This window comes from Pocillopora damicornis, chromosome 8 (assembly GCF_964200805.1).
Source record: "Pocillopora damicornis chromosome 8, jaPocDami1.2, whole genome shotgun sequence".
Classification (NCBI taxonomy): Eukaryota; Metazoa; Cnidaria; class Anthozoa; order Scleractinia; family Pocilloporidae; genus Pocillopora; species Pocillopora damicornis.
The window spans coordinates 22,967,839-23,105,579 of NC_142677.1; the positions used below are offsets into that span (position 1 = coordinate 22,967,839).

Here is a 137,741-nt window from a genome sequence, read left to right on the forward strand (position 1 = left end):
GCATTATTGCTTTTTTAGAGGGCACGGTAACGAATCTTGCAATCTGATTGGTTCTTTACCCGGTCAGTATTTTCCTATCTCTGCCCACGGGCCACGGTAACGCTTTCGTGAGTCGCCGAGTACATCCCAACTTTCATTGTCATTTTTCATAAATATACCTCGTTTTCCGGCTGGGCAGTATTTTTAAGCAAACACGTCGGTCACTACCTCAAGCCGATAAATAACTTATGAATCCTCCCTTTTCTCTCTATCAATTCACTTTGGTTGACAGAAAAATATTGGTTTCAGAATGAATTTGTATAAACAATAGTGTCATTACGTTGGTTGACAAGCGGCCTAAAAACCGTCTGCGATTAATTTTAATCGTTCACAAAAAGTACCCGGAAAGTTGAAACGTGAGGTATTTGGTTACATTTAAACTGAACGATGGAACTTTCATTCATTTAATATCTGAATTTTCTCGAGCAATTTGTTCATAGTAAAAAAAAAAGCGAGCGAAGTTTTAATTTAAGTTCTGTAACAAATATACGCTCCTGGTGAGTCTTTCCAATTCCGTTCAATTTGGACATTTGTACCTTAAATTGCACAACAGAAATTGAAGGAATCGAGAAAAGGCTGCATTAAATTCCCTTGTGTCTCGTTGGAGTGTGCCGTTCGAATTTAGTTTTTGTGAAGGAAAGATCAGAGTTAAACACGCCATTACAGCAAACAAACGAGCAAACTCCCACAACTTCAAAATAAAAAATTGAATTTACTCACAATTACTTTCCTCGCCGTTTACTTAATGAACAGAGGTAAATCTTCGCACATGAATGAATGGTCGATGAGAGTAATTAATACTTTCCGTTAGATCATTAACTGATTTTTAAGAAAACATTGTCGTGACAGTCCTTGCCAAACTAGTTCTGTTGGTTTTCAAATGTTCCTACGATTTTTTTTTTCTTGGCGCTCTCTAATTGACAGGTGTCAGATTGTGACAGATACTTGTAAAAATAATGTTTCAAAGTTTGTTTGGAAGCCTTTTAAATCACCTTTATCGTTACGGAAATGAAAATGTTTCGCTGAGGCATCTCTCTTAAATTTGCATCACCTCTATTTTAACTACCATTTACTCGCTCAAAAATTGTTCAGTTTATGGAAGATCTTGCCGTATTTACGGCCATAAGTCATTCGGGTTCTTTCGGAAAGAATTTCGTCAAGTTTAAAAACAATAAATATGTTATTTACCGGCTAAGGGTCGGTCCGTATGGTGAAAAACTGTGACCTCGGTCTTGAAACAAACTTGGCAGTATTTTCAAGACCTCGGTCACAGTTTTTCACCATACGGACCTCCCAGCCGGCAAATAACATATATATACGCTGTGGAAGTAAGGTGAGATATTTTTTTTGATAATTTGACGTATTTTTTATTCCTCAGAGCGGTCGTAAATATTCCCATACAAACTCTTATAATTCCGCTATGACTGTTATTGCGGAAAATGATCATCTCACAGCTGGAGCTTGGGCTACCTGTGATTCAAATGATCACACGGTTCACTTCAAGGAACCTTTCAGCGGCGAAAAATGTTATCATATTAGGCTAATAAGCAGTGCTCTCTTTTCAACTCATGGTTTAATTTGAAGTGAACTGAAAGAAATCTTTGTATTCAATGCGCAAGGCACTCAAACTGTAAAGACAATTTCAGAAGGTAATTATTCATTCAAAAGCCTTGGCCAAGCTCTTCAACATACAATGAAGAGTGAAGGAGTAAAGTTTGACATGAATACTTTGAAATGATTATTGGAAATCCACAATCCTCAAAATAAACATATCCTTCTTGACGATGATCTGGCTGATCTTTTCGGAATTAAATGACGTTTGCAAACCTATAACTTATCCAAATGGTTTAAATTATTCACCAACTACCTTGTCCGCTGTCATCTTTTGGGTAAGAATGAAAACGTATACAGTGGAGAGCCCTCGGGCGTTCTTGGATGTTTCGACATTGTCGGGCAACCCTTTGATAGGGTGACCTATTATTCGGAAATACCAACCCAAAGGAAAATATTACATCACATCTATGCGAATTTTCGCTAACTAATTAGCTGCTTTTTTTTCAGACGAGATGTAAACAGGCGTCAGGAAGTAAGCCGCCATCATCACGGTTTAAACGAACGGGGGTGGAGTTAACATGCCAGGCTTCCAAACAATGGCGCTGGTGGTAACGCCAATTAGTGGTGATAATTTAAGACTTATCCCACCTAGTTGTATGGTTGGTTAGGCATGTGTGCTCCAATAAAGCTGAATTTTCTTTTTTGCAAAAGAAAACCGCTTTTTGATGCTCTTTCAAACGTGTACCAAACTGAAATTTAATTTAAAACATATCTGACGCTTCAAAAATGGTTTGAAGAAAGTAAATTTGAAATATTTCTGACGTATCAAAAATGGTTTTAAGAAACTAAATTTGAAACATTTCTGACGCGTCAGAAACAGGTTGAAAAAATTAGTTTGAAAGAAAGAGGTTGAAGAAAATAAATTTGAAACATCAATGTTTCTGAAGCGTCAGAGACAGGTGTTATAAAAATAGATTTGAAACATCAATGTTTCTCACGCGTCAGAAACAAGACCTCGAATGAAATTTTCCTTCTTCAGTACTTTGTTTTTTAATCCGATTCTGAACGTTATATTCTATTCCTATGAGAGTCCGATTCTGAACGTTATATTCTATTCCTATGAGAGTCACTCCATATATTTTACACTTAAAATTTTGTATCTCATCTCTCCTCCTCTGGCTTTCTAATTGCTTGTATGTTTGATGAAATGGGTTTGGATATTCATAGTGTTGAATCCCGCCAAACTCAGAAACTAATTTTAGTGTATCACAAAAACCATCTTATTCAAGCAAAAATCCTGTTTGATGATTCATTAGTCATAAGGGTCTGACATTAGGAAATTTCTCATTAAAAATATCCACCAAGATTTTACGACATACCTCCTCGCGGCTTGGCCGAAGGCTTCTTTCCTCAATAATAATATACATTAAAAAATTACTCCGTTCTGATTGGTTGAGATAAATGCAGTTTTCTGGTAATTCAATGCAGAAGAGGGTTAATTCAGTGCAAAGAAGTAACAAACCAGACATTCTGATCGGTCAAAATTCAAAGAACACACAGATAGCCAATCAAATGCGAGCTTTGGATGTCACAATCTTTGGATACGTTGAAAATTTGCGAGCGAAAGGTGGGCGTGTTGAGTAGGTTTTCTTTCGCCACCGGAACAACAATATAGCAGCCGAAAAACAGCTGTAACAACGAAAACACTGTAAAAAGCACTACTTTTTGGTTGTCGGTTTGGAAAAAGTGGTGTTTAAAGAAGAGAATTGCCAAAGAAATCGAAAATTACGAGCTGACCCAAGTAAACACTTTGCTTGAGCGATTCTACGTCGAAATTAAAAACAGACATGGTTAAAATAAAAAATGGCAGACGTTTTCCAAATGTCAGACGTTTTCCAAATGTCAGAAGAACAGATGAAAGCATGAAAATGTTTTAAATAAGAAACATGGCAACAGAAGCAGGCATTAGTGGTCATACAATTGCGAAAACCAAAAACGACCTCATTCAATTCATCCTCAATAGCAAAGAGAGTAAAAAAAGTGCCGAATCATTATACACCTTTTTTTTGGCGAGAGATAGAAAAATGAATTATTAAACAGTTTGAAGAAAATAAATTTGAAAAATAACTGACGCATCAGAATTAGTTTGAAACGCGTAAGAAACAGCCCATGCGGTGGTGTCATTGGAAAACAGGAAGTTGATGATGTAATACATTAGGAACTATTCCGTGGAAACTGGAGTCATCAGATTCCTATTGTTCTTAGGTCATGGATTATCGGTAACGTCTGTCAGTAAAGTTTGTCAGTGAACTTTGTTAGTAAAGAAATATTTTATTTATATTTTCTCTCAAAAAAACAGGAAATCAATGATGCAACAGGAACTTTTCCCGAAGAAATCAGTCATAGCATTTTATTTCGTACGACAATAGTGGTTTCTCACCCGTCGGAATTGAAATAGCGGTTTCTCACGCGTCGGAATTGATGGTGTACGACACTGTTTATGAAGATTGTGGCTCTTGTGTGTAGACTGCATGCCACAGCTGTGGCGTGACGTCGCAGCTTCAAATTTTGTAATGTCTACAGGCGTAAGATGTTATACCATGTTCATGAATGTAGCGCTTATCATCAAAGCATTTGAGTGACACTTTGTTTAGTTTAAAGCATCCGAGTAGATAATTCGTACTTCGGATGGTTTTCATTTTATGATATATTTGTTGCTTATTGAATAGTTCGTTTTTGTAGTCTCCATGTCTGATGTTCTTTCTTGTTATATTTTTTGGATGACTTGCTGGTTTGCTGCCTTTTTCATTCTCTTCAACATAAGAATACATTTTTTTTTCTCAAACCGATGAATTCTACAACTGGTATGCCAGAAGCTTCATCTTTGAATTTTCCGATTAATTTCTTATTTGTTTTTTCGAAATATAATGAATTTTCTGGATATTTACTGTTGTCAAATTCGTTTCAATATTTTAAGTAGCATGTCTACATACTGTGTATCATCTTGAATTGTAAACTGTTTCTACATTCTCTGTTTTATTGTTTAATTCCATCTTTCAACAACATTGGATTTTTCTTCATTTTCTGTTGAGTATACTGTTGTGTTATTTTTTTCTAATAACTCTTTGAGATGTTTGATATAGAATTCCTTACCCTTGTCAACCCATAGATTTGGTGGCTCTCTACCTTCTTTAAAGATGGTTTTAAATGCTTCACTTACAGTTTCACCTTTCTTATCTTTTGAAGGTCTTATCCATCCATATTTACTAAACACATCAGTAGCCATAAGCAGATATTTATATTTGCTGAATTGTTGCATATCAACAAGGTCTTTACTCCATATTTCATCAAATGTGATTCACAGTAACACGCCGTCGAGTAAAATCCGTCTTTATGCGTTTGTGTAATTCCACTGATAATTGTTGCTGCCGACTTATTTCTTTACTCGACAGCTTTTTCCGTTTTTTGAAACACCCTAACCAAGTTTTTATTTTTTGTCGATCATATTTTTTGCCAACAATGACCCCATTGTCGCTCTTTATAGGGTCCATCATCTGAGGCTTTCACCATTTTTCTACCAACTTTATTCTTGCATTTTTTTGTTATCTTTACAAACGGCATAATTGACGTCATGTTGCATTGCTATTGCATCAGTTTTACCCGTCGGCTGATCGTAGATCTCAAGTTTTTCGCCAGTATTGGGATTATATTTCAACTGAGATTCCAGATCATCGTACGGACCTGTGCATTTATGATCTGGTAAGGTCCAACCACTTCTTGGTTTTGGTAACCTCCCGATTGATTTGTGAATATCGAAAGCACTCCCAAATGGATATCTATATTTTGGTCTTCCAGTGTAACACTTTTCCAAAGTCCAGTTAGTCAAACTTCCTCGGTATCCATTTCTTTTGTCTTTTTCATATTCTCTTTTTATTCAGCAACAGTTTTTTGGGCTTCAATTTTAAACATTGTCGGTCTTCTGAAAGCGTCTTAAAAAAAAATGATAAGCCTTTGGGTACATCAGACAATCTTTTAAAAGGGCTTCCTTGTTCCAAAATTTTATCAATTATCCCATCTCCTCTTTCAATGCCCCTAGCTTGCCAGGGCTCCTCCAGTTTCCCTGTTTGATAAACTTTATTTTAGTGGCACCACAAGAAACACAGGTGCATTTTAATATAATTTTGTCGTTTTTGGTCGTCTCATACCTTTCATTACTTAGAACACAATCAGTTTGCTTCTTTTCTCTGACACGATATGATTTCATATATATGTTCGTTAGATAATTTCATCAAAATTCTACACCACGCTTTTATTCTCTTTGTTTAAAAACAGGAATTTATATGATACCAATCTCCCGAATAATTTCGGATAGACCATGTTCTCTTTCCCAATCAAATTATTGTGGTTTTTTGTCACAGAGGAAGGATAAAGAATCATATGACTGCAGTTTAATCTCAGTTTCTGGGGTACATTATAATGAGATTGACTGAGATAGATTGGTTAAATATTGTGATGTCTTCAGTCTGTGAAATAATCGGCTGTCTTTGGTTGGATTTTATCTGGTGCGTTGACATGATCATCAAAAACTACGATTTTTCTGTTTCTTTCGGGGTATTCACTTGTGTCCATAATGTCATCTTGTCATCTATTTCCATAACATCATAACCAACTTTGTCAGACACGCGGTCCATAATCTTTTTTGATACTCATTTCTCATTTGGTGTGTATAAATAGATTTTGCCAAAATAGACTAATGGATTGCGGAGCATATGCATAATTGTATTAGTCTTTCCACAACCAGATTGACCACAGACCAACATGAGATATTCTTCATCCAAAAAGTTGTTCAATCTTCTGTTTCTGGTTTGCTTTTATCAATGTCATAGTGTGGAATGTTCATAATATATAACACGTCTTTTAAAATAACTGCACAATAAACACCTAATTATGTAATCTTATACAGACTGAGAAAGAATGCACAAAGGTGTACAAAAGCTGAAATGCAGCAGATTTGTGCAAGTGCAGTGCAGTGCAAGAGCCATTCCCGCTGGCAGAGGTTGATTCAGCGATTAAGAAGCTTGAACAAGACCTGCGCAACGTGGCCCAATGGTGCTGTGCAAACAACTCAGTGATAAATCCAAGCAGGACAAAGCTCCTCTTTATCGGAACTAGGCAGTTGATGAGTAGGTTACCTTAAGTTCCCTAAGGGTCCTTCCTTGGTTTGATACTTCGACCAGTTACTTCAGCCAAGGACTTGGGAGTCATTCTGGACCATAGTCTCGTCCTGCTTTTCTAAACTGTATCAGATAAATCGTGTTAAGAGGAGCTTTAATTAAGGAAACTTTAAAATTAGTAATGGCATCATTAGTTTTTAGTAAAATTTTATATTGTTCCACTGTGTGGTCAAACACATCAGCTAGAAATATTAGTAAGCTCCAGTCAATCCAAAACTTCGCCAGCACGATGGTTACGAGCTCTAAGAAATTCGACCACGTAGCTGCTTTGCTTCGCCGGTTGAACTGGCTACCCGCAAAGCAATTACTACCATATAGGGACGCGGTAATGACTTTCACATGTCTGAATGACCTCGTTCCACAATACCTGAGCGATAAGTTCATTTAACGCTCTAGTATTCATGCTCGTTACCCGCGTAAAAGGGACTTGTTTTAGATACCGATTTGTAAAACTGCCACAGGCCAACGAGCTTATGGAACAGTTTGGATAATGACGTTAAGAATCGAACCTCCTTGAAATCTTTTAAGATCGCCATGAGGGAGTACCTCCACACAGTAATTAGTTAGCATGAACCTTCAAAACTAGTTTAATTGTAAGTAATTACTATATTTTATTATTATTATTATTATTATTATTATTATACAGTTGTAAGTAGATTTTGAAAAACCTTCGGAGGAACATCTATCAAAGTTTGTTATTTATTATTTAAGGTGGCTTTTTTGGCACAGCTCTCGACAACCTTTTTGGTTGATTGCAGGATTGCATGGGTGGTGCTGTACAGGTCATCTCACTTATGAGCATATTTGCATACTACCTTCTCAGCTAAATGTGTAAGAAGGGGTATCATCAAAAATGTGTACTTCACAAATTGTTGGCAATCCAAAGTTTTCTAGCGCCTTCAACTTGCAAATTCGTCTCCACTTCTATCAGAATGTTTCTTCCTCTTTGAATTCAGTGTTAAGGAGTACCTCCAAAGTTCCTATTTTCTAAAGCAGGGTTGGGAATTGGATGATGTTTCGCCAATAGTTTAAGCTGGGCATATTTGGAGAAGCAATATTAGTGAAGGTATAAGATGTACCATCAATATTAGGTATAGCATGAATTTAATTTCTCTCTCTGGATAAAATTTGAATATTTAACAAAAATTTAAACAAAGCTAGTCTGCTTTTTTATGTTTCTTTCCTTCATATAATCTCTTCAAAAGGTTTCAGTGTCTTAATGTCAGTATCTTTGTCAAATGACATACCACTGGACATAACTTATTATTTAGCTACATATGAGGGCCTTGACTTGTGTTATCAAGCAGAATTTTGGTGTATTACAGGTCAGCCCTGATACTTTTCTTTCACCTGTAACTAGTCCAAAGGTAAAGTTATCTCACCAATTTAATTATATTCATTCATTAATTTTTAGTGCAATTCAAATATTTTCTAAATCATATAATACCTACCTTTTAAGTGGCCTGACCCCTTTGACGCTGACAAATGTTGGCAACCACATGCAATGCATCTCAAGGAGTGACTGTGTGGCAGGCTACTTAAATTAGTAAATAGTTATAAGATCAAGTTGTTTAATAAATATACCATCTTGTTCAATGGATGGAAACTGGTGATTGGAATTAATATATAGTTCTTAAGATGTTTTTAGACTGTCTGCAAACCATTACTGGCATTTCACCTTCCCAACTCAAGGTTATACAAAAAATAAACAGAAAGGTTTGGCCAAAGGGTTTCCTTTAAGCTGGAAAATAATCAGAATGCCTTAGGCAATCATTTTGGCACAAAGTATTCTGTCACCTAAAAGAGTGCACAGAAAAATGCCCCCAATGGACTTTTTATAATTTTTGTATCCCTTTGTGACACACTGAGAGAGGTCCATGTTACATTAAAAGAAATGTAAAGATATGTTCCAGAAACCCAATCAGTTAATGTATGAATCATTGATGTGAGTTTTAGAAATCTTCATAATATATATTGGCTTTCTTGGATGGAAATAGAATGGCTCATCTTTTAACGTGTTAAATATGTAAGTAAGACATACCAACTCACACAATAGTAATTTAGAGTAAGGTTTATTTTTAATTGTATATTCAAGTATATCATCCATTCCCTCAAACATTTTCTGAGTGATAACAAGATCTAATATATATACATAAAATGTAGCTGTGGGTTTTGTCTATAAAAGTTCTTCCAAGTAATTATCATTGAAACAGTTTCAATTCAAAAAAAGACAAGTGAAGTACCAAAACATATGGTAAGTAGTAAAAGAGTTTATACACATGTACAAGAACTTCTCTTCATAAAAGAACACCAGTTTCTCCTACTTTGAAATGTTAAAAAATTAACAAGAGGTAGGTGAGCTACAAAGACCAAATTATTGAGAGCAGTTGGTTATGTGATTTACTCTTCTTCAGCAGCAGCATCTTCTGCAGGTTCAGAATCTTTTGGCACTGACTCAGCAGGTGTATCAGCAGTGGGAGCCTGTTCACTGCCCGCATCCTCCCCAGCCACACTATCCTCCTCAGGTTTATCAGCTGTTTCTCTCCCATCACCTTCTACTCCAGCTTCCTGGTCACCCTGTTCTCCTGCCTCATCTGCCTTGGTCTCTTCTACTGCTGCTTTGGCTGCAATTTCTTCTGCTATCTTTCTTTCTTCTGCTGCCCTGGCTGCTGCCTCTTGCTCTGCAGCCAACCTTGCTGCCTCCTCAAGCTTATGATAAACTTCAAAACGCTTTTGAACAACATCTCGAATGATTGCTAGAAAGTGAAAACAGGACCGTATAAGAATCAATTGATCCCTTTTTAAATTCTTTTATTTCTGTGTTTTGACAATAAAATTCCAAAAAATCAGAGTATCTTTTATTTTGCTTTTCTAACATCTTAGTTGTTTAATCTTTCATTAGTCCTATATTTTAAATTCCAGCAACAAAATTGCTGATGATCTTCAGTCAACTTCTATTCATTCCCATAAGGCAAGTAAAAAATCTGTTACAATCAAATTTCCTCAATGGTGAGAGTTATTTGAAACAGTTTGACAGTGTTTTTGTCCAGGTAAAGTTAGAAACACTAGTCCCTTATTGTAAAGAAAGATCCGTCAGTGCTTACCATCAAGGACAGTTCTTGCAACAACACTTTGATTTAATTCACCCTCCACTTTCTCCAACAACCATGGCATAAAGTATGTTTCTACATCTGCAGAGAAAAAGTATTTCTTTACTGAAAATATCACTTGCTCCTCACCTCAGCAACCAAAGACAAATAAAAATGACAGAAGAGGTAAACAAATTTTTTTGCACTTTACCTCTTTCCACTGGATCGTAGAAATATCCATTTTCATTTAGTGAACCAAACACAGATGGTACTAAATCCGCAAGGTAACTCTGTGTGTTAAAAAAAAAAAAAAAAAAAATTTTGTAATCAGATATGAAATGACTTATCTTTCCAATCCAAAAGCACATTTCAGATCATATTTTGAAGCTGCATAACAATTCAAACAAATTTATAACAAGGCTAAGAACTAAACTGACAGGGTAAGTTCCACATACATTGAAGAGAGCAAACACCAAAATACCTAGGGGTTGCTGGTTGGGGTTCAGTTCTTGTTAAAAATAATGTTATGTTTTAAAATAGTAAATTCAGGCATGAAAATTTTGTACTGTTTTATCACAGATTGACTGACTACAAGTAACAAAAATAGTAAAGTTGCCAAATTTGACTGACCTGAGCGAAGGCACGTGCTGATATCTTTTCACCAGTTTCTTTTTCTTTTCTCAAAACTTCTGCCTGTTGTTTCATTCTCCGTTCTTTCTCTTCTCTGTGCCGTCTTTCTTGTTCTTCTAATCTCTGCGTTTCAACAAGTTCAGCATTCCTGAGTTCCTTGAACCGCCTCTGTTGGGCTCGAAGATTTGAGAGTTCTTCCTCTTCCATCACCTCTAGAAGAGCCTGTTCAACTGTTTTACCAACAAGCACCTCGAGGATTGGTTTAACTTCAATGTCAAAGTCAAACAACTGCACAAAACAAAAGCAATATTCAAAACTAAATTATACATTTACAACAAGAGAAAATAAACCATTGCAGATATTTCCCCAACCTTTAGCTTATTCTTAAAATTTTATAGTAGCCCATTAAGAAAACATAATTTTTTTGGAAAAATAAAATCTTTATTGTAGTTTCACGATTCTACTTGCTCACTTCAATGCGAGAAATATTAACCTGAACTGCACAAAATTTGTATAAAGCATACTGTACATGTACATCACATGCACTAATTTATTGAAGCATAAATCATGATGGAAGCCATCATGTGTTTGTAAGGTAAATCAAACCCCTTAGACTATAATGTAACCAAAATAATGAAAACATACTTCTCCTTCTAAAATTTGAGTTGCGACATCCACACCACTTTTTGCAGGGATAAACAGAGGAGAAGGAGGTCTGTCAAGAAATGCATCAGTCTGTGTTTCCACATCAGCTTCTTCCACTCTATCACTCAACTCCTCCAAATAAAGCTCTGTTTGTACATCAATATGTTTCCTTCCTTCAACAGGCTCTGGTGATCTAGGTTTCAACTGTGCTTTGGCACGTTTTCTGGCTATAGCTCTCCGTCTTGCTTCTTGTTGTCTTTGAATTTCTATGGGATCTGGTTGTGCTGTCTGTAAATCACAAAATTCAGATACTACTTTAATTTCAAAATGTGACTCCCTACCATTCATGTTCCAACAGTGGTAATTAGGGAGGACTTTGTTTATATCAGACACAATTTAACAGATGTTTGAAGAAATGACTTCAAGAGAAGCTTTTTTTGAGTTAAATTGGTCTCATGAATGTACAAATTGAATTTTGGGATTTGCATAATATCTAAAATATATTTAAACATCAGAGATTTTACCATTGCTAGTTTCAGCACACCTCCCCCCCCCCCCAACTCAACCCTACTCATTTCCCTCATGAGATTTATTCAGCCTCTATCCAAGGGAGCAACTCAAAGACTCCTGAAAAAATTAATGATTCTCTGCATACCAAAAACAACTTACCGCTGGTAGAGTCCTTTGAGCGTAAGTGTTACCCCTAACAATTCTCCGATCGTACATGATGTTTCCGTAAGGTGTTGGACTCTCGTTTCTAAAAAGTGATTAAAAAGTGAGTCTCGACTGCACCAATAAAGGTCAACGCTATTTCTAGAACTTCGATATACAAGTGTTCACGCTAAATTCACAGGAAGAAATAAAAATCACAATACGTTATGGCAAGTAAATATGCGTTATAAATATTTCTCAGTACCTGAGCAATACCAAATACTGCGTTTATTTAAGGAGTAATTTGCTTTGTTAGGGCTAAACCTTTAAAGAAAACGTTTAAGAAGCGATACCAAGAACAGCTCTGTTTTCCTGTACATGATACACGCAAAGTTGCAATACGTATCGCTATTGCAAATTTTTTTTTTTGGTAAAAAACGTGTTGGATAAAAACGAAGCCTAATATTAAATCGATTTTTCACAGATATCGATGTACGATTGACAGGATTGTTATTTATTATCTGTGTCTCGCGACAGAAATACTTAGTAAAAACTACAGCACGTAAAATACTTCAAAAGTTAAATGATTCGTCAGCACTTACTCTTGGGTTAGTGGATCCCGATATTTTTTTCTTTGTTGAACAGGTCGAGGTTGACTTGCAAATGTGTATGTTCTGGAGCCATCTCCTTTCTGAGCGACGACGGCTGTCATTTCGTTATATTTTGACCACTTGGTTAACGATTTCAACTAACAGGAATAATTTGAAGCGGAAATATCAGTCGAAAGAACCTTATGATATTTAAACTCGATCAATAAATCTCTCGTCTCCAAAATCACCCAAACAACATGGCGTTGCCAATGATTCTGTTTGGAGGGAACAATACGTCATAGTTGCCATGACAATAATAAACGTGATAATCATAGACTTGCGACATTTAAACAAGGTTTTGATTGGTTATATTTAGTTTGATAATAAACCAATTAGAATGCAGATAAGATATGTTTGGTATATATTAATAATGGCGGACGCGATGAGGCCTTGTGGAAGCAATGAGCTTCATCATCCAGAAGTTCTTTCGCGAGAGCGACTCTTGCAAATTTTGTGCGATCGATCTATACCTCGTGAACACCTTTTATATTTAGAAAAAGGTGATCTTGTCCAGCTATTTTATAAGTATGTCACCCCACTACCCCAAAGGCTCCATCAACTTCGTCGAGCAGGAAGAAGGCAGCATGTGCCTTGTGGTGGACAAACCGTTACTTCCAATGAAAAAACACCGAAAATAATTCAACTAACGAAGAGGTAAGAAGCTCTGTACCGAATCATTTGTTTTACAAATCAACTTTTATGTTGATCAAATCTTTAGAAATATTTATCTCCCGGAAAGAAGTGTGTGTATGTTAGTGCATTTTTTTTTTTGCATTTTTTCATGTCACATGATCACCCATACAGGTATGTAAGCGACCAAATTTAGAAAAATTACGAGGAGTCTAAGAAAATGAAAAGGAAATTTTCACCCAGGTAATTAATCAAGTTCCCAGTCAGTGAACTAGACATCGTGGAAGTTGAGTATTGAAAAGGTTTCAAGTTCTTATTTCGGGAAAGGGAATCAATGGGTAACCTTGACTGTTTCACAGTGATGAAAGGAAGAGTGGTAAATAAGCCAGCAAAATTTCCTCACAGCCCCATACTTCATTATGCATGCATATGTGTGGCTTTATTATTCAGTGTATCACCAATTAGATGTGCATGCAAATTAAGTATGGAGCTGTGCGGAAAGTTTCCAATTAGCCAAGTAGAATATTGATCCTCGATGTTCTTCAATATTATCATCAGATCAATGAAAAAACCTTTCCGTATGCTTTAGAGATGTGTTAATCAACTTCTTCATATTCTTCTTAGTCCAGTCTATGTGGTAACCAAGTGAGTTGTTTTGTTTGTTTTTTTTTAGAGACATTTTTAAGTTCAATGTCAAATTATAGCATACAAATAAATTTTTGAAAAATCAATTTAGCTACCTATATGTGGTGAAATGAATTAACATCGTATTTTTAAATCAAAATTTAGAAAATCTCATGAAAAATTAAATACAAGACCCATCAAGATCTCAAGAACAGAGCTCAGTAGCAGCATCAAAATCAACAGAAGTCCAACTTCTTTTGAGTCAATAAGTGATGAAATGAACTCTGTATCCATTCATACAACATCTCCGACTATGGACTATATTTCTGATCATGGAGGAAAAGCACAAAATAAATCAATCAAACCAAAGGTGGTAAAACTGAACAGAAAGACTTTAGGACTTCATGTTGACACATCATTTGAAAATCTCCAGTCAAAGGATGAGTCAAATTCAAGTTTAAATGGAAAACTGCAAAAGGTAACAGACTACAGGCCAGACACTGTGTAGTTTGTTTTATTGCAAGCTGCTATGGTTTCTTCTTCTCTAGGATATAAAAAGCTATAATGACTGCATTATTGATATTCACCTTTGTAACTCTTTTTCCAAGAAATTTCTTGAGGATTTTTTTAAGCTCATTTCAAAGTGATGGGGTTTTTGTGGTAAGAGTTAATGCAAAATACAGTGCAATTTATTGTAAAACAATTTCTTCAATATTATACTCTCTACATTTCATTATTGTTATTTTTTCAGTTGTGTACTTGGGTCTTTAGATGGCCCTATTGTGGGTCTGACATTGGGATCCAGCACAATGTGCATGGGGGTTCCTAGAGGATTTCCACACCCTGGTCTGAATACGTTCAAATAGTGCTGTAGTGACAACTTTCAGTATTTGCTTACTTTAATTTGTATTTAGTAGAACCTAAGTATGAAACCATTTAACCCTTTAACTCCCACAAGTGACCAAGATAGAATTTCTCCTTACAATGTCATTACAATATCAAGCAGAAAAGTAATGAGAATAAAGAAAAACATCAGTTAGGGGACTATAAGTTGATCCAATACCAAATTTTCCAAACTAACATCACTAGAACTGTATCACAAATGGTAAGGAGAATTACTAAATGAGATCTTAGGAGTTAAAGGGTTAAGATTTCTGAGGTGATGGAAGGAAAACACTTTGATGACATCTGTAATGAGTAAACTCTCTTTTTGAGTGGATGAAAGTGTGCCATATATAAACTAAGATTTAATTTTGAAGCAGAATGTATTGATGTTTGTTTGATTTGTTGCTTTGCAGGAAGTTTCTGCCTCTTCAACATCTAGTGATTCTGGCTCAGATGTCAATGATAGTAAACCAGCAAGTGCAAAAAGAAATTTTAAGAAAGTAGCAGTCACATGGCCTTAAACAATTTAAATTTAGGTGAAATAGTCCTCATCAGTGGACTTTGTAAATAATAGGTGTTAGTTTGATAAAATTTATCCATCCTAAGATTTGTGAAAGCTGTGTGATTACATGAAAAACGAAATGTAACTGTAATTCAATAAAAAAGAGTTATTAAATAGAGGTTGAATTATTTACCTTTATGCTAAAAGTTTTTGATCTTTTATTTATATAAATGTCACAGATATTTAAGATGTAATTACCATGCTATTTTGTTACAAAGGTATTGTTATTCTTTGTAAACTTGTGAATATTCTACAATTTGAGACAGCCAAGAATCATGAATAACACTGGTGCTTTCTTTTCAAAGCGTGAATTCTTAAAGCTTCCTCACAAGAAACCTGACAAACCAAGCCATGTTTTGTTCAATAAATAAAGGGGGTAAGACAATTTCTAACATCGTACTTCGGTCATAGTTATTGTAATACATCCTATTTCTTTTTAGGACTTGCTGTAGGGGTCATAATCTAAATGAAGGCCACCCTCTCCAGCTGACTAGCTCTGAATTTGTCCTATTGAAGATGTGCATGTGGAACCCCCAAATGTTACTTTTCAAATGCTTCAATGAAGCTTGAAAATGCATGTGATGGGTTTTTTTTCCAATGAAAGAGTTTAACATGGCCATTCCCTAGCGTGCGCTTTTATTTAGAATTTTGCAACTGAGAATCTTCACGAAATTTTGTGGAGGACTGATGTAAACGTAGGCAGACCACACTATGCATTCATGGTTAATAATCATTATTGTTGACTTGAGACGAACAAAATGAATGAGGGTCATGAATAAAGCTCTGAAAATTGCAGATCTGAATTACACCTCATTCTGAATATCTCAATTAAGTTAAACAAAATGTTAATGAACTCTGTGGTAATTTGTCCCCTTTATTGCCAAAAATAATTTTGTAAAAAAGATGCTTCAAACGACCCATGAAGGCGCAAAATTACCACGAACGCGTCGCTTAACATTTCATTTAACTTAATTGATATATTCAGACCAAGAGGTAATTTAGATATGCAATTTTCAGAGCTTTATTCATAACCTTAGATTTTGTTCGTCTCATGTCGACAATTATTAAACATTATAAAATGTTCAGAGAAATGCGCGCGTCGTGATTGGTCAGCACGAGTTCATCATATTTTCATAAAGCACGCGTCTTACGTCACAGGAGTGCACTGTTAAAGAAATAAAAAAAAAATACCGAGTGCATTGTTGATTTATATAAGCACGCGGGAATTTTAAGAATACGAGAGAAGTGCGGGCCGAAGGTGAGTGCTTCTCCGCACTTCTTGAGTGTTCTTAATTATTCCTAAGTGATTATATAACTCAACAATGCTCGAGGAACAAGTTTTTTTATTTCTTTTATAAAATGTATCGTGAATTGCGCGCGCTCGTACCGATGACGTAGGCTGCGTGTATTATATCTCAACAGTGCACTCGTGTGACGTAACGCGCGTGCTTTATGGAAATACAATGAACTCGTTCTGACCAATCACGGCGCGCGCATTTCTCTGAACATTTTATGAGATATGATACACGCAGCCTACATCATCAGTATGAGCGCGCGCAATTAATTAGACATTTTATAAAAGAAATAAAAAAGCTTGTTCCTTGGGCATTATTGAGTTATACAAGCACTTGGGAATTTTTAAGAACACTCGAGAAGTGCGAGAAGCACTCGCCTTTGGCTCGTGCTTCTCCGCATTTCTTCTTAAAAATTCCTTCGCGCTTGTAGAACTCAACAATGCACTCGGCGCGTTTTTTATTTCTTTACGAACACATTGTGTGGTCTGCCTGTGGTATGAATGGCTACTTCATGACTAAGATGTAAATTATAATCTCATAACAGATTGTGCAAAAATTAATCCTTATGGAATGTGTTAAGTTTGATGGTCGAAGGTTGGAAAACGGAAATTCAGGGAAAACTTATTGCATTCCACGTAATTTTTTTTTTTATATTTTGTTTTAGTTATTGTAGGCGCGACGCCCTCTTGAAAAATATATTCCAGATTTGGACGGAAAATACTGGTAACCAAGCTTATGCTTTGCGACCTGGCTCAACCCTTCTCATTCCGTTGGGCCTCCCCTGATATCTGGCTCGCATGTGTAGCTCGGTCTTTCTCTTAGCGGCTCCAACATGGGGTTTGAAAAGGTAAAAGCGTCGAACAAAATCAGGAAGCTCTCCCATAAGATCGCTTCTTGAATTGAATAAATAAGGAAAGATGTAAAATATTATATTAATTCCTCTATTGAGTCATCTATTATTGTGATGTTACGTCTAGATACCCGAGAATTACTCGCTACAAATGAGGATGTTGTATTCTGAGACAAACTTTGGCAAACGTGGGAAATTGTCTCAAATAATAACAAAGCCATTTTAACCGTAATTTGTTGGTACATATGTAAGAGGGCACTATTTTTCGATTGCAGTCAATTGTCATCGACGCTTCAGGCCATTTGTTAGGCCGGTTAGCATCCACGATCGCAAAGAGCCTTCTAACAGGTAAGTGGCATCCGTAACCACACTAAAGAATAGTTGTTCTGTTATCTCGGTGATTATTTCACGAAATTACGTCTTGAAACAAGGCTAGATATAACTTCATGTTTCATCTGAGAGCCAATGAATGGCTTTGAGCATTATGAAAATCAATTGAAGTCAATTGAAACCCGGGGGAATTTTTATTTATATGTATTATTATATCAAGACTTCTCTTTTGTAGGAGAAGTTAAATACCAGTGCACTTTCATAGATTGGAAGTTTAGCAAAAGTCAGAAATTCTGAGCATTAAAAAAATGAAGATTAAAGGGATGTTGAATTAGTTTCTTGTGGAGTGTTCAAAAATTTCTCCTGATACATTCTAAACTAGCGGTCTGCAGAGGTGTGCCTTTAATTTTTCTAGAATAGTTGTCTACTCTGGTTTTACCAGTTCCATTCAAAATTGTAAGCACACCAACATACTTCCAACAAATCTTAAAAACTAATTCTGCGCACTTTTGTGAGCATACTCCCAAAAGTTCTGATATATTCATATTTGATAACTGTCATCAACTGATAGCCTTCTTACAAAACTAGAACACTGAGTCATTCCAAGCTGTCAGCTTCAATTTTCTGTTGGAGTCATTTTCATTGTGTAATGACCCAGGAATGAATCATCTTTCATAGAGAGTTCGTAGAAAGTAATTAAACCTATGTCTTTTTGCACAGGGCAAAGAATAGTTGTTGTACGATGTGAACAAGTCAACATCAGTGGCAGCTTCTACAGGAACAAGTGTAAGTTGTATTTGTAAGGTAATTACTTCTGAGTGCTGTTTTCAAACCAGTGTCTTTTATCCTAGTTACCTCATGGCAATAGATTATTGAAGAGTAATTTACTTCAGGACCTGGTAATACCCTGTTAGTATCCAGGTCTACTTCTAAGGACTGAGAGTGCACAGCATAAGAAAATGTTACATCACAAGTTATTGTTAGTTGCTTTGAGTAAAATTTAATTTTAATTGAAAGTTTTGCATGAAAAGCTGTGGTACTCAAGAAAATTTGTTGTCAAATTATCTGAATATACTACTTTGACGTTGTCGGGTGAATGATTGACATTGTGTTCTGTTGTTTATTTCAGTGAAGTATCTTGATTTCCTTCGTAAGCGAACTAACACCAAACCTAGCAGGGGACCTTTTCATTTCCGTGCTCCAAGCAGAATTGTCTGGAGAACAGTGAGAGGTTAGTATACATATTTGGTCCCTAAGACTACCTTAAAACTCACTCCTGTTTTATCCATGGATTGATAATTTGTTGGTGTGCTTTAGAGAGTTCTTCATGGTAACAGTACAAAATTGCATTATCAAATACTAGAGTTGAGCTGATGTCTTGTATTTGTATAGGAATGATCCCACACAAGAGTAAGAGAGGAACAGAGGCAATGAATCGTCTTAAAGTATATGATGGTGTGCCTACTCCATATGACAAGGTAAGTAATGTTGCTCATACTGTTTTACAACAGTTTTCAACATGCAGATGAATTATCTACTCTAAGCTTTTTAAAATAAGGTTATTGTTATAGCTATTGTTGCTGTGAAAAATGGCTAAGTTGATGGAGAGAGAAGAATATAAAGTAGTTTGATTTTTGTGGATGAATTTTGAAATCAAACATCTTTTTATCTAGGCAACTTTTTGCTATTTTGTAACAGTTACACATGGTCAGATTCTCAGGTGATCTTATTTCATTTAGGCATTCATTTTTGTTTTTCTACTGTAAACATTTCATAGGAAAAGCGAATGGTGGTTCCTTCAGCTCTGAGAGTTGTCCGTCTCAAGCCAGGAAGGAAGGTAAGATATTTTGGGGCACTGCAAGTGAGTTGTTACACGTCAAGAATAGGTTAGGAGAAAGGTAGAGAAATTTGTCAAGGTCAGGGGAAGTTAGTGAACTTTAATTGAAGTCTGGGAAAATGTTAACATGGTTGAACCTGTATAAAGGGGCACCGTATTAAGCAGCACTGTAATGTTTATGCAAGTGTAGTGTGGTAGGTAAAGGTCTAATTGTTTTCAAGTTTCAATACTTTTTGACTAGGTTTAAGTGATTTATTTTAGTTTTTCATCCACACTTTAGTACTGTGTGCTTGGTAGACTGTCCCATGAGGTTGGCTGGAAGTACAAGGTTTGTTGCCCTCTTGACTTGTTTTAGTATGAACCATTTAAATTCTTTTACTCCTTACATGAACCTTGAGTTACATACTTCAACAAATTCTGAGTGTGGAGTTGACTTACACATTTAAACCTGTTCATTGTAAACAATGCAATCAGTTCTACTCAAACAGGGAAATTGCTTCTATACATATTTCTTTGATGGTATTTTAGTAATTCTATGATGTTTGTGTAGGTAAATAACATGACTTGGGGTGCAATTTAGTGTTAATTAGCTCGAGTAAATTTTTCAAAGTCAACAAAACTGCATGAACCTGTAGGGTGAGTGCAGTTTGTAGTCTGAAAAATTGGCAAGTGCTTATTTACCCCAAATTGCACAAGACATCATGTTATCACCTATTAATAATTTACATGGAAAAAGCATAACAGAAAGTAAAAACAGACAAAATTTTGACAGTGCACACGCTATTTGTAATTCGCACTTGTGTTACAACTTTGCTCTTGTGTCACATGAAATATACACTTGTTTCAGCCAATCAGAAATGCATAATTTTTTGGCAGTCTAGCTGGCAGTTTTATGGCACCAGTGGCTTTTGTTGAGCGCACTGACTCTTACAGTGCAACAACAGCAACTGGGGCCATCCAATGTTTTAGGGGTAGAATGTTTGTTGAGGCACGAAGAAACAAATTATTTGTATTAATTCAGTATATCTGTGTTCTCAGGATGTCCTGGAAACCCTTGAAGAAAAGCGTAAAGCTAAAGCTGCTGTTTACTATGAACACAAGAAGAAAGTTGAGGTAAGATGCAGAATAAGGAATCAACCAAATCTATTTATCAACTAATATAGAACTTTTGCCTTCAGTGGTGAGGAATCACTATTCCTCCTAACAATGTCAATTAATCGTAGATAAGAAAGACTGAGGTATTGTTTTGAAAGTCAAATTCTCAGAACTAACATTGTAAGAAATGCTTGGTTGATATTGAGGAGAATTAGTCCAAGATCTTGGTTGGTAATAAGTTGAGTCTAGCTCTGTTTATCTTGTCCCCATTTTACTATCATTCATCACTCCACCAACAGTTTGACTCAGTTGATGATGAAGATGACGGTTGCGTGTTTCTGGCAAGCCTACACCAAAGAGTAGTATTCAGTCCATAACACTTTTCCTTTCCTTTTCTTTCAGAAACTGAAACAGAAGGCCTTGCAGAACAAGGCTGAGGAGCTGAAATCTTTAAATGAAGTGCTGGAAAACTATGGTCACTAATGTGACCATCTTGAGACAGCAGAAATAAAAATTCAACGTTCTTACAGTGTTCATGTTATTTTGATGGCTGAGATTTAGATTGCTCGAGAAAACAACCAACTTCCCTTTCCAGCGTTTGGTATTAATTTTTTTTATCACCCTGGGCTGGGTTGCTCTAAGCTGGGTTAGTGTGGAATCTGATTTTAGATCTGAAGGCTTGAACAATAAATTCAGTATTGTTCTCTATGTGTAAGATTTGATTACTTGGTGCTCTAAAAAGAAGAGAGAAGAGTATTCCAAAAAGGCTTTTGCCCAAAGGAATAAAGAATTCTGGATTACAATTTAACCTTTGGTTAGCACTAGTTGACCTTTGAATCGCTGGGCGTTGGAGACTGATGTCATTCTACTGGTGCTAAATAGGGAGACCTTGATATTCAACCTCTGTAGAAGCTCCAGTCTCGGATTAATTGCCACGTGAAAAATTCAGGAGCATAAGGGAAAAAGTTACGGAAGGTCATGGATTAACTTGGGCGTTTTTTCATCCCAGAATGACTCAAGGTTACGTCTGTTTCCTACTTGGGTCATCATTAGCGCTCCGCACGAGCGTGTCTTCAAAATATGAAACCCGGAGATTAAACCCTGAGCAACGCGAACCAGTGGGGGTTTGCGAGGGGCTAAGCCTCTGCTGACTTGTTTCAGGTCTCCTTGCGGGCTGAGACGCGTGTCCTGCCGCCCTCATAATGAGAGCATGTTCAGAAGCTACTTTCTACTTAGATTCCTGAATGTATGGGTACCATAAGTCGTCCATATTAACTGACTTACCACTTTTTGAGTGCTCCTGTTCCCACTCTCGCGTTGAATTTTTGATGTGCTTCAGTGAAAATCTAAATATCTCAACCCGACTAAATATGTGTCGTAAACTCGGTATAGTACTTCCACTAATGACAGATCAAAACTGAGAAATTTGAAGGTTTCGCGTATCTTGAACCAACTTTCATGAGCTGATGTCCGTTTCATAGCTTTACGAGTGAGAAAATAATTGTGAAAGAATAACCAAATTATCGGACCTCACCCGGCTTTAGCAGTTTTGATACGGAACAGCGCAAAAAAGCAGGAGATCAGTGGAGAGAAAATGACCCAATTTGCCTTGTTTGTTTGCTGTCATTGCAAAAAATCGCTGCCCTCTTTGTGTGGGAATCTCGTGCGCCACCTGCTGGTGCACAACTGTTTTGGTGCAGAAGAAATGACGTATCAATGGAGAGTAAGGTACGTCACAATCTAATCAACTAGGCGCGAGTCGATTTTGCGCGAGATATCGAAACAGCTCTTGCGCGCCCGCGGTTTCGGATCCCGCGGCTTCTGATACATTTGTTGCGTCACTGAGAAAGACTATTACGGGGTATACATAGACATTATCGGAGTCTTGCATAACTGATAGAAGATGGCACTCTTCACCCAGGGTCTGAAAAACGTAGCAAGGACAGGATTAGGTAAACAGGTTGGAGCTGCTGCTGCAGCCTATCACAAGAACGTAAGTTGCGTCCTTTATCTTGCCTTTGGACGCTAGATGCGGTGTGAAAAATGAGTTTAGCAAGCTGTTTATAGTTCACATGCTAATCGGACGTGACCATGAAATGTCGACATTGCTCAGGTTTCCACAGCTTTTCCCTTACCAGGCTGTGACTAGATTTGTATTTGGTCAATCTTGTTGTTGTTAACGGGATGAAAAGGCTGCTAGTTTAAGATGTTCTATCGTTACGACGGAGAAAATTGTCGAGTGCAGCGTGAGTTCTGAAGGTGCCAACATCAAATCGTTTTTCTTGTTTTGTTAGTCACGTTTTTGCTCACGTGCGATCAAGTACGTCTTTAAATGACTCAACATCATTTTTCTTGAACTTTTCAAGAAAATTCTCCCTACTGACTGTAACTTTTACAGTTTCCTTTAAGTATAATGTGTTGTTGATGGGATTTTTTATTATTTTCATGGAGTTATACATTTAAGTGCCAGCGTAGATAAATTTTATTGGACGTTTTAGTGTACAGTATCGCTGAGCTGTGCTGTATAAACACTGAGTACACAAAAATACTCAATGACACTACACTTCAAAACGTCTTATTAGTTATTTAATTTATGCAACAGGGCCCAGTTGTGCAAAGGCCGATGAGCACTTACCCAGTGTTAAGATGTACCTTGTAGGCAGCTCTGGCTCATAGACTTTTGACATATTTCCTTCTGCATGTTCACTAGGTAATTGACCATTATGAAAACCCAAGGAATGTTGGATCCATGGATAAGGATGATGCCAATGTTGGCACTGGACTTGTTGGAGCTCCAGCTTGTGGGGATGTCATGAAACTTCAGGTTGGTCATTGATTTTTGTAAGTTCAAACAAACATACATTCTCAGACACACACTGAGCAACTGTTTGTAATCCAAAATTATCTAGGGAACACAATGATACTTTCCTTGTTCAGAAGATAGATAAGAGATGTGTAAGAGATATCTAAGCTCAAGTCAGGAGTGTATCATTATGAATGAAAATAATGTTGTAAAATGTATTGTTGAGCCAAAGAATGCAGTAACACATGTTGCAAATGAGGTTGATGGCTTTCAGCATGATGGCTTATGTTTTTCTTCTCTGGTTGCAGACAGTGAAATTGTGTTTCATAATTGACATTTTTATGGGCCCTCACAATCTTGTAATTTGCTTCTAATGAAACCATAAATGAGAAACCTTGTGATCATTTCATAGGGAATATATTAGTATTGCATTGTAAATCTTAACAAAGAGCTGATTTCTTCAGATCAGGGTGGATGAAAATGGTAAAATTGTGGATGCCAAGTTCAAGACATTTGGATGTGGTTCAGCCATTGCTTCAAGTTCCCTTGCCACTGAATGGGTGAAAGGAAAAATGGTAAGGGAACCCATTTCTATCTAATAAAATGAACTAAGTGAACTGTGGCATTTGTCTAGAAGGTTATAAACCTATGACAAATAGGCCCAAATTTTATTTTATTTTTCCATCATTCTTTTTATCTTTTCAAGCAGTATCCTCAGTCTGTTAGAGATATTTGATGTTCTTGTGTTCTAGATAAATGATGCTAAAGATATCAAGAACACAGAGATTGCAAAGGAGCTGTCTCTTCCACCTGTGAAACTTCACTGTTCAAGTAAGTTTGTGCTGCTGCTTTAAACCCTTCATGCAAGCACCATCCAGCCAACAAAAGTTTGTCACAAAAGATTCTACGATGACTTGCTTACCCTGATGTATTTAAGCTACCCTACATTTTCATGGAAGGTCTTGTACAAAGAAAATTTCTGATCATAATTTCTATAATAAGATTGAATCAGATGTAGTTATTCTTCAAAGACTTGTGCAGGTTCAATAATGGACAAAAATTCCTTTTTTCAGTGCTTGCAGAGGATGCTATCAAGGCTGCATTGAATGATTACAAAATAAAACAAGAATCACTCACAAGGAATCAGAAACAGTAAATATTGGGGAAAGCATCTTAATTCACTTAACATAATACAGGATGATCAACTGGCCATGATATCTACCGGGAATTATTGTTTAAAACCATAAGAGTTTTCTCTCAGAGTTTCTTGAATGCAAGACATCACAAATGGACAAAATAAACATTGCTGCTAGTCTTGTATGTGCATCACACTTTTGACATCATGATTGATTTGGGAGGGACATGTAATGAGTATTCTGTAAGTAGTAACATTGAGCTGCAGTTAACAATTGGTTCATACATCAGCGTGTGTTCATCAAGATATGAAGCACACAGGATGTTTGGAGAGCATGAAAGATGCATAGGAGTTGCTCGAGGCGTACTCAAAGCAACTCTAGCTTCTCGAGTGCTCTCCAAACTTCCCAAGTGCTTCATATCTCGATGAACGCATAGCTGATGCATGAGCCAATAATTGGCTGCTAAAAACAATTATTGTTTTATAACATTTTCAACCCCATGGAAATTTTTTTGCTTGAGGGATTTGTTTGCTGACGTCATGAGCGTGCACAATAGGAACATGAAGCACGCTTGTGCAATTGAATTTGATTAGACAAATTTACTAGCTATGTTATAAAATTAGTTGAAGTATACAGCCCTGTGTCATGTTAATTGTTTGAATATATTCTCTGTAAATCTTACCTGTAATTTTGGATGTGATGCAAAGTAAAAGTCACTAGAATGCTCAATAATGGCAACTTTGACTTTGCTTTTACCTGTGTTAGTATTTTTAGCAGCCAGAAATAGTGTTTAAAGAGATTGATAAAAATTGTGTGATATAGATGCTATGAGAGCTAAATATTCAGTGTACAGAGATTTCATTTCAAGTTTTCATTGTTATGGAGCATCAGCAGCTATCAACAAACCCTCTTGAAGAGAGAGCCCCTGTGATAATATTTCTTCTTTATTATTGATGATAAAAAGAAGAATCAATATATTCCATGATGCTTCAATCCAAACTATATTATCAACTTGAAGGTTGTTACATTGTGAACACATGCTTCAGTTTGTTGCTTCTCTATTTTTGTCTTCGACCAGTTTGTGTTTAAATAGAGAGAGTGAAACTATCAGTTAAAACAAAAAACAAATAAACTCACAAACTCATTCAGTAACAACAGAGCAACATAACCTCTACAATGTTATGAGCCCCTGGTCAAAAATAGTAGACTTCATACTGTCTTTATAAGTTGCTCTCTGTATCAAAGTCATTATGCAAACTTCGCTTACTTCCCATGCTTACTGTTGTTAAACTTGTAACCTGATCAATGGGTTTTGATTTTGACTCCATAGAGGAGTGTTGCAGAAGAACAATTTGTTAAGATACAACTAGCTTTTGAAAAGGACTTTTTCTTTCTAAATAACTTTTCTCATAGTCTTTCTCCTATGATGTGCTCTAGAGGGCATCTGTTGTTTTGCTATTGAGAGTGGAAAAAAAAAAAAGCTATTGTCAAAGTAGTTTTCCTTGGTAACCTGAGCAGTGAGGGGATTTGTAAAGGTAAGATGAATTGCAGAATTGATGAAGTGCTTTGTAACCATCAATACGACACTATCCACAAGGTTGTGTTTGTACACCAGTATGATTGAGCCATATGGTAATATTTAAGCATGATCTAATTTTCTTTTGCTCTTTTGATACTTGTATCTTGAGATAAGCACCAGGAATTTTAGGTCACCGGGCAAAGCCTAACAGCCCCACTTCCACCAGTTTTTGTAACTTTACCCTCATTTCTGGAGTGGCTCTGTTAACTTCTCTGTAGAAAGAAAAGTGAGATTAACATTATAAATACAAAGAACAGTTCACAATCATGACCCATCAGCTTGGAGGTGAAATATGACCTGTATCAATTGTAAAAGTTTTCCACTAGATATGTCCCTGGAGATTATCTACTAGAAGAGAAATACTTCACACAATTTAGCTGCAATCAAGAAATTACCACCACCCTCTTAATCTATGAGTAAATGTGTGAGTTTTTAAAGTAACTATGATTACTGCATACTATGGGTATACTGAATTCTGATTAGATTGTAGCTCTTGGGGAATAAGTGAAGGGGGGGAGGGCAGTCTCAAACAAACTGAGAAGGAAGTCTGTACAAAGATTTAACCCCTAGCATGACATGGACTCTAGTTGTCACCTAATATGTTAGAGTGGAACCAAGTCATTCAAAATTCCCAAGGGTTCAAACAGCCCGGTTTAAAGGATAAACAGATGATCAGGTGAAATGAAGTCCATGGTTTCATTGTGACCTGCTTACCAGGTCTCTGAACTGTCATTGATGAGATCCTTTTTAATAAGACCAAAAAAGGTAATTTGTTCTCCTGAGCAAAAGAATCAGCATCTTGGCATTTTTGTTCACCCCCATGGGATCTGTTTCACTTGAAAGATCTTACTGAACCATAAACAATTGGTCAATTCTTGTAACACAACTCACAATTGTGCTGCCTCTGGGTTGGTTTTCATCATGGTTAATAATCTCTGTATTTGATGATCTTGAAGCACTTTCATCACTTCTGGGTCTGATAAAATATCTCGCATTTTAGCCTCATCCTCTTGGGAGGGAGGTACAGCTGTCTGTTGTCTTGTACTTGATCTCTCTGTCAGGCCAATATCACTTCCTTGTGTCTTGGAAGCATTGGCTGGTGTCTTTGGTAAAAGAATTTAAAACACAGTATACAGCTGTGCAAAACAAAGTAGCAAACAAGGAAAACTTTACCTTGCACTAACGATGCAAACATGTCACCACATGACAAAAAGTGCAAACAAAAAATGTGATAATGGTAGGGTTGAAAATTATATTCATTTTCCTTGACTTATAGACAAGTTCAAAGGAAAAAAATCTACATAGAGCCCATGGCTACTAATTCTTTAAAATCCATTTGGTTTGAATGCATCAAGGGAAGCATGGGTAAATATCAGAAAGAGTAAACCAATCATCAGTGTGTTGGATCCTGTGTGGAAACATTCAGGTCTGAGTCCTTGCTGAGATCATGATCGTTGTCCTTCATTGATCTTTAGACCCATGAGAGTGACTAATATCTAATTTCTCCTTACATTATCATCTCTAAATCAAACATTAAAGTAATAGAATAAAGAATAAAGAATACGATAACCAATGATAAAGAAGATGATAACCAACTAAAAAGGCTCTTGTTTGTTGAACAAATTCTCCTTATCAGCACTTAGGGAAATGCATAGCAAACAGCGTGGAATGTAAGTATGTGAGGGTGTGTGAAAAGGTTTAAAGGACCAGGGACCTTGGTTCCAGGTACTAGTGTTCTATGACAGTTCAACAAATCACAAGGGAGGAGGTAACCTACCAAAAACTAAATTCCTCCTCACTGGAAGCAGCAACAGATAACACTGAGAAGAGGGAGGGGACAAGTAAGAGATCTAGTATAATTTGTAACAGGTAAAAGAGCGAGACCTCTGACAAGCGTAGCAGTTAAAAAGGTCATAACAAGGAAATCGTGTCTCATTTGTGCTACCAAATTTATTCTGTCCTAGTAATTGGAATTGTTTTTTCTCTTTTGAATGTAATAAGGGGAAAGGAAACTTTAGAAACAATCTACCCAGGCAAGACACTCACCCCTTGAGCCATGGAATCTCCAAGAGTAGTGAAGTACTCTCCCATCAATCCACTAAACTCCTGCATAACTTTCTGCATTTCTGGGTCCTTTCCAATCATGGACAATGCTTTCAAAGGATCTGTGCCCACTTGTTCCAGAATTGCTCTAAACTTAGGATCTGTCAGCTTGTTGGCCAGAGCAGGATTGCGCTCAACTTTTTTCAAAAGATCCTCTGTAATCCAGTCTAGAGTTGACAAAAACAATTACTTATTTTAATGAAGAGAACATTGATTTTATAAACTTACTTCACTAATACAACCTCAGTACAATTTGTATGGTGCAGAAGTGATCTTGGCAGTAACAGAAAGGGAATGTTTTGTATTTGTTACTCAGTCATTAATATCTATAATCTTTCAAGATTTTCTTGCCTTTTTTAAAACACAGCCCATTCTTCCTCTTGCTGTTGTTTCAGAAAATATCCATGTCTGTACCCTTCTCACAGAGGCTCTTTCCATGAACCAAAAAATACATGTGCTTGGATATTTTCATTAACAGGGAAGAAGAGGTTTCGCTCAATTTTTATCGTAAATGGATGCTGATTGTGGAATAGACAGCTGTAACCAAGACAGGGTATACCAAGAAAGAAGCCAAGATTATTGGTTGAAATTATTAGCAGGCATCTGAAGTCTATTAACCCTTAATAGCCTAGCATCAGTGTGAATATTCTTCATACCGTTCCTATGGTGTTAACACTGGGAGAATTTGTTTTAACAGTCAAGAGCTTCTTTAGTAGGTGATCATTTCCTTTATTCCCATGACCTACATGTATGATTCAAGGATGATATTGTGAGGAGAAATTGTATGTTAGTCACCCTTGGTAACTAACTGATCAGACCTTTGCCTTCCAAGCTTGGTTTGCCACTAGATTTCATTGCCTCTTGAACTTCTGGAATTTCCATCCCCTTTTGCTCTGGATTTCTGGCTTTGATGACCGGAATATCAGTGTCTTTTTTCAAAGGTTTAAATGAAGCGTTGGAGGTTTCCTTTTTAGGTTTTGAATTCATCAAAAAGCCTTTCTTGAATCCACCAAATGTCTTCTCATTTTGAGCAGACTTGAGACCCTATCACAAGCAAGATAAGTTATAGTCATCCACAGTTAATTGTTTAAAAATATTGTTTACAATTTAATATCACTCTTCCCTGTACACAGTTCAGCAAGCAAAACTATGGAGCTATAAAAGGGCCAAAACATAAATTAAACCCCTTATCACCAAGGCATACATTAACCTTTTCACTCCTAAGATCTCGTCATTAATTCTTCTTACTGTCTCTCATAAAGTTCTGATGGTGTCAGTTTGGGGGATTTCTTATTGGATCAACTAATAATCCCCCAATTGATATCTTTCTTTATTCTTATCAATTGGTGTTTGATATTGTATTGATGTTGTAAACAGAAATCTTTCTTGGTCACTCATGGAAATTGAAGGGTTAAATAAAATCTTCTAAAAGACTACCTGAGCAGAAGATACTGTTTTCTTCTTTGGCTGTGTGTTTGCAGTTACCGATTGATCACACGAAGGTTTAGCTGTCACATTTTCTCGTAAATTGTTGACTTGATTGATCAGTTCTGACATGTCTTCCAGTGGAGGGACATCTGAGGGTAAAATTTTGACGAAAGTCACAGAGCAGTATTCAAAATAGTTTCCACAAATTGATACTATCATAAGTATTTGAGCTTGTGTTTCTCCGACAAAAATTTTAGACGACCAAACGAATAAATAATTTTTGTAGTTCCAATCTCTTAAATCAATGTAACGCACCTTTCAAGAATCCACAACACATTTTCAGCTAAATCTTTATATATGTGGTACATAATTGCTTAAAAATTTTTCAGTTCGTAATTATTCAAAATAAAACAGAAAAGCTATACAGCTTTCCTGTTACTAATTATTATTATTCATTTAATGATTATTCTAATTGTTTATTTAGTAACAGGAAAGCTGGACAGCTTTCCTGTTATTTATGAATAATTACGAACTTGGCGAATTTTTAAGTCGGGAATCTTACAAAAATTAATTAACATGATTGATACTAAATTTTCTGAAACGTTTACTGATCAGTACAGTGAGCTAAAAGATTACCATTGTTGTCGTCAAGATCACAACTCGCTGAAGAACCTTCCGCCATATTCAACAAACCCTGTTCGCGATGGAGTCTTCAAACCTGAGAAAAAGTTAACGATGGTATCGACACATTTGTTGCCAGGCATCATGAAATTGGCCGCGGGAACCTAGATACGACTACAAAGCCAGGCACAGGCGCGGGATTATTGCGCTTTGCGCAGTCAGCCTCGGTAGAGGGCGCGATGATATAATTAGGCGATAATCAATATCGTGTCCATCAAGCACGCATAGAGTAATTGATTGATCGAATTTTCCACTTTTCGATTTTGTTGTTGAGGATAACCGGATTTATTTATATCTAAACAATAGCCTCCATTTGGTGCGAAAATATGCATGGATATTTGTCTGAGGACGTTAATATATCTGTCCCGAGCTTCGAGGAACAGATAATGTCACTAAATGTCACTGGATGTCATCTATCGTGGCTACATTGTGGCTAGGTCATCTATTGTGTCACCTTCTAAGGCTTAATATCATTCACTGTTAATTGACATCATTTGCTGTGACTAGATATCATTTTCCGTCGCTGCACACCATTTTTCGTCACTTACATCATTTATTATCGCTACATCTCACTTCCTCGCACTAGATATCATTTATTGTCGCGAGACATTATTTACCGTCATTACACATTATTGACCGTCACCAGATTTCTTTAATCATCACTATACGCCTCACATCAGTTTTCGTCATTAATTTTGATTTACTGTCGCTAGACAATATTTACCGTCACAACATATCATTTATGGCCACCAGATATCATTTTATGTCGCTAGACATCATATCCCTACCCATCATTCACCCTCACACACAACTGCCATCGTTACGCGTCATTTGCCGTCATTAGATGTCATTTGCCGTCACTGCCAATCGATTACCAATCCTCAACATCGTTTACTGTTGTAAACAGAATATGAAAGATGGTAAGTTTTCAGCTCGGTAAAAAAAAAAAAGAAAGATTTTTTTTGCGAAGCGGCGAGGTAAATATCTACCATTAGCCATCAATAGTGAGGTGAATATTTGTTTTAGTATATACTAAAACGGTGAGCCAAAAAAGTACTGAAAGATGATTTCAACTCATTTGTTCCTGCAACGATTGGAATATTTTCTAACGCAAGTCCCGCGCGTGTTGCTCGGAAGTGAATAGCAAAGGATATTGGGAGTTTTAGTAGCCAATCAGGGCGCGTCTTCGACACAAACCTTCTGTTTTAGTACATACTTACCAACACGGTATCAACGAACGCTTTACTTTTTAAGCAAATGAAGATCATCACAGTATATACTCAACTTAAGCAGTTGAGAAATAAGGCCTGAAAAAAATTCAGGCCTGAACGGGAATCGAACCCATGACCTCTGCGATACCGGTGCAGCGCTCTAACCAACTGAGCTATCAAGCCAACTGGGAGCTGGTCAATTGTGAGTTCGTTATATACCCGTGGATGGAGAAGGTGTGATAAGAATACATGAAAGTCATATATTTGTACTGCGGAAAATACATTTTAAGCAAATGAAGATCATCACAGTATATACTCAACTTAAGCAGTTGAGAAATAAGGCCTGAAAAAAATTCAGGCCTGAACGGGAATCGAACCCATGACCTCTGCGATACCGGTGCAGCGCTCTAACCAACTGAGCTGAGCTTTTGTTTTCTCGTTGCCATGTTCCCACCAATAGTGTAGCTCCATTTTCTGCATATAAACATACACTCAACCCACAATCCCTCTATTTGCTTTGACGAAGGGCTAACGCTCGAAACGTCAGCTTTGAAACTCTTAACAGTGACCAATTTACATTATCAACAAAACACAGTTGATAATACCAAATTACCTTGCCATGGGATTTTCGGAGTTTGAGTAGCCAATCAGCGTGCGCCTTCAACACTATCCACTGTTTAAGCATATATACTGACAAAGGGTATTCGGAGTTTAAGTGGCCAATCAGAGCGGCCTTCAGCACTATCCATAGTTTAGTTTAATTCTAATTGTTTTTATTCCCTGACGTGCGAAACTCCGGTGAATTAAGGTTTTCAAATCGTTTTTTAACCAGTTTCTTTTTTTTTAATCAGTGTATAAAACAGAAAAACGATAAACACACATTGAAAGATCCTCATTATATTAGGATGGTGTTTTCCGTTGTTTCACAAATAAAGCGAGCGAAAGGCTGCGAAGACCAAGAAAACATCCAAAACGTTTTCGCTTTAAACTTTTAAGGCTCTTTCAAAATGGATTGTGTTATCCAACATCACGATTTGACTATCACGCACCGGATCTCTACCTTGCGTAGCTGTTCGTATTTTCCAACCTCAAAATTCTATCTTTCTATTACTTTTCTGGTGGGATTCTTCCAATTACCTACTTTATACCCAGGGCAAGTCAATTTACTTCTACGCAACCGAGAAAATGCTGCCAGTAATCATTTGCTGACACAAAGGTAAGCATCAACTCAGCATAATTCCTGCACCATGCTGATTTTTAATGATAAAAAATCTTCGAGACTAACGGCTCTAAAGAAACAGCGTAAGTCCATGTCCTTTAAATTTGGGCTTCAAATTCGAAAAGCTCGTCAAAACATCGTTTTGAAGAGATAACGATTTTCACCTGCTGTCAGTTCAAATTCTTTACACATGCCCTACTGACATAGTAATTTCACAAACGTATGAAATTCTCATGTGAAATAAGAGTGAAAACCTTATGGAGAGCGAGCTCACGTTACACTATCTCGAGCGCTTGTAGATATGCATCTGGTCTGATTAAGGGACACTCATGAATGATCCTGAAGAGAAATGAAGAGCACTCGAACCTCTCTCGATGGAACTTGAGTAGACTGAGCACATACTGACTTATACTGACTGAGTATTGAAAAAATCAACCAACATAATCAACCAAGCCAATCAATAAAACCTTGTCCTTCCGCTCCATTATTTTTTCTCAAACCTTGTGGATTTAAATTGAAAACAATTAAACGGCTTTTGGCGCGGGAAAAGACGAACGAGCAAGTCATGGTTAGTTTAATTTTGAATCTGATTGGTCGAGAGGACGGAGTGATTATTATGAACCACTCACAGAAATGTACCAATTTTAACTCTCGTACAAACCCTGTCTTTTCTACTTTCTAAATAGCGTTCAGTTCGATTCAGTACCAAAATTACAGAAACTTCTCTTGCTTCCCTAGAATGTCAGATTACATAAAATTACTTTTTTGCCCTTGCCTTTTCAGGTCTGAGTTAGGAAACAGTTTTTTACTTCATGGCTTTGGATGAAGAGCATTCGTTGAATGGAATTCCCTGTAAAAACCACCGAGTACATTTACAAATCAACCTTAATTCACACAACTAAACATTTCGTTTGAAGGTCTGCTTGGTCGCTTTCTCGATTACACATATACTGCCCTTCCGCTCAATAAGCACTGTTTAAATTTACTTGCATAGGAAATTAAACGAAAAGTGTCAAGCTAAAACAAGAGGAAAGGAACTAAGTTTACTTTTTGACCAAACAACAAACACAGATAAGCGATTTCTATTTGGTTCGGGAACACTTTCCATTTTAACTGTCCATTGCGAATTTTACTCAGCCCCTTGTGTCGCTAATTGGGTCAGAGAACGAAGTTTTCAGTTTCGTTTGCGTTTCTTTCATGTAGACAGCTGCTCGCCTTTTTATTCGGGAAAAATTGAATAACAGATTTAAAGTTGAAAGTCAGATAAAAAATTTTAAAAGATTTCAAGGCCACAAAAAGGTTTTCATTATCGATGGGGAGGCCAATCTTTTATAGAAATCAGAACAGTCTCTAAGCAAACAACGTTAACAAACAACCTAAGATGAAATTAGTTGTACACTACGAAAAACCAGTGGCGTTGAAAATGCTTTTTGTTTTACCTGTTTTAATAAGCAGGTTTTTCCTCTTGGTTCGACAAGCGGACTTTTGAAGAAAACTGAATCCACTCGAAATCCGCACAAAGTTTGAGATAATTGGATTAAACATTCGCTCAACTGAATCCATTTCCTTTGCTTTTTGTGGGGTTTGCTTTAATTAGAAGAGTTTTGTGCGTCAATTTAAAAGTTTTAATGAAAAAGTTTAACTGTAGGAAACGGAATAACAGCTGCTTGCTTAGCGCGAGTTGGTTTGAAGGTAAAACTCAATAATGAATTTGACTTTGATGAAAAACAAAATTATAACAAATCATTTAAAAACTGTGTTGGAATCGAACCGTTAAACAAGGGAGACGGAAGGCGTTATGCAGACATGTACATGCTGAATATGTGATGTAAGAATTTGCTGTTGTTGTCACATTCGACAAAAAAAGGCAACTACTCAGTGCGGAAAAATGATTTTGTAACACGTATCTCTTATTCAACTCTTTGTTTGAACAGTACGAATATTGGAAAAAAGTGCAACATTATTACTGTAAAGCCATACCATTGTCTACGAATTAAACAAGCGCTATGTCTAACCAATAGCGAATCTATTTATCGGCGAATTATTTACTTAATATTTTAGGTTTTTTAAACTGGTACAAGATTAGTGAGAGCGTACATTTCTTTCAGATTTATAAAATACCTGTCAATTTTTTCGGTAAAAATATCTCGCTCGTTAGTTGAAAGGTGAAACACGAGAAGTTAGTGGCGCAGATTGTGAAATCGAATCACAGTTCTCACCCTGACAGGATTGTCAAGCTCGAGTCATCGCGGCCACCGAGGAAATTGCATGCTTTTAAGATGTTAATTCAGCGTATCCGGCAATATCTCTTGTTTGATTTGCAGAAAGCGTGAAATGAGGGTGTTTTTCAAACAGTTATTAATACGCTTGGCAGGTGGAAATTTACAGGGATTGTTAAAAAGCCAGTGCGATGTTAGGTCCTGTTTGTTTAGACTGAGTCGATCCACTCGTCGCCGGCAGGTAGCGCTTCTCGAAAGCAGTCAAAAGATCATTCATTTTCTTGGGTGAGTAGCTTTCTGCTTCTTGTGTTTTTCCTCGCTGGGAAATCTCTGCGGACGCAAGATACAATTTGCTATATAACATTGAAGTGATATATCTTTAAAGAAGACTATCTTGGACAAAAATACGTAATCCCGCAATAAGGTCTTCCTTCATGCAATTTAAATGTAGTTAAAAGGTATGATCTTTTAAGCTGAAAATGTACTCGGATTTTCTTGTTAAGAAAAAAAAAACCCGATTTCCGAATTTAAAAAATGGACAATTTTTTTCCCTAAGTGATGAAGTTTCTACGAGAGTGATACAGGTGTATACAGAAAAAAGAGAAAAAACACGATTTTTCCCAAATGAGAAAAATAAAAAAAAAAAACATAAAAAAAAAAACTAATGCGCGCCGTGAAATAAAGCACGGCTTCCTTTGCTATCTTCTGTCATTCAGTTTAACTTTCAAAATCACAAAAGCTTGATAATTGTTTAAGGTTTGCAGTTTTTTCCACTGGACGTTTTGTTTCGCATTTTAATTCAAGCTAAAATGATCAAGGGAAGAAGAAAAAAGTATAAAAAAAATCATTGACGTTAAACGCAGACGCGTATTTTGCTTCCCCATGAAAAGAAAAAAAAGTGATTTGTTATTCTTACGAAGAAAAAAAGATCTTTTTACTGTTCAGAAGAGCAAGAGTGTTAACTTTTCGTTTCAGCACCAGGTATTCTAGAATGTTTTTTTTTTGGTTAATACGCGAGACTTATCCACGATAAATTTTTCAGAGATAACTCTAATGTTCAAAATATTAAGGCTTAAATGACAGATCGTCTGGCGTGTGACAAATTTAATTCTACCTCAGGTAGTTCATAAAACCAAGTCATTATATTTTTTCTTAGTTTCCCTTTACTTGATATTTAAGAAACTTCAGCGAAGCAAAAATCATGATGTGTCGCCCCTAAAACTTTGTTTTTTCATCAGCCCCATTCACAACAACTGCCACAAAACTCATTACCAAAGTATAGTCTTGAATACTCATTGTTAAACAACTCAAATATAAAAATCTTTGGGTTGATATCTTGCAAGATTTCGTTAGATTTATTAGTTGCAATCTTATCGCAAAGCATATTATTATCATTTTGTCGTTCTTCAGTCACCCAGGCCTCGAAAACGTTATTTACCACTTGACTGTAAGACTGTTTGTGGCAGCCTATAGCTAACCTTTCTAGCCATGATCACGTCATTGACGAGGGCTGTAAACGTACTGACAGTAGCCACGTCACCACTTGTGCGTCAAAATTGAAAACTTGAGCCGCCTTCAATTTCATAAATTGCTTGATATTCAAATTAAACTTCATTTTTCCCCATTATTTCCTTTTATTTTAGTTATTTCCATTATCATTACTTTCTTCACTCCATTTTGATGTTTTGCTGTCCCACGAAAATAAGATTTTGTGTTTTATTCCCGTCGCAGTAAACAACTCATTAAATTTTACCGATCTAGCGGTGTTCGGTTTTTTTTTCAAAGGCTTTGAAAAAAATTCTGGATTCTACTTTTTACAATCATAAATCAAATTCTCCTAATTTTGCTCCATCGTTTTTCATGGCCATTTCTGTTGAAATTGTTTTTATTTGTGCAACTATTTCCATCTCCACTTGGCAGGTGCGTTTCCGTATAACGCGTCACAAAATGTATCTTGTCCACTGGTCTGAGATGGAAAAAGTCCAGCGCTACTCAGGAGTTTTCGCTGCATCACCCATTCCTCCATCTCTGACATTTGGTCCTTATAAGGGGACGTTGAATATTTTCCTGAAAACCAATGATCATAAACACTTGGATTATATCCTTGAGGTGAGATGTAGAAACTGCTTTTAGAAGTAGAGGGACTAACAGTGAGAGCTAGCCCCCCCCCCCCACCCTCCCCGGCTAAACACAAGCAAAACGGGAATATACCTCCCAATTGTGTGGGGTTTCCAAGGTCTTGGAACTTTCAAAAATAGGTTTTATAGCTTTCGTTAAATTTAACCTACGTTGTACTCCTAGAATCCTGTAGAACGTGCTAAAAAGCGGCTTTGTGGGGCTCATGTGTCACAACTGACTCACTTTTTTGATGTTAATCGGGGGGGGGGGGGAGGGGCGGTAAACAGTTATCGTCAGGGTTTGCACTTCTTGGACTTATCAATCGCCTCTTAAACCAGACCTTACTCTCATGGGAGTTAGGTATCCTATAACTTTTACATTGGGGCTTCATAGTAAGGAAGGAAGAGAACTTTGATCCAGTCTGAGAAGGCATTCAGCGCTTAAAGAGCCTATGATTGGAATACCACAAGGACAAAACCATATTTGATTTCTTAATACAAAATCTATAAAGAGACGTCACACTTTGCCTCGACTGTGATAACAAAAAAGAAAAAAAACCTTTAAATTCAATGAGTTCTTTGGTCATATATGATCATTCAAAGACTTCATTAAGATCATAGATCTATGGGTTAAATTTTTAATTGGTTTACTGAGGCTTTTTTCACTAAACTCATATCAATTAATCATATCTTTTCAAACAGCCTTCAATTCCTGTCTGTCGCTTTTCGTTCTTTCTGAACTTTTGGACTCTTCTTACGCAATAGTTGTAGGAGGGGGGGGAGGGTTGGGGGAGGCATCGGTGCATTTGGTTCACTCCTTGTCTCGAAAATGTGATTAGTTATTACAAAACAAATTGGTCTTCTAATTATGCCAGTAACATGCTAGTGTAGGTCTCCTTCTCCCCCCCCCCCTCCCCTCCCCGCCCTTTTGTAAATCCTGCCTAACCCCCGTATCCGTTTCAGGTGACCTACAAATGTGGTCAGCTCATCTGGGTTTTCGATCGGCATCTTTCTTGGGTCCCTTTCATGAACTTCGCACGCTGCCCTGAGGAGCAAAATGTGGAGGTGTTCTTGAGCGAAGGGTCTTTTTTCTTCCGTACCATCGATAGAGTGTCCCCGGGCGAGGAACTGTTGCTATGGCCAACTGAGAGACTTTGCAGAAGTCTGCGTATGCCCAATTTTGTGCATCATGGAGATAGAGAACGTAAGAATTCTTTATTGATTTTGTAATATAAATTTTAAATTTCCTTTTCAGTTCTCAAATTTTCTGAACCAATCATAAAGCAAAGGAGATAAAACTTTTCTAACCAATTAGAGCACTGCGCCCCATTTCGTAATCTTCATATTCGATGCTTAGTGGAATAATTTGCTAAATATAAAACTAAACTCAAAATAATCATAACCATTAAAATGTCACAAGGGGCATTAAGAACTAGAAATCATTACATATTAATCGCATCAAGCGAGGGAAAGGTGAGCGCAATGCGATTAATTTCAGTTTGCGTCTGATTGGACCAATCACCAGAGGAAAGACAAGAAAAGCCAATGCAATCCAGTATTAATCTTTACGCTTAATTGAATTTTTATATTCCTATCATTAGTTTTTACAGAAATTTAGTTTCAAATTATACTTAGTCTTTCATTCGGTCCTCATAGGAATTTTGTTCTGATAAAATTCTTACTTCGGAAAAGACCGCTTTAAAATTTACCGCGTTGGTGAATTTTACTTGGCAGATAGGTTTCTGCTTTTCAATAAAAGTTAAGGAGCCTCCTGTTCAGCTACAGTTAAAACTTTGGACCAACACCCAGAATGATGTGCGATTAGAGGGTAAATTTGGAAAGTGAATTCAGTTCCGCCCCGCCTTTCTCTGAAGTTGTGACGCAGAAGCGAGCTGGTGGCAAACAAAATGAAATGATAAAATATTAAGAGCGAGTCTCGAACGACTCGAGGAAACGGTCTGGGGAACAGTCTGTTCCACGATGGGGTCTGGGAAACGCCAAACATTCATCTTCTAAAAAAACTGCCATGCGTACTTCTGCAGTGTTACAACTGAGAAATATGTATAAGCAAAGGAAGAAACTATTAAAACAGAAACTCAAAGCGCTGGAAAGAGTTTAGTCAAATAAGATTTTACTGGACGGAAAGGTGAAAGATCCAGGGTAATTTGTTTCGCCTCATGAGCGCAATTTGCCTATTTTGCTTAGTAGATCCAAACTCTAATAATCACTTTACAGAAAAACGGTGTCATTGGCTTCTTTCGCACATAATTCTACGTTTCAAATTTATTGTCGACCTCGAAAACAGCTTTAAAAATAAATATCTATTTTACTTTTCTTTTCTAATGATTCTTCTACATAGACCACCAAACAACGAATTCTATTGTGTAAGTTTCAGAACGCGATCGGTTACTAAACAGACATGGCCGTTCTTGAGGTATTTATATTGTGTTTTTACCTCACCTCAGATAATAACCCATAGCATGTGTTTTTATTGTTCTCATCATTTGATGTAATTGAGTATTGAGAGGTTTCTTCGATCGTTTCGCTCTTTCTCATCGAGAAAGCAAGACTCGTGTCTGACGAAACTATATAACCACGCAATTTAATTGTGTTAATTCATTCAGCTTGTTGTAAAACTTTACGGCTTTTGAAGTTTCCCTTTCAAATATTTTTAAAGTATTTGCAGATGAGAAAAAAATGCTTATCTTGCCAGATATTCTTTTCCTGGTGCTAGGAATGAAACGGGAATACGACTAGTTGGATCTTAAATATCTTATCTAACCTTGGTAAAACCATTTTTTTAAATTTTTTTCTGCAGTAAATCTTTGAATCAGGAAAAAAGTTCCTTGCAAGGCAAGATGTCTTGTTCAAAACGCTTTGTTGTATTGTCGACTACTTGTGTAATCTCTTTTGTTTCATTGTTCGTCTGGAAGACTTAACTGTCTTTACACTGCTAGATCATTTGCGTAATAGAGCCATTGTCTCTTCGTTTCTTTTTGTTCCGTTTCTCATTTCCTATGTGCGGCGAATGGCAAAAGTTATGAAAACAAGATAGGTTAAAAAAATAAATGCCAGAATTGTGCAGTACTCTTCACTTGGTGTTCAAAAGTTTAACCTAACGGCTTTTTATCGATGGCGTAAATTTTGGATTATGTCAGTCACATCTTGATCTCGATTAGCTCTCTTATCGGAACTTAACTTACATTGTGCGAGGCGGAGGGGGAGTTTAATAGCGTGAGTTATCGTGGTTAAGCCTTCCTTCAACATGTGGTTTCATTGTTCGATCGGAAACTGTTGAGTAATCAAGACTCTTTCATCTAAAAAAAAAAAGAAGAAATGGCCGACGCTATTTATAACAACATTTACTATCGAAATTGAAAAAAGTTTTCAAAACAAACCTTTTATCATAGTTAAAATTAACTTTCTTTGAGTATAATAAAAAGGTGTTTTGAAGACCATATGAAATCTATAGCGATTACCTATATGCGATAGGAACATTCAGTAAGAGTTTGTTTTCCTCGAAGCTAATTTTAATGAACGATTTCATGGGTAAATTGATCAAATCAAAGAATTAGCAGCGACAAAAATTCAGCAATAAAATCTTTGTCTTTATCGGTTTATAACTAAGAAATCATCTTGGAGGCGTGAACGGGGGCTGTTTACGTCCTATCTCACGAAGTCACCTTAATTTATCGCGCCCAAATCTTAAGTGTACGTAACGTATTTCAAAAGAATATGCGTCATTGCAAGGTGATTCTAATAAGTAAATCTACGCCCCCTGAGTCTGTTAAAAATAAAGGTTAAAAGTGGGTTGGGTCGCCTGTTACTGGGCAAAAACAGCCGGTGTGGACTAGCAAAGTCAACCCACAAACATGTGGTGCATTGTACTGAATCATTCGCCTGGAAAATTACTTTGACATAGTAACATTCCCTCTCGTTTTATCTCTACGAAAACAAAAATAAAGTATTTATTCCTTTCTCGTCCATATCCTTTCTTTTAGAATATTTGGGTAATAGCCTTTGTATACAATAGGTTTTACAGCAACTGAAATGCTGATGAAGACAGAAATGGGCATTCTATGGAGCTTTTCAAAAGCAAGTACATTCATTGTAAAAATATCTAAATTTTTGCAAAGGATCAATCATTTTATTGTCCAACCCGACGCAAAAAGATGATTACCTCAGTGTGAAAGCTCCACGACTTTTTACGAAAGAATTGATGTAAATAGCCTTTGAAAACGTACGGGTAAAATGTACGGTGAATAAAATTCATGATGAGAGGTCCAAACAAAATACACATCGTGTTTATAGAAGCATTAAAATGTCGTTTCCCCAAATGAAGTTTCACGGGCAGGTGGATTATTCATATTAAACACTCAGGACCGTTAAAGATACAATGCTTTATTCAAACAACTTTATACTCTACATTTATTAAGCGTCCAAATTGAATTAGAAAATCACCCTGATTCTTTCAAACGCAGAGATATCTCCAATAGCTATCCCTAGGCTGGTAAAAGTCCAATAAAAATGTGACCATAATAACGCAAAAACAGAGGTTTTTTAGGCATGGCCTTCGTTGCAATGGAGTAAGGATGCTGTTGGCTGCATGATAATGTTAATTTCTTCATCAAAAAAACTAATTTCAAGTTTCTTGTAAAGAAAACGAACTTTCTTGGTAAATTGCACAGTTTTTTTTAACTGATTCGTTCTTTTTCCTGTGTGGTTGTCGAGGAATTGCTCCGAATCTCAATCATGAAACGGTTAAGTACCTTATAGCATTGAAGTTTACCTTGCTAAATTAATCTTGTAAAAGGAATTGAAAGAGTACCTGTCATTAGAAAAAAAAAAAAAAAAAAAGAAGAAAATGAGACAATCCTCTCAAGAGATAAGACACTCCAGTTAGAGAGACAGAAATATTCCTTCCTTAAAAGTTTTTGAGCGCGCACAACTAGCGTGTATTTTTGCTGAGTATATTTCCTCTCTCTCGGAGACTAGAGGACCGCTTCAAAGGACGTCATTATTGAGTACTTTTCTTGTAATAAATTTAGTTCATTCGTGTTAATTGAAAGGAGTACTGACATAAAAAGTGATTTAGTAGATTCGCAGCTTTAAATGGCTCTTGAACAATAATTGTTGAATCTGAAAGCCTTCGCTTCTTTTCCCCGTCAGGTGCGTCAAAAAAATCGACAATTAGGAATTTGGGCCTTTTTTTCCACACTGTTAGCGGATTGTAATGGAGATTCTTGGATTCGAGATATATCTTTCTAAGCGGGGGCTCGCGAAAATTTATTTGCTCATTTTAACTGCAGTTTTTACGTATGTAAGATGATAAGTATCTTCCGCTACCAAGCGAAGCAAGCTGTTCGTCTGGTATCCCCATTGTTCGAGTAACATGTGATTTCTTTGTCTCGGCAGACAAACAAAACAGTGGGCGCATTGCAAATAGCCAAGCAGGCCTTGAAACGTATTCACGTCGATTGTTCTGCAAACACTTTTTTTAATTCGATAATAGAAATTGCCACGAAAAGTCTGTAAACAATGGCCGGCCTTTATTCATTACTGATTGATTTTAGACGGAAGCTTCCATCGCCTACGAAACTTTGCTCGGAAGAGAAAAAAAAACGCGTAGAAAGTTATGCAAAGGGATTTTTCTAAGATGAAAGAGCTCGGAGACGAAGCGACCTCAGCGGGACGAAAATACCGCACGACTTAAACAAAAGCAAACAAATCATGAGTTCCTATGCCGCTGTTTCAACTTCAAGGCAATATAATGATATGTGCAATTTAGAGTTAGAGGGGGTGTATTGACGTAATTTAACCTCGATTTTTTCCAAGTGTCAAAACGTTTTAATTAATGCTTCGGAAGACTAGGAAACGTGTAAGATGAGCGAAAAGTTTGGGAAAGGCGTCGATAAAAGCAGTTTTTCTCTTTTTCTTTTGTGTCCATTAGATATCCCTATAAATTTGTCATTTAACCGTGACAGATAGAGTTGTTTGGCTGTCAAATTAAACGGGTTTCTTTTGTGTGTGTTTTTATAACTATTTTAAGATATTCCCGATCTCTTTTAGACGAGGAACCTTCCAAAGACCTCAAAAATGAAAAGTTGATCGATCATCAAATTCTAGTAAAGCAGACCATACTGGTCGGTGTGATGCAATAAAGAAGAAATAATACTTTTATCTCATTAGGTATTCACCCGGAGTTTGATTGTCACTTTTTAAGAAGTCTTTCGTTCATAAACAGTTTTTTTTTAAATTTTGAATACAAATTTTATTGCAAACAGGGTCATTATTTCATAATTTTTTTTTATCAAAAGTGTTATATCGAACTCGCAATTCATTTTTAGATTAGGAGCTCTGTAATTTTTAACAATAGCCTATCTTTTTTAGCAATTATCTTTTCAGTAACCGTTGTGGCCTGATAAATGAACGCACATTGAAAAGTTTTTATTTCATTTAATTACGAAATACGACACTGAAGAACACCTTTTTGGCTGATAAGTTTTTATCTGACTGATATTATTACTGGTATATATTTGGCATATTTCCCACTTGCTCGGACGTCATTATACTATACAAGAACAATTTTTTTAGAATTTCACGACTCTTAGTAATACTACGGTTTGATAAAACAAAAACATTCTAGAAAAAACTCATTACCACGCTGGTTTGCACAAAATTTAATTATACATAACAACCATTTGCTTTTGCAAGCAAATTCGATTATTTTAGTTCGGTCAGGCGTTCGGCAAAACAAAAGAGTTATTTAACTGTCTAAACGCCCGCAGGAATTTACGGCAAAACGGAAATTTTTGGTGTTAATTTGGGTAGCTGGTAATTTGCTTAACACGGTAGCCACGCGCCCTGGTCTGCAGAGCTGAACATTCCATCTTGAGACAGGAGAGTCTTTGCATTCAATTTGCAATTAAACCACGGATAATTTTTCTTCAAATGAATTCTTGATTTGTTGAGACGTGATTTTTTAAGATGACGGCCGAATCCTGAATTTTCCGTAGCGCTTTCTCTTGTCCAGACACCAGAAAGATCGTGAACCCTATGTTTGTATTTCTCAGTAACACCTCCTATGAAATGAAACAAGTTTGAAGATAAATATCGAGTCGATTGGACAGGTTTTCTGCGACCAGAAGCAGACATATTGAAATTGCAGTAATTCAAACATTTTCACATATTGGGACATCAGCTTCAAAACACTGAAACTTTTGCCTTTATCTAGAGTAATGTTGTTTTTGTGTAGTGCGTATCACTGCGGTAAACCGCGATGCTACTAATTCTAAAGAAACAGTGAGGCTAATTATGAAGACTCGTTATTTAATGTTAAAATGTCATGATTAAATGACTAACGGAATTTAGTTAAGATACCATTAAACCAGCAAAATTCTTTCTTGCGATAGGAATGTTCACAAAGTGCGATAGAAACGTGTAAGTCAGCATAGTTTGCCAAACTGTCGCAAAATATGCAGTCGCAAACTGTGGCGATTTCAAACTTTGAATCACTAGCAAACTTGTCAGCCCTTGGAGATTTAGAACTCGAATTTTCGAGTAATAATTGCTCACTTGATTGTGCGGGCGATATTTACCAAGGTGCAGGTTACTTTTGTTTTCTTTTCTTCGGGTATACATTCTCTCACATTGAGCCACAGCGAACAAAACATTTTGCGCTTCCTAGGTACCTACATTGTAGCGCTTGAACGAACAATACAACACGTGCACAGAGCTCTGATTTCTGTTTTGCGACCAGCGTAAGTCATTTAAAGTCCTTTCTAGGAGCAATCCGGTACCCGAGTACCTCAAATGATCCACTAAAATGGCTCACCCGTTTTGATTTTCTTGATAACTTTAAAGTTCGCTGGTAAGTTAATAACCGGTTGAAGTCTATCCGTGTGTACCGAAGGAAAAGATCTTGCACGTTTCGAAGCCTCGATCTTGCTTACACATCTGTTAGCTTAAGATACATTCCAAGGACAAAAGATTTCCCTTTTCGGCCGCGTGTCAAAATTATATATGTATAAAGCGTGATACTTCTATTGTGCGATGTGAACAGCCAGCCCTTTGTGGCAATTCTGAGATATTTAGGCAGCAAAGGGCGAACTAAACAAATCCCGTCATCGAACCACTGGCGGGTCACGTGTGCTGAGTACGGCCACCATTCAACACCTGTAGAATGAAACGTTCTTGAATCAAAAAGCGTGGAAAGACGTTCGTTATTTACCGGTTTCCGCTGGTTCTGCTTTCCAGCTATCTCTCTTGCAGAGTTGCTCAGCTGTTTGCAAAAGGCTCACCTCACGTTTTCTGACCGCTTCCTGATTTCCCCCGGGCAACGGCACCCATTAACGACGAATTGATATGAAAGCACCGTAGACGGCGGCATCTGATTGGCTGGAGTCATTGACAAAAGATCTAACAAAAGGCTCTGAACGACCCTCGTGGCAAACTTTATTGTCTCGGAAATCAGTGAAATTCACTTGGGGCAGTATGTTAATCGCGTTTATACTATGCGTTTGACACATTTCGCCGTGCTCTGCTTCATCTCGCGCGCACTGATAGTGATAGAGTATTTACGACCTAAACAAAATCACTAATTTCTATAAAATCTAACTTTCTCCAGCTAATAATTGTGAAGCTAATTACAGCATGGTTTGTTAATAATAAATGTGTCTTTGAATATTAATAACCTTCCTCGCTCTAGCTCCAATATTATTTTAACTTCTCAGCCAGTGATGAGGGCGGGGAAAACTGGAGCGCCTCGCACGTGTCAAGAACTCGCTGCTTAGCTGTCCCGCGAAGCAATGCTCTGATTGGTTAGTACACTAGCACGTGTCATTAACTCTTGCTACACCTGTCGCTCCTTTCACAGGTGAATACCAATATATTTGTCACCACTGCTCGCAAGTGTTTGCATTCCCAAACACACTTAAAACGCACATCGCATTTGAGTGCGCCTCAAACCGTGGGAAGAGCTATAAAGAGCCCCTGTTTCACAGTCAGCGAACACACTCATACACCAGTTGCCTTCCAAGTAGAAACAACCCGCCGAACAGGCCGCCGAGAATGAGCACTTTGTTTTTGACTCCAAATTCGGATACGGACGGGATACAGGTATCGAAAACGGACAATGATCCACCGCTCAACCTCAAACACGATGGAGAACCAAGCAGGAGCGTGCACCACCATAATGGCAGTGCATTCCTATCCGACGTCTCAGTTCACGACGATAAACCCATTATTAACGGAGGACATTCTTCATCTGGATTAAATTTATCCAACAGCATGGGTTGTTTGAACGGTTTAAATGGTTTTAATGGCTTCAACAACCTATCATTGGCAATGAATCAGTTTCCATTCCTCTCCAACTTCAACACGGATTCCTTTCTAATGAAGGAGAGCCCGAAATCGCTGCAAAACTCCGTTGGAGACAGCTCGTCGTCTACCAAGGCTTCGCCACCCTTTTCGCTGCACTCAAGCTCAGCCGATTTGCAGGTCGTTAAGTCTCCGGACAAGCTCCAACCAGTTCTTACGCCGCTAACACCAGTGAGCCTACCATCCTTTACGGCGGAAACGTTCGGAATTAAACCTGATGGCTTAAAAAATTCCTCTCTTGTTCCTCCTGTTAATCAGTCGCAGCCGTTCAGTTCGGCTAGCTTCAACGGTTTTAAGAGCCCCGAGCTTGGAAATGTGCCAGTTTCCTCAGAATTTCCTTCAATCTCACGACCACTATTGAGCGAACTTAACGGACTTAATGGAATGAGGTACAACTTATCACAGGAATCCTCGTTTTCGCAAAACCAGATGGATATGTTAAATAATCCAGCGTTTCTCCTCCAGCCCCGGCCTCCTCTCTGCAGTCCTTCGTCGATGCCATTTTTCAAATATGGATTTCCACAGGGTTTTCCATCACTAAATGGCCAACCGGTTATGAATCCAACGGGTCCTATGATGTTTGGAACGGAACAAGGCGTTAGCAGACTGCCTTCATCCTCCACAACGCCGAACCCCGATGGAACGGGTTTAAACGGGGATCAAATGACACCGGACAAGCCGAAAACAGGTTGCAATGAGGAAATGATAAACGATTTGAACTCTAAAAAAGTGAATAAGGGATATCTATGTGAGCTGTGTGGCAAGTTGTACACCCGCAAATACGGGCTTAAAATCCACATGCGTATTCACACGGGCTACAAGCCTTTAAAGTGCAAATACTGTCAAAAGAGATTTGGCGATCCGAGCAATATGGCTAAACACATCCGCCTTCATGCTGTTGGGGACACTCCTTATAAATGTCAGTATTGCGGAAAAGTTTTGGTCAGGAGAAGAGATTTAGATCGTCACATAAAATCAAGACACCCAAACGGACGTTAGAATGGTAAATTTGTTACTTTTTAAATCAAATTTCATAGGTCTAGCTGTAAGTTTATCGAGAGATAAAGGTACTTCTGTGAAGATATTTCGTACAACATTGAGCACTCGATAACAATTTTGGTCGGTTTAGGCCTTTCATTTTGAACATTCGTACGCAATAGAGACGTCGTATTCGCATTCTAAAGTTCATATGTTTGTACAAAATTCTCCAACGTAAACATTGTAAAGACGAGAAAAACATTTATAATATAAAAAAAGGAAGTAAGATATAAGTTTGTACGATAAAAGGAAAAGCAAAATAAAAAAAAAACGTGCCACTTAAGTGGTTTGCTGTCTCTACCGCGCGCAGGCCATAATTTATTAATATGATATTCCTTCTCGTTGTTTTCTTTCAAAACTTATTCACCGACCTGTGAAGTTAATTAAATGAATAAAATTTCTCTAGCCATCTTTAGAAATTGCCTGGAAACCTTTTCAGCTTTGTTTTTCGCCTTGTCTTTGAAAAAGAATGGACTAAAAGAAAAGATTCGTTCGACATAAAACAGAGGTTCTTTTGCCGACACAATTTTCTTCATTACGAAATCAGGCTCGTTCAAATGACGCATACAAAATCTTATGTACCGTCTACTATAAACTGTTGTGAATCGGGAAAGCAACGTTCGTAAATTTACTTAGGTATCAAAAATGAACTGGTGGTCTAATTCTGTTTATTGTCGAGCAAAGATTTGAAAGGTTTACAAAGCAAGACCTAGATCATTCACAGTCAAAAACAGTACGCGTAAACTTGCCTTTACAACAAACAGGACCCCGTAGTGTTCACGGCCTTGGAAAATAATTTCCTCTTTTTATAAATCTTTAGATTATCACGGGATGTTTCTATTTATATTTAACTTCAATTTAAATGCCTTTTAAAGCCTTTCACACCCAGCAGCAAGACATAGCGAGTACTTTGTTTAGCGGAATTTAATCATACAACAACACGTTTCGCTCAACAAAGAAAGCGATATCTCAACAATGGTGCGCTCTCCGAACAGGTTATTTTGTCTTGAACAAAACTCGTTTGGAAAACAAGAGTTGTTCAACCGATAAGTTTCATTTCTGTTCAATGATTTAATGAAACGCGGAGTGTTTACTTTGTCGTAGTGGTGGTAGAAAACCCATTCGCATGAATGGTCGTTTGGTTAATGTCTATAAATAGAACTAAATGAATGGATCTACGCACAGCACACAAGAAAATATTCTACCTCGTACCGTTTTTCACATTTTCTATACGATTCACCACTTTTATAATCGAAGGTCCAAAGATCTTAAAATGAGCACATTAACTCATAGTTATCAAAATGCACTTGTTTCTCAAGTAGATCGTCCCAAGAACTGGCATCTAAAATCTACTTCGCATGCATTTGTCATCTTCAAAGATTTTGAAGCTTTTAATTCTTAAATTAATTTCAATTTTGAAAGAATGATTGAATAATTTGTATAAGCTAAGGTCTTTAAAGGACTTTAATTAAAATGTTCTCGTGGACATGTGAGTTGACTGAGTGGGTGAGGATTTTTTTATGTAAATCTTCGCAAACAATTTTCCAGCTGAGATTCACACCTCGAGGAATTACTTGCAAAAAGTGTGTACCTTCCAAGATATGTGCTTGTTAAATCAGAAACAGAATTAAATCAATAGAATAACCCGTTTCTAGCTAGCTTCAATTAACTGGTATTTACTATTACCTTTGTTCAAAATCAGACATAAAAACGACTGAATTTTGTCGCCGAGAACATGTGGTCTTGCAAACATGTGGACTCATGTCTTTGAAGGAAAACTGTTTCAGTGTCACTAAGGTCAAATACTGTCAGAAGGTAGTTCTCTCGTAAAATGGTCGTTTTTAGATGTTCGTAGTGCCGGAAAAGTTAAATATTTTTGTGTGATAGATTATTTTTACTGGAAGGTCATTGGGATTTTGCTTTGAAATCGTGGCCTGTTGTTTTTATTTGATTTCAAAGTTCACTTTTATGGAGTCCACAACTGTCAGCAAAGACTACTCAGAGAAGACTTACCAGCCATTAAAAAAGTAATACTTTTAAGATTTTTATTTTCCAAATCTTTCAGACTGGATGAATTAATCTAGAAACTGGACTGGGAGTGGATAAATGTTAATGTTTGGTTGAAAAATTTCTGATGAAGCTGTGAAAAGCACAAAGAAATGGCCGTGCTTTACTTTTCCCCAGACACGCGGTCTCTGCGAAGAAGTGGCGAAGGGCGTATGCAAAAATCGCAATGGTAACCAATTGTGTCAAGTAAAGAGATCCAGGCCAATATAAGTGAATGAACTCTCATGAAAGACTTAAATCGAGTGCTTTATTCCTAATCTGTACCTGGAACACTTACTTCCATTTTCTTAAAATATCCTGTGTGGCAGTGACTTTCCTCAATTGAAGTAACGAAAACCCGTCCTTTCTCTTATCTACGGATCAAGTTTTTCAGCCACAAATTGTTTTAAAAATATCTTTAGCCAGATTAAACTAGAGTCCTGTGCTAGGAAAAGCTGCGATGTATGCATTGAAGGCAAAATCTACCTGCATGAGAGTTTTAAGTGTGTGATATGATGTCAGAAGATGTCTATAAGGATACACATGACAACCTGAAGGAAAGCGAGTTTAAACTGAACAACAAGACCTGAAATGTTGCAAATTTAGCTTTAAAAAAACATCCAACATCTGGTCTCCAAATAAATAACGTTGCCGTAGACCCAGAGAGCGCGGGTCAAACCGTCGAACCATGAGAATCAATGGCTGCTGGTAAAAGGTCACACCAACCTGTGTAACACAGGTCAACTTAAGGATTTCGTCTCATGCTTGTATCTCAAATACGATGAGTAGCAGTATTCCTCTTTGCTTTATGCCACAGAAACTGGAACATGATCTGGCAGTGATCTGGCAGTTCTTGTGATAAAATTCTTAAAGTAGCCAGAAATGCTTCACTTCACTCTTGGGTTTGACGAACAAAAGGGAACTTTACGTTATATCCTTAATTCTTTCGTAATGAAACAGCAACTGTTTATCTCCACACCTTACTCATCATGGCACCATCACTTTAGCAGTCGAATGGTTGACTTGGAGATTAAATTATAAATCCTGGCTTCAAAAGCAATTCTTCGAGACAGAAAATGGAACATTGGTTCGCCCTTAGATTGGAATTTCTTTCGTTGTCTCAATGCAGGAATTTATATAAAGCGTCTTAAATCGAATGGCTGCACAAGACGCATACAAAAAACTTGTAACTGACAGTGTTACGGATAAAGCAAGGCTACAAAGCGGTAACCTCAAGTTGGTATTAGGTTTTGATGTTCAGTTCCAGGCCTAAAAAAATTAGGTGCGATTGATAAGTTTAAGTTTAAGGTAGCTAATCGTTTACTGTAAATATCTGAATTGCATGGTGTATTATTTGGAAAGCAAGGCTTAAATTTTTCCAAGTATTTTCTCAACTAACAACCGCAGATCGTTATATGGCTGAAAAGAAATACCGTTTAACGTTCATTGAACAAATTTCGTATGGTACAGCAAGCTGTATTATTTACCTGGTTATCTTTCACATGCAAGTAACCGCAGGTTATATAACTGTTAATAAATACAGTTCAACGTTTATTTAACTGATTTTCTAGTACTCGTTAGGAAACAAGTTTAAAAAAGTATCTTTTACCGAGCACTTAAGACGCCAGGTGTTGGTAGCCCCGGCAAGTAGCTGGTGATGATTGTTCCTGGTTGGCTGTCGCTTGGTGAAGTGGTTGTAGCTCCTGGCCGAAGTAATACCATTCAACTGGTCTGGTTGCCTGCCAATGGCCTCGATGACCCGAGTTAAATTTCCTTCATTTCTACATCCCAAATGAAAATCAAAGTTTCGAAATGATTTAGATTTAATTTCAAAGGAGCTATGAGCGTTATTTGAACTCATTTGATGATACTGAAGTCAGCTACTGTCACCCGGAAAAGTTTCACTCCAAAAAGAAAAAGAGTCAGTTGCCAACCGAAGTTTTGAAATGGATTTGCAATGAGGAAATTCGAAGGAATGCTTCGAGGATCACAGCAGCAGACAGCAAAGCTTTGGTTAGGATTTTCCTTTCAGCCTAGTTCCCATACCATTTATTCTAAAGAAGGGTAGGAAACCAAACCGGCGTTAATCAATGCAGATTTCACAATATTAAATTCCAGTACCTTCAACACCACGTTATGAATTTACTTGGTTTTTGTCCTCGTCTCTCCTTTGTTTTTTTTACCTTTCACTAAATTTGGTTCTTATCTCTACCTATTAGCCGCTTTACATTTTAAGGTAACTTAGTTTAGGGATTTTGGTACCAGTCAAGACAATAGTCTGGCTGATTAGTTTATTTGTTCCCATCACCTGTTAGCTAGCTAATGCATTGTCACTGAAAAAGGGCAGTTACTTGTTAAAAACTCCTACAAGCTTAAGGGTTCAGCTTGTTTCCAATATCAACTTGTGGATTGCTAAGCTTGAAACTTTTGTTTTTCTTTAAGTAACTTCTTCCTTTTCTCAACATAATGACATAACATAACATACTTTATTTAAACATGGGGTGTGAGCTTTTTACAGTCCTCGCGTTTTACATAAACATCTAACAATAAAAATCCCAACCAGAAATTTAAAAATGCTTAGCATTTTCAATAAAATACTGATATAATCGGAACTATTTTAAATGTAAGATTAAATCAAAATTTATGAAAGGAAAGATTCTATGTTGAATGTATTTACTCATCGGCATAGTAAGTTTCAAACTAGAGTTGGAAGTTAAAGTCTCTATTTTTATCCGAAATGTTTGATAATTAACAATTATTCACCGAAGTGGAGGTGATTAGTGGTGGATATTTATCGAGCCGCGAAAGCACCGAGGTAAATGTCTGCCTCTTTCCCCGACACTGAGATAAATAATTGTTTCAGAATATACCACTCGGAAACCGAAAAAAAAAGTTTATTTCTGTCAATTTACCAAAAAATGGTCGGAAATTAAATTGTTGACCATTTTTTTTGTCTAGGATCGTGTTTAGATGATTTGATTCTGCAGTTGATGGTGCTTGAAAGCCAAAAATTGCACAGAAAGTCGACAATGATATAGCCACTTGGTTTTAATGGAAAAAAATTGCCATACTTATGAGGCCATGTAAGGCATCATCATGCCCATCGTCAGTTTTTTCATTGCAGCCACAATAATCTCTCTTGAACGAACATGTTGATCCCTTTGCAGTAAAAGGTTGGTATTCGTCTGAACTCTCTGAAATAAAACCAGCAGGGATGCAATAGTGCCATTTATATATGCAATAACCCCTCTTTGCCAGCTACTCAGGCGGGTAGGATGTGCCCTTCTCACTTGCTCGGGATCGCCCACTTTGATTCCACGAGAAAAAATTTCTTTCTGTTTTATTGTTGTTATTGCGTCTTTCCATTTTTTGCCTCAAATTGCTTTTTCTGTAACTATAAAAATCTTTTTTGGCACAGTTTTTCGACTGTAGAGTCGCAAAACACGTCTTGACCACACAAAGAAGACCGCAAGTTCATTTCATTTAACGTATCACTGAGTTTCCTTGTAAATGCTTTTTGCCAATCAATCGATTTATTATTGTCATGATGTGAGTGAGATTACCCTCACACCCGATCCAGAGGCTCATGCATAAAACGCATGACATTCCCAGAACACGAAAAAGTCTTTCTTGATGAAGTATTTTCGATAAAGAAGGCTTTATTTTGACTTCCTGGTTTCATCTTTCATTTTATTTCATTTCATTCTAGTTTACTTTCTTTTTGCGTCGACTTTGTCCCTTTCCATGAAAACACCTAAGAGAAATTGATTAATTGACTGATTAAATTTAAAGAATTTGGCCAATTTCCAGTAATCTTCTATCAACGACTACTTGCTCGATTCGGCTGTTTGCTCGATTTTTCACGAAAACAATAATTTTCTAAGTCAAAGAAAGACAAAAACGGCAGGTTTCCAAGTGTGTTTACGAGATCAACGAGAGCACCTAACCTCTTTGGCCTAGCTGTTGTAATGTCTGGCGCTGATTTGTTCGTTGTGTGATTAAAGGTTGACGTGATGCACGCAAATTTCAAAATTAGGGAATGAATAAAAAATTTTTTCAGGACGGTTCAAGCTTTCGGCAAGAAAAACGCAGCCCTCGTGTGTTTTTAACACCATTTCTATGGATGCAAGTTATTGCTGGTGCTGTATTTGTGAAGTTGAAAGTCATTGTTTTTCTTTGTCAGCAATTTCTTGCCTTTTAGCAGTTTCTAATACCTTCATAAAAACATTGAAATGAGATATTCTATTCCATGTGGGCAGCCGAGCGTCGTTTTATTCGAAAAGAAACTCCAAAAATACGGTTTTGATAAACGTATAAATAACTCGAAAATGGCATAACAATTTGTTTAAACTCCTTTTGAGTGAAGTGACACTGATTTACCAGAAATCTTTTGAAGCGGTTCAATATTTCGAGTACGCTCTTGTCTTAATAAGTGAGGTTATCGAGTTCGCGCGGAATCCATATGTACCGAGCGAAACGCAGGTCCAATACAGAATTTATTGACCAGCGTAAAGGCTGATAACTGAGCTGAAAACCTGTTACGATACATAATTTTACAACTGACTTGCCAAAGACAAGATGCACACTTGTTTTCTGATGAGACCTGCACAAGGCCCGCCATTGAGTGTTTTCGCAATCGCTAATTTGCGGAATCGAATAACACGAAGAAAGACATGTTCCCTTCGAAGAGCACGTCTTTTTTACATACTGAATGATATCACCGTCCTGATTGTTTCTTAATTTTTTTTTTTTACCGCGTAGAGTTTGCGCCAGTAAAACACTTCAGCTTGAGCGTCACGTATTCGTATTACAGTATCTAAGTTTTGCATCGTTGACCTTCACTGCAAGGCGGAGTCGTGAGGGCTCAAACGCTCATCCTGTGGTTCTTCAATTGCTTTATTTTGATATGTTTATTTTTTTTATTACATCTGCTTTGAATGGCGACTGTTTTTTTTTGCGTCGAGACCACTAATAATGACAATCGATTGGTGCGTCAACGTGTGTTCGTTGGGAGAAACACGCGGGTTGGTTGGAGGGCATAAAAGACGCGTGAACAATGGAAAACTGCTCGGGGCAAAGACGAGAGCAACAGCCGTTCTAGCCACTTGAGATGCTTTCGAAATTTTTTAAGTGCTTCGTATCTCCATGAGAGCATAACTTACAAATGAGCCATTTTTAAGCTTAAATGCAAATTTATTTCCCATTACCGAACACACCAGGATTATGAAGCTTGCTCGCATAATTCAATTTGATTTCATGAGTTTACTAGCTGTGTTATGAGCATAAACGCGAGTGAATTTGTGATGCTAATAGGACTGAGTGGAGTCCAATTCAATTTATAATCATACGAGTGATTTACAAAATCGGGTGACCGCGAAGCAAGAATCCGAACAATTTCAGACCGAAGTGGACGACACGAATTCCCGTCTTCAATTAACCAAAAATTTACCATCGGTTATACGTTTACATGAAAAAAAAAAAAAAAAAAAACCAGCTAACTCGGCGGAATGAACGACAACAGCGTGCGCACATGATGCGTACTGTTCAATTACATTGCACTCAATTTGGGCTAGTAATAACACGTCCGAGGATTTTGTTATAACTTTAATTTCATGATTTATAGGTACAAGTGAAGTTCTGAAAGTTTTCGTTATTACCTGCGGCGCATGCGAATGAAATTTAAAAACCTTTCAAAACAGCACGTGTGCCATAAATGGCACGAAATACGCGAATAGTTCAAGCCACTTTTAGTTTATTATATTCCCAACAAAATCTCCTTACAACATTTCTTTGCAGTTTCTAGGTGCACGATTTACAACTGTGCGCACAATATGTGGAAAAATGCTCTTTCCTTCGATTAATTCATTTGAACTGCTCTTGGGTGTGACTATTTACTTTCAAAGTGGCACTCCACCAAGGGATATTAAAGAATACCGGCGACTGTCCGGGAAACTTGTAGGCTCTCCATACCTTACACGGCCCAGCGGTGAGTTACAGTTACACAGAAGGATCTGGGTATAGGATTAAGAAGCTTGAGGAAATGCTGGGGGGACGTTAAAAAAAATTCTGGATGGACACATAACAGATTACCTCACTGATAAATACCAAAAGTATACGATATTAGGTCTAACACCTTCCCATTCCACGTACTAATAATATGAAGCGAATATTTTTTTTATGCTTCTGTTAAACCATGCAACATTTGATTTAGTCCGTCTTTCTACTGTGACGAAAATTGGATGAAGTTCCTCTGAATTTATCATGAGGAAATTCACGCCTGACAGCTTCGAAATTGAGAGACCTTTTTAGCTAAATAAGTGATTTAACCTTTTTTTTTTTAGTATTTTTATCATTTAACAATCGGTTCATATGTCAGCGTGCGTTCATCGAGATATGGAGCACGCGGGAAGTTTGGAGAGCACGAAAGATGCGTAAGAGTTGCTCGAGGCGTAGTAACTCTCGAGGCGTAGTAACTCTAGCTTCTCGAGGGATTTGTTTGCTGACGTCATGAGCGTGCACGATAGGAATATGAAGCACGCTCGCGCAACTAAATTTGATGAGACAAATTTACTAGCTATGTTATAGTTAACAATTGGTTCATACGTCAGCGTGTGTTCATCGAGATATGAAGCACGCGGGAAATTTGGAGAGCACGAAAGATGCGTAAGAGTTGCTCTCGGCTACGCCTCGAGCAACTCTAACTTATTGAGTGCTCTCCAAACTTCCCAAGTGCTTCATATCTCGATGAACGCACAGCTGACGTATGAACCAATTGTTTTATAACATTTTCAACCCGATGGAAAATTTTTTTCTCGAGGGATATGTTTGCTGACGTCATGAGCTGCACAATAGGAATATGAAGCATGCTCGCGCAATTGAATTTGATTAGACAAATTTACTAGCTATGTTATATTATGTGTTTGCAATTTAGAATTTATAAGGCCATGAGGGAGGTTACAGTCTTTGACTTTAATCATGCTCTCTATTGAAATAAACTGTACTACTATTCCTAGTCTGAATGAGCCACTTCTTTAGATTTCTGGCTCTATCTTGACTTCACCTTTAAATGTTAGTCAGCCAATAACTGCAATTCATTTCATCACTTCTTTCTATCGAAATGTACGAATCCTTGAATCGTGTATATTGTACCATTTTCCTTTCCTTAATTTCGGGAAACAGAACTGCCCGAGAATTATTAATTTCTCAGTACAAGAAGAGTTATTGCTTTCGGAATGTTTGCAAGTATTCCTTACCTTAAGAGCGTGTTAGATAATCCGCGGCTTATAAACTTGTAAATCCCATATCTATTTCTATCATTGTTCGTGAATTAGCAGCTACTCCCAGTTGGTAGTATCGCCTTATTAGAATCGGATTTTTCAAACCTAACGATTTAACTGCAGATCACCTGTGATGATCAGTTCATTATTTGAACAGTTGATTACCAAGTTAGTGTTTGGTAAGGTTATTCACCATGAACCAACCCTCTAAGTCAGTGTTTCAAATTAAACCTGCCATGTAATGAGTTTTCCAGGACCTGAGTAAACTTTGTTAGTGACCAAGTGAACAGTTCTCACTGGTAAAGAGAACCTTCAGTGTCAGAATAGTTACTAATTCGGCCAAAGTCTTATTGCATGGTATACATATACTGTAAAACTTGGCTTTCATTCGAATGAAGGCAGGACTATCTTGATCATCTTTTTCTTTGATTTATTCTTCTCATTCTCGTTACTTGTTCGCTCCACACAAACTTTACAACCGCTTCGGGCAGACGTGTATTTCCTATCTGTCTCCCTGTTCAAACTGGCCCCTCCTCGATCCCCCTCAGATCTCCTTAATCCTGATTGATGGCTTGTTTTACTTCTTTTCTTGTACATTTTTAATCCTTGTATCGAGAGAGTCCTCAAGTTTTCTTCCTCTGCAACAGGAGTACCAATTTCTTCCAAACGACTTAGGTCCCCATCAGAGCTCAGATCACCTTTGTTAAGTAATTTTTCTCCACGCTGGAAAATCTGGGGAGATTTTCGGCAAGAAAAATACTTCTCAATCCCATCTTTGAAAGAAGGTGCTTCGTGGAAATGGCGACAAAGCGAGCAATACTTCCTCCGATAGCCGTGTTTTTTGCTTTTTCTTGATCTCTCGCCTCCTTCACAAAAGACATAAACAAGATGGCGGGCTTCTTCGCCAAATAATAGGGGCGGCAATATTGAAGGAGCGCTGCATAACTTGTTTCCATGGATACCAATTTTGCCATTCGGAAATCTTCTTTCGTCCATTCGAGTCCGTTGAAGATTTAAAGAATAATGGCTAACGTCTCTGTCCATTCAAAATGTCTGGACGAACTATTCAAGTCAAATCTACTATCTAGAATGGAAATAATATCTGGTTTACCTTGTGGAATGATATTGTTGGCCGAAGAGCGCTGAGCTGTCCCGGTTGTAAGCCACTCGTGAACTCAAGTTTGCAGAATAAATAAAATTTTGACTTCTTTATTCGACGTATTGACAATAAATTGTCCAAAACGTTCACGTCTCACGTAAATCGTCAAATAAAGCGGATGAATTGCGGCAAGTTTGTCGATGTCAATGCAAACATATTAAGTCACATATTTTCCTCCCAATTTACGTCAAAGATTAAACGTCGATTCAGGTAAGTGAATGCATGAACACAATCTGCAACTGAAACATCTTAAATGGCGCAGAATCGACGCCGTTTTTATCGTAAAGAATATACACAACAATTTGCGTCGTTGCTAAACATCATAAGTTAACTTTAGCAAGCAGGTGTGAATCCCTACATAAATAATTCATCACTTTTTCAGGTTAAATTCGACAACTAATGAATTTGAAATTTCCGATATGTCATTATGTAAAGCCAGGTTGGGAAAGAAGTTTTCAGAGTGACGTCTTATTGGTCAGCTACCTTTGAATTAAAGCATTTTACTTAAATGACAGTCGGAGACCACAAGCAGCACAACATGGTTGCATGCGATAAATCAATAAAATAATGGATTTCCCGGGAGCTAATATGTATTTTTCACTTTTAATTTGCTTCAACAACGGCGAAACGAGCAGTCTCTGAAAACCAACATGTAATTCGATTTTTTTTAATCAAAACTAACATATTAACATGTTACGTCAAACTATTTTAAATGCAGAGTTCTGCATAGATTAGGGACTTGTAAGGAATAGCCATTCATTGCTGAAGCGCGGATACCAAGACCAAGAAAAAAGCTACTACTTCATTTCGGATTAGAAAGAAAAACGCGAAAAATACAATGGTTTTGCATGTGTTTTTAGCTTCCTACCGACAGTTTTATAATATTTCTACACAAGTTTGGCGTTTGCAACCCTTAAAAGGCCTCACGAATCCCAAACATTCGCCGTTGTCTGTTTTCCAGCAGACTCAGCGGAAGTGCAACAACGGGAACGAAAGTGGTCACCAACGTCAGTTCAGCGACCGGAAGAGAATTACTTTCCTCTCATTTTGTCTTTTGTAAACTCATCACCCAGACCTCGATGGCTTGGAACGAAGAGGTTGGATAAACATTTTAATCATAAGTTTAAGAACTGATCATGATGACATTGCATATTTATGATAAATTTCAACATACATCTCGCTACTTCCGACATCAAAGAAAAACTGATATGCGTGTGCTACTCTTTATTCATTTATTCATTTGTTTATTAACTTGCATATCCACTGCCTTTATTTCATTTTATTACAGGTTCAAGGCCTATATGTTTTTGCCATAATACTTGGTGCTTCAGAGACTCGCCTCATAGTTAGTTGGTCCTGATGTTTTATGCTGGCCGCCCTACTTACGAACAACCACTGTTGATGCACGTTCAGTAAAGCTGTGTGTTACTAAACCATTCATCATAGATAAAAATCTTTTCCATATCTCGTTCTGTTTAAAAGTAGTATTATAATTCTTATTTTCATTATTATTAACGTCATTATCGTGATTGTTTTTCATGCTTAATTGTTTGTTTAGTGGTTGTTTCTAATTGAGAGGTTTGTCATCTTTAGCGGAGTAACATATTTATACAGTAGTAACAATAGTCATGTTTTCCTCGTGGTTTTTCATACATTTCAGATGTATCATAAAGTGTATCCTGTTTTACAAATCTATTAGAGAATCTACCCTACACAAACAAAGAAAAAATTATTCTAGCTTTTTGCATGCATATAAGGTTTATAGACCGTTTTTTTCAACGATCTCATTTTTTTAACGATTATTTTGATAAAGAATATCACGTGTAATTCTTGATTCTGAGTTCGTTTGTTTATTGCAATCTAGTTATTGTCTACATGCTTATACATATTGATGCTATGTCTGCAGCCCAGGGTATTTGTTGGCACCAGTAAGGATTTGGTTAATTAATTCACTTGTCCATATATCAAATAACTCACGCAAGTAAAAACTAATTGGTGAAAGTTACGTTTCCGTAAAACTTTAAATTAATAGTGAAATGCTATATCGATATTTTGAGATTATTTAATGGAAAAAGAAAATATGTTAGGAAGAAGACGTATCCATTTTGTTAGGTTTGCTTGCGAAAGGATGTTAAATTTTTGGCAGTTGCCGTCTGTCGAAAACGGTTTCTTTAGATGGTTTCATCAATTTGCCTAGAAACTCAGCATCTAATCTCTAGGGCGATTAAGTTCGACTTCTACATCAAACTGTTAAACGACTCTGTTATAAACATCCTTAAATAAAGCCATTATTATTATATATTATCATTATTATTATTTGTGCTATTATTAGTACTATTGTCTTCTCTTACGAGCTTTGCTAGCGACGGAAACGACTCGATATCGCTCCTTTAACTTGTCGATATATACAAATCCAGGTATTTCTCATATCCGTGTTGAAACCAGCGTATACAAACACGTTTACACAGGCATTGGAATAAGCCATGAAAACTGTTATTTTGACGAGTGTTAGCGGTGTGCAAGTGGGACAACCCAATAAGCTAATGATGTCAATTACTGTGATTGGCGTTGTCAAGAACACAAAAATACCAACAACTATCAGCATAATCTTTGTTGCCCTTCGCTCTCTACTCCCGCCGGCCTTCGGAACTTTCGCTCGTGATTGATCGCTATTCATCGTCTCACAGTCGGAAGTCGGTCGGCCTAAGACGACCGAAACCGATAAGTCATCTTTTTGAACCGAAGGGGCACCATTTATGCCGGTTACGTGACTTTGGGTTATATTTATACGGCGGATTTGATTACGAGCAGTTTTAAGGATGAAATAGTTGGTAAAAGCTAGGGTGATGATGACAGATAAATTGACGATGGAAAATAGCATGAACAAGTAATCCCGGCTTAGTGTGGTGGAGTACAAACAAATATCAGTTATATCGGCTGTGTCTGTCTGTCCCCATCCGAAAATAGGAAGAAATGCGATAATAAAAATTAGCAGCCAAGAAAGCGCGACTATAATTGTCGCCTTGCGTGGATCGGCGAAGTTTGTGTAGAGAAAGGGCTTCTTTAACGCCAAATATCGATCGAGGCTTATCAACGTGAGATTGAAATTTGACGCACCAAAGAGAAAGACGGTAAGTGGTATGACAACCAAGCAAGGAATGAGAGGGCGTTTTTCTGTTTGATTTAGCTGATCTGCCAGGCGGAGAGGCATAGCAATGGCTCCCTGAAGCATGTCGGCCACAGCAAGGTTCAGAAACAGAAAATTGCATATCGTACGAAGTCTTTTATTCCACAAGATTGCAAGGATTACCAAAGAGTTCCCAATGACAGCCACAAAGGACACGGTTATCATGAATATTGACGTTAAAATTGTTTCTGTTGAATATGACACCATTTCGTGAAGAGGGCGTCAAAAAAATTCCGTCTTGAATAAGGTGTTCTTGTTTGGATTTGACGAAAATGACGCAGTTCTTTTTCTAATATCCAAGGTTAAGATGAGCGATGGTTTATGAGAATATTACCGCTATTCAGACGGCTATGTCTATGTCAGTTTTCATAAGTTTAAATCAAACAGTTCCCCCTGTAAAAGAAAATAGATAGATGTAAATGAGACATCTGTCAGTGAAAAATTTCCACCACCTATTTGAGAAAGCTATAGTTTTAAATACGTGACTTGCAGACGACCTCTCTGGAAAATTTGCGTCAATCACTAATAGGTGTATTTATATCAAAACAAGTTATGACTTTGGCAACACGTTTAATTCAATTGTCTCATTGATCTTTGTTTTCGACTTCCACCCTCCAGGATAACTCAAAATTAAACTGCAAAAGCACTTTTGTTATCTATTTACATTAAGTTTCATTTCCCGGATTAGATTTTAGATTTTCCACGATGAAAAACAAAATAATCTAGATTGGGGGGAGCGGGGAGGCGGAATTCTTATATTGAGAGGAAAGAGGTACCTGTCTAAAATTGTGGCGTGGTTTTTGTGGGAGGTAGCCGTTAAATCGACTATTGCTGCAACCCTGAAAATAGCTTAAGAACAAAATATTGGAGTTTACCACTGAAATCCTGAACTGAGATTGAACTCCCTAATTTCCATGAGCACATTCTGGCATTCCCCCCCCCCCCCACCCCCCCAATCCATTATCGGGTTGTTGAAAACACGCGTTTAACATTAATTGACTGTCGTAAAATGTCTCTAAAAGCAATTAGTTGAGATCGCAAATCTTAGTTTCATCCCGGCGCCGATTTGCGATTTAAATCGGACAGCTCCTGCTGTGTCAAAAATGATTTTCTTTACTTTATATTCCTTCTTCTTTGTTAATGTTGGATCATAAAGTAAATATATTGTACACTGTATTTCTAAGTTTTTTCATTTTAACTCGGAGAATATTCAGCATCATTTTTAATGAAGCTGTATTTTTTTTAGGTTATCTTCGAAGAGTAAAAAGGTGTTTTTCATTTCTTTCTTTTTTTGTTTTTTTTTTCTTTGCCCGTTCCTGGGCACAACCTTGACCCTCATTCGATTTACATAAAGATTAGTCTCTCTCACGGAAATTTTCCACAGCACTCATAAAAATAACCCGAGGCTTCTTCACTCTGCCAATTCCAATCAAAACGATTATTTCTATACCAAATACTTTATTAGTAAATTTATTTTGGTGTTTAGTTGTTCTGATCAACTGTTGTTGATACTCACTCGCTACATCTATGGAGGCGTTTTTCATGAAATCTGTTTTTTTAACCCGCAATACCTTTCTCAAGTTTTTCAAAATATCTTGAGGGTCAACTTTCTTGAAAAACATGGCTCATCGCACCTCTCACACAAGTGATTGAAAGCAAGAGAATATGATATTCTCTTTTTGAAAGATAAGCTCAATAGTTAAACAAATATTCGGTTGCTACTTATACGACTTATTTGCTTAGTAAGGAGCCCCTTTGCAGTAAAATATCGATTAAGTCATAGCTACAAAGCTTATCGGTAAGCTGAGCCACTGAGGACAAGCCTTTTGAGCCCGAGGTATTCATAAGATTTTTTAGCTGTTCAAATACCACTGCGCTAAGAAATTCCCCGATGTTTACAAGAATCGACTGACCGAGTGAGTGACAGGCCGACTGACTGAAATTTCTCCCCATTAATTGTGAGAACTCGTTCATTTCTCATGAAAGTCACTCGTTAAATGAACTGTAGTAGGAATCAGAATTAACATCCTTTATAATAAAGTCCGCATATAACGCACGCTGACATTGATTGAAAGAGTGTGCTCTATCAGAGTAAAGAGCTGAGCTAAAACTGTCGCGCCAGCTGCCAAATTCTCTATTTGTTTTATAGAGCATAGAGCTGAGCTAAAGCCGTCACGCCGTCTGCCAATTGTACTATGTTCGACCTTTTCCGGGACCTCTTTTTGGCTTTTTTCCGATAATTGAAAGTGAAATTTCGGAACGGAAGCGAGCCGGCAAGTAGCAACAGAAGAACCAAACAAAGGTTTGTAAACATACCAGGCGCCGTAATTTACGTTATTAAAACGTGAGCAGATACGAACTTGAAATCCTCAAAGGAAAAACAAAATAGACATTCCGAGTTTTAAAGATTTTCACGCTCAGTTAAATTGCAAGCTCACGTACGGTAATAAAAATCAAACACATCTGACACTCGTACAGTATATAAAGTTCAGTGTTCAAACACAAAACAGAAAAAAACAGAAACGATGAAAAATATAACCAAACTGGCATAATTGTTAAAATTCATGCTAATCACGTCGGTGTCTGAGCGAATATGATCATACTGAAGTTCATCGCGGCTCGCTCATCATGGCGATCTCCGGTCATCACAGTAAAGCAAGCCTCAGAAACTACATCGGCCGCCCTTCGACTGATACGTTGAGTGGAAGGTCACATCAGTCACTGCAGCCGAGTTTTGCGGCGCTGTTATCCCGAGCGATCTTCATGTTCCAGTGAATTCGGCTGTCGTTCATTTAAAAAACACTCGCCTTGAACAGTTTGTTTTCTACCTTGTCATGTGAAAAAACTCACGTGTTTTTATGAGCCGTAATTCGGCTGAAGTTCACTAAACATTTCACTTTCAGATTCTGTATTAGAAACTAAAAAACTTCAAGCGAAAGTATTAAATTCGATATGCCGAACTATTTTAATTTGTAAGAATATGAACTTTGATGGTTTTTGAACTTTGATGGTTTTTGAGCTTTGATGGTTTTTGAACTTTGATGGTTTGACATTTTTGACAGCTTTAGTCTTGTACAGCCAATCAGATTATTTGAACCATTCTAACAGGGATTCTGATTGGCTTATTGTAATGTGCCTTATGAGAGTATGGAGCATGCTGACGACACTGTTGTTCGCTTTGGAAATAGAGTTTGTTTTGAAAATTGAAAGTAATTCTTGGGGAATCTAACGGATTCTTTATTATAAAACAAATAGAGAAGCCTTGACTGTGCTCTGTTCTGTTGTAAAGCACTTAGGAAGCGGCTAGACTACGTCTCGTGTTTCCCCCTACACTTCTTTCGTGTTCTGGCCGCTTCCTGCGTGCTTTGTTAAATCTGAAATCTAAATCTAAATCTTTATTTGTTAAATCTGAAAGTGAAATGTTCAGTGAAATCCGGCCGAATTGTGGCTCATAAAGACACCTAAGTTTTTTTTTCACATGGCAATTAGAAAACAAACTGTTTAAGGCGAGTGTTTTATGAATGAACGACAGAATGACCCCCCTGACAGAGCCGTAAAACTCGGCTTCGGTGACTGATCTGGCCCTCCACTCAACGCATCGGAAAGGACATCAGAGCAAGCTCTTAGTTGTTCACCCGAACTCATGAAATTTCTTAGGCTTGCTTCACTGCGATGGCCGGATATCGCCATGATGAGTTAGCCGCGATGGACCTCAGCTTGATCGCACTCGCTCTGACACCGGCATGATTAGTAAGAATTTTAACAGTTATGCCAGTTTGGCTATATTTTTCATCATTTCTGTTTTTTTCTGTTATGTTTTTTAACTCGGAACTTTATACACTATACGAGTGTTAGCTGTGTTTGATTTTATAACCGTCCGTAAGCTTGCAATCTAACTGGGTGTGAAAACCTTCAAAACTTGGACTGTTCATTTCGCTTTCTATTTGAGGATTTTCGTCTCTGCTCACGTTATAACAAATTAAATTACGGTGCCTGGCATGTTTACAACCTTTGTTTGGTTCTTCTGTTGCTACTTGCCGGCTCGCTTGTTCCGAAATTTCACTTTCAATCAACGAAAAAAAGCTAGAGAGAAGTCTCGGAAAAGGTCGGACTCGACTACGTCTCGCGTTTCTCCCTACACTTCTTTCGTACTCTAGCCGCTTCCTGTGTGCTTTACAACAGAACAGAGCACAGTGAAGGCTTTTCTATTTGTTAATAACAACAGGCAATTCACAATTACAATTCCAGAATGATTCTCAAACCTTTTGGGTTAAACAAAGATTTTACGTGCCGCAGAATCATTTATATACTATACTATACAACATACTTTTCCTATGTAACCCTTGTCAAATTTAGGTAAAAGGAAAGAAATTTTTCTTCAAATTACTGCAGCCCCTAAAACGGGTAGAAACTATCATCAAAGATTATGGAATACATTCCGTGAATTTTCCAGCAACAGTTCTGGTAAAATTAGTGGTGATGATGAAATCGGTTTGTTCTTCTTTTTTTTTTTATCGAAATCTGACTCGTTTTTCTCTATAAAAAAAACTTATTCAGTTGGACCAATGAAGTTGATTAATTGAATGATGAAATCAGTTCGTTGTATTTTCCCGAATTCTGATTCTCTCACCTCTAAACTGAACACATAACAGAATCATAGAAGGAAAAAAAACTGTTTTCAATGCGCTTCTCTTCGAATACCTACGGCAAGAGCTTAGAACTTTTATATCTACATAATCTTGGCTCGACTTCAGATTGGAAGAGGCAGTTTGCAACTTAAATTGTTTCTGTTACTTGCGTGAACACGTGTTCAGTTGTGCGCATGATATAATCATCGTAAATTCTGACCAAGAATTGTTCTGACACAGTCGTTTGACTTCTTCATAAACTGAAACAAAATTAACTCAGAACTTCGGTTATCTCAGAAAAATAAGAAAACAGTTGGCGATGTTCATATACTAACTCAGTTAATTTGAAATAATTTGATTTTTCGGTGGTGCTCTTAAATTAATATGGCTAGAATACCCTCAGAACATGCATTTTTACCTTGTCTTTGATAGATATTTTGTCCACGAAGAACCCAGGTTTTCTGACATACTAAATACGAGGGCTTTCGAAGTCAAACTCACTTCACGGCAAAGCTTATTTATCGTAACGTTCATTAGGAAAGATTACTAACTTGAAAAACACTTCAACATGCATTAATCACATTTTAATTGGCGTACTTAACGAAATTATCTACATCTTTTGTTTCAAAGTGTAAAAATGTAATAAAAATCCTTAATAAAACAATTTGAAAGGCCGAAAGGAAGTCAGTCAGTCAGTCATTGAATCAGGATGAACTACACAGCCCGTTGAAAAACTTGATTTCAGACTGTAGTTTTATTGAATTGAAAAGTGAAAGCATCTCAGTTGTTAAGTTTGAAATTAAACTCATTTTAGTGTTTCTATCAAAACCACACAATCACACCTACATCCACACATAAGAAAATCTGAAAAAAACGGAAATAACAAGTCATCGGTTAGTTAAACCGAGTCAAACTGCTTGAGATACCTCATTGGCAAATGAAAACCTCAGTCATATGTGGAGTGTATTGCAAGATCAGACACTGAGGTTAAAAAATAAATTTAAATGGACCCGTCAAATTGCGAATTTATTCCGCTGTTCGTACGGCAAGAAAGGCTTAGGTCTTCAAATGTTTTTTCATGGAATCAATCAACCTTCCTTCATGTCTTGAAATCTCATGGTGTCAACACCATATAAAGAGGGTCTCAGTGGATTTAACCAATAGCCGTAAAATAGCCAAAAAATTTGCATTTACGAGTAAAAATTGACAGATTTTTATCGATAGTCGTAAAAAAAGTTAACGGTAAAAAAATTCTGGTGACGACATTGGAATGATTTTAACCGCTAGACGTAGAATGGTCCAAATTTTAACCGTTAGCCGTAAAAGCCATCACCCTATCGATACTCTCTAAAAGTCTTTGATCGAAGTGTGAGACAAAAAATGAAGCCACAAATTTTAAACCCTCCAGTCATGTACAATAAGTCATGAAGTCTGATTCAAATTTTCGTAGCAGAAGGTGAAGCAAAGTGAGTGCGAGTGTCCCTTGCTGGACAAGAATAACAACCTGCCCACCATGATTCAAAATTAATTTGATTAAAAAAATACAATCGCACATTTAATTGGATGGACGGAAGCTTTCAAGTCCTCCGAGTTTATTGATTGAGAATTTATTACTACCTAATTCAAATTGTAGACTGCATGTATTATTGCTTCAGAGCGCACGAAGAGGAAACCAAGATTAGATCTGCCGCCTTTCTCGGCAATTAAATATTTCAGTGGGCCATACTCCATCATAACTGCCTTCGTGTGGGGAAGCAAAAGAGTTCTTAATCTAAAGCGGGCTTATGAATTTGCACTGCGCTCAGGGTAACTGTTACACAGAAACATTTTTTATGGAAAGACGCAACCTAAAGTTCCGCAATCGAACAAGGAAAGGCAGCAGTTTTACCGACTCTAAAGAGCGTGGGTTATTTGTGTATATTTATTGATTTTTATTTTTTTGCACTATTATTCCAGCCTAAATCTTGATTCTTTTGCCTCAATATTATGCTCAAAATTATGCTGATATACTATAGACAACCCTACATGGCGAACATATTAAAAAACCTATTGTGTTCGATTTTTATTGACATTTTCTTGCATTCAGCTAAAAGTCCTAGCTCTAAATTAGTTTAACTATCTCGAAACCCATTTAGCAAAAAAATGGTCACAAAAAAATCACGAACATGTCAGCGATAAAGGTCCGAGGACAACTAAATCAAACGTTTTGATCTTAAACTTCGTGTGAAACAACAAATAACATCTTGTTTATCCACCGTCGAGATTAACCAAGGGTGATTAACTAATTATTTGTGATTCGCGCGACAGACTTCATCGAAAAGGAGGAACTGCTGGTGGTCTAGAGTCGAAGCCGAAGATTCTGCTAGGATGAAACTGTGACGTACTCAAAATGTAAAATTTTCTATCAAAGATTCCTGTTCATTTCAGCGTTAAAAAACACACTCATGGTGGTGAAATTGTTGACCAAATGTTATGTTTTTTCGTACAAGGAAGGGCTAAAACAAATATGGTGGCTAGCAAATTTAACAGTTCTGGTTCGATTGTCTGATTCGAAAAAGAAAACTCACGAAAGATAACTATAACCTGTTTCCTACCAATGTGACCAATTTTCACGATAAAGAAAAAAAACAACGGAAAAACTTTTGCGATTCTATTCATTCAGTTCAGCTGGATATCAAACGAAACCAGTATTTTTACATAAGGCTTGGAAACAAAATGACAAAGCAATGATTGTTAAATTGACAAAATGACAACAAAATTCATCGGTAAACTGATATTTACAATCAAATCATTTTGCTTACTGTCAGTGCTTTTGTCTCATCTGTACAGTTTTAGTGGAAACCCTCCTTTAGTGTGGCGTCGTGTTCTGACGAATTATCTTGATATTTAGTAACTCGCTTCATTTTAGGGATTTTATAGCCACGAGCTGTTAGAGGCGATTACAGTGTCTTACCGTCGATATGACGAGAGACACCTCAGTAAATGTATTTCTTCTTGAGCTCAAGGACCTAAGCGAACTTTGTCTTACCGCTGGGGGTAATATATCCTTTGTAAATGCAAAAACTGAACATAGGCCAACTGATGCGAAAAAAAATTTGAATTTCTGAGTGCCCAACAGGATTTGAGATATGCACTCCAGATCCTTCTCATTATTGTATTACGAGACATTGATAAAATCTTGAACAAAGAACTGTATAATTAAATCTTTTTAGCAGCCGGTTCAGCATGCAACTTTTATGACTTTGTATGAAAAAGGACTGAAATATTGTGTACACAAACAAAGTTTTCAACCGGCTGTTTATGTTTTAGTTTTTCTCTCCTAACTAGGTTAAAATAGAAGAAATTCGCTAATTGCTTCCCAATTGGCACTAGAGCTTTTTAATAGACAGAGATAAATCCTGTTCGGAGAATATTCATCATCACTCTTAATGATGCTTTATTTTTTTTTTAAGCTTATCTTCGAAGAGTTAAAGGGTATTTTTTATTTCTTTCCTCTTTTGTTTTTCTTTTTTTCGAAAGTTCCGGGAACAACCTAGACTTTCATTAGATTTACATAAAGATTAGTCTCACGGAAATTTTCCACAGTACTCAAAAAAATAAAATAACATAGCTTCTTGGTAAGCTGAGCCACTGAGGACAAGCCTTTATGCTAATAATATAAAAATAACCCGAGGCTTCTTCTCTCTGCCAATTTCAATCAAACCGATTATTTATATACCAAATACTTTATTAGTAAATTTATTTTGGTGTTTAGTTGTTCTGATCAACTGTTGTTGATACTCACTCGCTACATCTATGGAGGCGTTTTTCATGAGTACTTCATTAGAAAATGAAATGGAAATCTGTTTTTTTAAACCCGCAATACCGCTCTCAAGTTTTTCAAAACATCTTGAAGGTCAACTTTCTTGTAAAACATGGCTCATCGCACCTCTCACACAAGTTATTAAAAGCGAGAGAATATGATATTCTCTTTTTGAAAGATAAGCTCAATAGTTAAACAAATATTCGGTTGCTACTTAGACGACTTATTTGCTATGTAAGGAGTCGCTTTGCAGTAAAATAACGATTGAGTTATCGCGACATAGCTTCTCGGTAAGCTGAGCCACTGAGGAAGAGGCTTTTTGGGCCCGAGGTATTCATACGATTTTCAGCGGTTCGAATACCACTGCGCGTAGAAATTCCCCGATGTTTACAAGAATCGACTGACCGAGTGAGTGACAGGCCGACTGACTGAAATTTCTCCCTCTAACTGTGAGAACTCGTTCATTTCTCATAAAAGTCACTCGTTAAAATGAACTGTAATAGAATCAGACTTGACATCCTTTTTGACAAAGTCCGCATATAACGCGCGCTGACATTGATTGAAAGAGTGTGCTCTATCAGAGTAAGGAGCTGAGCTAAAGCTGTCGCGCCATCTGCCAAATTCTCTTTTTTTTTTTAATAATAAAGAATCCGTTAAATTCCCCAAACATTACTTTAAATTTTCAAAACAAACTCTTTTTGTAAAGCGAACAATAGTGTCGTCGCATGCTCTATACTCTCATAAAGCACGCTACAATTAATAAGCCAATCAGAATCCCTGTTAAAATGGTTCAAATAATCTGATTGGATGTACAAGGCTAAAGCTGCCAAAAAGGTCCAACCATCAAAGTTAAAAAACCATCAAAGTTCACAATCTGCAGTAGTTTACATACTTTTATGGTTCGGCAGGTCGAATTTAACACTTACGCCTGAAGTGTTTAGTCTCTAATACAGAATCTGAAAGTAAAATGTTCATTGAAATCCGGCCGAATTGTGGCTCATAAGAACACCCAGGTTTTTTTTCGCATAACAATTAAAAAACAAACTGTTTAAGGCGAGTGTTTTATGAATGAACGACGGCCGAGTTTACCGGAACATGAAGATTGCTCGGAATGACAAAGCCTTAAAACTAGGCGTCGGTGACTGATGTGGCCTTCCACTCAACGCATCGGAAAGGACATCAGAGCAAGCTCTCAGTTGTTTACTCGAACTGCGACCGATGTAATTTCTGAGGCTTGCTTCACTGCGATGGCCGGATATCGCCATGATGAGTTAGCCGCGATGGACCTCAGCTTGATCGCACTCGCTCTGACACCGGCATGATTAGTATGAATTTTAACAGTTGTGCCAGTTTTGCTCTGTTTTTCATCATTCCTTTTATATTCTGTTTTGTTTTTGAACACGGAACTTTATACACTATACGAGTGTTAGCTGTGTTTGATTTTTATAACCGTCCGTAAGCTTGCAATCTAACTGGGCGTGAAAACCTTCAAAACTTGGACTGTACATTTTGCTTTCTCTTTGAGGATTTTCGTCTCTGCTCACGTTATAATAAAGTAAATTATGGTGCCTGGCATGTTTATAAACCTTTGTTTGGTTCTTCTGTTGCTACTTGCCGGCTCGCTTGTTCCGAAATTTTACTTTTAATTAACGAAAAGTCTCGGAAAAGGTCGGACTCGACTACGTCTCGCGTTTCTCCTTACACTTCTTTCGTGCTCTAGCCGCTTCCTGTGTGCTTTATAACAGAATAAAGCACAGTGAAGGCTTCTCTATTTGTTAATAACAACAGGCAATTCACACTTACAATTCCAGAATGATTCATAAACCTGTTGGGTTGAACAAAGATTTTACGTGCCGTAGAATCATTTATATACTGTACTGCCAAAAAGACAACATAATTTTCCCATGTAACCCTTGTCAAGTTTAGTAAAAAGGAGGGAAATTTTTCGTCAAATTACTGCAGCCCCCAAAACGGGTAGAAACTATCATCAAAGATTATGGAATGCATTCCGTGAATTTTCCAGCAACAGTTCTGGTAAAATTAGTGGCGAGGGATCAAAAACGTTAAACAAATTAATGATGAAATCGGTTTGTTCTTTTTTTTTTTTTTTATCGAAATCTGACTCGTTTTCCTCTATAAAAAAAGAAACTTATTTTATAGGGACCAATGAAGTTGGTTAATTGAATGATGAAATCAGTTCGTTGTATTTTTCCGAATTCTGATTCTCTCACCTCTAAACTGAACACATAACAGAATCATAATAGGGAAAAAAACTGTTTTCAATGCGCTTCTCTTTGAATACCTACGGCTTCAGATGGGAAGATGTAGTTTGCGACTTAAAGTGTTTCTGTTACTTGCCTGAATACGTGTTCAATTGTGCACATGGTAATATATAGATTTAGCCAAGCCTAAAAGCGGAGCTCGCATTTTTTTTCCCCGCACGTCTCAGGGGCACAACGCCTTGCCCCGGCCAGGACTAGAACCCGGGTTGTCCGACTCGGAGCCCAGTGCACTGATCATTGGACTATTGGACAAAGCCATGACGTTGGCGTGCCCGCGGTACAGTTGACCACGCATGTAAAAAGTAGCACCTTGTACGGTCGTACGGTCGTACATCCAAATTTTTTCGGCTTGATGGGTTACTTCTATTTTGTATAATTATGGGGCTACGCTCTGCGAGCTCCGCTATAATTTTTGTAAATTCTGACCAAGAATTGTTCTGACACAGTCGTTTGACTTCTTCATAAACTGAAACAAAATTAACTCAGAACGTCGGTTATCTCAGAAAAATAAGAAAACAGTTGGCGATGTTCATACACTAACTCAGTTAATTTGAAATAATTCGATTTTTCGATGGTGCTCTTAAATTAATATGGCTAGAATACCATCAGCACATATACTTTTACCTTGCCTTATAAACTACATACGAGGCCTTTCGAAGTCAAACTCACTTCATGGCAGAGCTTATTTATCGTAACGTTTATTAGGAAATATTCCTAACTTGAAAAACACTTCAACATACATTAATCACACTTTAATTGGCGTACTTAACGAAATTATCTACATCTTTTGTTTGAAGGTGTCAAAATGTAATAAAAATCTCTAATAAAACAATTTGAAAGGCCAAAAGGAAGTAAGTCAGTCATTGAATCAGGATAAACTACACAGCCCGTTAAAAAACTTGATTACAGACTGTAGTTTTATTGAATTGAAAAGTGAAGGAATCCGAGTTGTTAGTTTGAAATTAAACTCATTTTAGCGTTTCTATCAAAACCACACAATCACACCCACATCCACACATAAGAAAATCTGAAAAAACGGAAATAACAAGTCGTCGGTTTGTTAAACCGAGTCAAACTGCTTGAGATACCTCATTGGCATATGACAACCTCAGTCATATGTGGGGTGTATTGCAAGATCAGAGACACTGAGGTTAAAAAGTAAATTTAAATGGACCCGTCAAATTGCGAATTTATTCCGTTGTTCTTACGGCAAGAAAGGCTCAGGCCTTCAAATGTTTTTTCATGGAATCAATCAACCTTCCTTCATGTCTTGAAATCTCATGGTGTCAACACCATATAAAGAGGGTCTCAGTGGATTTAACCGATAGCCGTAAAATGGCCAAAAAAATTTGCATTTACAAGTAAAAATTGACAGCTGTTTATCGATAGTCGTAAAAAAAGTTAACCGTAAAAAAAATTCTGGTGACGACATTGGAATGATTTTAACCGCTAGATCGTGTAGGGAAGCAAAAGAGTTCTTAATCTAAGGCGGGCTTATGAATTTGCACTGCGCTCAGGGTAACTGTTACACAGAAATATTTTTATGGAAAGACACAACCAACTAAGTTAAACGTTTTGACTTTAAACTTCGTGCGAAACAACAAATAACATCTTGTTTATCCACCGTCGAGATTAACCAAGGGTGACTAACTAATTATTTATGATTCGCGTGAAAGACTTCGCCGAAAAGGAGGAACTGCCGGTGGTCTAGAGTCGAAGACGAAGCTTGTGCTCCGATGAAACTGTGACGTACTCAAAATACAAAATTTTCTATCAAAGATTCCTGTTCATTTTAGCGTTAAAGAACACACACATGGTGATGAAATTGTTGACCAAATGTTATGTTTTTTCGTTCAAGGAAGGGCTAAAACAAATATGGTGGCTAGCAAATTTAACAGTTCTGGTTCGATTGTCTGATTCGAAAAAGAAAACTCACGAAAAATAACTATAACCTGTTTCCTACCAAGGTGACAAATTTTCACGATAAGAAAAAAAAAAACGGAAAAGCTTTTGTGATTCTATTCATCCAGGTCAGCTGGATATCAAACGAAACCAGTATTTTTATACAAGGCTTGGAAACAAAATGACAAAGCAATGATCATTAAATTGACAAAATGACAACAAAATTCATCGGTAAACTGATATTTACAATCAAATCATTTTGCTTACCGTCAGTGCTTTTGTCTCATCTGTACAGTTTTAGTGGAAACCCTCCTTTAGTGTGGCGTCGTGTTCTGACGAATTATCTTGATATTTAGTAACTCGTTTCATTTACGGGTTTTATAGCCACCAGCTGTTAGAGGCGATTACAGTGTCTTACCAATGAACAACCACAAAATGATGAAGGCTTCTTCCATTAAACCATTTTTATCAACATAAAAGACCTTCTTTTTCAATTTTTCAAGATATGACGTGAGACACCTCAGTAAATGTATTTCTTCTTGAGCTCAAGGACCTAAGCGAACTTTGTCTTACCGCTGGGGTAATATATCCTTTGTAAGTGCAAAAACTGAACATAGGCCAACTAATGCGAAAAAAAAATTTGAATTTCTGAGTGCCCAACAGAATTTTGAGATGTGCACTCTAGATCCTTTTTATTATTGTACTTCGAGGCATTGATTAAATCGTGAACAAAGAACTGTCTAATTTAATATTTTTAGCAGCCGGTTCAGCATGCAACTTTTATGACTTTGTACGAAAAAGAACTGAAATATTGTGTACACGAACAAAGTTTTCAACCGGCTGCTTACGTTTTAGTTTTTTTTCTCCGAACTAGGTGAAAATAGAGGAAAATTCGTCAACTGCTTCACAATTAACACTGGAGCTTTTTCATAGACAGAGATAAATCATGTTCAATATACTTTAGTAGTGTTCCGAAGCCGGATAAATTTAGCCGATCCGTTTATGGCGAAGCGTCAAATGAAAGGTTTCATTATGATCCCTTTTCTCTTTTAACGCCAAGAAAGCATTTTAGATATTTGCGATAGCACTATGCGGGCAAAAATACCTTTTGAAGCAAACAAAAACTAACAAAATTCAGCCACCCTACTTTCGCTTTTTAGTTGTTATGGGCGAAATAAAAGCATTTTAATTCTTTAATAATGAAAAAGAAAAAGAAAAGAATTCAATTATCGTAATTTTCTATTTTTATTTCTGTATTCAGGTTTCGTCTCGTTCCACGCGGTCGAAAGACAATGTAGTTTCGATCCGGAGCAGGAAAAGACGAATGAATCAGTTTATTGCGATGGTTATTTAAATTTCAGCCAATTCAATAATCTTCTTAAACCAAGCTGCCTTTTTAATCTCATTTTGAAAATGCTCTTAGTTCCTGTATCATAGCAGAATTGATTATCACCACGAAAAAGGCGAAAAACAAACGAAAATAAATTGCCTTTATTCCAAAGACTGCCCCGTATCCGAATATCCATAAATCATCCGCTCTCTTTCATTGCATCTGAGAACAAAATCAACCCATAATCATACAGTGATTTAGGCGATATTGATTCTTCACGTCGGTTATAATCTTCCACTCGGTAATCAAAAAGAGACTTTTTTTGAAATGTGCTTTGTTTTCGAGCAATACGTTTGGTTTACATTTACAGAGCACCAGTGATCCTATTGACTAATAGCGAGAAAAGGGAATTTGATACGCAACTCTTCCGGGGAATCAATTGTTTATTAATCAAAATAAAGGATAAATTGACTACAGTAAGATTTAAAAAAGATAGTTTGTACGCAGTTTTTCCGAGTAGCGTGAGAAAAAAGGGGAGGACTGCGTCAAAAGTGCACGGGTGACGAAAACTCTTATAAAAAAACGTTTGATTTTTTTTTTGTAGGGAAATTACCCTCCAATAGAATATAGGAGGCCTGAGACATGCTTTTTACTTTCTTAACAATATGATCTAGTAATAATATTTGCTTTAGTGCAGGACAACTTTGATATCACCAATAACCTAAAACAACAGTTTTTATTTTAAGATGCTCGCCATCTTGAGATGAAAATTCGTCCGCCTGAACACGTTTCAGTTTGTTTTTTTAGTTTGCGATGTCCAAACCTTACTTGCGAGCGCTTTCTGACTGTCGAAATGAGAAAGAAGAATTAGATTTGATTGCGAATTAGTTTAAATTCAAAGAGATGTAGATTATTATTTCAGGATAACATATTGAACAAAGACATTTGACTTGGAAATTATTCGCAAAAAGCATAAATACAAGATATTAAACGTTACTCACCAATAACAAGCTATCTTACATTATACGGTAATATTTTTTTCGTTTGAGGAGTTGACGTTTTTTCTAGGTTCTGGATCAATCGCTCTGCGAGAGTTTTATTTTCATATAATTCCCTTGAATAAATTGATTTTTGTGCTCTTTGTTCACTTCCCAGTAACTTTCCTGTTGAGTTTCTAATTTGTATGATGCCCTCCTTGTAGTGAACCAGGTCATGTACGCGATGTTAAATGTAACATATTAACTGTTAAATGTAGCTGGTGGATATAAGAAATGTGCACCTTAACGGCTATCTTTGTACTGATTGATTCAAACCATTTAGACTAAATTATAAAGTATATTTGATTTCCGAGGTGACCGCTACCATAACAATTAAATTCTATTGTTTCGAGAGCCCGGTCTCCACGAAAACGTTGCCATAGCTGCCATCGCCAAAATAAAACATGTCAAAAGATTGCAGCCATTTTTCAGGAAACCACTCTGTTCGGGGATCGCGGCAATATCATCCATCTACACCATCACAGTGACCGCAATTGCAATTGCTTAACTCAGCTCAGCGCTGCAGTCAAAACAATAGACACCGCGTAGTGATCGTAACATTTTGAACCCTTTCACTGCTAAGATTTTTCATCAATTCTCTCAACTCTCCGCCTTATTTTCCCTATAATGCTTGCAGTGAGAATAGCAAATCGCTGAGATAATATCACACCGTCATTTTTCTTTCTTCTTCTTATCTTTCTGCTTTCATATGTGCCGTTATTGTAAAAAAAAAAAAAAGTTATTTAATGGTCACCCTTGGTAGTGAAAGGGTGAAATATCTCAAAGAAAAAAAATCAACATCGCTTTATGTGTCCCAGAATACCTTGTGTCAGAAGCGAGTGATTGCAGTAATAATCGTCTTGGTAGCTACGAGATCCTATCGTCGCTGGTCACCTTTTTAGACGATCGTAATGACTATATGGAAATTACGCTTCAGTAAAAACATACCATACATTGATCTCAATATTCCTGAAATTTGAAATTCGTGTAAGACGAATATAAAAGTTTTAAACACGATCAAAATAAGAGAGGGTATATCAGATAAAGTCATTTGAGAAAACTAGACTGCCTGTTTGTAAATACTTGTTCGCGTCGCTTTGTGAGAAAGATTCAAGAGTTTCTCCTCCATATATTACAGGCCGCGGTTAACTGGGATTCAGCGACGAAAATGAATGAAATAAATTATTTATTTACCAGTTGATGATCAACCAATTTAGCGGAGAGAAATATCTGCAATAAAAGCTGAATTAATGTGAAATACCTGGTCAGATAATCGTGCTCACATCGTAGTGAGCATGGCCCTAGGCTTAGTCCCCTAATACAGGAGAAAGGTTTTTTTTTTGTAATTAAACAATCATTCGACAAGCTGTTTCCCCGCTTGCACAGGCATATTAGACTCACGGTGTAAAAAATACACTAGGTTTCACCTGTTATCATTCGAAGCAACAGCAGAAACACGATCAGTAAACATCGCTTACAGTGCAAAAAAGGTTGAGCGCTGTGCACATCATGTTATTCCGTTTATAAATATAGTAGTGACTTGAGAAAACGTAGACAAAGCGTTTTAAGTACAAACCTTCTTGGAAAAAACTTCTTCCCTAAACTGTCTCGCGATGACTTATAACATTCTGATCAGGACTTGCTCCGCCTTATATTTTGATAATGCTAATTTACGAGATCTCTTTTCTACTGATCTGTGTGACAAGGTCAATTTAAAAATCCTTTTACCATAGAAATTAAAGTCAGAAAACTTCTTCCAATTGTGGAAAGTCGACGACTTTATTTGTTAAGAGCTTTTCCCACACGCTTTTCGATTAATAAGGGTTTTCATTTTTCTCCGACAGCATTAGCTAAATCTGTAAAGTGAGTGTTGTTTAAAATTCACAATTCAATTTATTTTCCAGCTATATTACCGCAAGCTATGACAGAAATTACTGTAAGAACACTGAATAGATTTGAAATACCTGGTAAAATGATCGTTTTCGCATCAGAGAGGTTATGCATGGCTTTGTGACATAAAAGTCGCCAACCAAATGTAGAAGAAAAAAACAAACGACGATGCAAGCTGCATAGTAGAGGTGTTTTCCTACTCTGACCGATTTCAACATGTTATCATCCGGAGTAATCATCATCCGGAGTAATAATAAAAACATGATCGGCAAACCTTACTTGAAAATGTAGAGAAATACTAAAGCGCTGAGTACACTATCTCGTAATGGAAATGTGACAGTTACTTGTGAAAACCTAAAAGAAGTATTTTAAGCACAAACCTTACTGAAATACTACTTTCTTCCTTTGAGACAAACACCATTTTAACCAGACTTTCCACGCTTTACGTTTTGGCAGTAGGTGACCTTTAGTCTAGTATACTTGGCTCCAGCCTGAGGTCATTTTTTAATCGAATTCGAAGTATATCATTACCTTTCGAAGTTAACTTGGGGGTTATAATGAATAGCGGGCGCACCTGGTTTGAATAGTAACCTGTAACTTGGAAGTGTTAAACACACTTGGACTAAAACAAAATTCTGAATCTGTTATTTAAATCAGATCGCGTAAGATTTCGCTTAACGTTTGACAGGCTGGATAAGAGTGAAATTTTTTTTTTTACTTTTCAGCTTAAAACATGTGGAAATTAATCCCGTTTTCTTTGAAATGAACCTAAAATTTTCAATGAAACTACTGAACTTAAAAATGTATCTTTCTATCTTTCATTATGGTCTTCAGTTCTCAGTTTGAGGTCTTTCCGAGATAAGAATTGTCGCCTACGTTACAACAAAAAGAATAATTCAGAATAATAGCACCAATTATGGAATAAAAGTTTAGAATTGACGATAACAATCATTAACACGGAAACATCCCACGTCCGCTTTAAGTCTTCAAATAGAATATTTTTCTGTCACCTTCTCCATACAAAATTATAATGACAAAGGGCATGTGCAAAAAAGCTTTTTGGACAGTAAGTCAGCTCTTGAAAGAGAGGGAAACAAACTTTATCATCAAAGACAATGGATTTTCCCAATGTATTTTTCAACACTGAGATATAGAGCAGTTGCGTAAAACCTGGGTGTGTGCAAAAGCCAATTAGAGTTAGAGCTTTCGTATTATTCGTCCGTTATGAGACAAATAATACTTTACTTTAAATTAAAGCAATTAGCTTGAGGGAGATTTTGATCACCATAAAATTAGTTTCGTTGAATAAAAAGTAAGTTGGACATATGAGCTTGCTTGCCGTTGAAACCTAGATACAGATTGTTTCAGATCCATTAAAATATCAACAAAGATGCTAATTAAGCGAGTGTATGTTTAGGTAACCATTCCTCCTAAGAGCAAGTCGTAAGCCTTACGCTCAAAAAAGCTACCGAGTTAGCAACGACAGAAACGGAAGCGATACAAATCATACTTTTCATATCACTTTTCTTAATGATGCTACTTTGTCTCGTCCCCTTTGAAAATCTAAACACTAGAAATATTGTAAAATACTTGTTAAAAAAATCGTTTGTATGACGCGGCATTCCACCTTTTCAAGTAAAATCGTTAAGAATCGCACTCAAAGTCCTGTTTGTGAATATAGATGTTAGCTGTGTGAATTGTGAATACAAGATGTTAGTTGTGTGAATTGTGAATCCAAGATGTTAGCAGTTTGGTCCTCTATCGCAGAAAGATTCTACTTAACATACGATCTTGAGCCATTAAATATATTTTTTTCTTCACCCTTTAAAATCGGCAATCAGAAAAACGGGTTAGATGTTAACGTTCAAACTTGGTTTCAGGTTCATTTTTGTTAAAAAGCTTTATGTGGCTGCCCGAGTGAACATTGTTGATTGATCTCTGAGATCAAGTTATTTTTGTACATTTACTGGCTTCACTGCAGGTGATTATTAAAGCAACCACGGGTTCATTTATTAAAGTGTTCTTCTTCCGAAATATCGAAAATTACATTGCTAAGCGATCAAATTGAAATTTTAAGTTCCATGTGATATTCATCCTATTAGTAATGATTGAAATCAATGTTCAGTGTGATATTAATCCTGTCAGGAACGTTTATGACAAGATATAACTATAACACTGACCAATCAGAGCGTGTGTATGTCAATCGTACTACTATCCTTTTGCTACTTAAATCACTTTGCGAGATGAGTACACCAACTTGCATTACTGACGTTTCAGGATGTGGAGAGGTTAATGTTCTATGCTGGTTGTAGAGATAATTGGGATTATGAGTAAAAGTCCTACAAATAAAATTGCACTCAGAACTTTTATTGAGGTAACCTATAATGACGTCAGTCAGCTGACGCCAGAACTAGTTATGGTTGATTTTATGAATTTAATATCCAGATAAATTGTTATTGTTGTTGTTATTTGTTGAGGTATCGATCGAAGCAAAATGAAGGCTCCGGCTTGTCTTTGACAATACTTTTGATGCGTGAAAAAGGGCTCTGCTGTTTAAAAAGAAGAAAAAAAATTTGAATTTTAATGAAAAGGATCATGCTGAAGATAAAAAAAAACAAAAACAAACTGAACAATGTTTTTCACGCATTGAGCCAATACTCCACATCCTCCCGTCTTGCACTAAACATTATTCAAAGATGTGTGGGAAAATGGCTGCTTTGTTTATGTAGGGTTAGGAAATTGATGTTGTTATGAAGAACAAATTCTGCGGGAGATAAAACTGTTCAGAAAAATCGATGACGTTTTTCATTTAGTGAGCGAATACAATACACCTTCACGTCCTGTGACTTAACAATATTTTGATGTGTGAGGAAAACGGCTGTGTTGTTTATTTAGGGTTAGGACATTTTGTGGTTATGAAAACAAAAATCATGCGGGAGATAAAACAATTCAGGAAAATGGAGGGTGTTTTTCGGTCAGGAAGCAAATACAAAGCGTCAACATTCAAATCCTTCCAGTATATAAGTAAGTCGTTTATGTCATAAACCTAAATCCTGATAAGTGATTTAGCTACCACGAGTTCCCTATGATAGGCCGCATACAGTATTTCCATTAAATTAGCTTTCAGCTGAAATCGGTTCGTAATATTTTGGTGTCGGTCTCCAGCGAAAACTTAGCAATGAATTATTTTCGCTGACCTCGTCTGACGATCGAAAAACAGCATGATGCCGCTGTTTTAAAGGACACCGGCTCGCATTTTAAGTGCAATATCACTCAGTCGATATGGGCTCAATTTCCAAGCACTAGATCTCTCTTGAAGGCCGGAACCCCGTCACAGGCTTTAGAAACTTTAATTTGTATATTTCAAGTTCATTATTTGCGAGGTGTGTTCTTCAATCCGGTTCCTTTCCCTCACCGCACCACTCCTGTTTGGTGTGCTCATCTCCCTATTCACACTTCTCTTTTGAAGAAGACAATAATCAAAGGGCTTTATCTATTAAAGGACGATTCTCATCTATGTTTAAAGTGACATAACATAACGACGCAGCTCTTTTTAATGCACTAGATCAGTCAGTTGATATAGGCTCAATTAACAGGATCTCGATCCATCTGACGTCATTCTTCGTTAGTGTAGTAAGGCTAATGCCCGCTATGCGTGGGCTAAAATCTATTGACGGAGCAGGGTGGGTAAACTAACCACGATATTACTGCTATTTTTTTTCCGCCAAATGGTTCCCAGCAAGAGAAAACAGAGGGCCATTATTCCAAGTGATCAATACCTTGTGATGAAGGTGCCTCCCTGCAAAGCGGTGCGAGTAAATTCGTTGTCAAAAGCTGAAAAAATGAAAAAATGGTGTTAGTGGAAAATTTTTATTCATTCTGTTTCATTCACTCTTCGTTGCTTGCGAAGTGCTGGATGTATCTGCTGAACGTCGGTGTTCCCTCCCCTCCCCTAGACAAAAACTCTATCGTCCCATGGGACGCGTATAAAAAGTACTTCCCAGTGTCCCATCAAACTTTATTTATATCAACACATGAATGCGCTCTCTTGATCTCTTGTTTACAGAGTTCACAGACTGATTGTCGATTTTCCTGAGGCATTTTTATCTCACTATGGCTTTTTTCTGCCCCATGAGAATTCCAAGAAGACGAAGGAAACGTAAGTAGGCAATTCTAGCCGTAGGTCGAGTTTGAAAATCGTTTATGAGTTTTCTGTTTACACGCTGGTCCTTGCGCCTTTGTCAATATCTTTGACAGGATATCGAGATGAAGAACAAAAAGACACCACTCGAAATGGAAATGCTAAGGGAAGGATCACAGGTAGTAATAGTGTGGACTCTATTGTGGATCTTGGAAAAGAAGAAGAGGATAACGAGATCGAATTTGAACCACGGAAGATGGTTGTGCTTCATGATTTTATACCTTGCGTCGAAGATGAGGTCGCGGTAAAGCGCGGTCAACATGTCAAAGCTCTTTACCAAGAAACAGACTGGATCTATGTCATAATAAATGATGGAAAGGAAGGTTTTATACCATTTACGTACTGCGTCCCAGAGGAGGAATACGAAAAGCGGAAAGAGAAGCAGAAAGGGCTCCAAAGGAATAACTTTCGAAACGCTTCGTTTCTCGATTCTTTACATGTGCAAACAGATAATACACCGTCGTATAATTTTAAGAAAGATGATTTTGGTGATTACATCGTCAGATTTGAGTTTATCGCCTGCGATGAGAACGATATTAATGCCAAGAAAGGAGATAGAGTTCGCGTTTTAAACAAAGATGACAAGGATTGGTATTGGGTCTCAAAGAAGGATGGTGTTGAAGGATTTATTCCTAAAGATTTTCTTGTTCCGCTGGACGGACTCAAAAATGGCGGTGGGTGCCTTACTTTTGTTTTCATAATCGTGTCTGTGATTTTCGAGTACCTTTGTACAATTGTAAGGGTCGATCATTGTGTGAATTTTTGCCGATTGAAGAGTGTTCGAAGCTACTTACTAGAGGGCGCGCTCGCGGTGGGAGACATAATTCCGAACCTACTTGACTAGATACCAACGTTTCCAATAACATCGCTAATGTGTATCATGATCACTAAATCGCATTTTGTTAAGTTCGTATAAACAAATGTTAGATCTCAGTTAACTAAGAAAACACTTCTTTCGGGGATCAAACCTTAATGATTAGTTAACTTAATTTATTTACCATGTTTCTGAGAGAATTTCGTCTCAAACAGTGTTGGCTAATTTTATGCTATTGAGCTTTCATTTTCCATCAGTAGAAGCGAAAATTCTTGTCATGGTCAATTACTGAACTTTTAATTGATAATGTGTTATCACTCTCGGTTCAAAGCCGTCAATAAGGGTAATTTATCTGTACAATACTATCCTTGACAAAATGAGGCACTTGCTTGAATTTCTCTGAAGATTGGTGTTAACACTTCATTAATTTAGAATATTATTTCCAACAAAATTTTAGCAATTCACTTTCGTCTTTTTTTTTATCCTCCTTGCTTTGAGATTCTTAGCCTCTATCCTACCTTATTATTCAAACCATGTTAACTCGTCTCATGCAGATGTAAAATAAATTGGTGTTTTAAGGACAGGAGTTAACCATTACTTAGCACAACATGTTCATAAGTGTAATTCATCAGGCTGGAAGTCAATTGGCCAAATTTTTATTCTGCTCAAAAAGTCAAACAGAGAAGTAGTTAATATCCAGCCATTGTAACATAACAAGCTTGTCACAATTTTTTGATGAAATATGTTTCCTGTGGATGAAATTCAAGCAAAGAAATGATTCTTGCACTGTCAAACTAACGCAAGAATATTCACAGGCTTCTTTTCTGCAATTTTGGATAAATTGCAATCCATTGGCAGGGATCATGAACTAATGAGCCAGCTTTATTTAAAGATCTTTATTACACAAAATGTCTGTTTGAAAACTCCTAGTGGCTTATCAAGCTAGTTGTCTTTCAGCTCATCATTTTTTATGAGAGATGGTTTGATTTTAGTCTCTTACTGGGGTATTGATCCCTCGGAATAATTGCCTTCTACTTTCTCTTGCTGGGAACTATTTTACAAAAGAAAAATGAACAGTAATATTGTGATTAGTTTATTCACCCATCTGCGTCAATAGATTTTAACCCATGCATAGCAGGCATAAGCCTTACTATACTAACAAAGAATGACCAAGAGAGGTCAAGATCTGGGCAATTGAGCCTAGATCAACTGACTGAGTTGTTGTAAAATGAGAGTTCTGGGACAAGACAGGTACTAAGGATAAAAAGTGTTCTTAGACAAATAAGGACTAGTAAGAGCAAGTAAGAACAAGTAAGCTGACTTCTTTGTTGATAGAGGTTGCAGTAGGGAGTGCAAGACAAGGAGTTATTGTATTGAAAACCTGTCATGACATTGCTTTTCTTTTCATTAAAATGTCTGACAAGTGCTTCTATTTTTCTAGATTTAAGTCCATCAACTGTTCAAAATCATTTGAATGGTGGCAGAAGAATATCTGAGACCCGAGTTTCGCCATTGTCAACACAAGTTGGAAGCCCTTACAGAATAACAACACCAGATTCCAACAGGTCAACAAAAAGTACAAACTCATCCTCAGAACCTTTGTTAATCACTCCTTCCTCTAGCCTAAATGGCTACAGCCTTGTTACTCCAAACAATAAGACAGAAGCATACCACCAACGTCGTAGCACTAATGAGCTTTTGCTTTATGGACAAGAACTTGTCTGTACTGATACCTACATAGCTAGAAGGATGGATGAACTTACTGTAAATAAAGGTGATTGGATTTATGCTGACATGAAAATCAAAGATGCAAGGGGCTGGATTTGGGCATACTCACCTTCAAACAAGACACAGGGCTATGTCCCCAAGTCGTGTGTAAGACCACCAGCAACCACACCTCTTTGATTAAAATTCAGGTAGTATCGTTTTTGTGCATCTTTAGGATAAAATAACTGGGACTATTTTAGACTATTTTAGAGACAAAAAGTACAGACTACTATTATTGTGAAATTGTCAGGATGTGCAGCAAACATGCTGTGTCAATACATTTTAAATGTTCTTGAAGAAAGTATATATTGATTTTTCAATGAATCTGATTTGAATGTTTTATATATATATGATATATTAAGCATAATTTGTAAAGGGAGAATGAATATTTTATGAATTTAAGGAATTCACTTAGAAGAGATCTGTACTTGAAATATTCTGGATGTTAGTCTAAAGTCAATTTGAGCCCTTTCATCCTTGTGACAAATCCTTCATGAAGTTTAACTCATGAGACAACTGTTATTTGAAGTGAAACATCACCATCAACATGATGTTATAGAGTGTTTGACGCAATGTAGTTTATGTGAGTAGAATTTGGATAGTGCACTCAAGGAGACTGGTAGACTTGCTGGAAACTAGTGTTAAGGATTTGTCACCATGGATTTATTAACCTTAAGACATGGTACCAAACAATTGAAATGTTAAAAAGACAAAGGCTAAGAAGCCACCCCCATTGTGATTATTTTTTGGAACTCCTCTGTTCAGGGTTTTATCTTCCACCCAGCTTCTCTTCTTGTAGTTCTTAAAGAATTTCTAATGAGTCACAAGTGATAAAGAGTCAAAGTAACCCTTGCCTTGGAAAAAGATGTTTACTAGTAAGTTTTTATAAAAAAATATTTTTGAAGATTCCAGAGACATCTATATTCAAATGTGTACTAACCGTCAGCACTGTTAGCCAGTGATTAAAAAAGATCCAATACGAGGAAAAGGTAGTTTCTAACCCTTTCACTCCCAAGATCTCATTTGCTAGTCTTCTTATTGTACGCCATGCAACTCATATGATGTTAGGTTGGAGAATTTGGTATTGGATTAGTTAATTACCCCCCCAATCGATACTTTTCCTTATTCTCATTGCTTGTCTACTTGATATTGTATCGATATTGTAAGGAGAAATTCTGTCTTGGTCACTCATGGGAGTTCAAGGGCTTCAAAATGACTTAAGCAAAGTTTTGAATTTTTGTTAATGTAAGGAATCATTTAGTCGGTGGCTAGGTTTTTAGGCGCCCGAGTTGTCACATGATTGTTTTGTTTTCATGATTTGCACATAAGTATTAAATCGTTAAATTTCTTGCAGTGAGTGAGCCCATTTTATATGCATTGTGTATGTAGCTTGTTGATTCTTAGCCAATTGGTGTTAATTTTATTATATGACTGAGTAACTTTTTATTAGCAAGTATTTACAGTAGATGCAAACTAGTGTACTCATAAAATATTATTGAGCTAAGAAGGTACTCACAGATTCTGTATTTTCAGACAGGCAAACTGCAGTATTTATATAAATTTATGAGGAATTTTATTAAAGTATTGTATTTATTAAGATATGGCTGTACTCTCTGTGCATATGCCTTGATGACTAATGTAAGATAGGCAGTCCCTCATAACAAATGCATATGAAAAAGTTAGAGTGGCTACCTAATTGTACTTCTGGGGCCAGTTGTGCTTCTGGGGCAGTTGGGTTTATTTCAGGGTTCAAAACTGCACTTGCTTGGATTTTTCTTGTATAAAGGTGTTTTTGGGGCTAATTTGCAGTCCTCGTTTTGTACTCCTGTGGGGATTTCTACCTGAAAGCAAGCCACTGCTCTAGATATTTCAAGGGACCCTAAATAACAGGAAAACCTTCAACCTGCTCCAACGTTTTCTAGGAGGATGTTTCAGAGATGACCCTGTAAAACTTGCATGTAAACGAAGCTGCTTCATGAAATATCTTATTCACTAGGGACAAAATAGCACCGAACAGTATAGTCAAGTCTTGTATGAAAAGCACTTTTTTTTTTTTTTTTTACAAAAACTGCATTAGGCCGAGAAACTTAAAGGACTCTTCTCAATCTTTTTACCTGTTTCTTTGCTAATCACACTCGTTTCCAGGTGATGCTCGTGGTGAGGAAAATAGAGGTCTGAAAACTAATTTGATACAAAGAAAGCAAACTGTCAGACAACCTGTCCCTGACTGTAACTATTTATAAAAAAATTCCTTTAACGACCGCTTCATCGATTCGCATATTTCTCTCAATTGAAGGTAAGTGAGTATTCTCACCACTGTTAATCGATCCGCAATTGCTAAACTCGTTTCTCTGACAAACACAAAACTGTCAATTGAATGATTGAATGAATGAAATTTGCATATTCGTCAGCACCTGTTCGGTTCAAAAAAGGACTGAAAACAGATTTAGTGGAAAAACAAAACCTTGCAGTCTCAACGCGATCGTTCATCTATCCTCTTCTGTATTTACACATTGACACTAAGTACAAACATGAATTAATTTTAGGAAATGCTGGCGCCAGAAGAATCCATCGAAGAGTGCAAAGAAGCATTTTATCTTTTCGACCGAAGGGGAGACAAGAAAGTTGAATGTAGCCAAATCGGAGAAGTCATGCGGGCTCTCGGAACGAATCCGACAGAAAGCGAAATTTCAAAAATTATTCGTAATCTGGATACTGATAGTACTGGTGTAAAGCGAGTTAGCTTCGAAGAATTCTTCCCATTTTATCAAAATCTGCTTGATCGGCAAAAGAAAAGTGGAAGTAAGTTGTATAATATAAATTTAATTGCTTTCTTTCTTCGCTTGTCTGTAGGCTCGCTTTTATTATGGCTTCATGAAACTTAGTTTGTGTTTTCCTTTTAAGGATCTAAAGGCAACGATAATATATACGAGGTTTGAAACAGAAACCAATTTTAAAAGACAAACGCTAATATTTAAAAGGTGACAGTGATCTGTTATATTGTTAAATTACTCAAAGTACTTTTCTGGATCAAGCTACATCGCAGATCCAACACATGATTTGCTTTAGGCATATAGTTTTAGATGAGTTTAAGATAACTTACTTCGAACAAAACGATAAGAAGTAAATATGAAAGCGATCTTCGCAGTAATGAACACTACATAAGCAGCAGAAGTGAAAATAGAGCTTGAAAAAAATCAGGCCTCGACGGGAGTTGAGCCCATTACCTCTGCGATACCGGTGCAGTGTGTTGACAACTGAGCTAACGAACCTACTGTGAGCTGGTCATTATGTTGGTCCCAAATAAACCCGTGAAGTGATGTATAAATGACTGTGAATATATATGAAAATCATATATGTGAACTGCGCATAAAAAATCGAATATGAAAGCGATCTTCGCAGCAATGAGCACTACTTAAGAAGTGGAGGAAATAAGGCCTGATAAAAAATCAGTACTGCTTACGTAATGTTCATTACTGTGAAGACCGCTTTCATATTCACTTCTTTATACACAGTTCACATCATGATTTCCATAAATTCACAGTTATTTAAAACGATAAGACTCATAGCTCATTCAAACCAAAAATAAAAGCTGTTTGGCAAAACACGGTTAAAGTTGTTTTCCTCCGAATCGTTGCTAAAACTGATATTTGCCGACTTCAAATATAGCCGAATGAAAATAAACACTGGTGATCATTGGAACCTTAGGTAAAATTCGGTTCTTCAGCTTTCTGTTTCTGATTTTCATTCAGCTAAAACTGGTTTAGCGAAACATGTTTCTTGGTATGAATGGGGTATTCGTTAACCAAAAAATTTTGACTCCCTCGGGAAGACTGACTGATAAAGAACTTGCTAAAAATCTTTCACGATAATTTTCGAGTTTAATTTGCATTGTATCTTCCCTTTCCAGTTGATCCGGAGCACTTTATCGATTGTCTTCGAGTCTATGATCACAACTGCAACGGGCTCGTAAACGCCTCCGAATTACGTCAGTTGTTACGCTGTCTGGGTGACAAGTTGACAACCGAAGAGCTTGATCAACTTTTGCTTGGGTTCGAAGATAGTGAAGGCCTGATTTTGTACGAGGACTTTGTGAAACACATCATGTCAGGATAGAATCACGCGCAGCTGATCAAGAAAACATGTCTTTTTTTCTTCCCTCGTTGATGAACTTTAAACTTTATATTTAAGATGGTAGGAACCGAATAAAGTTTTTGTTAAAACAGACTCGCGATGAGTGAAGATTCCTCGGTACTTGTTAATTTACCACGAAGTTAAGGTAACCGTCTTGACTACAACTAGTCCCAAGTCAGAGGAGATCTAGGATTGGTTGGTGATGGGGGGGGGGGGGGGGGGGTTTAACCTTTGATTCAGAAAACACAAAGTATCTTCTTAAACCACAGCCTGAATAAGCTGAGAAATATTTCAAGACAAGTAAATTTCAAATACATTATTTTGAGTTGTAACCTGCCATTTTGTCGTTGCAAGAATTTTGGTGTTAAGAGAAAAAAAAAAGGTCTAATGGGGGAGGGTACGGACCCCCGGCCCTTTCCCCTTGGAGTGCGAACGGTAACCCTGAGGGAGTCGAGAACAACAGCTGAGGAGGGGGTCATTTAAATGTTGGGATTATTCATGTTCACCAAGGTCAGCAGAATCGAAGATTGAAACGTCTTGGGAAGGAATGAAAAGCGAGAAGGAAAAGGAAAAAGGAGGAAAGGAAAAGTAAAACTCTCTCGTATCATTCCGCGTTATTTTCCTTAAAGTAAAATCTCCTTCATCAAGAGCATGCTTCAAGCTGGCCGAATCCTTAGAAAGATTGATGATCTTGTCTGGTGTTCCGTCAATCCTCAGTCACTCCTCTCCCGTGGAGAACCATGGTTTTTTGAATATGTTTGGTTAATTTCTTGAGCTGGTCATTTACCAATCAAATTATACATGCACCTTTCCATCGACTTCGGCTCATTTTTTCGTGAGAACAAAGTAAGGTAATATTAACGCGAATAAAGGGGTAAGTTTTTAAAGAAACTGTGGTGCTGCGTCGGTGGGAGAGTATAGCAGGTAATTTAGTGTTGACAACTGGGTTGAAAACGTAAATTAGCCACCGTAAAGAGTAAAAAACGGATGTTTCGAGCGTTAGCCCTTCGTCAGAGCGATTGGAGGAATTGTGGGTTGTGTGTGGGTTTATATGCAGAAAGCTACACCATTGGTGGGAATATGGTGACGAGAAAACAGGAATAAATTAGTTGAATGAAAAGCGCTCATGGATTCCGTGGGGATTAAGGGTGCCGATTTGGAAGATAAATTTTTGTTCTAGTGTTTTACGGCTTTCCGAACTGCCTAGATGTAAGGAAAGGCCGCAAACTGCCATATGCTGTTTAGAATGATTAGGAAGATTAAAGTGTCTAGCGACTGGTTTGGATGCGTCCTTGTCATTTCTTTCCAAGTCGCGAAGGTGTTCTCGGAATCGGTCACCTAGTCGTCTTCCTGTTTCGCCGATGTATAACTTATTGCAATAAGTGCAAGCTCCACTTTCTGCATATAAACCCACACACAACCCACAATTCCTCCAATCGCTCTGACGAAGGACTAACGCTCGAAACGTCAGCTTTTTTACTCTTTGCGGTGGCTAATTTACGTTTTCAACCCAGTTGTTAACACTAAATTACCTAATATTAACGCGCGCTGTCAGCTGACCGGGGAGAGGAAGTGATAACTCTCCCCTCCCCTGTGACAAAAAAACCTGGAAGTGAAGTGAAGCAATTCAAGGTTCATCAAGTGGTTCAAGTAACTGCGTATTTTACTGTATTCTGGAGAATTTCAGCGATATTAGGTGATCAAGGTAACACATGTATGTAATTATGGCTGTAAGGAAACGTTTTGATAATATTTTTTGGAAAGTATCCTTCACGGATTGGGCTTTTGTTGCTTCAAGTCTAGGGTTGACTCGGAGGAAGTCTTGAGGAAGTGCCCGATAGTTGTGGTCAAAAATCGTATATTTTCTAGCTATTTGAAAAACACTTCTATTAAAAGCCTAGCTGTTGAAACTTTCCTTAATTTTTGCTTCCTTTCCCGTGTACCTAAAATTGACTTTCAGAGCGAGATGGCTTATTCTGCTTACTCAACAATCCAGCAATACAATGCGAGATCGATCTAGAATTTTCACTTCACTTCCAACAAATTTCATGAATATTTCTTGGTTGGAAGTAGTTATTTTTGCTCTTAAGCTACGTAATGAACGTTGAATCACTGCCAGTGTAGTGCCGAGATGATAATACACGATAGAAGACGTACATGTAAAATTAATCATAGATCCCATGCTGAGATGTTAGGATTCTTACGGTCAATTAGTGGGTTAGCTATGCACTCAGAGGTGATGCAGACGTAATGTAGAATCGTATTTTTGCTGTAGGATTCTATGTGTTGACTTGAAATAGAGATGAGGTCTTATTAATGCTGACTGTTGCAATAATGAAATAATTTCTTGGTTCAAACAAGGGCTCCCCTATGCATCAGTGCCTCTAAGAGATGTTACTTGGCACCCTTAATCGCACTTATTTCGATATTCAAGTTCAGATGTGATTACAGTTTTTTTTTTTATTCTTGGTTGACATTAATAGCATAGAAAAACTGAGGAGCATGGACATAATCTTACTTAGAAATGTATAAAACTATGTCACTTTGTTTTGCTATCTTGTTTTGTTGTTTATGCTGGTGAGGTGTTACCAATGAACCTTCTGTGCACACTACATTGCTTGCATGACATTATGTAAAGTAGTGCATATCATTTTAACCTTTATTTCCTGGCCTCTTCTATGTTTCCTAGGGATTAGTGTAAAAACAATAGAATGGCAGCAGCAAGGAGATCAGGGAGGCTCACTATCTTTGTGCGGTTTAACTCCAACACAAACATACCAGTCACCATTGATCCACAATGGACAGTTTTAAGGCTGAAACAAGAGATAGCTACCAAACAAGGAGTTGAGGCTTCAGAATTAAGAATAATTTTTGCTGGGCGAGAACTAAAAGATGACCTTCAACTGAAGGTATGCTTCTATGTTTACTCTGTCAATAACTCTTTTACTTGGAAGATTTGCCAGGGTTTTCAACAGCACAAATTGCATTCATGATTTTTATCACTTTATCAGTGGTCTAGATCAAATATCTGTCAAAATTGTGAGTTTTATTCCATGGAATGAGTAGTTGTTAATTGTTTTTCTCTTTATTTATGTGTTGAATCAACTTTAACTAGGATGCTGAGATACCTCACCAAAGTGTTATTCATGCTGTCCGAGGTGGCCGCTGGTCAGCCAGACCAAGTAGACCTGGCCAAGTAATGCCACTGGCCAGACTTAGACTTTCAACTGTTGGTGAGGATGAAGAGGAAGTAGCAAGTTCAACAGATGGAGGTATAGAGAAGTGTGAATGAAAACTGATGCTATGATATTTTTTGGGAGATGAAGTGAATTGATTTATGAAGAGAATGGTTTAAGAGTCTGGGTTAAAACAGAGGTTTTTGTGCAAGCCCTGGCCAGGTAATTGTGATATCTTCTTGGGTGGGCATTCCAATTCAGACAGGGCTTTCTCAAATCAAGAGTAGAGATGGGGACTCAGAAACTTGCCAAATTGCTTAAGGGTAACCCCCCAGAGGAATGAGAAATATGATCAAAAGGTGTTAGTTTCTTAACCCTTTAACTCCCAGAAGTGATTAACATAAAAACTTCTCCCTATAATATCCATACACTATTTAGCAAACAGGTAATGAGAATATTTGAACTTATCAGGTAGAACCTGCTATCTTGATCTAGCACCAAGTTTAGTTTACAAGGAAATGTGTAGCAGCTAGAGGAGAGAATTAACAATCAGATCTTGGGAGTTAAAGGGTTTAGAAGCTGTGGTGCTGCTTTGAGGGGAGATAGTGCAAGATAATTTGGTTTTATCATCTGAGTGATAACATGAATTGGTTATGGCAAAGAGTTTCTAAAGCTGTTGTTTCGAGTGCTAACCCTTACTCTTAGGAAATTCACTATTCATTCTGTCAATGTCTTTTTGGCGGCTGACCTATATTTATCAACTCAGTTGAAATAGTAATACTCCTAGTTGGCTGATGCTGGTTAAACTTCTGCATTGTGGGTCATAGGCTTTGGGAACAGACTTAACCTTCCTTTTACAATGTTATTGGCCACAAAGTTTTTTGACAAAGCTCCATTTAAATGAAGACTTTATGAAATAGCCTCATCATTTTCAATTCCCCCCAATTTCCTGTTTCTTATCTTAAAGCATCTTCCAGGCGGCAGGCCCAGTATTTTGTTTACTGCAAGACTTGTAAACAGGTTACTGCTGGAAAGTTGAGGGTTTGTTGCTCACAATGCAAAGAAGGGGCAATTGTTCTTCAGCAGGTAAATTATTCTTAACATATCATCAATTATTAGTTGATTAGCTAAATCTGTCTTTGATAATAATAAAAATTAATATAAAGAAGTGGAATTTCGCAAAAGATATATGCTTTAGAGAGGTTTTATGAAAATGAGGTTTGAATTGATTGATATTATACCCTTTCACAATTTTTCAGGGTGTTACTCCCTGAATGACAAACTGGGATAGGCTCGATTGGTGTGCACATTCTCCATACTGTTTTTAAAATATTTCCAAAGGCACTGACAGGGAGAATTTGTTAAATAATCAAGACCTTCCTTAGTTTGTGATCATTTCTTGTGACCTTTAAGTTTTACTTGGGGGCCATATTGTTAGGAGAAATTAGATGCTAGTTGCTCTCAGGGATCAAAGGGTTAATATCATGATGTTTGCTCTATATCTGTACTTGTCTTAATAGATTGCAGGTGTAAAGTAGTCACAGTGACTGTGATCTTGAGATCAGTGTTTAAATATTAAAGGCCATACTGAGTTCAATGCAGACATATGAGGGTGCTGTTAATTTTATGATTTACATCTTTGTTGTCCTTACAGGATCCAAGTAGTTGGGAAGATGTCTTGAAATCAGGAAGAATCAGAGGATCATGTAAAAAAGCAGGCTGTGATGGGAACATAGTGGTATAAGAAAGAGCTTTACTACTTTATCATGCTAACCCTTTAACTCCCAGAAGTGATTAACATAAAACATCTCCCTACAATATTCATACATTCTTCAGCAAACAGGTAATGAGAATATTCAAACTTATCAGGTAGAAGCTGCTATCTTGATCTAACACCAAGTTCTTATAACTAATTTACAAGGAAATGTGTAGCAGCTACAGGGGAGAATTAACAATCAGATCTTGGGAGTTAAAGGGTTAAGATTGCATGGATTCTGATCATCACAATAATTACCGTTTGAAGAGTCAATCTACAATCCATGGGATCCTGCTGAGGCTTGAATTTTTCGGGCTCCTTTTTTGCAATCACTTAAGGTGTAGCTTACCTGGGAGTATCATGGCTTTATTTGATTTTCAATCCACCAGTGAAATGAAATTTAGTTCCTTACAAATTGTATCAGATAATTCTTAGTTGTATATGAGTGGTTGCCCTTGAAGTGAACGTTTAATACAAGAGGACAATACAAACAGTTATGACCCAGTAAAGGGGAACCACCATTGCTTGTTAGAGCTGACCGTTAAATAGAGGTGAAAAAATTTTGGAACTTTCATGGAAGACCGCTTAATACAGGTTCAAGTGTATCTAAGCAAATTGCATCTGAGCAAAAATAATTGATGGATTATGATTTGTTATTCTGCCGTTGTGTTTCTTGTTTCAAGGAGTTTTACTTTAAGTGTGCACAACATCCTGCTTCTGAGGGAGACAGATGTGTTGCACTACCTTTGATTCGAGCAAACACCAGAGAAATCCCTTGTTTGGCCTGTGCTGATGACAGGTAAATATACAAGCCATGTCATCAAGTGTATGATCACTGATATATAGTATAGTCAAGACTGACAAGGGCTATGGGTGTCTGACTCAGCTAATACGAGTTGTTTTCAAATGAGTATTGATCCCGGATTTCTTTCCGGATTACTTCGCTTTGTGATTGGTCTTGAAAACTTACGCTTCCATCTCGACCAATCAGATATAAAACTGTAACCAGTGCCAACCTGGTCACTCGTGTTTTCTCGCGCTTGAAGCAAGCTGTTTTTACTTTGAGTTCTCATTGGTTAATGGTGATGTCTACCTTTCTTCTGATTGGCTGTTGTGGTTTCTTTGGTTTAAGTTCTCGCCACCCAGTTGAAAACTGCTCCAGTGTTTTCAACTGAATGTCGAGCAGTTTTTAATTGAGCGTTTTTTTAATGTTTCTGAAAAGGATACAAATCTGTTTTTACGTAAATTCAAACGAAATATTGGTGAAAAGTCAACATCCCGTACCGAAAAATTTTGTGACGCCAAACTTTTAGCAAACATTTTGTGTCGCGCTCTGAAAGATATTCGAAGGATGATAAGCATATAGTCGCCATTTGGCTCTCACATATTTTCATTAATTTGTCCTTGGACATATTGTAATCCTAGAAGCTCACTGTTTTTCTCGGAAAATTGTGAGGATCGAGGAACAGATTATGCCTGCAGACAAATGCCTGACCTCATTTTCACACCAAATGGAGGCGATTGTTCACTTATTCGTGAGTTCAATCGTGTTGCAGGGATCCTGTTTTGGTTTTTCCTTGTCCCGATGGACACGCTGTTTGTTTGGAGTGCTTTGCAATCTACTCCACAACAAAACTGAATGACAGGCAGTTTGTGCACAGCGACACATACGGATATACTCTGCCCTGCCCGGGAAGTTCAGGTGAGACCAAAATATGAATAAACTTCTGAAAATCAAAACTTTGATCGCTTGTCATTTGTAACCTGCCTAAGAGGTGAGGGTCGCATATACTTCTAGTCGTGGCTCCAACGTGGACTTTTCAATTTAGGTTCAAATGTGATTTTCACAATTAAAATGAAGAAAGAAATGGCAAGTAAAGCTAGAAAATGTTGCTAAACGTTGTTGGTTGAACGTAACTGTATAAACACAAGTTTCTTCGGGGCGTCTTGCAAGGGCTTAGCTCTGTTCGCAGGTTGTCTTCTGAAAGTTAAAAGAAAAGGCCCGGTATTTCTTGCTCAATCTCGTTCTTTTCAACACAACTGAACGTAACCAAACTCTCATTACATGAGTAAAAGGGGTAATTCTCTGAAGAAACTGTAGAGAAAAGGTATAACAACATAACTAGGTTTTATCAGAAGCTTATAACTTAGTTTTACCAGTTCAGCGACTGACGAAGGGCTTACGCTTACACAATACCAAATTAACTTATTAGGTGATTACATGATTAGGCTTTCGCTTTAAATAGGTCTTAAACAATGTCGTTACATACTTTTGCTTTTAAATCTCAAGGTTAGAGATCAATCTTTTTTGAACATTTTGCCGATTTCCTTCAGCACATCCAGAGTAAATTGTTGATATCTACTCTCGGCTTCAAGTTGTTGCTGTAGAATTCTTTTAAATAAGTCCTCCTCCCTTTTGCGACTGTCTTCCAAAAACTCCCGCAAAATGGCGATCATGCTAAGATCTTCCTGACGGCTCTGAGCTGTTTTAAGCGGCCTGGGATTCTTCCTCGGTTTTTTCCGGGGAAGGGGTTCGGCGATGGTAGGTCTCTTCAAACCCCGAACAGTCATTTCTTCCGAGTAGCTCTCGTCCTCTGATGATTCATCTTCGCTCGCTAAGCCCTTCGGTGCATGCACAGGTTCCACGCTGACTGCCGTCGCTGGAGTAGGCTGAGAAGGAACTGTCGGGTACACTTGTATGGGGATGGAGTGTTTCCCTGCTTGGCTAGCCGCGATCGGAGCATTTAAGGGCGTGGGCGGTGGGCCTGGCTTGATAGGGCGCAAATGTCTACCTGTAAACGTGTCCGAAGGAATAGCACTGGGAATGGTCATTGTGGAAGAAGCAGTAACGACGGTTTGAGAAGCAACGATGCCATTAGCAACTGTATGTTCAGCTGGTATGTTGATGCGCACCACCTCTTCTTCGCGATAGAGATCACTTTTGTTGTTGAGAATCTCTTTTATTTGGTCGTGGTAGGGAAATGAGTGAGGTAATTGGTCCTTTGTTCGTTTGTATTCCGCGAGCAGGTTCTTTATCCGCACCTTGCACTGATTCCCTGTTCTGGGCCCCAGCGAGCAATGAGCTACGCGCCTGTTGAACTCCTTCGCAATCATGTTCCATTCTTCGTAATTTCGTTTCTTCCCTTTGATGATTCGATAGTTTGCTCTCCAAAGGCTTAGCAGGGCCATGGTTTCGGGATCTGTCCAACGGGAAGAATTAATAGTTCCCAGGGCTTCTTCGCCATTTCCCTCCTGGCTCTTTACCTGTTGACCGGGAAGAATGAGTTCTATTGTGGAAGTTTTTACCCCTTCCCCCACTGTCATCGTGTTTGTGTTAGAAACTGGAGCCATGGAAACCGCTGTAGGCTGCTGTGACATCGCTGACACGTGTGGTATCTGCTAGGAGTTAAAAGGGGGGTTAGTTTTCGCGCTATTTTTTTTTAAAAGCCTTATATACTCAGGCGCTCAGAAAGTGCCTGAGTGTTAGAGTTTAGTCCTGTTTCAAATCTCCTTATGAGTTCTGAAGTGCATGCGTGAGTCCAAGGCTTCAAGAACTGGTCAAAAAGAACGAATAATAATAATAATAACAATAATAGTAGCAGTAATAGTAATAATAATAATTAGTAATAATAATTAAAGCGTGTCTGGACTCAAACATTACTAGTGCATGAGTTTACGTACATTTACGTTGTAAGCCAGAGAGCACAACACAAGCTGGGGATAATAACATTAACAATAATGATAGGAGGAATAATAATAAATATAATAATAATAGTAATGATTATAAAAATAATAATAGTAGTAATAATAATAATTATAATGATAATTAAGGACATGTATTGTGCAAATGAACCTATGAATATGATCAAATGGGCATTACATACTAATCTAATGGCCTATAAACAAAAACATGTCAAAAGTAAAAAAAACTAGTATCTCATTAAACTTTCAAAAATCTTTGCATGGATGTAAAAAAAAAAACTAATTTTGAAATGCGTTTCAAACTGAATTTCAATATGTCAAAAAATATAATACTAGTTAAACAAAAAGAAAAGTAAAAACAAAAAAATATCCTGATGAAATTGTTGCTGACTGGTTTCTCCGCAGCGTCAGGTCTTTCAACCGTAAGGGGAACGGGAGGTAATATTACTTACGAGAATATTCAAGTGCTAATTATATCCAATCTTACGTCTTGAAATTGTAAAATCTACTTAAGTCATTTTACCAGAAATTATACCAGAATAAGAAGATTATTTGGGTAAATCTATGGTAAGCGTGAAAGATATTCGCAGTACATACGAAACAAAAGTTTCGAACCAAGCGACTCCTTTGAGAGATACCGACAGCTTAAGTGTATGTCTACAAAAGAACAACAATGGAGATTTTAGGCAACCGCCTCCTGTAGTAATACAAGTACTAATTCCTTGAAATGAAAGCACAGATTGAGAAACACACGAATGTGCTCTAGGATTGTGTTGGCGTTTGAAGGCTTGAAGAGAGCATATTGTGATGCCGTAGGGAATTGTAATTTGAAACAACTTGAATTTGATCGAAGCAGCTTCGAATATTTACGTCTCCTATATTTGACTTGCACTGTTTCTTTGTAATTTCACACGATACACATCCTTAACTGTCGGTTAATTTTCGACTTTTAAAGTAGAATCAAAGATTTATACACCTGAAATGAATTTTAACGTTAAAATAGCGAGCACAATGTATAGACGATCAATGACTGTACAACCCGCTCGAGCCGAGATCGACGGGATGCTAATGATGGATTCGAACGTGTTTAGAATACTAAATCGTTTTCCACAAGTCCTTCTTGAATCGCAAGTGAAATAAAGAGTACTTACAAATTGCTATACGAACTATTTTGAATACTTTGTGTGCTTCTAATGCCAGTATGAGTGTCCTGCCCGTGCTCGTTTGAGATCAATTCTTGAGATGCTCAAATCGAAACTCGAATCGAAACTCGCTAGTCTTAGAGCGCTTGATCAAGCAATCTTACCAATTTGACTTTCCCACCACACTGAATCTTCTTTTAGAAAAAAATCTAAATTTTTCCTTCGATTTCTCGTAGTACTTTAAGCTCTCAATGTAAAAAGGTATGTCACTTGCTTGTTAGTCGTGTCTTTTCCCCTTTCTACCTCCTCCAGCAGAGAAATGGTTGAAGCTCTTCGGCTGGACTCGATTTAATTCAAGCCACCCCGATGTCAGATGTGTAAACAATGATCTTTTGTTCGAAATGTGACGTAAGCGAGATCCGAGATGTGATTCGATTGTTCGCTTGATTAATCAATCTTGCAATGCATCTGATACATTTTCTCTTTACAAGGAATTTAAGACGGCTTTTTATTATTTCAGAAAAGGGTTTATGATGGGATTTCAGATTTATGTCGCGGTTTATTTTACGCTGTTTGGCGCCTGATGTTTTTATGATATTTCGAAATTTGAAAAATGGGGAAAATCAGAGAGAAAGAAAAGTTTGAAATGTGTTTGTTGTTCGGGTTTTTTTCTAAATTTTATTTTGAAGGCGTATACGTTTTACAACCCCTGTTACAGCATATTCGTAAAATGTTTTAATGGAGGATATCCAAGAGCGCTTTGTGTATATCTTTCTTTTTGTTGGGAGTATTTCCACATGCAAATCGCGCGCTTTCAGGAAAAATTCGCTAACTTTCAGTGGATAATTATTATAAATCTCTTACAGTCTTTATTTTATCGTCTCATATTAAGGATTTGTGGAGTTCTGAAAGAATAATTTGCGCGATTTATTGGTGTTGCAATTGTTGACTTTCAAAACGAATTTTCTGCGTTTGTTTTTGAGAAGGTTCACCTTACATTTTATTCCTTTTCTCCCACAGGTAGCTGTAACAGCGCACTAATTTCGGAGGCTCATCATTTCCGGGTGCTCGAGCCTGATCAGGTTAGTAGGTCCATTAAATCTGGAGCTGGATTCTCCGTATTTTATCGTGTAAGACATTCCAATACACTGGTATCAAAATGTTAACCCAGTAACTCTTTAAAATTGTTGAAGACCGTGCGCCTTTTCGAAGCTGTAATTCTGTCGCCTGTGTAACTGCAGTTTTATGAGCGCTTTACTAATTTTTTAGCGCTAAGTGATGAGCGGCAAAGGCGCAAGCATCTCGCGGCAGCCAGCTACGAAGGCTACAGTTTTGCTATTCTGGAAGTGTGAAATTGAGAGTGTATGTGATACACAACGTATAATGTAGAATGCATGAATTTGTTCGTAGTACGACCGCTATCAGAGGTTTGGAACCGAGGAGTATGTATTGAAAGAGGGTGGTGTGCTATGTCCAGGGCGTGGCTGCGGAATGGGCCTTTTGCCAGCACCAGGCATGCGCTGTATCAGGTGTGATTATTGCCAGGTAACTAAATATGCACATGTGAAAATAACTCCACGAGTTGTAAGGCAAGGATCGATGCTCAGACGAAATTTCACCCGGTACAAACTCTTAGGGCGAAAACAACATGTATAATTACCTAGATGGTTACGCTGTCTTCACTGATGAAAAGCTGTTCTCTCACCACGATTTCTACAGAAGGGATAAATAACTCCCTTCCCCATCTCTCTTATCCTCTGCGGGAGGAATGTGAGCCCGTCACTGCTCATCCCACCTTGCGAAGCACCAATTCAGTTTCCTATCTGACAAGCAAGAGCCCCACGAGGGCGTGGGGTGGAAAGAAGCGAAACCAATTACGTCTGATGGAAGGGGTTTTTTTTGACCTTGTTAGTAGTCGTATCGTACTGGGCGGACCTGTCTTTCGCAAGCATGCCATACAGTTTCCTTTTGCTCTTTATTTCTAGTTTGAGTTCTGTAAAGAGTGCAAGGAGCCCTTTCAGCGAGGTCACTCGTGCAATCAGACGCAGTCAAATCCAACAACAAATGCCAGGGCTAGTGTAAGTATACATCGAATCCAAAACTTGTAACAGTCCACACCTCTTTTGGTAGGAACCAACGATTGTATAACCGTCTAACGCTTGCTGCATACTCCATGTATGTGCAATGAAAGTTTTTCACATAGAAAGGGACTGGAAAACAGTCGAGAACTATGAAGGGAGAGAAGAGAACTACTTACGAGATCTTGAGAGTTTCTGAAGGGTCAATAGGAATGAAAACGCCTGAGCGTGCGGTTGTCTTGGACAGCAGTTTTGTCTGTTTTGCGCTTCCTCTTTGCCTCTCTGCTTTATTATGATGGATACTCTGAAGGATTGTGATTTAGTGTTTCACGAGTGAACCTTGAAAATTGTGTTGTGTGGTTTTGTTTATGTTCTTTAAGGCTTGTTAACTTTGATTATCAATGCTCAAATTTAACTTGGTCTCTTAAAAAGAGGTGTATAGAATCATATCGATCTCCTCCTTTTCAGAATTACCGAGTCAATTTAGAAAACGCGAGACGAGCGCGCTGGGAGGCTGAGGCGAGACAAGTGATTGAGCAGATCAGCAAGAAGTGCCCCGGATGTCAGACAAATATTGAGAAAAATGGTGAGTAAAGGGGAACTCTAATTGATGTGACTCTTCCCAACAGTTTAAACCTCAAAAATAACATTTTTGGTGGCTTACCCCACTGGAAGGCCGAGCTGAAAAACGTGTTAACGTGTCACCAACTTTTGCGTGCTCACGTACGAAATCTTAAGCAACACTGTTGACTGCAGCAAAAGGGCAGAATTTTGTAAAAACTGAACAGCGGCGAGGTTTTCTTCCCTTGATGTGAAGTTAAAAAGACTTTCGCTCCAGACGGTCCAGCAGCAGAGTATATGGCGTATTCTGAGCGCCACTTTCTTGAGTGCTAGTTGAAACTTTCCGCTGAAAAGTAGTTCAGTTGCCAAAATTCAGGAAAATACCTCGGTGTATTCATAGTATGTACAATCAATTCTGTGACCAAGGCAGACCAGAAGGTTTTTTTTTGTTACCTTTTTTTGGATCTGGTCTTTCTCTCAACTGTTCGGGGAGGGGAGTGGACTCATTTCTCAAAAAGCGGCTGATAATTCGAACAAAAAGTGGTAATCGATTTGTATTTTTGTCTCATTTAAGGTGGATGTAATCATATGACGTGTTCTCGCTGCCACTTTGAATGGTGCTGGGTTTGTTTAATTCGTTGGAATCCCGATTGTCAGGGCACTCACTGGTTTAGGGTGTGACCGCCATGTCACCCAATCTCGTTAGGATGAGATGCTTACATTACAAAGAATTTGCTAGTCTAGGAAAATCTTTGGAGATCTAGAGTAGAAGGAGAAATGAAAATTAGGTGTATTTTTTGCCAGTTATTTAACAGGTTAGAACTTCAATCGAAAAGTAGCTGTAGAATAAATGGGTAAGTTTTTTAGAAACTACTGTAGAAACGGAAAGGGAAACGTGTGTCGTCTGTCAGTGAAACGAACTGTGTGATGTTCGTTCACACTAGTTCAAATCGCATTATAATTAGTGCAGACTAAAGTTGAGGAATGCATTGGAATAGAAAAATTGTTTTAAGTAGGAAACTGCATGTAAGGTTTTAGAGTAACTTAAGATTTAGTTAAGATTCGCGAAGTGATTTATAAGAGACCGTAATATGTTCCAAGTAGACACATTTGCGTGGCAACCGTATTAGAAGAAAGTCCCTGTATTCGATGCTTCAGTTAACAAAATTTGATACCGTTAACTTGCTTCATCTCAGCAGTGCTCATTGCTTAATTTTAAGATATTTTTAATCTTCCAAAACTTTCTACTGTAACGTGGATAGCTGTAAGCATACCAGGTAAAACTTGATATATAATGTCCTACTTCGTAACTGATGAACTTGTATCTAATTTTTTTTTGTTTTCAAATAAATCAATTATTTTAACAAAGCGTTCGTTTAGGACCAAAAAAGTTTTTTATCCCGCATTATGTAGCAGTTAAGCGTTACACTGCGTTGTGTGATTTCCTACACTGTACCACACTTACTGTACTACTTTTGAAGTTCAAAAGTTTCCAGTGCATCAGTAGCATCCACGTTGTTTAAAAAGAACTACTTTAAAAAGTCCAGGAAGAGGATAAGACCTTACTTAATTATGCTCAGCAACTTTTGCCGGAGAAACGTTTGGCGTTTGGAGCAGCCATTTGTAGTTCTAGCAACGTCGAGCACATATCAAGCACCAAAAATTAAACTATTTCATCCATAACTTCAATATCTTCGAATTTATTGAACGTTTAACAATCTTTTGAACACATGACTAGTCACTCGACGACGTTTCACAGACCTTTTGCTTTCCGTTAGACTTGGGAGTAACCTTTAACTCTGTTCATATTTGTGAGCAACTTTAGCGCTAGGTTTCCGAAACTTAGCTTTTAAGAGTTGCTCTTTAGTAGAGCTATTTTTCTTGATTAATGTTAGAAATCATCGTAGAAAACGAAAAATAAATCTTTTAATTAACGTCAATGCAAAAATATCAAGAAATTTAGGTAGCAACCAATGAAATTTACGTAGCCGCTTTCCGGATTTTTGAAATGTTTTAGCAACTCTTTGGTATAACAGTGAGGCGATTTCCGGCATTTTACGAGCACCGTCCCTTCAAGGGCTTCCGTTTTAGGTTGCATTTGACCCAAGGAGAATCAGTATTATAGGTAACCTTTATGTAGCCAATTTTTTTATGTAAGCGTTTACATGAAAATAGTATAGCTTGGCTGGCCCTCTACCAACACTACCCAGCCGTGAAACCTACGTCGAGATCCGAGTGACAACAAATTGTCCGCTTTGGTATTTGTCTCTCCATCCGACCGCAATCACTTTTGTTTGCTTTCTGCATTCGTAAATTTGAATTCTCCATCATTATTATTCACATCTATTGTCCATATCCACAGGATTTTTATCGGTGGAAATGGAAGAGGTTATCCTCGAGAGAAACAGCTTGCTTCTACGAATAAGCTTCGCTCCTCTTATACCTTTGTTGGGAAAGGGCTGTGGATTCAGCCGAAAACTTCGAAAGCATCAATATAACCTGGTTTTTCGGATACCCTCGGAAAAATATACAACTGTTGACGATTGTTACCAATTTATTCCCACGATTAGTTAGGCGGACAACTCTTTTAGTCGCCGGCGTACTAGCCGGAAGTTACCGAAGAACTTCCGGCGCATGTGTGTGATGCGGTCAGCAGCGTGCCGGTGAACTAGGCAACGGAATAACGAGGGAAAATTATTCCCGCTTGGATGAAATAGTAAACATCGAATTGTTTAACCAAATGTGATCGCGTCTACCACGATTCTGCAACCCGATCCTTTCAAGAATGCACGAGAAAACGGATATGTTTTGCCCTTTGTGCTACAGTAATTACGGGACTGGATTTCCTCAGAGAATTCCGAGAGAGCTCGATTGTAGACATACATTTTGTACAGGTGAATATTAAATGTTGTATGAATTGTGACTTGTCTTGGGTGAATATGGAATTCAGATTAGGCTTTCGCCCACAAAATTCAATTGAATGATCCTCCGTGTTCTAAAATCATCGTCTTTGCAGTGGAGTAGATATGACCGTTTTGGATGAAAATCAGTCAATCGCGGTGTAGCATAGTTATAATTGTTGTTGACGAGACTACTCCAGTAAACAAATTAAACAGAATAACGTTTTAAAGGGATTCGATTTTTGTACCCAAATAAAAAGTAAAGACCTCCATATGGTTGATCTTGCTCCGGTTTGGGCAAAGGGAAGTTAGAGAAGAAAATTAGCCTAAGTTTTGTGGTGTAGACTTGTAGTGTTTTTCCAATTTTCCATGGATACATGGGCACTTAAAATATTAACACACAGAAGTTGCTTGCGTTAATAATTTAACATTTCCTTAGCTATTTTGTGGTTTTGTAACTTTGTAGTTTTTTAGTTGAATTGTGAAAATTCATCCTGGATGCCAAGGAAATCTTTTCGTGCTCTCTCTTAAAAACACATATTTTCTCGCGACTTTAACGCTTATTATATGCAAATGGTGTGTTCGGCTTTTGTCTCGAAAACCTACTCCAGCATGCAGTGATTGTCAATGGTTTGATTAGTTAAGATCTGCATTGTTGAAATAAACCTATATTCCCTAAACCTATACAATTGGTGAAACTTATCAGATTGCGCAGGGTGATTTAGATTAAAGTTTTTTGACAAATCAGACATCATGCTGATCCAAGAAATTACCACTATACATCTTTCACTCAAATTTCTTTGCTTCTCTTCAGTTTTGTTCAATAATAAATTGGTCCATAACACGGTCCAATATCAATATACTATCACATTTCCTCAAATCACCAACCTAAAGAGTTTTAATTTATGGATTGGAAATTATTTGTGTTTGGCAACAACAGTACAGTACTTTGTGCTGTATACTGAACAAAAATCTGTTCTCTTAATGGCTGACTCAAGTCTATCATTGATGTCTCAATGTAAAGCCAGATTTTTACAGGTTTATGTACCAATCATTTTGAACTCCTTCTCCCCCTCAGGTAACCCACAGGCATTTGACTGTTGTCCATGCCCAGGGAGTTGGGTATTTGACACAAAAAGCCTTCTCAGGGTGGAGAATTTTAACCCTGTCGAGGTGGGGTGGGAAATCTGAGCCCAAAGAGTTTGAAATTTACAGAAGAGGTGATATTTCCTTTTTTTTAATTTTGGACAGAGTGCCTTCTCAAGCTACAAGAACTTCAGGGCTCAGTCATAGAATGTTCTTCTTGTAAACTGCGCACCCTCTTACCTGCCAATGGTGTAGATGGACTTGGTAAAAACATGGATCTCTTAAGAGCAGTATTACAATCTGAGGAGGAGGAACAGAAATTGTGCAACTTTTGCATTCAGAAAGTTTACCCTCCTAAACCAGCGACATTTCATTGCTCAGATTGTGAAGTATTCATGTGTGGTAGTTGTTCTGACAACATCCACTCACAGTTGGAGTTCCGTTGCCATGACATTAATAGGGCAACTGGTGTTAAAGATGGTGTGGGGGATGATACAAGCACTTCTCAACCTTCATCAAGTCTTTCAACTTTAAGTCAACGCTCATTAGGACTCAGACCAGGATTAAATAACAGACCATCAAGCTCGTTACTGAATTATTCAGCAATACCTGGTAACATATTTAGAAATTTGACAGTCAAATTTTATTACACCCAGAATGATATGTTATTTTGAGAAGTGAAATAGTTTGTTTATAATACAGCAGATTTTAATGAAATCTATTTACTTTCACTTATCAGTAAAAGCCAGGTAGAGCTCCAGAGGATCACCTCCCAATGGCAACTTGAAAGCATAGTTGTTTGAATTATCTGAAAATTGCAGTTGTTTGAGAGGTCTGAAAAATGGTTGACAGCACTGCATAGGGAATTTGAATGATGTTTCTTGGCATCCTCAAATTTGGCAATTGTTGAAAAACTGAGTTCCCAGCTCCCTCTTCTGTGGCTTAGGATTGATTTGTTTCCTGGTGCCAAGGGATTTCTTCAGGTCTTCCTCCCATCCTCCCACACAGACAAACTCCAAATTACATGGGGATCTGGAATCAGTGGGAGATGATCAACCTCATGGTTGTGCTGCTACAAATATCCAATTAATTTTTATTTATATTTTGGATACTTTAGAATGCCCCACTCACAAAGAGAAGACCAAGTACTACTGTCGAAATTGCAGATGTCTGTGCTGCGCATCCTGCCACAGATACGGCAGCCATAAAAACCACAGTTGTTTCCAGGTCCATGAGGCTGAAGAAAACGAGAGAAAAGCACTTGTGAAATTACAAACACAAGTTGAACAGCGTGGTGCAAAAATTATAAAGGCTAGAGGAGAAGTACAACAAACTATTGAAGGAGTGAAGAAGAATACAATTGAAGTAAAGGACATAGCGCGGAGATACTACAGAGAGCTGCGTGCAGCCATTGATCAAGCAGAGACAATTTTGATGGAGGATATCAACAAGAGAAGTGATGTGAAGCTGAAAGCTTTAAATGAACAGCTCAGGTAAAATGTTGTAACAGTTTAAAGAAGTGTGAACCACTTAAAAACATGATTATAGCAGAGTTTTTGTTGTAGGGCACTGGTTGTTATAAAGCAGTTGGTTTTTTGGGGAATGGAAAGTGAGATGGATTTTAATTTCACTCCTGTCCCCCTTCTCTTTCTACTTCCTGTTCTATTAGAAGCACAGTCTTTCATTAAGTTTTCTTCTTAAGATCTCATTTAATGTGTCACCAAAGATGTAAAACGAAGAATATTTACACCATCATACACTAAAAATGTCTGAAATTAATTATATATGTTATCCTATGTAGCTGCTTATTGGCTCCAGTTGCTGTGCTAACAACAGTTGTCATGGCTGTAATTACTAGTCTGGTATCCCTTTTGATAAACATATGAAACTTTGTTATTGTTGTTGTTTTTTTTTAGTTTTTTAAGTTTTTGATTTTATTCTTCTGGCACCCTAAGATTTCTTGCTGGAGGTTTGGGTGCCATACAAGAAAAACTGAAATGTTAAGAAGTTTCTTTGGTCTTGCTTTTTACCACGCTTTTTGTTTGGTTCAGAAACTTGTGCCAGTTTCTCAACCAATCAAATGCACAACCTTGACCAGTTGCAAGTAGTACATGTTTTAAGCTCTTTGAAGATATCCATTAATGAGTTCCTCTTTGGCTAAATGCTTTCAGTCTTTTAAAGTAGTCATTGTGATTAGTTTGTTGTCATACCAATTGAATGGCGCAGTATACTGAGGGTTAGGTCAAAACTGTGAGCTCTTTCTTTTTGTAGTCAAATGATTGAGATCTCTAGCCTGACGACCACTGCATGTAGAAACTGTGACAATGCTCTGAGTCTGGACTACTACGAAATGCTGATGCTAAAGAAAGACGTGGAAATAGAAATAATGAGTGTACTAGAAATGTTATGTGAGATAAACCCTGTGGCGGAAGCTGATCTGGGCTGTCAGTTTCCTAATCACGAAAAACTTTTGAGTAACATTCGAAGCTGTGCGAAGCTTGTTTTACGTAAGTATCTGGATTTTTAGTCCTTTTTCTGTAAATTAAGTTACTTTACTCGTAGAGCAATTATGTAATTAAGTTACTTTACTTATAGAGCAATTATGCATGAACGTCGAAAATAATTCGAGATTGCGTCTGTTTTGCCTGAAAGCAGTTTTCAGTTGAGGGTAAAAAGTAATACAGGAATGATTTGGTCTTACTTTACTACGCTCTGCATTTGGTCTACTGGCGCCACTTTCTCAACCAATCAGATTCAAAACTAAAACCAATCGCGTTGAAATCGCGACTTGGTCACTCGCGTTTTCCCGCGCTTCAGGCAGTTTGATTATTTTAACTTTGGATTCTAATTGGCTCCTTGCAATATTTTCAATCATTTTAAATATTCTTTGTTCTGATTGGCTGTTGTGGCCATTTTGGTTTCATTTTCGACGCTCAATCGAAATACACACTGTTTTTGCAACACTTATTGACTGGTTTAGAAAACTCGCGCCACCCTATCACCACCCTCTGTTAACTGAGCTCATTATGGCTGGTTTCCGAAGTGATCTGTTGTTAGCGAATCTAAGGAAAAAATTGAAGCCACCTAAACTATTAGATTAAAAGATATCTTCTCGCGTTTGTCAGCCATCTAAAGTTCCTCTAGTTCGTAACTTGCCGTGCTCGGCACTGGAAGTTTTCAGTGTTAACGCTCTTTGGTCGACCGGGTGGAATCAGGGTCCTTCCAAATCCTAGACGTCTCTCTGATCATAAAAAAAAAGATGAAAGACGAAAGTGAATAATTGTAGATGGAAAGAAAATTGAAAGCGACTGGTGCGCAAAGGAGGAAGGGAATGTGACAACTTTACTTCTTTCTTGTCCCCATCGCCTATCGCTTTTTGCGCTCGTCACCAGTCGCTCAACGGTACGATCACCAAAAGTTTCAAGGGACACTGGGTTGAATTACAAGTGCTTGGCGTATCCCCGAACTCCTACGATGGATTGAGTTATATCTATTTCTTTACTGGTCGTCGTGAGCGGTTCATTCTTACAAAGTTTACAAAGAAAAAACCTTTTGGTCTTATCATTTGTGAACCAACCATTTCATTTTACATTTCATTTCCCATTACGCAGCTCCGGGGCCTCCAGAGAAGCTGACGTGTAAAATAACAGACAATTACAACGTGCATGTGAAATGGGATCCGCCAGAAGATAACTTGTTCCTGTATCCAGTACTTTGTTATATTCTGCAAAGCAGCTCAGGTAAGACTGAAGGAGGAAAGATTTGTAATTTATCATCACTGTGAGAGTGGGTTTTGGTTGAGAAAGAAACGTTTTGAGCATTAGCCCTTTTTTAGAGCGAATGAGGAAGGCTAACGCTTGAGGCATTATTATTTGAAAGTGTTTGCTAAATCTGTTGTCTTTTCTTTTAGGTCCTGATAATAGTTTTGTAACTATCTACAAAGGGAAGGAGTCCTCCCTCACAATAGACAAGATTGCAGCTAATTTAGCCGTCGGTAAACAAGTGCAGTTTCGTGCATGTGCTCTAAACCTGATTGGGCAGGGGCCTTGGGGGTACCCTTACGGGATCAAAATACCCGAGTGAATGATGACGTCACTCCTCAGTAACTGCCTTTTACTTAAGTCGGCGACACTATGAAGGAGTTCTAGGAGATTTCTTCGACCATTCCTGTGCGTAAAGAAGCAATTTTGTCGCTTAGATAAAAGAATATTCACCATCACTTTCAGAAAATCTAAACACTCAAACTCCACGTCCTTTTCACTAATGGCATGCTTCTTCGCTCGTCCTCATCTCTCTTCCGGCGAAGGCCAATGAGAGAATACTGGGGACCGCCAGTAAGGTCTTCCTTTACCGTGTGCTGTGCACCGCGGAATTTTGTTCCGACAAAATAAAGGAACACCTGATCGTGTGTTGTGAGATTTATTATTAGCGTACCTAAAATTATTTAGATCAGCACAAATTTTCTGTCGCATGAATCAATACGGAGAGGATATGAGGAATCAGTGTTCATACATAGCCAACGAGAGTTTAAAGATTAAAATCAGAAGTTTATCATATTTTCGTTTCCCTGATTTTGAACTTCATCTTCCAAATTTATTAAAAACGAAACGAAGTAAGAAAGACTCTTAGATCGCAAATATTGAAATATTTATTTTTAACGTGGTTAAGCATGATATGAAGGTCACGGAAATTAACTTGTAAATGTTAATGATTTTTTGTAATGTTTCAAAGAGATGGAACCAACAAAAAATGGTTTTCACCGTACGTTTGCTTTTCTCATAACAAAATGAACATCTCTCCTGTGTCAAAGTGCAGTAAAATAAGCTGCATGAAATAGTCATTAGGAAAAAGGGAACATACAGAAAGGTTACCTGTTGGAAGCTTTCAGTCAATGAAACGAAGCGCGATAGTAAACTCGCCTCTGAACTCCACCGCTACTATTGCCCAAGAAAAAGAACATGTCGGTCACTAATTCAGTTTTATCCTGTATGGCTACTTCATTTTCCTAAGTGGAAAACTGTATTTTTGCGGATCATCATATCAGTGAAAACAGGTTTCAGTCGGGATATCTTAGGTGTGAGCAACATAAAGTTGCTGCAGAGTTTGTTAATAGTCTCCATGATTCCTCTTTTTAGCGATAGAAAGAGAAAATTAAATAAATGGAAAATCCACAGAATAGTGCGTGCCATTAAGTTTACTTGGTGTATGCATGATTGTCGCGTCCTGCGAAACTCTCTCCATGATAAATTAGAACCTAGGTCTTCACCGCCACGTTACATCATCCACCGCCATCTTGTAAATGGATTTGTGAAGGAAAAAAACCTCTAGAAAAATCAGTTTACACTATAGACTGAAGAGTACAATTACATAGTGATGGCTGCAGACAATGTATCATCTCAGACGACAACTGGACAGCCTCATTTGGCGAAGCAAGATCTAACAAAATTGGTAAAGATAGTGTTTCGTCTCTTGTAGACAATCACGTGTAGTGTTAAATATTCTGTTTGATAAAAGGTTGATAGTTTTGAGTTACGTTTGTTCATATTTTTCTTTACTTTATTAGGATGTATCTGAGCTAAATCCTCTCACTCCCGAAGTGATCAGTCGTCAAGCAACAATCAACATCGGTAAGATATCAATATACACTACGTAAAATATTTAAATTTGTTAAATAGCACCTATTTTATGATCAGAAACCACAAAAAAAAGAAAGTTACATGGTGTTTTCTTGGTATTTAGAAAAATTTGTTGTGTATTGCATCAGAATTACTTTCTCCATAAGGTTTTACATTTTTAATTTTTTTTTGTAGGAACTATCGGCCATGTGGCTCACGGGAAATCAACAGTTGTTAAAGCATTATCCGGAGTACAGGTGATTTTCGTTTCGTTATCGTACTTGTGTGATTATTCCAAAACAATTTAAGCTTTCTGCTGGTGTGGGTATTACTTGCATGTGGCTGACTTTGCAAGTAACTTTTGAACCATGTAACTGAAGATCATCTGTCAGAGTGCACACTGATCAGAAAAAAGATTGGCCAGCAGTGAGACTCGTATGTTAACTGCATTAAGGCTCATAAGTACTCCCTCGAGAACTCTGACACCAACTTGTAATGAAAAAATTGTTGACACCCCTGTTAGATAACTGATAACAGTTATACACCTTTCAACTCTTCTGCCCCAAGCATGATTACATGATGCTAAAACCTGCTGAGTTACAACACCAACCTCTTGTCAGCTCATTGCCCTGCCAACTGGCTTCTTGTACTCAGTAGAAAAATCAAGCCATTGTATTTTTAACGACTACAAAAGCGCAGTATAAAATTATGATTGAACTAAGTATTTATTCTTTTTCAGACTGTGAGGTTTAAAAATGAACTTGAGAGGAATATTACAATCAAGCTAGGATATGCTAATGCAAAGGTAAGCTGGTAACATTTTGTTCAGATTTCTTGGGTTTGATGTTACTGCTGCTTCTTTGAATGCAGCAGTAACTTCTGTCGGACAGCAATTGTTGGTATATAGTAATCAAATATTTATAGAAGTCAGAACATGGTGACCTCGTAAGCTGTCTTGTTGAATTGAAATTGTTTGGAAAGGCAGTTGTTTATTACTGTTGAAGATGCTGTGGTTAATTTTTCCAGCACCATACTGTTTGAACACTAAAGGTAAAATTCCAGTCTAAAAGATTTACTCTCCACTGCATATTGGTATTTCAAAGTCAAATAAAACCTTTCACTCCCAGGATCTCAGCATGAAAAGTTGAAAAATTGTGCTACATCAGTATGAAATATGGATTTAATCTGCACATTGGGGAAACTTTGAAGAAAAATTTTATATGTTGAAGAGACGGCATTTTACCATTTGAATCCACGAGTTATGCCCAAAAGAGATGCTTAATTTGTGAAGCAAGTAAGGTCCAAAATATGATACCTTGAGTTAAACAGAGTAACCCTATTTGATGGAATGATGGAACAATGGAATGACACAATCGCACAATGGTGGAATATCCTATAATAGGGAATACCTTGTTGTATTTCACAAAATTTTCACAAAATTCTCACAAAAATGTGATTGTAATGAAATCAGAAAATAATTTGTAATTATAAATAAGAAGCAGAGCTTAATAATTATTTAAGCCTAGCAGTTAAGGAAACCATAAGACTTCTTAGCAAACCTCTTTAAATTATTATCATATTGCTATTGTTATCATCATTATTATTGTTAATATGATGATTTGTTACCATTTAGTTATTGGTTGAATATCAATTAGACACTTCATTCTTGAATCATCTTTCTCTTATGAAACAGGGTACCCATAAGTAAGATGTAGCAGGTTTTGTGTTTTGCATGTGAATACAAATCTTCTGCAGTGCTACCCTCTAGTGTCTTTATCCAACCTCCATTTCAGTTCAATGCTAAAAAATTGCCACATGCAGTCTCAGACTGCCTGTTTTATCCATTGGATAATGTTCTATGCCCTCTAAACAACTGGGTCAGTGGGATTATTATCTGGTTAATACCTCAATATATTGTGTTATTCACAGATCTACAAGTGTGAGAGCATTTCATGTCCAAGGCCTGGTTGCTACCGTTCATCTGGCAGTGCAAGAGAAGATGTATTCCCTTGTGACAGAATGGGATGTAATGGGAAATTTAGATTAGTTAGGTGAGAGTTTAAGTTTAATGGGAGTAAGTAATTGCACTTTATACTGAAATTAATGGTGATATCATTGCTTAGAAAACAAGGAAGATATTCAGGAGACTCCAAACTCATGATTAGTAGATCTTTAACAGTCAATTGATTTTCTCTCTTAAGCACTTGTTACTCGATGTAGCTGGATGACACACAATATTTTTACTTGGACCTTCAGCTTTGGAATTCTCCCTCTTGTGAGCAATATTATCAGCCTTAACTTACTTTGTTGGTGTGGCAGACATGGTGCACAGCGATCAGCATGTTGGACACTGACCCACAAAGTGCCTCTATCCATTCAGGAGAAAAAATAGCACTGCTCTTGGTTACTTCATGCTATAAACAGAGATCTAAGCTCAAATTATCTTTAGGTCACTTTTTTGGCAACCTAAAGTCATCAAGAAAATAATTGAAAAAAAGAGGGATGTAGAGAAAATGGCATTATTTTTCCATTAAAATTTATATTTTATAGTGTCTGCTTCATGCAGATCTAAACAACACTTGTGGTTCCATTTTTTTTTTTTCAGACATGTGTCATTTGTTGATTGTCCTGGCCACGATATTCTTATGGCAACAATGTTGAATGGTGCAGCTGTCATGGATGCTGCTCTTTTACTTATAGGTTGGTTTTCAACTTTGTTTGTTCTTTATTGATTTCTTGACACTGTCCGGAGAATCATTTACAAAATAAAATGTTTCTACCTGTGGAGACAAGATTGCCTCCAAACAAATTAATGACAGGAATTGTAGCTTCATCCAGGTAAGAGTTTGAACAGTTGGATAAAATCAATGGGAAGGTTATGTGAGGATATGAGTGACAATAATGCTTTCAAATCGACTTATGGTGGATCAGTGAAATATGAGATTTTGAATTTCATTGCTCAAAAGTTCTCCAAGTTTCAAAATTAAGTGTTATCATATCATGTAGATGTTCTTAGCATCTAATGTGACATCTATAATTTCTTCATTGTTTCATTTAAGTTAATGTTGAATATTCTTTGTTTCTTTCATCCAAGCTGGAAATGAATCTTGTCCTCAGCCCCAGACTTCAGAACATCTGGCAGCCATTGAAATAATGAAGCTTAAGCATATAATAATCCTTCAGAACAAGATAGATCTTGTCAAGGAGAGCCAAGCTAAGGAACAGTATGAACAGATTCTCCAGTTTGTTCAAGGTGAGAATACATGGTTGATAAAAACTGTTATCTTTATTCCAGTGAGGAACCAGGCAGGCTCTTCGTTTTGCATCAATGCTTTGAGAATTTAGTACTAAATCTTGATGGCCCGAGACATGGTAGAGCTCGGCAAACTCAAACTCTGTTAACTTCAACTCCCTGCTTACTAGAACAAAATACAATTTACTATCTTCTTAACCAAACCCAGTTAATTCCAACTCCTTGCTAACTCAAACTAATTTTAATTTCACTTGGCTCAGATTTACCTTGGTAATTGGAAACTTTGTGTAAAAGTGTTGGTTGTTAACATCAAAGTGTCAGAACATGGCTGATTACATTGCAACCTTTGATTGAAGATAGGCAAACTTCCCAAACTAACTGTTCAAATAAAAAAGCTGTTATAAAACAAACTTAATGTATGAAAATGATGATTCATTGTGCAAGAATGGTAAAAACATGATTGCTCATTATTTACAGTAAAAAAATTAAATTCAACACCTATCCTAATAACTCAAACCACTGCTGACATACCCCTTAGGAGTTCAAGTTAGCAGGGTTGTACTGAAACAAGGCATTGCTGGATACTAACATGTACATCTTCTTTATTTTGTTTTTTAGGAACAATAGCAGAAGGAGCCCCAGTGGTTCCAATTTCAGCACAGCTCAAGTACAACATTGAAGTCATTTGTGAATACATCTGTAAGAAGATTCCAGTACCTGTCAGAGATTTCACGTCCAGTGCTAAACTCATAGGTATGCAGTGGTGTTTAGTAAAAGAGTTCTGTTGATAGAAATGCAATGATTGGTGATTACATACTAGAAAATCATGTCTTTTCCATGATATTTCTTATAAAACGTTGTCATTACTAGAATTTTTTTGTTCTGTTGTTTAGTTATCAGATCTTTTGATGTAAACAAACCAGGCTGTGAAGTGGAGGAACTCAAAGGTGGTGTTGCGGGGGGGAGCATACTGTGTGGAGTTCTTAGAGTGAGTACATGATGGAAACTTTTTCCATTTTCTTAAGGTATTGTTGTTTATCAGATAGACTGTCCAAAATACTTACAAACCTTTTTTCATTTCTTCATATATTTGCCCTTTATCATAGGAAATTAGCATCAGAGATAGTCAACTGGTCAACTGATCAATAAACTTTGACAAATTTTTATCAGTCTAGTACATGGGTGATCAAACAACCTTTTGAAGTTTTTTGTTCTTTTTTGAGTATACCAAGATCAAAATGATTGGATGCAATCCATGAAAGCTGGTGAAGAAGACACTTGCAGCATGAATGTGAAGGTTTTGATTTTCTGTTTATTGGTAGGTGAGCCAAGAAATAGAAGTGAGGCCAGGTATTGTTTCAAAGGACAGTGAGGGGAAACTGCAGTGCCGTGCCATTTTCTCTCGCATTGTGTCTTTGTTTGCTGAGCAGAATGACCTTCAGTTTGCAGTGCCGGGAGGCCTTATCGGTAGGATAATTCAGATGTGTAAACTCCTTCCAACTCATGACCAGTCATAAATTTTGGAAACTGTTTGTTCAACTTGTAAATCTTTTATTAGGTGTTGGCACAAAGATTGACCCGACATTATGCCGAGCAGACAGGATGGTAGGACAGGTGTGTATCAGATTTGTGATATAGTTAAGAATGTGGTTACAGACCAAGTAATCTTGTTTGAGGCATCACTTTTTCGGTCTATAGTCTACACTATACAAACCAATATTTTTAAAATATATCACTGAATTTAAATATTTTACTTAAAGAATGTTTCCAAGGCTTTAAGAAGAAATTGATTTTCATGCCCTTGGGTTTAAAAGGGATCCTATTTTGATAACTGTTTGTTGTCGAGCCAGGTTTTGGGTGCTGTTGGGACACTTCCTGAGATTTACACAGAGCTTGAAATCAACTACTTCCTGTTGAGAAGACTGCTGGGAGTGAGGACTGAAGGCGACAAGAAGGGAGCTAAGGTATTGCACAGGGAATTACAACTCGAATGTTAAATCATAAATTTCTCAATTTATGTTTTGATTAACTGGACAACATCATGAACATACTCCACTTCCTCATACAATTTCCATTTGAATGGAAGTTTTAACATATAGGAAGCCTGTTCCAGGCGTTCAGTTAATAAAACGGAGCGAAATAGTAAACGGAACGAAAAACCAGAGAGGTTTGGGTCCGGTTGAGTTGAGTTTAATCACGCGCCCCGACCCAAGCCTCCCTCGGTTTTTCACTCCTCCGCCACTATTGAGCTTCGTTTTGCTTACTAAACGCCCGGAACAGGTTAACAGACTATATGTGTGTAGTTACTCATGTTATGAGAACTCAATTAGAGTTTAAAAAATTATCTGACCTGTGGGATTCTGATTACGTAATTACGTGGTTGTGAGTGTTGTTTATTGGAGCTTTGTTTTCTGCAGGTACAAAAGTTGACTAAGAATGAAGTGTTGATGGTGAACATTGGTTCGCTGTCCACTGGAGGTCGTGTGTTGGCAGTCAAAGCAGATTTGGCCAAAATAGTTCTGACTCAACCCGTTTGCACTGAGATCGGAGAGAAGATTGCGCTTAGCAGAAGAGTTGAAAAACACTGGAGGTTTGTTTATTTTTATCATTCAAATACGCTTACAATGTGTGTTCCTTGCATGTCTACTGCCGTTGCCGTTTTATAAACCAGAAAGTTTACACCTAAGGCGACCACTTTTTTCCCTTCACTCTAATTACTGTTACAATCGAAGCACATTTAGTCGAGTGTTGAAAGTAAGTCGGGATTGCAATGAATACTTTGCTTTGTGATTGCTTTACAAAACTTCTGCCACCTTCTCTACCAATCAGATGCAAGACTAGAACTATTCGCGACCATGGTTTTCCCGCGTTTTAGGCTGTTTAAGTTTGAGTGCTCATTGGCTTAATGTCTTGCTGTCATTGTTCTGATTGGTCGGTGTGGTTCCTTTGAATTTGGTCTCATGACCCTCAGTCGAAACGCGCTTTCCGTGGCTCTGGTCCAAAATTTATTCCAAACGAGCAGGAAGGAATGTGATGAAAATTTAGAGACGGGCGGTCAGATACAAGTTTGCAATCTTGCAACTTGATGGTGAAAGTCTCTTTTTCTGATTTCCTGGCTCAGTAGATCCCAGTCCCATACCCTTAAGTTAAAGGCAAGAAAGACAGAATTTCCCTGAAATGGCTGTAAAAAGTGGTACCTAAATCAGCCTGCTAGGATAATAAGTGAAATAATATGATGCAATTATCTCTAAGAGATGCGACTAAATTTTATTTTATTTTTTAAGTGGGGGGAGTTATCAGCAGCCTTGCAGACGTTATCTGTTGTATTTGAATTCGATTTTACCTCACAGCGCCTAAACAAGCTTCACAGCCTCTAATCTAATATCTTTAATTGTTTTATTGTTTATGTTTTAGTCGAGGTCTAAGTAATCTTTCAAGCTAACTAAATAGTCCAGCACTTGAGGAAAAACTTTGACTCGTGAAACTTCTGTTCTACATTTCAGATTAATTGGATGGGGCCAAATCAGACGCGGAGTTACCATCAAACCAGAATCATAGGATAAAGCAGCAGACATTTTGTAGTTTAAGAGAATCGAGTTCAACAAGGAAAGCTTCTGTCAAGAACGTGTTCTGCGAGTGCACTGTGGTCTACTCAGTGAATGTTTTATCTTCGTGTTTATCGATCTTTATGAAAAGAGTCCTGATTTGAATATTTCTTCTATCTAACGTGTGATCTTTCTTGTACAGAAAATACTAGAAGCTTACAATGTTTATGAAATCATGATCTGAATTGTGTGGTTTAAGTGAGATTTGGGAGTCTTTGGTCTTCTTTTGCTTTGTCACGCGTACTTCTCCGTTCTTGGGGACGTCACGCAACACTCTCCATTGACGAAAAAAGCATCGTGACGTCCTGGGTACTTGGAGTGTTGTGTAACAAAGAGATAGGGAACGTTTCGTGCGCAAACTTAGATAACGGCAGCTTAGGAAACCAACGATTCAAAATGTTATAGTTATCGAAATCCTTAGTTAAGGTTATCAGACCTGGTATATCGTAATAAACATGACAATCTATTCTAAATATTTCAATTTCTTTTTTACTGAGACTCATGGGGGGTTTGAACAAATAAAATGTCACTAGATAGGTTCAGTCAAGGGAAAAATACTTTAGTGAGTGGTGCTTTCGAGCTAAGTGGCCATCACTTCCTCACCCTACCCCAGTTTCCATGACAGTCAACGATCAGGAGAACTGCTCCTCCCCACCGGATTGAATGCTAGTCAGTGGTATGTGAACCTTAATCGTTTCGTCAGGGTTTTTTTTTTTGGCAGTTTACCGGAGCCCTTTTGTACCTCTTTGTTCAGAGAGGAACTCCTAGTCAGCCATTAATTTGTAAAAATCTTTATTATTTTTTTTTGCTTCAACTGATATATTGGCGCATCATTTTGCAGTCGTTAAAATCAATTACAAGCTTCCCTGAATTACGTGGTTTATCTATGAGTTGGTCCTTAGTCTACTCTCGATCTGCTTAGGTGCGAGCCACGGAATGCGGAATCGAATGCGGATCGAAGGAAAAATTCGATGCCTGCAGGCATATAAAGTTTTTCAAGACTTGAATGATGTACCGTTTCGCCTCGGCCCAGAGATTCATCAGAAACCTTTCTTGATTTTCTTGGCTCTTCTTATCCTTTTAAGCTTTCACGATAAATACCTCTAACCAATTGAGTTCGAGGTCCCTACTTTAAGTTACAGACCAAGTTTTTCCGCTCGGATTTATTGGCCGCGCGCTTCGAGCTTTGGTCATAAATTCGAGCGGAAAAAACTGGGCTCCGTAAGTTAGGGTTCGAACCAATAGGCTGAGGTTAGTAAGATTTTATTATAACAGAAGGAGAATATTTTAATTCAAACAAATTTTTAGATTTAGCGGGTAGTACGGGATATTTACCAATTGTAGAGCGCGTACTAACTGAGAGGTAGAATGCAATAAATCATTGTTTTAAATTGTGTGCAGAATGTGCGGCATGTCTTTAGGCGAAGAAAAGGGGAAAAAGAACAAATATACGTCTGTTGTTTCTAGATCTGAATAGACCTTCCGACTAAAACAGTATACAGCGCTTTTCGACTGAGTGTCGTAAAACCTAAAACCAAATAAATAACAAAAGCTGATCACAAGAAAGGAAAATACCTTTCAAAGTTAAAAAGCCAATGAGCATTTACAGTAAAGATAACCAAACTGGCTAAAGCGCGGGAAAAGACGGTTGACCAAGTCGAGGTTGGTTTTAGTTTTGCATCTGGTTATTTAAGAAAATGGCGCGACTTTTCTGGACCAATCGCAGAACGAGGCAAGACAAAACCAAAGCAAGTTGAACCCCGAATTACTTTCGACATCAAATTGAATATTGTTCCATGTTGGCTTAATATTTCGTCTTTCATTAAGTTGTTCTTATCATTGAAGATACTGACTTATGAGGGTTCTGTGAATATTTCAACTATCCTGAATTTTTTCTTTATATCTATGGAATAGATGGCAATACCGAATCGGCTCCCAGTAAAAATTTTTTCCCTCTGTTACGTGACAAGCATCGTAATTACTTAGGCCAAGGTTCCACCGAGCGGCTCTAAATGGCTCTATGGAAAAGATGAAACGAGTATGCGCCACGTAATGTGTTCGGTCATAGAACGACTGGACCCTGGACTTCTGATCCGCCCTGGAGAGGAGAGGTCTGGGTTCTAACCTTAGACGGATCATTGTGTCGTGTTTTCAGGCTAGACATTTTAACTCTAAGAGTTCCTTTTTGAACAAAGGGGTAGCACAGAGTTCCGGTAGCACAGCACTTTGTTCCAAGTTTGATATCGAGGCTGTCTATAAATATGTTTCCTGATTTACTGCAAGGTCAAGTTCAGTTTGTACTGATACAACTTCACCAACCATTAGCGGAACGATAAAGCTATTTCAGTGTCTCGTGACACTCAGGAGGATACACTCGAGGCCGTGCAAAGTCTAATGCCTTCGGAGCTGCCTCTATATTGGTTAACTGTTGATAGTTGCTCTAATTAGCGAGTTTCATGCCGTCTCAAGAAATGTTGTGAATCTGCTGAAAATTCATCATGTTTTCGTTTTTCCATAAGTCTAGGCAGCAAAGCTTTTCACTGCTTTGCCTCTGCTTTTAGTATCTATACATTTTTTGGTAGCGGTAGAAACAACGCTCTCCCCATCTCCGAAAACTCTCGAAACTATAATCTTCCCCGTTACAAGTTGCCGCAAATATTGCCGTGCGTTTGTTCGGCCTGTTGTGTAATATTTCGTGCATAACTCGCAGTCTATGTATTATTCAATCTTTTCACCAGATCAAGTCGGCCTGGGTCAAAACTGTATTTATACCTCAATTGTTCCTTTATCACAAGCCAATCACATTTAACGACTAGGAAGGATTTGACGCGTGAGGTCGATTTCAAAGACTGCCTGACGCCAGCTAAGGAAACAATAACAGAGGGAGCCAAAGGAAATAGATTGGAAACCTATCATGTCGTGCGCAAGCGCATGGAAATGTAATACGTGTCAACTTCCCATAAAAGGGCACAAGACACCTACGCACGGTATCATTTCATCATAATCCGGTGCCCTCTTCATGACCAGCACGTGGACATCACATGCAAATAAATTGCAAGACTCACTCGCTTGAACGCGATTCGTCCTAACTCGTAAACCATGTCAATTTCTGGTTTTATTATGCATTGTAATTTAAAACCCAGTGAAACCGCAGGAAATCGTGTTTTCATTTTGTAACGGGTACACATTTCTCTCAGAATGTTCGCGTCTCCGTAAATACTAGAACTACCGAAGCACTGTACTTTATTTCGCTCTGTGTTGATTTGTGCTTGATTATATAAATTATGCGTTGTTTAGATTTCATAGGTTTCTAATCTACAAAGTAATAAATGTTGTTTAAGGCGACCTCTCATCCTGAGAAATTTTAATGAATCTGTTTGAATTGCATGTCTTGGGTAAGGGCAACCATTGCTCTAAAAACCTTCTATTCTTGCCGATTGGCAATGAGTGAGAGGACTATTTGAGCATATCAGGTTGGAAAAACCGAAATTGAAATGTCATTACTTTTTCACTGGCTTCAGTCCAAAGATTGATTTCATTCACGCCACAAAGCTGAGTTATAAAAGCGTGCGCTTTACTTCGGCGATGGTTAAGGCGTGACTGCAATACGTGGTGATTGGATGATATAACTGTGCACCAACTGTCAATCATCGGAACACAAGCTTTGGATTGGCTGAATCTGACGTTTTTCCTTCATATGCCAATCTTTCCTCATCCCACGCCTTCATATTCTCCAACGGATAACTATCACTGCAGTGTAGGGGGACCTCGGGCCGGCTGGGCTGTTTGTGCTAAAGTCACCGAAGGGGGATTATAAAAACAACACAAAATGGCGATACCCCCAGCCCACGATTCTACGGACGTAGGAGTTCGGCTAAGCACTGTAGGTTCAGTGTAAACAATTTAAACTAAAAATTCTCCATTTCGCTTATAAGGTGCATTATTTCCACAGCTCAGTCCCAAATATTTACACACGAATTCGACAAGTCACACATGGCCGTTCAGTGCTATCGCCGAACTCATCGGTAAGTTTTGCATTTCGTGTCGCGACGATGAGTGAGCTCGAAGGGTTTTCAGTTGTTTTATTTTTTATACCGTTTTTTCGTAGATAATGCTTACGATCCTGATGTGAATGCAAGGCAGCTGTGGATAGACGTTAAAAGATACAACAAGTACAACTACTGTTTTGTGTTTACGGACAACGGGGCCGGTATGGGTCCTGAGAAACTACATAAAATGCTTAGGTACGAATTATTTTTTCGGACGAAGCGCCACTTTTACGGCCTACGGCCTATTGACTTGCTATAAGGCTGCTGAATACTCATAAGTACGTTTTGTTTATTTTGCAGCTTTGGATTTTGCGACAAGGTAAGGTTTTGCGGTGCGATCCAGATCCACGTTGCATGATGCGTTACGAATTTATTCATTTGCCTGAAACTGCGTATGCAATTTGACGTAAATCAGAATTCTCAGATGTTTTGTTTTGTTGTGATTCTATTTGTTAGGTAGCGAAAAACGGGCATATGCCCGTTGGACACTATGGCAATGGTTTCAAATCGGGATCTATGCGATTAGGAAGAGACGCCATCGTGTTTACGAAAAACGGGGGTACTAAGAGCGTTGGGTTTCTTTCTCAAACTTACTTGGAAGCCATTAAAGCTGAAACCATTCTTGTGCCGATGGTTACCTGGGATTCTGATGGAAATATCCTTTAAAAAATGAAGTTTTTCTATGTAAAAACCGACCGCAGTGGTCGGTCATAAGATCTTCTTTACTTCCGCCATGTTTACGGTTCGCGCCAAACTCGAATTTGGCGCCGTAAATTAAAGACAGTCTCAAGCAGACACGTTGTTCGAGTGGCTGAAAAGTGTGGTAAATTGTATGATTTGGTTTCTTTTATTTACCATACCTTTTGAAACTTTCCCCTGGAAGTTACGCGTTTGTATTGTAAGTTCTCTTCTCTTCTCTGTGTAGGACTTACTCACATAGAAATTGGCAAAATTCAAATAGTTTGTGAGAAGTGTCATCAAGATGAGATTTGTTGAAGAGCACAGTTTTTGATGATGTTGGAAAACAATTAGAATTAAACCATCTAATTTAAAATTGATTTTAATTTACCATTGGAAATATAATTTGGGTCCTTCTTCTGATACTAGAAAATAAAACAATTGACACTCTTTATTCTAAAACTGTAAAGAAGAGAATTTGAACCATCCACTCAGGGAAAATGAAATGTATTCAGCCCTGGCATTAAGAATTTTCAACAATAATTTGAGAATAGCAAAATGATTACTGTTGAATAATTCCTAAGATGCAAATATGACAATTATTAAACTATTTGCAAAGCCTATGTAATTGTTTAAGTATGATTGTGTGAGCTATTTTATTGAAAATAAGTTCTTTTGTTTTGTATTCACCTTTAATGGACTAATGATGGCAAGATTTGACCTAATGCTCAGACAATAAGAAGGCTCACACCTCAATAATATCTTATAATCTCCTTGGAAATTATTCTTAACTTTCTTCTGACCATTTGGCATGGAAATTCCTGAAGGGCTTGTGTTTGTTGTTATTGATACATTTATGACTGGAGGGCTTAATCAGTGGAGATAATAAATTGATTATTTTGGCTACAATAGTTGAGTTCCTTAACATTTCCTAAAAATTGTCCAGAAATTTGACAAAGACAAGGCATTACAGGATATCCTAACACATTCGATGTTTAAACACAAAGAGGAACTTTTTGCTGAGTTTGCTGGAATTCAAAATCCCAGTGGTACACGTATTATTATCTTCAATGTTCGAACTACTTCTGATGGCAAACCAGAATTTGATTTTTCAACGGCACTGGATGACATTAAAATACCTGAGGACACAGACTCAGAAATCAGTAAACTGAAAAGGCAGGAACGGCAAAATCACATTCCAGAGTCAGATTACTCTTTGAGGGTAAGTTTGTGTGTATATTTTCAATTAAAAGAAGGAAATTGTCTTACTACTTAAGCTTTGAATTAACTATGAGTTGTCATGTACTGTCTGTATTTTTGTTTTATTTATTATTAATTACTGTACAAATTTCAGGAGTTTGAATAAGAACTAACTATGGGTGAAATATGTGGCATATGTCCATCAACTTCATGGCCTAATTTCTCTGAAATTAATAACTTCAGATTCATGACTGAAGTTCTACCAGCTGCCTGCTTTGCAATTTTTGTGATTCACTTAAAAAGTTAGGGAAACCCTTGAAATTTAGGAAATTCTGTGGTTTTGTATTACCCCAACTCGTCTCTCCTCTCTCATGAATGTTTCTGGGCCTGTAACAGGCTGTGTATGATACACTGTAACTGCATGTAATTTTTTTCCTAGGCATACTGTGCAATTCTGTACTTGAAACCAAGGATGCAGATAATACTGAGAGGCAAAAAAGTGCGCACTATGGTAATAACAAAGAGTCTAAGCAAGACTGAAATGGATTACTACCGTCCTTCTTTGAGGGAGGGGAACACACATGCTGGAGCTGTATCCTTAACTGTCAGACTTTCTTTTAAAATTAAAATGATTGGTTTGGATGAGGTATACCTATTGACCACCTCAGCATGGACAATTAAACCCTTTGACCTTGAAGAGTGACGAGCATCTAATTTCGCCTCACAATATCTCCCCAAAATCACAGGTTAAGGTCATGAGAATAAAGGAAATGCTCACTAAATAGAGAAGCTGTTGATTGTGAATATATGCATACTGATGTTAGGTTGTAAAGAGTTAATCAATAGGCTGCACTTTGTTTTAGTTAAGTGGTATAGTAACCCACTGTGGTTGTGGGAGAACACAAGAAAAGTCAATAAATCAAGCTAGGGAGGTGAGTAATTTGCAAACTTTTCTTATGTTCTCTCAATATCCCAAGTAGATTTTTACCTTGGTAAACCCACAGAGAGTGTGGTCTATTGGGTTTATTAAATAAACTTCAGTTTTCTATGGGTGTACTGGTGAAAGAAATGATAGGTTTTTGCCCAATCAGGGTGCATGTACTATACAAGTTATTTTATGTGCAACTTAACCCTTGAACTCCCATGAGTGACCGAGACAGAATTTCACCTTACAATATCAATACAATATCAACCAGATAAGAGATGAGAATAAAGAAAATTATCAATTTGGAGATAATAAGTTGATCTAATACGAAATTCTCTGAACCAAAATTGTAAGAATTGTATGGTTGACAGTAAGGAGAAGTACAAATTTGATCTGGGAATTAAAGGGTTAATTGGAGTATGGGTTCTGTAACAGGATAGGTGTTACTCAGCCATCAGTGAAATTTACTTGGAACAATACATTCAGTTAGTGTATGTAAGCTCTGTTTCCTGGTGGTAGAATGAAAATTTCCAACAATCTTTCCTTAACTTGTTGACAGTTGAATGGGCAAAAGACTAAAATCACATTTGGTTTTAGTCAAAATAGAAATCATTATGGAATAATGATGTACCATCGCAACAGACTAATCAAGCCGTATGTCCGTGTTGGCTATCAGTTGAAGGTAAGGTATTTATAATTTAGTTATTGACCTTCTCATTCTGAAGATCCAATCATCAGATCTTCTTATTGTCTGCCATAATTTATAGTGGTAATAGGACTGAGTGGAGTCCAATTTGGTCTGTAATCATACAAGAGATTAACAAAGTTGTATGACCGCAAAGGAGGAGTCCAATTTGTGAATCACAAGTATGATTACAGACAAAATTGGGCAACACCAAGTTCTGTTACCAATAACTCAAAACTATGACAAAATTTGAGAAAGAAACTAGACATTGGTTATATGTTTTCATAAAAAAAACAATAGGTAACATGGCAAAATATAAGAAAACAGCAGGTACTCATGACAGGTTCTGTCCACTTACACAGGCATGATGTGTTCACCGTCTCTTTAACTGTACCATTACACTGTCAAATTACAAGCATGACATGTACACTGTCCTATTAGTGATCAAATTGGCTTGGTGATCATCAATCACATTTGCAAATTTTGTGTAATTTGAATCGCAGTTGTCAAATTTGCAGTCATTTGATTTGTAAATCACAGGTATGATTACAGACAGAATTGGATGGCAAGAAGTCCTGTTACCAATTAATCATAACCATTTCAATTTCCAAAAAAACAAATACACCTAGAACAAATATCTCCAGTGGGGACAATGTCTTAAGCTAAAATTCCTCCATTTTGGAAATTCCCCTGTTTTTCTTTGGATAAGTGGTTGTTGCTATGGTTATTTTGATCATTTCTTTGATTGGTGGATTAGCTGAGTGGACTTCCACTGTCCAATTACAGGTGTCTGATTACAGCCAACTGTCCAATTACATTGTCTGATTACAAGTGTACAGAATGATTAGTGAATAATGAACCTGCCAATGCACCAATAATATTTGAGGAATTTGTAATGGTTATGATTATAGGGTAAATAACTTTGTTTTAAATCAAGTAATCTCCCTTAACCTTTTTCCTCCCAACATCTCCTGAGGAATTCTCCTTTCTACCTGCCATACAATTCACATGATGTTAGTGTGGATAATTTGGTATTACATCAACTAATCATCCACCCAATCAATATTTTTCTTTACTCCTATCACTTGTCTGCTTGATATTGTATCAATATTGTAAGGAGAGCTTCTGTTTTGGTCACTCATGGGAGTTATAGGGTTGAGTTGAATTTTATTCTTTCTTCACCTCCCCTTGATGCTTGAAAATTATTATTTTGAAATTAGAAATTCCTTTTTTATCTCTCTTGATGTGAAAGAATAAAGAAGTCAGCTAAATAATTCTTAAAACCTTATGGATCTAAATTTGTCTTTCATATCACTGGTATAAGCCAATGACTAGTGGGGAATTAATGGTAATTTCAAGAAAAACAATTATTTACTCAAACAGCAATTCCAATCACTATTTTCTTGTACTGTTTCATTACTAGATGGGTCAGTTTTCCTCACCTTACCTTTAATTTGTCTTTACTTTCAGGCTAACAACTTAGGAGTGGGAGTTGTGGGTGTAATTGAATGTGATTTTCTACAACCAACTCATAACAAACAAGATTTTGACTACACTAAAGCTTACAGGTACTATTAGATTGATAGGAAAGTTATAATTCCTAAATTAATGTCATAATATTTCCATCGCTGTTTCTATATTATGAGTAAAAAATTCAACTTGTGACAAATGTTTAACATAAAATTTGTCAAAGGCAATTGTAAAACCTTCTTTGTCTAAACAGTTATTCTGAAAACTTATGTTATACTTATTTTGTTATTTACAGAGCCACAATAGCAGCTTTGGGTTCCAAGCTTAATGATTACTGGTAATTACAAAACTGTATATATGTTCTATTTGATGGTTTAACATCTAACATTTGCAGATATATTTTGCAATTTTTAGGATATTTTTGCCCTTTTTTCATATTCAGTTGAATTTTGTTTAGAGGAGGGGGGGGTGCTCTTTGTAAAAGTCCAGAGTGTTCTCAGTGAATCTAAATGTAAAATTCCACACCCCTCCTGCAGTGTAGCATTTGTACTTTAATTTGAAATCAAAAGTTTCTTTCCTTTCTCCCACCTTCCATCCATGTTGAGATTTTTATTGATCCCTAAAAGGGGTTGGTATGCAGTCTCTTGGGACCTACAGACTATTGATCTCATACAATCACAGATTATGAAGTTCTTCTTACAGTGAATTTAGAATCATACCATTTTTAATCTTTCACTGAAGGAATGAGAAAAAAGGCCCTCAACGTGCCAACAGCAAGGAACCTATTCCAGAGCCTGTTGAAGTCCAGTAAGACAGCATCCCTTTTTGAGAATTTTTTAGTTAGTCAATTTTTCATCCTTTGGCAGCTAGCTAGTTTTCCTAGGTGGTTATAGAGTCTTGAAACTTCGTTACCTACAAAATGTAGAACTTGTAATTCTCTCTCCATGGACTTGAATTTCACCTGGATGTTTATAGGTCTCAATATCTTGAACTTTATTTGATAGTTCCCATTGTATATGGATATTTTTTAGAAACTGATTCCATGAAGTTATCAGTGAAGAAATTCTCCTATCAATTTTAATACATTGTCAACTAGATATGTGACAAGAATCAGCCAAACAATTAGCAGATGGTGTTTGGTTTGTACACCAAATTCCTACAATCAGCCAACAAAGAGAATCATGATGGTTACTAGTTGTTAGAATTAACCACCAGATCTTGTAAGAACACAGGAAAAAGGAAAGAAAAGGTTTTTTTCAAAATGTTCTTTTTGTTTTTCAGACAACTCCCTGACCAAAGCTGGGTTCAATGTGACGACTGCCTGAAATGGCGCAAGCTGCCTCATGGCACAGACCTTGATAAACTTCCTGACAAGTGGTACTGTAAAGACAACCCCAACCCTAAAATTAGATCTTGTAACACCCCAGAGGAGAAGGAAGATGAAGTTGAACAGGCATATGTCAAGACACAAAAGAAACGCTTGTAAGTGAAATTGCCGAACATGTAGTTCATGTAGTTCGTCCTTGTAAAATGTAATCAGGATTAAGTTTTTGATCACAGTAGTGACATCAGTTTCTTTTAGATGTTTTGAATAAAGTGGTCATCACTTAAAAATAGAGAAAACATCGAGGTTTGCCTTTTTATATGTAAACTTTTTCAGCACCTCTTGATTGATGTTTATCTTTCAATCTTGACTGAATGTAACTAAGAACAAGATAATGTCAGATGTTTTTCCATTCTTGAGAAATTCTCTCATGTTCTCTGTCCATAGGGAAAAAGAGATGGAGGATAAAAAGCGAAAGGAGAAGGTCAGCATAAAAGAACCTTTTGTATTTTTTTCATTTAATGAAGTATAATCTAAAGGTGTGTGTTAGATATAGGTGAAAGTTCACTTGGTGACAGGTGCATGACTGAACAGGCAAGAAAATGTTATATCAGAGAGAAAGGCATGAAATTTACAGCAATGTTTTACATAATGAAGGCTGAATACTGATTAATGTGAAATCAAAAACACTTGATTACTTGTAGGAAGGGACCGATTTTCATTTACAGAGTGAGGAGGGGTGGTGGCAGAGGAGCTGTTCAAAATCATGGGTTGTTCATCAATTTTTTGTTCAGGGTTACAAAAAAGGGCAGGGACCATATAATTTAAGCAAGTACATGTATTTCATGAGTATCAGAATGAAAATGTGTCTGAAGTAACTCATCAATATATATATATATATATATATATATATATATATATATATATATATATATGAGTAGCTAAAATACTATCATTCAACTAAGCATGAACAAAAAACACAACATAGATTTGCTGAAATTCTACTTACTAAGCATATAAACTGTAGGAGGAAAGGGGTAAAGAGACTCGTGAAAATGCAAACAGGACACACCTTTACCCTGCCCTTACCCTAACTCTGTTGTGACTAGTCCCTAAAGCAAAGTTATTACATGATGTAAAACCTTACCTTTCTGTACATCTTTCATTTCAACAGGAAAAAAAAGCTGAAGAGGTGGGTGACTTACCTTACACTGGGAATTTTATGAGAATATTCCCTTGATTACTGTGTGAATGTGATTCCTCCACGAAGTGTTTCATCTTACATCTTTATTATTGCATGGTTTTCTTATCAAATGATTTACCAGAAACCTTATACCACCTTCATTAAAGGCACAATTGATAATCCTGGTTAATGAATTTGCCACAACTGACAATTTCCTCCTAGGCAAGAAGAGCAGAAATACAACAAAAAGCCTTGGAGAAAAAAGAGGCAGAGTTGCAAAGGTTTGTGAATTTTTTCTGGACAGTGTGCACATTTACTGAAAACACATTTTTGGAGATTACATGAGCTAATGCAGAAGTGAGAAATGACGTTGTGTACACATAAAAAGTTTTAAATTGAATTTTTTTGAAGAATGATGTGAATGTTAGCCTGATAGAAGCTTGCAGGTTAACCCACAGAAAAGGAATCTCCTTTTTGATTTATGTTTTTTACCTTTAGATTAAGACAACAGCTTTCTGAAATGGAGTCAGCAAATGAACCGTCAATCATGGAGACAATTGAAAAAAATAGCGCAAGACAACAGCAAGCCATTAGACAGGTTAGACAAACTGATCTGCATCTTGACCTTCTTTAAATCTTTTGCAGAAGTTTCATAACAAAGAATGAAGTGTTTCAAGTTGGTTAAACCAGAGACAAATTTATTGGGAACCACAACCTCAATTGCATTAATTTAGGGTTTCATGAAGTTTCAAATTAGGCCAATGTAACATACACTCCTTTCCCATGTCAATCCCTCCATTTCATGACGACAGATACTTGTTATTTTTTATTAACTTTATTGAATGGGATTAGTAGGCATGTCATCATGTGTGCTTGGTCCTCAACTTGATAAAACGAGCCACATCTAAATAGCAGTGGTAAACTCTGACATGCTCAAATAGCAAGCTAAGTGCTGGTGGACAAAATCAATTGTATTGTTCCATTTTTTAGCAGGTAAAAGGAGAGCAAAAGTCACCTCAGCCATTGAGGATAAAGGTAAGTTAGGTTGTTTCACTCAGAAATAGTGCTGGATAATGTACATGTGGATACTGTTTGGCAGAAACTATTGACTCTCCATGAATGTGATGACATCCTGCCAGTATCGGATTCACAGCCTAATTAAGCAGAGAAAGACGTATTTTTAAGCTTATTTAAAGATAGCAATTGCAACTGGTAAATTAGTGTACTTAAGTATCCAGCAACTAAAATAATTGCAAACGTGACCTATTAATTGAAGGTTATCCATTGTCTTTCAACACTCGTTTCTTATCAAAATGTATTAATTTTTCTGTCTCCAATAGCTGATTCAATCACCCTCAAACAATCTGAAGGTATGTGTGCGTTTGTCATGACTGCTGTAACAGTCATATCTACTTTTCGTTGGTGCCTGCATTCCTTTCAAGTTGGGTGTTAATTGATGTTATTATATGACGCGTAAGGCCTCGCGTGTGCAATTCCATGGAAAACCATCGTGAAAGCCGGCGTGTGTAGGGCCAGACGGGTTGATGTGGACCGGGGCGGTAAAAGCCGTCCGGCCCTGCACTGACATGGCTTTGTTGCAAAAACTGATAGACAAAAACCAAATAAGTAAAAAGGGGTCGCATTTTTCGATGAATTGTGACTTTCTTGTTCTGGCTTGGAAAAAAAAACCAATGGAAAGTATTAATTGTAGAATCTCTTTTGTCCTGTGTGCGCCCCTTCATTGCTTCCTATTTTGGTTGAAGCAGAAATTTCGAAATTTTCAACACTTAGTAGTCATTCGGTGAAATGCCTAATACCTGAGTTCGTTTGGGCTAGGCGTGAAAATATTTGGTCGAAGTCATAACGTACGGACCAAGGGTAGGGAGGTCCTTCCACTCATTCAACAAGGACATATGATCTTCATGTAAAGATCAGTTTTCATTTGTTCTTCTAGATTGTGGTCATTAATTGGGGATAATTTTATATTGTGAACTGTCAACTTAAAGATCTGTTCTATATAATTTACTATGAAATTGGCTTGGCTTGAATCAATGTAGATTGGTTCACTGAAATTATAATGATAACAGTATTGAATCAATCATGTTCGACTTCAAGAAGAATTTAAAGCTCTTCGTAGGGTGAGACAAGGTTACTGTTTAATGCAAGATGCAAGTCTTAACGTCACTTCAACTTCTTTTTCTCCCCCTCAGTGGTGGAAATAAGGGTTACGGATTCAAATCAAAGTTGCAGGTGTGACATATTTCAATTCTTTGATTGTGAAGCATAATTCGCTCTCTTCTTAGCAATCGTCAGGGCAACCTCAGACTACACAGGTTGTTTCTCGTAACATTCTGGTACCTAATGGTCCCAAGTCACCATTGATATTGAGACGAAACGCAAACCAACAACAGCAACAGACGTCTGTCAAGGTTGTCAAAGTTTTCTCATCTGTTCCCTCCAACCAATCACAAACTGTTCCTAAGCCATTGGTGCAAATTGTGCCAAATCCTCAAGGACAACTTCAACAGCAGACCCCAAAAGTTGTATCTGTACAGTCCTTACAGCAACAAGTCAATCAAGGGCAGTCAACAGGACAACAGAGGGTTGCTATTCAAAATATGGTGCTCTCATCAGGGCATAAAGTTCACCTGACCACACCTATCTCCCAGCCGAGCACCTCAACTTCATTCCAGGTGAGGGCATTGCCTATTCAACCCTCGCAACCTCCAAAACAGCAACAGAGTACAGGCGTAGTTACTCTGCAGACAACACCAGCATCGCAGAACCAGTTTCCTCAGAAAAACAGTACTCCCTTGAGATCGCCTGCCATGTCAACAAGTTACAAACCTTTAGAGTCATTACAGGAAGTGAACCGACAAGCAACACAAGCTTCAGTGGTATCACCAGTGTCTGCAGTTATTCCAGAGGTCAGTCCACCGACAAAACAGTCGCCTACTGAACTCAGAAATCACGTGACGATGCAAGACAGATATCGATACATTGCGCCCTCACCACAGACTCAGGTAGCATCTGTACCAGTGTCATCTGCTGCTGCTGGCGTGGTGGCTCAGTCTGTTCAGCCATCAGTAGTTAAACCCTCAGTCAAAGTTGGTGCTCAATCTGTTGCGTCTACTGCCAATCAAATATTACAGGTACTGGATTAGCCTCTGCTTTTGATGTTGATGTTCTTATTATTTTACCGTAATGTAATTTATAACATTATTCGAATGTTATTGCTATTACTATTATCATAATTATTAGTAATATCATTACAACTATTATTATTATTTCCCCTTTCTCTGTGACTGTAGGTCCAAATTAAACAGGAACCAAAACCAGCGGTCCCTGTAAGCACCATGTCATCAGGGCCCAGTATTCAGATATCTCAGGTGTATTCTGGAGCCCCAGCAGTAGGTGCATCTACAGGTCTTACTGTGAAAGTAAAAACCGAGAAAGCCGACAGGTAGGACAGGACATTTCCCATCTTCTATATTTGTACTGTGGGAATCAGTTGACAACATCATAAAGCCGATCAAATTGATTCAAGCTCCTACGCGTTTCACTTGACGATGGAACAATTGTAGACTTGATTGGGGACTGAAACAAATAAATATTTGTTTTTGCCTCTCAACGTTTGGTTTTCCTCATGTTTGAGTCTGAACAGTAATTGATTGAGCCGTGAAATGTTTTTAGTCCTTTAGTGAATGGGAACAAGAGAGCGCATGACAGCGATGATGACGTCATCGAACAACCAGTGCCGCAGAAACCACGCATGGAGAAGGAAATTATTTTCATCGACTCTCCGCCCTCGGCCCCTCCCCCAGAGGAAAAGCCTGTGGAGGGACTATCCGACAGTAACGGAGCGGCTGTAGAAGGCGTCGATGATGACTTGATCGTCAAGTTCAGTAAACTGAATAAAGAAGAACAGTGGATCAAACTGGCGCAATCCGCGCAACAGCTCAGAAACCTTCGCGATAATGTGTGCAAACTGTTGAGGGTTCTTGTACCAGAAATAGAACTGGGAGACAAATCGGAAATTCTGGACGATACTACTATAGATAATCTTTTAAAGCAAGTTCTTGAGGCAAATGTGAGCCCAGATGCTTCACAGGGCACATGAGGCCTACCCCGAATGCCACTTAGCTTAGGAACAAATTTTTTATTTCCACTTTTGTTACTGACTCAAGATAAATCCACCGATACTTTTAACGGTAAGCCGGCGTTTTTTATTTGAAAATACCATTGTCAATAGTGTTGCAAAGCAACCAAGTATGTCATGTATCATTCTTAATTCAATTCTGTCTCCGAAAATGTGGTCGCGTAATTTAAATGGACGAGAGGATCGTGTGAGCAACAGAAAAGTTGACAGTAACTGAAGTTTTGGTATGTGATGATTGACTTCGTCGTCACGCGTTCGCAATCAGACTTACTAGTGAGGTTTCTTTTAATAAATTCGTCCAAACACGTTCAAGGTGTTTGTATTTGTACAGCTTCGTTAAGTCGGGTTGTAAACTTATCATATTGCAAGCGCGATGCTCGCGTAGCTCCAGAAAAGCTCGTCTCTGATCTGGACTCGAAATCCGAATGTAGGGTGCTGCAGTTTTGAAAGAATTGAGAGGCGATGTGGTTACTAGGGAATTAGGGAAAGTATATCGAGACTAAACGGTGGAGGAGTATAACAAGATAATTTTGATTTTATCAACTGAGTTGATAATGTTAATTGGCTATCGTTAAGAGTTTCATAGCTGACGTTTCTGGCGTTAGTCCTAAGACAGACCGAATGATGAAGGGCTAACGCTCGAAACGTCAGGTTTAAAACTTAACGGTGGCCAATTTACATATCAACTCAGTTGATTATACCAAAATTATCTTATTGTATCGTGACTAGTTGTACGCCTCTCAAATCTCTTTGCGAAGCTTGATACTCCGCTGTGAAGGGTTAGTTCTCAACAGCGAGGAACGGAACTGACCAATCACCGCTGTTGAAACGTCACCTAACACAGCGGAGCATCATGCCTCACAAGATGGCACCAACCAGTCGACTTCATCGCCAAGGAAGAGTAAAAAATCTTGAGAAATGCATCCAAAAAGCGACGAGATAATTTTATGAGGGGGGGGGGGGGGGGGAAGACAAATTAATATAGACTACTTCGAGAAAGAACAACGTGATCAGCGATGGAAGGTCGAGCAGCAAGCGCTTGGCGGTAACGCAAAGAACACGAACGTAAATCTGCAGGCACAGTGACTTAATGTTACCACTGTTATGCTCCTCAGCTGACTAGCAAAACACTCAAGGCGGCTGATTATTTCCTAACCATACCACCCCTCACCAGACGTAAAAAATGTTTTCAACACTTTTAAGTATACCTTTCCGTTTTTTATTGTACGGCTTATAAAAATAAAATGCTGCCTTGAACCGGGAAAGGAAATACCCAATTAAATCATTATTAATTACAGCTAATTACTTTGCAGAGTTTCCTTTATACAGTACGTAAAGCCTAACGCTAGACGTAAGATTCTTCTGTGAACAGAATGTTTTCGATATCGTCATGAGAAGGAGCAGGATAGGCTCCGCTCTGCGCGCGCGGCGTGCGCACTTTAGCGATGACTTGCGCTGTCTGTGGGCTGATTTTGAGCCCGTTAGCTTGCGCATTCTCGCTAAGAAGTTCCCTGATATCCCGAATCTGCGTCACGTCAGTTCTGCCTTCGGAAAACGTTGAATCAGCACCGATGCTAGATCGTTCGTCCAGGCTAGACACCGACGACGAAGACGAGGTTGCGCTTCCTCTCCGAATTCGAAAAGATCCTGGCGAATTGGGCACTGCCGAGGTCCCCCGAGCATCAACTGAAGATGCCCAATGCGTTTTTGATTGAGCTTCGTGAGGAAAGAAGTCGGAGTGTGGGAAGTGAGTAAGAGAAGAACTATAGGGCATGGAAGCTGTACCAGCGGATGAAACAGAACCAAGCGCTGATCTTAATTGGCCAGAGCCATGACTTGACGATAGCCCGACAGTTTTTCGAACATTTTCAGGCGGCGGTTTTTTATACGACCCTTCACTTACGTTTCGTTTCTGATGAAGGTTAAGTCCAAATGGTGAATGTTCCAGTTTGCGGATTCCGGCACTTGCAACTGTGCTGGCGTTCACCTCCTCCACTTGCTCCCATACGTTATCATTCTGGCTCGTTGGCGACATTGGCGTTTTAGGTGTCGAGGAAGTTTCGCTCCTTTCCGAATCCAATCTATCGTTACCGAAGACGCCTAATCTCCCAGGGAAGCGGGGTTGTTGCTCTCTAGCTTCGAAAAATGCCTTTGCTTCCCTTGGAGAAATATGGTCTTCGCTAGAATCCACTTCTTTGACCTCCTTTCCTTCTGCACCCTGAAAAAACGCAGGTTTTGAATTCAATTCCCTCCTCCGCTGCATATGTTCCTGATACGATGGCGCTGCAGGTTGTCTCCGACGATCGACAGCTTGGAAAACTTGATCGGGGTTTGGAGACGGAGAGCGAGGTCCTCCAGGCGATTGTTTGGATACGGGGGAACTAGGTGGCACAGGAGATGTCGAGTTGCTATCAAGACTGTCCGAAATAAGACCTTGCGTTTGTACGGAATGTTTAGCTTCCATAGCCCGTGACAAAGACAATGGGTAACTTGATACAGGATGAAGACGCTGGTATTGCGTTACATTTTGCGTGACAGGAAACAGTCGCACAGTTTGAGGCGAGTGTGCCCGGCGAAGAACAGCAGTCTCTAATTTCCGGCCACTAGCCGTAGTCTTTTGAGCTTGTTTATGTTCGATAAGTTCAGCGCTTGTCGTTGTACTACTCAGTTGTCTTTTAGAGCTCGGGTATTTCCGACTGCTTTTCAGTCGTAATTTCATCGAATCCGGATGTAACCCGAGCGGCTCCGAACTTCTACGACTGATCGCTGCATGTCCTTTCGTTTTATTGGGTTCATAAAAAGCGGCGCTGAGTTTATTAGAAAACTCAACGTCGTGCCTCTTGAGAGTGGGCGATGAACTCGGGGAAGGAATTCCGGAATCACAAGGAGAGCTTGGAGTACTAACACTCTTGTTCGTTGGGTGAACTGCGAGCGTGCTTGTTACATACAAGTTCGAATCACTTAAGTGAATAGAGTTCCTTTCTCCTTTGGGACTCAGAGGTTCCGGTGATTCTATCCCGTCATCCGTAGAGGACTGACTCAAAGCAGTCCGTGAGTCCTGGGTACTACCCTCCGAATCGCTGGTCACATGATTAGTGGTGACGATCTCGCTACGATCGCCAAGAATCGTCCTTACTTTATCTCCCATGATAGCCACACTGTGTTCAATAATAAACTGAATCACTGGCGGCACTGAATTTGATTGCTCGGTTGCGGGAATGCTGGAACCTTTTGGCGCCCAAAGCATGCTGGGAGCCACACACACGGCCAGGTTATAAGCGTTCATGTTATTGGTCTCCGCATTGTCAGCAATGTGATATAACACGCACAAAAATGACTTCAGTAGTTCATAATTGAAACGGTTGATCCCGTCCAAAATCCTAAAAAACAAAAATGTTGAGAAAAAAAATTTAGCCGCATCGAAGTAAATACAAACTTAGAGTGCGCATCATGATTTGAGTGTCGAAAAGGCAAACCCAGAGACACCAAAACAGCCAATAAGAAGGAAAGAAAAAACTAAAGAGAGCCAATAATGGCCCAGAGCAGTCAGTCCTGCACCAATCACAGAACATGGCAAATCCAAGCCAATACGATCCCGGATGGCTTTATAAATTCAACTGAAAATGACAATTATGACCGAGCTTCTACACTCGGAGACAAAATTGTAATTACTCGAAGCAAATCGCAACATCAGGGTAAGTAGACTGCAATTCTGTCGGGCAAAAGTTATTCCTAGCGTCCAAAAAACACGAAAAAGGTATTTTCATGATCAGGTATAACACAATTTTACGGCGATACACCACGTTTACTTTCGCATGAAACATAAATTGTATTCGCAAGAATGTCATATCAGAGAAGAATTGTCTTACCCCTTAATTTGTTTCACTCTTTCGTCCTGATCTTCGATGTTGTTTGTGGCGACTAAATCTTCGTAGTTTTCACTTTCAAAAATACAGTCTGGCAAACGGCGAAGGAATTCCTAAAAATAAGAAAAGTCTTCAAACTAACTTCCATGCAATATAGCGGCCGAACTTGTGTACAAGTATCATTTTACCATGTAGTTTCCATCGCCTTTAGAGTGGTAGGAATACACTAGCTTCTCAAGGGAAAGCATATTTGGTCATCGATCGGATTAAATCGAGTTAAAACAACGACGACAACCTTTTGGTCAGAGCAATAAAGCAATTATCTTGTACCTTCATGACAGAGGCGGTCACGACTTCTGA

General features: G+C 37.6%; 16 protein-coding genes and 1 long non-coding RNA gene across 35 annotated transcripts in view; 10 read left to right on the forward strand and 7 right to left on the reverse strand.

The window, feature by feature from the left end:
• Positions 1-8,883: 8,883 nt before the first annotated feature.
• On the reverse strand, positions 8,884-12,709 carry LOC113682139 (radial spoke head protein 3 homolog B). The gene is made up of 7 exons (XM_027199293.2): positions 12,445-12,709; positions 11,861-11,948; positions 11,192-11,479; positions 10,547-10,834; positions 10,128-10,206; positions 9,932-10,018; positions 8,884-9,583 (listed from the first exon to the last, which is right to left on the reverse strand). The coding sequence occupies exons 1-7, from the start codon at positions 12,552-12,554 to the stop codon at positions 9,228-9,230; spliced, it is 1,296 nt and encodes a 431-aa protein (XP_027055094.2). The 5' UTR covers positions 12,555-12,709; the 3' UTR covers positions 8,884-9,227.
• A 103-nt stretch (positions 12,710-12,812) lies between these two features.
• On the forward strand, positions 12,813-15,307 carry LOC113682119 (uncharacterized). The gene is made up of 3 exons (XM_027199273.2): positions 12,813-13,146; positions 13,912-14,224; positions 15,045-15,307. Exons 1-3 carry the CDS (start codon positions 12,830-12,832, stop codon positions 15,150-15,152), a joined length of 738 nt encoding a protein of 245 aa, XP_027055074.2. The 5' UTR covers positions 12,813-12,829; the 3' UTR covers positions 15,153-15,307.
• A 1,985-nt stretch (positions 15,308-17,292) lies between these two features.
• LOC113682120 (large ribosomal subunit protein uL13) lies at positions 17,293-21,132 on the forward strand. Its single transcript, XM_089180540.1, has 9 exons — positions 17,293-17,335; positions 17,614-17,686; positions 18,389-18,454; positions 18,798-18,899; positions 19,061-19,146; positions 19,446-19,505; positions 19,786-19,833; positions 20,544-20,618; positions 21,003-21,132. The coding sequence occupies exons 1-9, from the start codon at positions 17,321-17,323 to the stop codon at positions 21,081-21,083; spliced, it is 606 nt and encodes a 201-aa protein (XP_089036666.1). The 5' UTR covers positions 17,293-17,320; the 3' UTR covers positions 21,084-21,132.
• Positions 21,133-22,476: 1,344 nt separating this feature from the next.
• On the forward strand, positions 22,477-25,694 carry LOC113682107 (uncharacterized). The gene is made up of 5 exons (XM_089180541.1): positions 22,477-22,593; positions 23,311-23,424; positions 23,868-23,978; positions 24,156-24,234; positions 24,477-25,694. The coding sequence occupies exons 1-5, from the start codon at positions 22,504-22,506 to the stop codon at positions 24,557-24,559; spliced, it is 477 nt and encodes a 158-aa protein (XP_089036667.1). The 5' UTR covers positions 22,477-22,503; the 3' UTR covers positions 24,560-25,694.
• Positions 24,561-30,422, reverse strand: LOC113682118 (uncharacterized). Its single transcript, XM_027199272.2, has 6 exons — positions 30,286-30,422; positions 29,659-29,798; positions 29,040-29,265; positions 28,165-28,388; positions 27,010-27,221; positions 24,561-26,330 (listed from the first exon to the last, which is right to left on the reverse strand). Exons 1-6 carry the CDS (start codon positions 30,329-30,331, stop codon positions 26,249-26,251), a joined length of 930 nt encoding a protein of 309 aa, XP_027055073.2. The 5' UTR covers positions 30,332-30,422; the 3' UTR covers positions 24,561-26,248.
• Positions 30,423-35,126: 4,704 nt separating this feature from the next.
• On the forward strand, positions 35,127-52,212 carry LOC113682150 (uncharacterized). 2 transcript variants are annotated; one of them, XR_016179170.1, is made up of 5 exons: positions 35,127-35,264; positions 36,900-37,088; positions 38,060-38,300; positions 45,972-49,327; positions 49,578-52,212. XR_016179170.1 is itself a non-coding variant. In XM_089180542.1 (4 exons), exons 2-4 carry the CDS (start codon positions 36,927-36,929, stop codon positions 47,471-47,473), a joined length of 1,905 nt encoding a protein of 634 aa, XP_089036668.1. In that variant the 5' UTR covers positions 35,127-35,264; positions 36,900-36,926; the 3' UTR covers positions 47,474-52,212. The 2 variants fall into 2 exon arrangements, 1 of the variants encoding a protein (XP_089036668.1); XM_089180542.1 differs by having other exon boundaries at positions 45,972-52,212.
• LOC149041847 (uncharacterized) lies at positions 43,341-46,027 on the reverse strand. Its single transcript, XR_016179171.1, has 2 exons — positions 44,931-46,027; positions 43,341-44,178 (listed from the first exon to the last, which is right to left on the reverse strand). It is a non-coding gene; the product is annotated as an uncharacterized LOC149041847 (long non-coding RNA).
• Positions 52,213-55,294: 3,082 nt separating the features above from the next.
• On the reverse strand, positions 55,295-58,865 carry LOC149041848 (uncharacterized). The gene has a single exon (XM_089180547.1). The coding sequence runs from the start codon at positions 57,877-57,879 to the stop codon at positions 57,220-57,222; it is 660 nt and encodes a 219-aa protein (XP_089036673.1). The 5' UTR covers positions 57,880-58,865; the 3' UTR covers positions 55,295-57,219.
• A 337-nt stretch (positions 58,866-59,202) lies between these two features.
• Positions 59,203-80,361, reverse strand: LOC113682105 (5-hydroxytryptamine receptor 1A). 4 transcript variants are annotated; one of them, XM_089180546.1, is made up of 2 exons: positions 80,233-80,361; positions 59,203-61,574 (listed from the first exon to the last, which is right to left on the reverse strand). In XM_089180546.1, the coding sequence occupies exon 2, from the start codon at positions 61,386-61,388 to the stop codon at positions 60,354-60,356; it is 1,035 nt and encodes a 344-aa protein (XP_089036672.1). In that variant the 5' UTR covers positions 61,389-61,574; positions 80,233-80,361; the 3' UTR covers positions 59,203-60,353. The 4 variants fall into 4 exon arrangements, with proteins under 4 accessions (XP_089036672.1, XP_089036671.1, XP_089036669.1 ...); XM_089180545.1 differs by lacking the exon at positions 80,233-80,361 and adding an exon at positions 78,433-78,599; XM_089180543.1 differs by lacking the exon at positions 80,233-80,361 and adding an exon at positions 74,063-74,349.
• A 1,528-nt stretch (positions 80,362-81,889) lies between these two features.
• On the forward strand, positions 81,890-86,432 carry LOC113682108 (SH3 domain-containing protein Dlish). 2 transcript variants are annotated; one of them, XM_089180548.1, is made up of 4 exons: positions 81,890-81,907; positions 82,119-82,211; positions 82,310-82,927; positions 84,509-86,432. In XM_089180548.1, exons 2-4 carry the CDS (start codon positions 82,166-82,168, stop codon positions 84,970-84,972), a joined length of 1,128 nt encoding a protein of 375 aa, XP_089036674.1. In that variant the 5' UTR covers positions 81,890-81,907; positions 82,119-82,165; the 3' UTR covers positions 84,973-86,432. The 2 variants fall into 2 exon arrangements, with proteins under 2 accessions (XP_089036674.1, XP_027055058.2); XM_027199257.2 differs by lacking the exon at positions 81,890-81,907 and having other exon boundaries at positions 82,052-82,211.
• A 578-nt stretch (positions 86,433-87,010) lies between these two features.
• LOC113682112 (myosin-2 essential light chain) lies at positions 87,011-89,061 on the forward strand. 2 transcript variants are annotated; one of them, XM_027199265.2, is made up of 3 exons: positions 87,011-87,130; positions 87,381-87,636; positions 88,745-89,061. In XM_027199265.2, the coding sequence occupies exons 2-3, from the start codon at positions 87,384-87,386 to the stop codon at positions 88,948-88,950; spliced, it is 459 nt and encodes a 152-aa protein (XP_027055066.2). In that variant the 5' UTR covers positions 87,011-87,130; positions 87,381-87,383; the 3' UTR covers positions 88,951-89,061. The 2 variants fall into 2 exon arrangements, with proteins under 2 accessions (XP_027055066.2, XP_027055065.2); XM_027199264.2 differs by lacking the exon at positions 87,011-87,130 and having other exon boundaries at positions 87,233-87,636.
• A 1,350-nt stretch (positions 89,062-90,411) lies between these two features.
• LOC113682110 (E3 ubiquitin-protein ligase parkin) lies at positions 90,412-102,751 on the forward strand. Of its 2 annotated transcripts, none has more exons than XM_027199258.2 (12): positions 90,412-90,673; positions 91,658-91,877; positions 92,084-92,240; positions 93,112-93,230; positions 93,799-93,882; positions 94,584-94,699; positions 95,457-95,602; positions 99,765-99,826; positions 100,155-100,289; positions 100,730-100,822; positions 101,291-101,408; positions 101,958-102,751. In XM_027199258.2, exons 2-12 carry the CDS (start codon positions 91,680-91,682, stop codon positions 102,062-102,064), a joined length of 1,335 nt encoding a protein of 444 aa, XP_027055059.2. In that variant the 5' UTR covers positions 90,412-90,673; positions 91,658-91,679; the 3' UTR covers positions 102,065-102,751. The 2 variants fall into 2 exon arrangements, with proteins under 2 accessions (XP_027055059.2, XP_089036675.1); XM_089180549.1 differs by having other exon boundaries at positions 90,567-90,682.
• Positions 95,909-99,130, reverse strand: LOC113682111 (uncharacterized). 5 transcript variants are annotated; one of them, XM_027199263.2, is made up of 2 exons: positions 99,019-99,130; positions 95,909-97,296 (listed from the first exon to the last, which is right to left on the reverse strand). In XM_027199263.2, the coding sequence occupies exon 2, from the start codon at positions 97,276-97,278 to the stop codon at positions 96,199-96,201; it is 1,080 nt and encodes a 359-aa protein (XP_027055064.2). In that variant the 5' UTR covers positions 97,279-97,296; positions 99,019-99,130; the 3' UTR covers positions 95,909-96,198. The 5 variants fall into 5 exon arrangements, with proteins under 5 accessions (XP_027055064.2, XP_027055063.2, XP_027055061.2 ...); XM_027199262.2 differs by having other exon boundaries at positions 98,909-99,109; XM_027199260.2 differs by having other exon boundaries at positions 95,909-97,299; positions 98,909-99,109.
• Positions 102,752-103,745: 994 nt separating the features above from the next.
• On the forward strand, positions 103,746-110,545 carry LOC113682121 (E3 ubiquitin-protein ligase arc-1). The gene is made up of 6 exons (XM_027199275.2): positions 103,746-104,277; positions 105,535-105,981; positions 106,487-106,862; positions 107,641-107,876; positions 108,981-109,109; positions 109,280-110,545. The coding sequence occupies exons 1-6, from the start codon at positions 104,169-104,171 to the stop codon at positions 109,450-109,452; spliced, it is 1,470 nt and encodes a 489-aa protein (XP_027055076.2). The 5' UTR covers positions 103,746-104,168; the 3' UTR covers positions 109,453-110,545.
• A 68-nt stretch (positions 110,546-110,613) lies between these two features.
• Positions 110,614-118,315, forward strand: LOC113682122 (eukaryotic translation initiation factor 2 subunit 3, Y-linked). The gene is made up of 14 exons (XM_027199276.2): positions 110,614-110,817; positions 110,933-110,996; positions 111,180-111,241; positions 111,724-111,789; positions 112,914-113,035; positions 113,590-113,684; positions 114,079-114,237; positions 114,856-114,990; positions 115,131-115,225; positions 115,560-115,704; positions 115,796-115,851; positions 116,088-116,201; positions 116,655-116,827; positions 117,741-118,315. Exons 1-14 carry the CDS (start codon positions 110,743-110,745, stop codon positions 117,793-117,795), a joined length of 1,416 nt encoding a protein of 471 aa, XP_027055077.1. The 5' UTR covers positions 110,614-110,742; the 3' UTR covers positions 117,796-118,315.
• A 3,252-nt stretch (positions 118,316-121,567) lies between these two features.
• LOC113682142 (uncharacterized) lies at positions 121,568-133,822 on the forward strand. Of its 2 annotated transcripts, none has more exons than XM_089180559.1 (21): positions 121,568-121,725; positions 121,795-121,867; positions 121,951-122,086; positions 122,192-122,210; positions 122,348-122,544; positions 123,503-123,791; positions 124,209-124,361; positions 125,254-125,376; positions 126,850-126,947; positions 127,145-127,186; positions 127,591-127,656; positions 128,131-128,331; positions 128,621-128,657; positions 129,348-129,365; positions 129,579-129,637; positions 129,855-129,954; positions 130,347-130,391; positions 130,697-130,726; positions 131,660-132,508; positions 132,668-132,819; positions 133,050-133,822. In XM_089180559.1, the coding sequence occupies exons 1-21, from the start codon at positions 121,672-121,674 to the stop codon at positions 133,474-133,476; spliced, it is 3,168 nt and encodes a 1,055-aa protein (XP_089036685.1). In that variant the 5' UTR covers positions 121,568-121,671; the 3' UTR covers positions 133,477-133,822. The 2 variants fall into 2 exon arrangements, with proteins under 2 accessions (XP_089036685.1, XP_089036686.1); XM_089180560.1 differs by having other exon boundaries at positions 130,350-130,391.
• An 889-nt stretch (positions 133,823-134,711) lies between these two features.
• Positions 134,712-137,741, reverse strand: part of LOC113682143 (uncharacterized) — a 53,346-nt gene continuing 50,316 nt past the window's right edge. For all 7 annotated transcript variants that reach the window (XM_089180552.1, XM_089180551.1, XM_027199299.2 and 4 more), the window contains 3 exons: positions 137,712-137,741; positions 137,385-137,494; positions 134,712-136,895 (listed from right to left, as the gene is read on the reverse strand). The exon at positions 137,712-137,741 is cut by the window's right edge and continues 26 nt beyond it. In XM_089180552.1, coding sequence (XP_089036678.1) covers positions 134,861-136,895; positions 137,385-137,494; positions 137,712-137,741 — 2,175 coding nt within the window. In that variant the 3' untranslated portion in view covers positions 134,712-134,860. The remainder of the gene's footprint in view (positions 136,896-137,384; positions 137,495-137,711) is intronic.

What these genes read in the sequence shown, in the direction of transcription:
- LOC113682111 (XM_027199263.2), bottom strand. Translation starts at nt 97,278, where the DNA reads ATGTCACAGCAGCCTACAGCGGTTTCCATGGCTCCAGTTTCTAACACA.
- LOC113682108 (XM_089180548.1), top strand. Translation starts at nt 82,166, where the DNA reads ATGGCTTTTTTCTGCCCCATGAGAATTCCAAGAAGACGAAGGAAAC. An exon ending in TCCAAGAAGACGAAGGAAAC is followed by an intron (nt 82,212 to 82,309) that starts GTAAGTAGGCAA and finishes TATCTTTGACAG; the next exon opens with GATATCGAGATGAAGAACAA. An exon ending in GGACGGACTCAAAAATGGCG is followed by an intron (nt 82,928 to 84,508) that starts GTGGGTGCCTTA and finishes CTATTTTTCTAG; the next exon opens with ATTTAAGTCCATCAACTGTT.
- LOC113682119 (XM_027199273.2), top strand. Translation starts at nt 12,830, where the DNA reads ATGCAGATAAGATATGTTTGGTATATATTAATAATGGCGGACGCGATG. An exon ending in ATAATTCAACTAACGAAGAG is followed by an intron (nt 13,147 to 13,911) that starts GTAAGAAGCTCT and finishes ATCAAAATTTAG; the next exon opens with AAAATCTCATGAAAAATTAA. An exon ending in TAAATGGAAAACTGCAAAAG is followed by an intron (nt 14,225 to 15,044) that starts GTAACAGACTAC and finishes GTTGCTTTGCAG; the next exon opens with GAAGTTTCTGCCTCTTCAAC.
- LOC113682105 (XM_089180546.1), bottom strand. Translation starts at nt 61,388, where the DNA reads ATGGTGTCATATTCAACAGAAACAATTTTAACGTCAATATTCATGATA.
- LOC113682118 (XM_027199272.2), bottom strand. Translation starts at nt 30,331, where the DNA reads ATGGCGGAAGGTTCTTCAGCGAGTTGTGATCTTGACGACAACAATG. An exon ending in ACCAAGCTTGGAAGGCAAAG is followed by an intron (nt 28,389 to 29,039) that starts GTCTGATCAGTT and finishes TGTCAACTCTAG; the next exon opens with ACTGGATTACAGAGGATCTT. An exon ending in AACCCAGAGGCAGCACAATT is followed by an intron (nt 26,331 to 27,009) that starts GTGAGTTGTGTT and finishes TTCTTTCTACAG; the next exon opens with AGAAGTTAACAGAGCCACTC.
- LOC113682112 (XM_027199265.2), top strand. Translation starts at nt 87,384, where the DNA reads ATGCTGGCGCCAGAAGAATCCATCGAAGAGTGCAAAGAAGCATTTTAT. An exon ending in TCGGCAAAAGAAAAGTGGAA is followed by an intron (nt 87,637 to 88,744) that starts GTAAGTTGTATA and finishes TTCCCTTTCCAG; the next exon opens with TTGATCCGGAGCACTTTATC.
- LOC113682121 (XM_027199275.2), top strand. Translation starts at nt 104,169, where the DNA reads ATGCACGAGAAAACGGATATGTTTTGCCCTTTGTGCTACAGTAATTAC. An exon ending in TAGACATACATTTTGTACAG is followed by an intron (nt 104,278 to 105,534) that starts GTGAATATTAAA and finishes AATTTTGGACAG; the next exon opens with AGTGCCTTCTCAAGCTACAA. An exon ending in TATTCTGCAAAGCAGCTCAG is followed by an intron (nt 109,110 to 109,279) that starts GTAAGACTGAAG and finishes CTTTTCTTTTAG; the next exon opens with GTCCTGATAATAGTTTTGTA.
- LOC113682122 (XM_027199276.2), top strand. Translation starts at nt 110,743, where the DNA reads ATGGCTGCAGACAATGTATCATCTCAGACGACAACTGGACAGCCTCAT. An exon ending in TAGGATATGCTAATGCAAAG is followed by an intron (nt 111,790 to 112,913) that starts GTAAGCTGGTAA and finishes TGTTATTCACAG; the next exon opens with ATCTACAAGTGTGAGAGCAT. An exon ending in GATTCTCCAGTTTGTTCAAG is followed by an intron (nt 114,238 to 114,855) that starts GTGAGAATACAT and finishes TTTGTTTTTTAG; the next exon opens with GAACAATAGCAGAAGGAGCC.
- LOC113682120 (XM_089180540.1), top strand. An exon ending in TGTCTGGAGAACAGTGAGAG is followed by an intron (nt 18,900 to 19,060) that starts GTTAGTATACAT and finishes GTATTTGTATAG; the next exon opens with GAATGATCCCACACAAGAGT. An exon ending in AACACAAGAAGAAAGTTGAG is followed by an intron (nt 20,619 to 21,002) that starts GTAAGATGCAGA and finishes CTTTTCTTTCAG; the next exon opens with AAACTGAAACAGAAGGCCTT.
- LOC149041848 (XM_089180547.1), bottom strand. Translation starts at nt 57,879, where the DNA reads ATGGACAGAGACGTTAGCCATTATTCTTTAAATCTTCAACGGACTCGA.
- LOC113682150 (XM_089180542.1), top strand. Translation starts at nt 36,927, where the DNA reads ATGTATCTTGTCCACTGGTCTGAGATGGAAAAAGTCCAGCGCTACTCA. An exon ending in ACTTGGATTATATCCTTGAG is followed by an intron (nt 37,089 to 38,059) that starts GTGAGATGTAGA and finishes TATCCGTTTCAG; the next exon opens with GTGACCTACAAATGTGGTCA. An exon ending in GCATCATGGAGATAGAGAAC is followed by an intron (nt 38,301 to 45,971) that starts GTAAGAATTCTT and finishes CTCCTTTCACAG; the next exon opens with GTGAATACCAATATATTTGT.
- LOC113682107 (XM_089180541.1), top strand. Translation starts at nt 22,504, where the DNA reads ATGGCACTCTTCACCCAGGGTCTGAAAAACGTAGCAAGGACAGGATTA. An exon ending in CTGCAGCCTATCACAAGAAC is followed by an intron (nt 22,594 to 23,310) that starts GTAAGTTGCGTC and finishes CATGTTCACTAG; the next exon opens with GTAATTGACCATTATGAAAA. An exon ending in AATGGGTGAAAGGAAAAATG is followed by an intron (nt 23,979 to 24,155) that starts GTAAGGGAACCC and finishes CTTGTGTTCTAG; the next exon opens with ATAAATGATGCTAAAGATAT.
- LOC113682139 (XM_027199293.2), bottom strand. Translation starts at nt 12,554, where the DNA reads ATGACAGCCGTCGTCGCTCAGAAAGGAGATGGCTCCAGAACATACACA. An exon ending in CGGGATCCACTAACCCAAGA is followed by an intron (nt 11,949 to 12,444) that starts GTAAGTGCTGAC and finishes ATCACTTTTTAG; the next exon opens with AAACGAGAGTCCAACACCTT. An exon ending in CTCAAATTTTAGAAGGAGAA is followed by an intron (nt 10,835 to 11,191) that starts GTATGTTTTCAT and finishes TGTTTTGTGCAG; the next exon opens with TTGTTTGACTTTGACATTGA.
- LOC113682142 (XM_089180559.1), top strand. Translation starts at nt 121,672, where the DNA reads ATGGCGATACCCCCAGCCCACGATTCTACGGACGTAGGAGTTCGGCTA. An exon ending in CCAGAGCCTGTTGAAGTCCA is followed by an intron (nt 127,657 to 128,130) that starts GTAAGACAGCAT and finishes TTTGTTTTTCAG; the next exon opens with ACAACTCCCTGACCAAAGCT. An exon ending in AAAGAGGCAGAGTTGCAAAG is followed by an intron (nt 129,638 to 129,854) that starts GTTTGTGAATTT and finishes TTTTACCTTTAG; the next exon opens with ATTAAGACAACAGCTTTCTG.
- LOC113682110 (XM_027199258.2), top strand. Translation starts at nt 91,680, where the DNA reads ATGGCAGCAGCAAGGAGATCAGGGAGGCTCACTATCTTTGTGCGGTTT. An exon ending in GCCCTGCCCGGGAAGTTCAG is followed by an intron (nt 95,603 to 99,764) that starts GTGAGACCAAAA and finishes TTTCTCCCACAG; the next exon opens with GTAGCTGTAACAGCGCACTA. An exon ending in TCAGGTGTGATTATTGCCAG is followed by an intron (nt 100,290 to 100,729) that starts GTAACTAAATAT and finishes CTTTATTTCTAG; the next exon opens with TTTGAGTTCTGTAAAGAGTG.